Source organism: Lichenostomus cassidix, chromosome 6 (assembly GCF_008360975.1).
Source record: "Lichenostomus cassidix isolate B80296 chromosome 6, HeHo_3.0, whole genome shotgun sequence".
NCBI classification, from domain to species: domain Eukaryota; kingdom Metazoa; phylum Chordata; class Aves; order Passeriformes; family Meliphagidae; genus Lichenostomus; species Lichenostomus cassidix.
Window position 1 is genome coordinate 5593528 of NC_139487.1, and position 144179 is coordinate 5737706.

General features: G+C 41.1%; 1 protein-coding gene across 2 annotated transcripts; it reads left to right on the forward strand.

The window, feature by feature from the left end:
• The first annotated feature begins 48402 nt into the window (after window positions 1–48402).
• On the forward strand, window positions 48403–93125 carry CACUL1 (CDK2 associated cullin domain 1). 2 transcript variants are annotated; one of them, XM_085064725.1, is made up of 9 exons: window positions 48404–48816; window positions 54860–54986; window positions 59233–59335; window positions 69699–69794; window positions 74412–74514; window positions 85378–85467; window positions 86525–86663; window positions 89526–89569; window positions 90071–93125. In XM_085064725.1, exons 1-9 carry the CDS (start codon window positions 48555–48557, stop codon window positions 90109–90111), a joined length of 1005 nt encoding a protein of 334 aa, XP_084920851.1. In that variant the 5' UTR covers window positions 48404–48554; the 3' UTR covers window positions 90112–93125. The 2 variants fall into 2 exon arrangements, with proteins under 2 accessions (XP_084920852.1, XP_084920851.1); XM_085064726.1 differs by lacking the exon at window positions 69699–69794 and having other exon boundaries at window positions 48403–48816.
• Window positions 93126–144179: the final 51054 nt, after the last annotated feature.

The following is a 144179-nucleotide window of genomic DNA, read 5'->3' on the forward strand; positions in this document are numbered from 1 at the left end:
CTTTCTCTCCACTCCACTACTCACATGCCTTAATAAACAGGGAGATTCATAAGGCCTGTTACTTTTATTTTTCCTTTGCAAGTCTATTTTTATGAATTAAATCATGAGCTTTTTTTTCCCCCTGTGAAAACCAAACTGCCAGAGGAATAAATAGTGTTATCTTATTCAGTAGGGTGTAATAAGCTACTATTTTAGGGGTAGCAAGCCAGGCATACTGAAGTTGTTGCAAACATAAAAAAAAAAAAAAAATCCAGCAACAAAGAATAGCATTGTATGATGTCAATCTACAGTATGCATGTGTTTATATAATCACATTGGAATTTACTTTGAACTTTAGCCTGGAAAATTTACTTAGTGGGGGGGGGGAAGGGGAAAGGATTTGAGTATCTAAGCACCAAAATAGCTAAGACAAAGTAGTAAAACTGTGTGGTTGGTTGTAGAGCAGAACCACGTGCAAATGCAAAGAATCCCTTTTGTAACGGGTAGAGACAAGTAAGCCACTTGATCGTTATGGTATGAGATAAGTATACAAGCCACGGGAAATGCTGTGTTATTCACATTCCTCTCTTATTGTTTTTCCAAGGGTGGTTAATTTTTGCCTTTTTAAGGAACTTTTTTGTACATGACTTGTTCTTGCTCTGGTTTCATAATCCGAGTTCTCTACGGAAAAAGAAAGGACAATCATAACTACCATTACACCAGAGAGAACAGGGGTGAGAGGTCAGAACAGCACACTGTGTTTTCTCCTGCGGCTTTTTTGGTGAAGCAAGGAGGAAAAAAAACCAACCAAAAAACCAACAGAACCGTATGTGACCTACCACAGCTTTTATTAACCCTCATTGACACTGATTGAGGGTCAGTTGGCTAGTCCCAGGTTCAGCACAGCACAAAACTCCTTCTTTCTGTAGGATCTGTCCCACCTGGCCCTTTGCAAAACTGGATGGAGTAGCCATGCCAAAGGCATGTGAGAGAAGCATTCTAATGGCTTAACCACATTTTAAAGAGTGTTCAATAGTCAACAACTTTTTTTGGGTTAATTTGGCCAGAATAACAAAAGATCTTAACATGCTGGCTGCTGAGTCATTTAGAAAACTCTCTTGGTGATGACATGGAAGCAGAGTCTGCTTCAGAATCTCCCCCAGAAATGTTTGATAAAATGAAATGCACAGTTTTGCATGTTGCCTTTATTTTTTTTTTCTGTATTATGGCATGTTCTGTGACAGTGGTATGGCCATGTCTTGGATCATACATGGCCCATTCTTCACTTGTGTTCAAGGAAAACCTTACTGTGAACAACACTGATTCAGCCTGCAAAGGTATTGGTTATGTGCTGCTGGGTTTTTCATCTTTGTCTCTAAAGCAATACAGACTTAAATTCTTAGGATTTAAACACTAGTGTCAGAACAGCTCTGCAGCCTGTCTTTCCCCTTTAAAAGTTCCCTTTTCAATGTGTTTTCTTTTGAGAATGGGCAATATTTGGGATCTCATTTTCTGCTTTGACATCAGAAAGCATGTTTTTTTTCTCTCAGTAAATACCACCTCTCCTGAAAGGCAATTGGATGACTTCTGTGATAAACCACCTGTGCTATGAAATGGGAAAGTGATTCATCTGCAGACCTAGCTATTGCCATAATAAAGCTTTTTCCAGTCAGTAGTTAAGATAATTTAATTACTTTATTTGAGCTGGAAGACATAAGCATGTAGAAACTTCCTCGAAGTGACTCACATAGTGTTTGGAAATTCACCATGGCAGCCAGCCTTTGCTTTTAAGTTCACTCTCCCCCTGTTTTATTTTCTTTTTGAAAGAGCTGTTAGGATGTGTGGGTCCAGAGCAGCCCTTTGCATCTTTTTGGGATCTGGGAGAGAGAAAAAGCAGGGTGACATTAGGTTCTCTGTCCCAAATCCCACAGCCTCAAATACATGACAGGGTGGAGAGGATGAGGAAACCATTCAGCCCTTGCCTGCTGATTGCCTTTTGAGATCTCTCTGTGAAGGAAAGACACATGAAGAAGTGAAGGTTGATCCTAGAAAAACTGGATCCACACTTGCAGCAGCCACAGAGGTCTCAACACCCAATCCCTTGTTTTTCTGCTGACCCACACTGCGTGAGGTGATCAAACACAAGATGGGAAATGATGAAAGGCTGGGTAAATGCACAGTGGCTGTTTTTCTGGGCTGAATCCATGAATGACTAATGTGGTGGTCAGTTGTCTGGGAACAGCAGATTCCCTGAGCTCCTCCTGGGGCTGAGCTTTGCAGACACCTGCAGGAGCTGCTGAGCATTTCTGGCTCCAGTGGGCTTTGGCTCAAATCCATGTTTCTGTGCCACTGCATCTCATTTTATACACTGGGAAGCTCAAGAAGGATGTTGCTTGGCTGGTTGTTTACCTCTGTGCTCCACAAACTTGGGAGTGAAACCTGTCTGTTAATGCAAAAAGGGAAATGAAATAAGACATCCAACCACTCGGTGTCATTAGACCTTGTTATTCCATGGATTTCATTACCATTTACCTGAAGCAATTTCTGCAGCCAATGATTTTCCTTTATTTGCTTCTCTCCAGGCTGCTGACTTGTCTCAGTAATGAATTTTGTAAAAATCCCAGATTTAACCTCCCGATCTTATAATATTCTTTATTCTTTTGCAGTCAGTAGCAACTTGATTCTTCTCTTCCCAGATTCTTTGTGATTCCTGTTTTCCACTTGGAGCTCTCAGAGCCTGCAGAGTTTTGGGATACCTGAACTTACAGCTATATTTTTTATTGCCCTCTAATAATTCCTGGGTTGAGTTTTTAGGGTCTTTCATCCACTTTTGCTCAGGTTTTATGAAATTAATTTATCTGGTTCAGTTGAGTCCTGCAGACTTTTCCAAGATCTCTGTTAAAATAATATGTTGGTGTGTTTTTTCTGAGTCCTGCCCTAAACTCAGCCTGTTTATCTGCAGGTATTTTTCTCACCTTCCCCTGGATGCCTTTCTTTCTTTTCATTGTTTAGTCTGTTTTTATTTACATTCTTGAGGAATTGGTTTGTACAGTTCTTTAGCTGTGGATTCCCTACCTGCTAGTAGCATGTGTTTCCAATGCCATTATTTAATCCTTTTTCTCTTTTGAACTTTTTTCCAAAACATTGAGACTTTTAACTCCTTAGCCTATAAGAAACCAACCAAAACCCACAACCAAAAAGCACAAGAAAGCCAACAAAACCCCCTGAACCTGCTCTCTTTCATTTGAACCAGGAAGCTTTACTAGGGTTGTTTCATCTGCTGTGCTCTGGGTTCTTCAAAACAATCTTTCTATTCTTATTTTTCCTGCTCACCTTGAGCTGTTTTTTACAACCAGCCTCTTCACCTCAACCTCCCCACCTTTCTTCCATTCATGTGTAAAAACTGAAGTCCATAGTGAGTCCCCCAAATGCTGACCTAGTGACTGATCAAAAACCATGTCAGAACAAATAAAAGAGTAGATACAAGAAAGGATTAGTAATGGACACAAAGTTTTACTGCGCCTCTGAAAGTAATCCAGAAAAGTAATTTTTTTCCTCTGTTTTCTTTTTATCAGACTGCCTGGATTTTGCTGGCTTCTGCCTTTATGCTGACAAAGATGACAGGAAACAATAGGACCTGTGTGTAACAGCCTGTGTTTCTGGTCTAGATTCCTTGCCAAAATAGCTACACTTAGCACTTACACAGTGCTTTTCATCTTCAAAGCCTTTCATGGATCCGATGTAAACAGCCAGAGTTCCACTGATTTTGGTGGCAAAGAGCTTAGTAGCCTTCAGAAAAGGATTATGCATTTGCATGAAAAGTAGGAATCTCATCTGCTGCTCTGCTGGCTAAAATTCTATAAAGGTATCAAGATTCAAGCTAGAAAGCATTATTAGCTGAATGAGGCTTAGTAACTTTCCTTGTGATCAACATGCATATTCCTGGCTATAGTTTCATTGGATGAATGCAGGATTGATTATTGAATCAATCCCTAAATGTGTTTACAAGAAATGCAATTGCTGAGACCAACAGTATTTTTGAGTGCAATTGATTTTGATGTTTTATCAAGCCATGTTACCTGTATGTCCTAATGCTTACGTCACATGTGTGTGCAGTTATTGCCTTAGCAGGATTTTTTCAGTGTATTAATAGCTTTGAGATTTACTTTGTGAGGCTTTATTTCACTAGTACATTCTATGCTATAAACAGCACATCCTAAATATATACATAAGTATGTAAAAGTTTATTGTATATAAAATATGTCTTAAATATGTTACTATATTTAACTTGGAGTGCACTTAAGAGGTCAAGCCCTGCTCATTCCCCCTGCTCCTTTGCAGAACCAGATCTGTCTAGGCTGGTATGATGTTTATCTAGTCTTTTTATCAATTATGTTCTGCTTTTACCTATTTAGAGACTGATACCAGTTTGCCTTATAGTCAGGTGACTCGGCTTCTATAGTGGAAATTAAAATAATTGTTTCCAACTTTCCTTGTAAATTGTGTTTGTCTATACATCTTATGATTCCTGTTGATCTTCTCTGAACCAACTCTAAATTTTCTATGTTTTTCTTAGGGGGATATGCTCAAATCCAGTGGCAATATTCCACCTGAGATCTCTCAGCTGTGTAGAGCAGAATGTCCATCTGCCATGTCTTGCACATAACACATCTGCCAGTGCATCCCAGCAGGATCATTCTTGTGTGCACAGTGTGACTGTGGCCATTCAGATGGTCTGTAATAACCTCCATTCCTGCAGTGCTTTTTGCTGAACCAGTGACCCCTGACTCATGTTTTTGTGTTTGAGTTCTGTTTGTGTCTTTACTGAATTTCATCGTGTTGATGTCAGACCATAACTTACAAACTGGTGCCCATTTGGAATCTGAATTCATCAGCGGCAGGAACAAACTCTCCCTGTTGTGGAAATAAGATTTTCTCCTCAAAACATGTTTGGGAAGGGATGGGTGAGGAGGGGTGAAGAGGTTTCAATGGTTGGAATTGCTTTTCCAACTGCTCTGTTGGAACTGCTCCTCCAGCTTTGTCAGGTACTCCAAAATCAAAAGCTTGGGTTTGGTCTGAAAGGTTTTTATGGCATGGATATAGTAAGATGAAAAATATTAGCACTGACTCTGACCCAAAGAGGGCTACTTCTTTCAACATCCATCCTTCACTTGGCTTTCTGTCAGTCTGGACATCAGATTCTTGAACCCAGCCCTCCTGTGGATGTTCAGTCTCCTGCCAGAGCCCTGAAATGTCAATGTAGGTGTGTGTTTTATTTTTGCATGTGGAAAATGAAGCATGGGTTAAGCTGAATTATGTTCATTGCTCTGGGAACACCATGCAGCAAAGCCAGGATTTTAAACCACAGTTTCAGAGTTTTGAGCCAGTGCTTCAGCACGAGTCTGTTCCTCTCACCCAAAGAGAAATTACCTCTATAACCTCTGGAATATGAAAGATGGTGAATTGAATTAAATCAAACACTCATCTCCTCCAGTGACTTATCTGCTTTTTAGTGTCAGTGGATGGACAATGTTGTCCTTTCTCTTTGAAGAAGCAGTTTAGAGTAATTCCCTTGTAATTGGTCACCAGTGCATCCTGCAGGTCTCTAAGCAAAGTCATCTTCAGAGGCCAATTCAGCAAACCTGACGTGGCTCCAGGGTCCCCAGAGAAAGTCCTGCTCCTGGGGGAGCACAGTCATTGCTACTGCTGTACTTTATGTGGAGCAGAGCAGGGAGAAAGAGCAGTAAAAATGTCTTTAGCTGTCTAAATAGGCATCCCTGCTGCTGCTTGGAAGAGGAGGTAAGAAGCCTGCATCAAAGGGAAATATCCTGAAAAACATCACTGTAAACACAAGTCTGTTAGTGTCTCTTTTGTGAGCATCTTGTTTGCAGTCAAGTATTTCACTGCTACCTTAAAAATGCAGATTGCAGAAGGATTCAGAATTAATCCCATCCTCTCCTCTGTAATGAATGTTTACCTGTTTTTGGCTGTACCTCCCCTTTCTGAACATCTGAGGATTTTATTCCTTTTGCATCCACCAGGATTCTTCTTCAGTCTGTCATCCTTAAATATTCAACACTGACTTTCTCCTGACTGGTTCTTGTATCCCTCATAAAACCCTTCATAAAATCAGACTCCTGTCTCCCAATCCTTTTTGATTATTATCTGCTGCCCATCCAGAGCTTTCTTTTCTCATAATTTCTTTACTGCTTTCAGCTATTCATTCTCTACACAGGCCAACAGCATTTACCTGAATCCTTGGACAGCTTTGAATATTGTTTTTCCTCCCTTTCACTTTCATTTAAATGCATTGTGTTCCCAAACAGCTCCAAACTGCCACAACAATTATTTCCTAGCGAGACTGAAGGAGGTATTTTGCCTAGCATGTCCATGCCCATCCTCTGTGATTGCTTTTGCAAACCTTCCTGGTTACTGGGGAATCTATCCTGGCACCACGGGAAATTTGCTACTGTGAAAAGGCTAATCAGGGAGACAAGGATGAAAACATGTTAATGATATTTAAACCTGCAGTACTTTCAGCAAGGAACAGTCCAGCTTTGCTGGTTCTGCAAAGCTCTGCCTTGGTATGGTGGGGAACCATTGGTGTGAACCAATCCTGTAATAATCTGCACTTAATGCCTTAATGTAAAATACAACCCTGATAAAAATAGCAGCCCTTCAGACTCTGCTGGATGTATAGAAAAATGCACTGTGGTGTATTTGGGATTAAATCCTTAATAGCAGTAACTCTTCCGTTATAACAAAAAGCCTTTTATTTTTAATTGGAATATGTCCAGAAAGACTGTTTGGTTTAGTTTCAATATTTAGGTTATCATCCTGTATCCCAGATCCAGGCTCATGAGGGAACAAAGAACCTCTTTGCAGATCCAGAGGACTAGGATACTGATTGCAGGACTCCAGCTGCATGGAAATAATGCAATAAACCACAAATATATCAGATGTTGTATCAGCTGGGTAATTTTTTATTGCTTTTGTGAAAATGCATCTGTTTAGATGCAGATGTCTCTGTCCAATGCAAGACCAAAGTGAGTAATATCTTTGTGCCTCCTGGTAGTAATATCTAAATACTGTAGATTAATTTTTCTCCCTCTTTTGAGCATATTATCTTTCATTCTGTCTGGAGCAGTATTATTTTGTGCATCTGTCACCGATAGTGATGTGCTGGGAGGAAGGGTGAGCATAATCATTTAGTTATGAGACACTGAATAAAATAAATGGTATTTCCATGGATTCATAGTATTTAAGTCCGGAAGGGATTGTTGCATTTAGCCTGACCTTCTCTATATCACATCTTTATAAAGCCAGAGCTGTCTAATAATTTTTTGAGGCCCATGTTGCCTACAATTATCAGTCTCCTGGATAAATACCAGCTGTTGGGATCCTTCCAGCTATGCCTTTTCCTGAAAAGCCTTGTGTATAATAAAAGGGGACTGATGATGCTCTTTTTGAAAGAAATTGTGCTACAGGAGCCAGGAATGTAAGAAGGACCTTCAGGTCCAGGGAGAATGAGGGTTTCTGGCACAACTCTGAAAGTAGTAAGAATGAGTGTTGAAATGAAAGGATTCCCTAATCTGGCAGCCAGCTTCTTCCATTTTGTAGTGGAAGAATAATGAGGAGATCAGAGAGCAGTGCCCCAGAACAGCAGACTTCTCCCTCAGCTCACAGCAGCTATTGATAGTGCCCAAGAGGAAGGATGCTATAGTTAAAGGATAAAATAGCTTTTGTCCTTATGACAGTAAAAACCTACTTTTTGTTGTTGTTGTTCTTACACATGTTGTTTCAATAACGAGCAGCTTGCCCACAACCACAGCAATCAGCAGCCACGTGTTGGGATTCTAATGGGTTTGCTAATCACAAAGGGTTATGAAAGTCCTGCAGTGAACCTGGTTTTGTAGGGTTTCTACCTATTTGTGCCCCAAATGGTCAGTCATGTCAGTGAATATGCTGCAGTGACTGCTGGCTGCAGCAATGAGCTATATTTTGGTTATATAGTGCTTTACTAGGAGCCTTGTGAGCTTGACAGGCAGCTAGTGGAGCTGTGCAAATGTTCATGTCAGTGCAGTTCTGACACCTCCTGTGTAGATACAATTCCAGCAGCACAGCCCTACCAGGCCATCAGACACTATCAATCAATACTGGGAATGGCTGCAGGTCCAAAAGGGGGATGGCAACAGGAAAATGAACCTCCCTTTTTACTCTGTAGAGAGCATGAATGGTGTCAGCAACTTCACTGGGGCATCTCTCGTTTCTGAATGCTTCTTCCCCAGAAAAACAAGCACAATGTAACCTTTATCCAGTGGTTTTTTTGTATGTGCATTGTGCTTGCAAGGCTGCAAGGAGATTTCTTGAGAAGATTGCCTCTCTCCCCTCCTTTTGTGGGTGACTCAACACATACCAGATGGGATCCCAGGTGTGGAACCTGAGAGTGGGACAGCAGTTGGGAGTTCTGATGGATTCTCTCCTCCAGTCTGTTTTTCCCTTTTTAATTTTTTTAAAAATTAATTCTGTATTTGGTTTGGTTTCTTGTCACTTCTGAGTGAAATGCTTTCAGCCTGATCTTGAATCTCTCACTGGGAAAAAGGTACTCAGGAGAAAAATAACTTCCTTCTCATTTTGACACAGCCTTCTATACAGCCTGAATGTCAGGAAAGCCATTTATAGAGCATGTACAGTAATTGCATGCTTAATATTTCATCAGCTGCATTAAGAGTAATGTCACTAAAACCAGGTATAGATTTAAAAGGATCTCTTTTGATTAAAAGTGACTTTAGAGCTTCTTGTGTATAATAATAGCAGCAGGATATATTATCATAGATGTTGCTATGGGGTTCTGAATTTAATAATTCAACACACATAGGCACACAGAGAGATTTGCATTGAGATTTTTGGACGAAGCATAGGCTCCTGTTTGGCAGTGATCCTCTAATTACACCAAGATTAGACTGGTGAGAAGTAGATTGCTGCAGCTTGAGCCACACTCCTCTCTCACAGCCAAGAGATTGCAATATTTTCAGGTAGTGCAAATCCCACGCTTTCATTGCCATGCTGCAGTTGACAGCTGTAGGAATTAGAGATTAGAACCCAGAGTGGTTTTCCACCAGCTTTTCTTTACCCTCTCTTGGTAGGATGTCATGCAATGTTTGGACTTGGGGCAGAAGTGTTTCCTTTGAAACAGTGCTTCAATTCACTGGAATCCTCCTGCACCTTTATAGTGGCTACTGAGAACAAAGATCTGCTGCCAACTGTCAGAAAGAATTCCTTCAATAGAAGGAATTTATTGAATGTGTCTTAATAATAAATCTCTTGAACTGCACTCTTCTCTTAGAAATGAGAAATAATCTTTGCAAGAAGGTTTTGTGTTAAATGGTAAAGAGGAATTTCTCAACAGTGAGTGTGAGTGGTCTTCAGAAACACCCTTGTTATTTTTAATTTCCTTTTATTATTAAGCTACTAATTTTGCTAAATATTAGTAATGGATCCACTGGGTTCTTTGGCCAGTGATGAGTTAAAGATATATTTTTTTAGTGCCTGTGCTTCATTGATGATAAATTTCACCCTTTTTCCAAGTTATCATCAGAGCAGGTTTCACAGGTGTCCTCCTCCAGCTTGAGCATGAGTGCATTTTGAGTTGTGCAGCTGAATTTCCATCAGCAACCAGAACTCAATTCTGTAGGCACAATTTGGGACATGCCAAACTACTGGAATTTCTATATTCCAGGTATTGCTGTACTAAAAGGGGAAGACATCTCAAGAAATTTGGGAGGTGACACCAAACTGGGAAGAACATCTGTCAGAGCAGCACAAGTGCTTTATTTTGCACCATTGTAACTTCGATCTATCTGTGCTCTAAATTAAATATATAACACACATTTACATAGATACATATATATATTAAAAAAATATATTAAATATATATGGCTCTTTCAAGGTTAGGAAAGGAGAAATGATTGCTCCACGTTGCATGGAGAATATCCTCCATTCAAAATGTGCACACCAAGCAAACCATCATTAATCTTCTACCTGGATCAACCAGGTGGAATGGGAACTTCAGGCATGTACAGCCACTGTACATCTGCTCTAAGTTTTATAGGTGAGGAAGATTTATGCATCTGAGTAAAACGAAACTCAGCTTTAGTGCTTACCTATGATTTAAACTGTAATTAGCTGTTTTATAAATGCCATCCTCCATGCAGAGGTAGTGGAGTGAGAAATACATCACTGATACTTCTGGCCCTACTAATTCTGTTGGGGTGAGAGCAAATAGGCTGCAGATTTCTTCAAAACTTATATTTTTTATTTTCACACTGCTTGTGGGGCAGTGATTTCACAGGCAGCACTCACAGCAATGCCAGCAGGATATGGCAGAAGTTAATTCCCAGCTTCCAGTGAGGTGACAGAAATATTTCTGGATGTAGATTTAACTTAAACCAGCCTTCTGCTTTCCTGCAGGAGTGAACCCTCCTCCCCTTCCCTTACACTGTGTCAGTAATCTGTCCCTTTTCAGCTGGGTGGAACTCTCCTTTTCCTTTCCTGTTTTTTGTTTGTATTGGACTAAACATCTCCAGTTGACTATGGCAGCAGTTCGTAGTCGGTATCACACACAAATGCAAAGATTGGAAATTTTGGGGCTTTGTGTCAGAGAATTGATAACTCCAGATGTATTTTTTTAATTAATACCCTCTTTCATAACATTTCAATATGGTAGGTATAAATGGAGATATACCTATACAATGAAGAAGACTTGGGTCTAACAATGTTTGCTTTGTTAGTGTTGGGGGTTCCTCATTTGAAGTTGGCAGAAAACTTTGACTGAAAGACCAATTAAAAATAGACATTCATGGCTATTTCCATCCTTGAGGGATATTTATTTAATGAAGCCTTTACAGGAATTCTAGTTTTTGGATCAATACAAGGCATACTTACATTGAGGCCAAATCATCATAATGATATTAACTGATGTAGTTACTTAACTTAGCCTAATGCTATCTTTGCATTGTAAAACATCAGTGTTAGTTCTTGGTTCTACAACAGAGTTTTAATGAACACAAATCAATTACTGTTATTGCTGATCTGGAGATTGCAATTAAACAACTGGTCACTAAAAGGTCAGAAATGCTTACTGTTGGAAAAAGCAATCTCCATCATGTCATCTGCCTTTTAGCACTGATTTTAGTACCCATATTTAAAAGAGAAATAAATCATAAGAACCCTCAATAATTAATGGCTTTGCCTTTTTTTCTGTGTGGCATTAGTATGGCAGCTTCATCCTAGCCTTTCCTGGAATTTCAGCAAATGCTCAGTTTAATGAGGGGATGAGTTTCTCTTTAAATGCTCCAAAGGATTTGGCTTCCAGCTCTGGGAGTTTTCCAAGCTGTAAACTGTTGATCACTCTTTCAGGCTCTGCTTGAGGTATTGGCTCCTCAAATCTAATTACATTTCTTTGTGATAGAACTGCCTGATGTGCTAATTTAAATAGTTTGCATCTGCTCTGTAGGGCTAATGTATTTCTCTATGCCTAATTTGGTGAAGAAATCCTGAAAAGTGGATTTAGTGGATCTAGGATCGCCTTAGAGCCTTCTTTCCTTGGAATTAACCACTTTCTGCTAATCTTTGTAAACAGCATATCAGTACTTCCTGTTTCATAAAGGATTTTTCAACTAATTTTCTTGATGCTGCTGTTTCTGCTTCAGTAATATATTAATTTCTCCTCTAATATTCCCTAAATTCCCCCCACCTTCCTGAATTCATGGGAGGGTCCCATCCTTGTAGTATAGAGTAGAGAAGAGGGTTTTTTTTTTATTTTTCTTTTTTTCCCCCCTCCTTTTCCTCTCTAGCCATACCATCTAGCTTTGCAACTTTCCTTACCAGCTAAATCTGCCACTTTCCATGAGCTTTTACTTTCACCTCCTGCCTTGTTTCACTTCTGCCTCCAATCACCCCTTTGACTTTATTTTTTTTTCCTAGGAGTATCCTGAAGCCCTGTAAATTGGTAAAGCTCAGCAAACCTGGCTTTGGACGCTGTCTGGGTGCTCCCACTGTGTCAAATTCTATGTGCTTTGCCAGGCAGGATTAGGCTCAGTCACATCTGCAGCGTTGATGTGAATGTGGCAAAAGGGATGTTTTGGGGATTCTCACGAGAGTACTCCATGCATAAAGACAAAGAATAGTTTAAATGCTGCTCACACAATGCCAGACTCAGAACTGGCATGGAGAGGTTAGGAAAGAGCCATTGCTGATGGCTCTTAGGAATCCATGGATCCATGTGCATGGCAGCCACAGGATCCAGGGTGTCCTTGGGAAAGATGATGAAAGAAAAGCAATGGCAATTGTTTTACTGCTGAAAAAGATGTAATTGAAGTTAGTAAAGTCATGAATTAGGTGGACTTGGAAGTCTTTCTCACCAAATTCTGCACTGCTTCTGGGTGGAGGAACTCTTTAGAACTGGTAGGGAATGAGTGTCAGGTGAAAGAAATTGCTTTTTCTCACAGCAGGCAGTGAACTTCTGGGGTGTGTTGTCCCAGGAGATTCAAAATGGAACCAAACACATTTAATTTCATCGAGCAGGTCTGAAGTGGATCTAAACAGTGCAGCTAGAGCAGTGTTTTCTGTGTCCCTATTGCAGTTGTTACAGATCCTGGAGGAGCAGAGGGACAACAAACAGGCTGCAGAGTGGGGCCAGGCTCAGCTATTGTCCCTAAACAGAGCTCTGCTCCAAGGCAGTGGGATTTCTGCACCAGACAGACCATAGCTCCAGCCCCTGGCAGTATTTCCTGCACATCCAGGTTACTCTGCTCTCACTGTTCAAGCACTAGCCTGGTTTGTTGAGCCATGTAAGCTTCCATCCTTTGACTGCTGCTTGCTTGTTGAAATTAAACTTCTGAGAAGCAGGAATCCCTCCTTCCCCTTGCATATTTTTCCCCATGCCTTGTGGAATACAGCCTGTATTTCTGCTTGGGTCTTTAGGTGCCACTGTGATTTATACTGCTAAAAAGGTTTATATGCCACACAAATAAATTTATGTGCACAATGCACATTAGTTCATTGCTGTCACTGAAATATCTGGACACAGGTGACTAATGTGAGGCAAGCAATGAAATTTGTGTGATTCATTCATTAAAAGGGGAAAAAGAACCAAGCCTCCACTGTAAATGTCTTTTTGCTTACTTATGTCAGCCCACTTCCCTTTTGGCATTTCCCTGTTGTGGCATCATTAATATTTCCATCCCCCCTGCATCCTTAATGATTTACTTGGTTGACCTGCATCATTTAAAATATTTTTTTCATCATAGTGATTTTCTCATTTAGGTCCCTGGGAGATCTCGATATGTAATCAGTTTTCTCTAACAAATGACCTCCTTTAACTTCATTAGTTCAGAATTAATTTACTAGCATCCAAGATATTGAATGACTCTGATTAGTAAAATATAGCAAAAAAAATTGAAGTTCTCTTTCATTTATGGTGAAGGCAAACATTAATTAAACCCGATATTTCCTTGCTAATTTTGTTCACACTTGAATTTAATAAAGAGGGGATGTCTGATGCTGCCACCAGACATCAGAGGAGGGTGGGGATGGATATCAGGATTTCTGTGCGTGCAGCATCTCTAAGTAGCTGCATTTTGCCAAGTGCTTCACTTCCCATGCACCTTCTTTTACCTCTTAGGGAGTTTTCAATTGAGGGAGGCAGGAGAGCTGCTGATGGTGTGAGAGGAGGGCTGGGGAGGACGTGCCTTGGGCTGGGCAGCTCTGCTCAGCTGAGCATCCCTGCTGCTCTGCCTGTCAGCATCAGCTCCAGGCTCCTCTGCCTTATCTCACCCTTATCTCAGCATCTCTCCTTCTGACTTATTCACAGGATTAGCCAGATGCCAGCCCCTCGTGCTCTGAGGCTTTGCAGGTTTCCATTTTGCAGATCTGCTGCAGCAGGGGCTGGCCTGGGGATGGCATTTTTCTTGCTGTCACTTGACAGTGAGCACTGAGAGTGGGATGGCTGATGGATGGGGCTGGGTGGCATCTGTGTCGTGAATGGCAGCAAGGCTTTGCTCAGGGAATGATCCTCATTCCCAGAAAAACCCAACCATTTGGGGAGGGTACCCACCTGGGGTTGATTTTCCCCACTCCCCATCCTGCTGACCTCTGAGAAAGAGGACCTGGAGCTGATGGGGCCAATGGCCTTGAAAATTATTCTCCCCTATTCATAAGAATAAAGTTTGCAGAGGGATCCAGGCAATCAATTTGCATCTCTTGAAGGAAAGGAAATTGAAAACACTAAAGCAATTTATTGCCTTTTAAATTTGGGGATGAGGGGGAATGTAAGTAGCGCTAAAATTTAACCACCTGCAAAAGCAAATCTAAAAAACCTGCAATATTTCACAAAGTCATAATCCACTCTACTATAAGTGCATTTTCAATTTCATTGGGGAAAATATAAGTTGCTACTGCTTTCTGCTGAAGAACTTGCCCATAAAACAACATGTAATTGGTGGGTTCTGTAGTGTTTCTGGTATTGTTTTTTTCCTCCTTACATTCTTACAATTTGCATTAAACACTTAGACAGGATGTTTTTCCCCCAGACCTCATATTGCAGTATTCCAAGTTTTCAGCACAATAAGTGTTTTGCCTGCAAGGCCTATCTCTAATATTGGCTCATTTTGAATGTCTTTTCCCATTTAAATGTTAGTCCAAGAAACCATAGCAATTGTAATCAAATGAGTATGCTCAATATACAGCTTATGTGACTACAGGGTGGCTTTCTTGGTCGAATTCAAATGATCTTGGGAAACAGGAGAGATGATCCAGGAGCTCTTCTAAGAAGAGTCTTGCTCCTGGCAATATTTACTCTCAGGTAGATTAGAAAAAACCAACTGGCATTTGAGAAAAAGCCAAAACCCAAAATGGGTTTCTGCTCATTACATGAGGGCAAAGCCACTGCCACCAATGCAGCAGAAAGCTAAATTTGCCCCCTCTGCCTGTCACATCATTGCAGAAGAGCCCTGGAGATGTTCAGTGTATAAAGAGAGTACAGGAAATACAACTTGAGCTCCATACAGGCTACAAGTCCTTCCTGTTTGTTTCTCCTATCCAGGAAAAGCCATTCTCAGCCCAAAAGCTTGAGCTGTCAAGCACTGGAACAGGTTGTCCAGGGAAGTGGTGGAGTCACCATCCCTGGAGGGATTTTTAGACATGCAGATGTGGCACTTGGGGACATGATTTGGTGTCATTGTTTCTACAATCTTGGAAGTCTTTTCCAACCTGAGCAATTCTGTGATTCTATAATTCAAGATGATTCAAGATGGATTGCTGCTGGCTTGTGTAGGCAGAGTGATTGCCTGAGCTATTTGGAACAACGACTGCTCTACAGGTATTCTGAAGCATTTTTTTGTGTCCAGATAAATCCAGCTTCTGAGATAAAGCAAATTTCTTCCTGGCATCATTACCTAGAGAATGGCTTTGTTTATTACTAAGAGCAGGTTCCCTGAAGCAGCTTTTGGGATAGCAGCCTCCTTGCCTGGAGATTTGGGAGTTCATCCATGTGAAAAATCGCTACCAGCTACACCCAGGCCAGCCAACAACCCCCCTGTGCCTCCATAGGATTCCCATACCCACAGCACAATATTTGTACCTTTTTCTGAGAACTTGCATTGGCTTTCCACCCTCTCAGGCTGCCCCAGGTGGGATCTCAATACCTCTGCTTATCCTCACCTTTTCATGGGAGCACAAGGGGCTGAATCTGGCCATGCCTTGATCACAGATAAGTGAGACAACTCTCTAACAGCTCACATTTGCTTAACCATATCCACATCTTTTTGTTGTTCACACACAAGTTTCTCAATTTTACTAGCTATTTATAAATACCTGATTAATTAATGCAGATGAGATTGGTTGTTATGGCTCTTGAGGCACTCTAGATGCTTTATGTTGGACCTATTGAGTCTCAACAGAGAGGGGAATCAGATGTATTTTTCCTTTTGGGAATGCTCCAGCTGCTCTCTGTAGTTGTCAATCTAAATTTGAGCAGAGGTATTGCACTGACCCAATCACATCTGCAGAGATTTTGAATGCATGTTCACTATGCAGTTCTGTGCATCGGAGGGTTTGAGCTCCAGGGCTGGATAATTTAGAGAGCATGGAGTTTTCCCCTCGTATAAATTCATTTATGTTCACTTCAAAGGCTAAAGGGAGCTTCCAGCCAAGGTGTGCTCCATGCAGAGTGTGCTCACAGGGGTGAGTTTTACCCACCGTGACAGTGAGTACACAGCCCTGCTCAGATGATAACACAAAATGACTGTGCAGAGGACTAGCTTTCTCCAGAGATGTACTGAATGCCTGCTGCTCCAAGGACATGGGAATCTTTTTAGCCCACTGCAGGATAAAACCTTCAATATTTAAGACCCACTCTGGTGCTGCAAACTCTTAAATGGAATGAGCTCTGCTGCTGCAAAATGATGCAGCTCCACTGCCACCAGCCCTGCCCCTGGGGCTGGAGCTGGGGCTGCAGGGGATTGGAACAGGGCTGGACTGATTTACATGAGAATCTGGCTGTAAAAGCTCTCAAACCTGCCCTCTGTGATCTCTTATAAACATGCCTAGTTAGGGTACAGCTCAGCCTGAAATCAAACCGATGTCGAGAAGTACTGAGAGCACAGCCCTTGCTCATCATCACTGTAATTAGGATTTCTGCTGCTTTGCTTTGCTGCAAGGCCTTTGGAGCATTGTGGCTGCCTGGTGACATAAAAAGCAGATTTACAGTAATTAGCTATAAATTTTGGAGCACAACAGAAAGAAACCCCAAAATATTAATCTGTGCTGTAGCATAAAACATACACACAAGTCACGACAATTAGCAACACTTTGTCATTCTGTGCTATATTTAATTTTAAAGTGGCCAAACTCTTGGACAAAATACCACCAGTGCATGTGCTGTGGATTTTTTGCTGCAATAGCTGCCTTCTGCTCTAAGCAGCAGCAGATCCTCCTCTCCCCAGACCAGCTTAGGATGGTTAGCATGGACAGACCTCATGTCTGTACACAAATTCAGGGATGGAGATGTCAACCTGAGATAAAATCTTGTATTGGTGAAACATTTTTTCTGTAAATCTGACCTGATGATTTACCCTCTCACCTCCAGAGGGCCTTCTGAAGATCTCAGCAGCATCTCTGCTTCCTGCAGGAGCTGGTCCTGGAATTGAAGTAAGTGTTGTCCTCTTTCTGGGCTGACAGCTATTCCCTAGACCTGAGGTGGAAGAAATCAGGGCTGGCATTGTTGTCTTGAGATATATCACTTAAGCTGAACCTTGCTGTCACCAGACCACAATGCTGTCTTGAGATAATTCACTTTAAGTGATATTGGTTTGCAAATTTTGTCTTTCCAGTCATAAAATATCTTTTTTTTTTAGTACTACATCTTAATGAAACATTTTTCTTTTCAAAAACCCACCCTACCCACTCCTTTTTCTTTCCCAACCTGAAATATCAGTGCTTTGTGAAATGTCATTTTAAAACATGAGCATTTTGAAAATAACCCCTTTTAAGGCTTTTTGTTTACTGCAAATTTACTCAGAATGAGCTCAAATTGTTTCCTAGCTGTGATGAACTGGAGGAATGCAGTGATATTTCACATGGTGTGGTTCTGCCCTGTCTGGAGCCTGACTGAAGATGTGATTCCTGGATTACAGCTCTTGTTGCAGCTTTGAAAGAGGGTCCAGCCTGAGCAGTGGTTTCCTCTGGCTTTTGAGAACAGCATTAGCTGGGACTGCAGTCAATGTGGATTTCTGGCACTGATGAAGGACTGTACAGTTTGAAAGATTTCCTGTAAACTAGAAGACTGTCTAGCCTGTGGGCTTGGCTTGGATGCAGCCTTACCCCAATAACTATTTATTGGATATAATATTTAGATCAGCTGAGGGAGGTCTGCTCCAGTTCAGAAACACTGTTTTAGCCCAGGCAAAAGGTAGAATAATTCAGAAGGAGTGAAGGAGGAAATTTTTTCTTTTCCTTTTCAATATGAGAATTGTATTACCATCAAGTTATCAGTGATTTTTTTTAAACTATCCTGATTTCTATGGACCTGAGAATCACATCAAGCTTATTTTCCCTGTGTTTTTTCAACGTCTGATGTGTCTTCTCCCTCTGCCTAAAATTATTTTTGTCTGCAGCAGTGCTGTGTGCTTTTGTTCCAGTCTCTCACACAGGGAATGAAGTGAGGTCTGATGTCCAGCCAGCTGCTTTCCCTCATTGTATGAGTCTGGCACTTGGAAACTCCCAGTCACCTTCTGAGCCCAGCCTAAAACCCCAAAACTGGCAGATGTGAGAATACTGCCTGAGCTGGTCTGAGGGAGACTTTAAAAATACAGGGGCCTCTCTCTTGGAGAGGTGACTGGCACAGGGACAGCCCAGCACTTCTGGTGAGATCAGATAAGGACAGACAGCATCCTCTGAGCGGGAAGGGTTAACAGGAGATTGCTGCTTCTCTTCCTCTGCCTTTGCTGGTATCATGATTTATATATTTGAAAGTAGGGGTGATTAATAATCCACAACCCCTCAGCCTGCCAGGACAGCTCAGGCACTTAGCATACCAGAGCGAGCCACGATGCAAACAGTAAGAAATGATTAACAAGACTAACATTTACCCTCCTCCCCCAATAACTCAAGAGCAGCATCAGTGGTCCCTTGCACTTCCTGGCTCCCAGCACGGGGTGAGTGCCACCAAAAGCCTTCTGGAGCAAAAGGTTGTGGCTAAAAGTCAGTGCACTGCAGGTACCACGGTGATGAGCCTGGCACAATCACCTGGAAAGATAAATACAGTTATCATGCCATTCCTGGAGCTGGGTAGAAATGTCTCCATTCCATATGCACTGTTACTCTGGAGATAAGGAAAAATTGGCCTATGGAGTCCTCATTGACCTCAGAAGTCAATTAAAGTACAGAAAGAATTCATTTGCTGTCTATCAGCTTGGACCTCAGTGCTGTCCCTCCTCAGCACTGGGATAAGCACAGAGGGAGGACAATGTGGCCACAGAAGAGAGGAACAAAGCCAGGAAGGTAAATTGGAGGGAATTTGTCTCTGGGGCAATGGCACATTGAATGCTGAGTTGCACTGGTTCCTGATATCTCTTGACTTCATACACTCCGATCACTACCAGCTTTGTTCTGTGGTTTCTGGTGAAAAAGAAAGGATCTACTTAATTCAGAATATTCTTTGGAGGTCAGAAAGTGTTTTTCTTTCCTCTGTGTTTTTCAATGCCGGCAGGTCCTGTCTCTGTGCTCATACAAAAGGGATGAAGGGAAGTCCCAGCAACCAGGCAAAAAATATACAGAAGATAACTCAGATGGAGATGTGGGCAGCTCAGCTGTCCTTTCTTCTTGTGATGGAATTAAACATGAGAAGGTAATTTGCATCCTCACGTGAAGAAAGAATAACATTACTTTTTCAGTGCTAATCCACATCAGCAGCAAAGTGAGAAGACTGGAACTCTGGTACAGGTTATCTGTGACCTACTTATTTCATAATGGTACAAACAACCCTTTTTAATAAGATACAGTGGGAAAGCAGCACCTCAGAGGGCATTCTGAATCCCCTTCCTTCTCACCAAGGTCAATAGGATTTGGGCTGAAAATGTCCTCTGACACTTTTAACAACAAACTGGACTTCCTGTTGAGTTAAACTTTTTGAGAAAAGTCCCTACTTTGTCCTTTACTCACCTCCCTTAAGTCAGATAACTGGAAATAACATTTTATTTAGAATTATTGAAAGGATGTCATGGGAGTTTTATTTCCCAGATGGACTGGCTGTTCCCTCCTGCACCACAAACAGCTGTCTCCTCACCCTGGAGAATATTTTGTAGTGTGTGATGGGGATAGAAGATGACAGGGTACATGGCTTCTGGAGAAACTTGGAGTACAGGAACGTTACTCAAAAGAGGTTCCATGGTACTGCTTCAGCAGAGATGTTTAACTTTTTCCTTTTCCTTTCCCACAATAAGATTCAAGTTTGGGTTTTTTTCACTGTAGAGCAGCTTAGGTCTGATGTCAAATGTGCTGCACACATATTTGTTCTGGGATGCCAGCAGAGCTGAGCAGGGAAGGTGATGATCTACTGTACTCCACTGAGCTACACCACAGAAACTCTACAGGGCAGGTGAAGCCAGAGGGTTAGAAACAAGGGAGGTGAGCATCACTTCCATTGTGCTCCTTAGGATGGTTTCACTGAGCCCCTGCCTCTGAACTAGGTCCTTCCTACAGATCTTTTAGCTGCAGTTTTGCTCTTTTATTTGGTCCACCAGGGAAACATCCTTTCTTTGAGGCTATATGTATTGTACTGCAAACACTGTTACTGAGACTAATCCTGTAGGCCATCAGGAAGGTTTCTTTGGCTCCACAATTACATTTCACTAAGTACTATATGGTGGTCTAGTCCTTCTATCAAGCTGTTAATGAAAAGGCTGAACCAAGCCATGGGCAAGACTGGCATAAATGTCCCTGAGGATGACAATTGGAAGAGGACAGAATGAGCTGCTATCTCTCAAGACCCTCCTCCTCCTCCTAGAAATCACTTGAAAGTCTTGTCAAGATAATCAGCACAATGTAAAGAGCTGAAAATCTTCTGCTGGAGAGTAACAGTGCTCAAGGACAGGGCCAGGTCCTCCAAAGAGTGGCTGAAGGTTTGTAGGACGTGGATCTGTGTTTTCTGCACAATGAAGGACAAGGAGACAGTGCTGACCCTCTGTGGGTCAGAAGGAACAGCACAAACAAAAAGCAGCAGCATCTTCCAAGAGATTTTGTGGACATGCAGACCTCACCTGGAAAACTGCACTTACTCTGGGCTGCAGGCTCTGATGCACGACAGGGAAGAGCACAGGTCTGGGTGGCTCAGGTCACCAGGGCAAATCTCATCTGACTCCAGAGTTATGTGGTGCAAAAGAGAGCAGCATGTGGCCAGTAAATCCACAGAAATGAAATAGTTCAGTCAATCAGTTCTGTTTGCTTATTCCTCTTCCCTGCTTCTACTTTCCCTGTGCCTCTTCATTCTCTGCCACCTCCTCTCAGACCTGACTGCTTTCATTACAAGGTTGAAGGGCAGTGCCAAGTGAATACATTAATCTCATACATTTTCATGAATATCAATTACGAGCCGGATGCCTGAAGATTTTTCTTATTTTCAACATTTGAGACCCAATTCTTTATACAGACCTGTCTCAAGTAAAACCTGGGGGTGTTCCTTCTAAAATCAAGCCTGCCATTTCTTTTTCCCACTCCCTCCCACCATGCTGATAGCCTTTTGCCTTTTTCCTGTAGTATCTATACATACAATGGTTATCAGAAAAAGCCATTCCCCTTTCTGCCCTTGAAAGGCAATATCCACACAGGCTCCTGGGCAGAATTTGGAGTGCAGAATCTCTGCTGTTCAATTACCATGGAGCTTATCTCTTTCATGTGTGACTAGATATTGTATTTTTTTTTCTTCAGCAAGACTGAAATTTAAAAGGACAGAAAAATTTCTAGTGCTTGAGATGGAGGAAAATGTCTGGTGTTGAAATGAATGGAGTTTATGGACTACTGGGAAATAGGACTATTTCTGAGGGAATAATTGTGTCTCCTATTTTGCAGTTGTACTGTTAGTTACCTGATTCAGATCATCATGACAACAAAAGGTCAAAAGCATATAGCAAACTTTACAGCGATTCTTTTCCACACATGAAACCATCTTTTGCTTTCACAGAGTCCATTTTACCCATGGTACAGTAAGCTCTGGCTGCATGGCAGTAAAATAAGGCCAGAGAGAGCTGGCTGCAAGTCCAGTGTATTCTTTATTTGAATTACAAAAATGCCAGTGAACTTTACTTATGGGTTAGCATTCCACTTTGCTGCTGCTCTGCAGAAATCAAGCAAAAAAAAACAACAAATCCACCCAAAAGGGATTTCGGTTGAAGGCAGTGGATCCTACAGAGGTTTGTCAGGTGCCACTGCTGGAGCAGGACCCTGATTACCAAAGGCAGTGATGCCTAAAAAGCTGGAAAAACATGAGGCAGACACAGCAGTATAGGGGAAAAAGGGAATTACCTTGGTTTTAATCAGGTTCCAAATAGATTCCCCTTGTCAAAGTTGGGATCACACTGAGGAGCACACACCATGTACAATGTGTATACAATTTTATGGACCTTAGAAATTAGCATATCTACCTAAAATCCCCCAATAAGAACCTTAACAAATGAAGTAATTGTCCCCCTATTCTAATTACCCCCTACCCAAGTGAGACTGCAGCCTAGTTTACAAAAACATGTTCCAGAGGGGAGGCTCCATCCAAGCTTGGAGCCTCTAGTTTTGAGATAGTTATGAATCTCCCCCTGGAGAACCTCCAAACTAAGCTAAAAATCAGACTACCAGAGTTATAAACATGTAGGGCTAATGTACAAAGGGTGTTTGTGAAGGGTACAAGGAAAGGGAAAGGGTATGAAAAGAAAGGACAAAAATCATCAGGCATCAGCAGCAGCTCTCCCTGGGGAGAAAACCAAAGGCTCAAGGCTTTCCTGGTGATCAGAGAGCAATCCTGGCATGATCCCTGCTGTGGGAGCTTTGCCTGCTCCTGGCTGGGGAACCTCTACAAGTGATCGATCCCACTGATGGTCAGAGCTGTGTGCCCAGAGATTGGGATCTTTCCTTTCACAGCATCTTTCAGCTGCACTCCTAAAATGGCTGAGAGCTGGAGAGTGTCTGTGATGCACACGGGCCAGGCAACTGGAGAGAGGGGAAATGTATGATCTAAAATGCATCTATTAATTTTGGGTCAAGATATGGCAGCCTACCACAAGGTTTTACAGCTATAGATAGTAACAGGAGCAGTGACCTTTAATTAGAGTGAGATAATGGGCACTGCTCTAACACAGAAATGGCTAAAAATAAAAGCCAGTATAAAAATATGAAGTATCTCAGAATGTGATCACATTTTCCACTAATGGAAAACATAGCTCAGCTTGCTGTATCACTGAAAAATGTTTTCTTTTACAGGCACTAAGGTTACATTTAGATTCTGAGTTGGTGTGGTTTAATTCAAAGTATCATATTAGACTGGTAAATTTAGAGTAACCAGAAAACTGAGTGGATATTACTACTTTGGTTAAGCTGGAGTTACTAAATTTTAGTTTGAATTTAAAGTAAATGAAAACCCCCAATTGAAAATTAAATTTATCACCTGTAAATTAAAACAAGAGTGATTTTTCAATGCTTTTGCTTTAGCAAGTTATCCAGTGCTGGAAATGTGTAGGGAGAAATGGTGCTGAGCCCTGATATCCAAACTGTGTGTTTCTGGGGGGATGTTTCAGGTTAATTTGGTCCTCAGGACTGAGAGCCTGTTAAGGAGTGGGGAATTACTGCAGGTGGTTTAGTTCCATCTAGGAGGAATCCAGAGCATGAACTCCCAGAGCCCTTTGTGGACATCAGGAGATGGGAATGGTCAGGATAGCTGCTTTGAAAGCACATTTCTGACCTGGACCAAGGTGTGGTTGTCTCCTGGCTCCCTAAATGGCTTTTGATGTTTGTGTGTCAGAAGAGTCTCTGAGAGCTCCTAATGCCTCACAGGGACCCAGCCTGTGAAATGGCTGCTGCTGGAACTCCCACATCAGCAGGTGTTGAAATACCTGCAAGCCCCCAGAGCAGCCAGTTTAATTTCTTTCCTCAAGGAGAAACTTCAGGGTTTCTAATATTTCTCCTATGAATTGAAAATACTTTGGTTTGCTTTCCAAATTGGCCAAGCCCTAGCTAAAGCTGCTACTAATGCACAGGACATAGCTTCATTTTTCTCTCAAAGTTAAACTGGCCCATTGGAATTAAACCAGGGACCCAAGACAGGAAAGAACCTTTTACAACCCAAGCTGTCTCAAAATAATATAGCCTGCGGTTCTCAGCTTAGAAATAAGAATTTGGGCATCTATCTTTTTATGTGTCAGAGGCAAGGAAAATTTCCCACTTCCCAGGTTTTGCTGACAAACCTCCACCTATTCAGATAAAGTGATTTGTGAACTGTCTTGAAATGCCCCAACAATCTCAAGCTGTGAATAGCAGCTCTATTAATATGCAAGTCAGAACTGCCATTATGGTACAAATTACAGAGAGAGCTGAAAAACACTTCAAGAGTTGACTTGTGAGCCTTGAGAAGCAATCACAGCCCACCCCTGCCCCAGCACACCTCCTTCCACAATAGGATCTTCCCTCTATCTGTTGACAAACTTTGGCTAATGTTTCTGCTCGCTGAAAGGTTTTCTGCCAATGCAGCAACATATTGCAGATAAAACCTAATGAGCTGAGTTTAACAAAAAAATGCCATGTGGCTTCCTTACAGTGATGCCCATCTGTCGACTTAGTGAAGCAGCAGCATGCTGCAGCTGCACTCCTTTGCTTTTTATCAAATCAAAATAAAGCTGTGCACCCCAGAGTCAGGTATGATAAACAGGCCAGCAAATTGCCTTACATGGGTATCATACAGCTCCTTATCTGTCTCACTTTTCAGAGCAGCAGAACCAGATGGCTCCTAACGGTGGGTGAAATTTTCTCCGTTATGTTTTTGGCATTGAGCTGGAGGGATGCAGTCCAGAAGTCCACCACCAAAACAACAGATATTTAAATTGGACTGGGACTGAGATTACAGCCTGCAAACAGAACTTTTGAAATTGAAGCAGATTTCATTAATGGCAGACAAAATGCCTATTTAGAGTGGGTCTGGTGGAACAAAACGGACACAAAACAATAAAAAAAAAAGAGAGTCTTTGTGAGCAGCCTCCCAGAACAATGAGGAGGTTGGCCTTTCTCCAACCTCCCTGCCGGCTGGTGCAAAGCCTGGTGCAAGGCAACTGCCCTTTCCACACCTCTTTTTGTCACAGGGGCAGTGGGAATAGAGAAAAGCTCCCTGGCTACTGCCTGGGCTGGAGGCTTTGTCTCTACCAGTCCTCTCTGTGGCCAAGGGTGAAGAGAACATAATTTCTGCTGGGTCTTTAAGAGGGGCTGGGGATATGGAGCATCTGTCTGTGATAGAAATCCCTGTTGAGAGCAGGATGTCAGGGGCTAAAGGCTCCAGTTTCTCCTGTCTCATATTTTTCCTTTTTCCTGGCACTTGTCAGACTGACCTGAAGTTTGAAAGGAGTTTGCTCTTCCTTTTACTGGCTGCTGAACAAATATTGGTGCTTTTGTCTCATCTGTGGTTTTGGCATCAGTTCCAGATTTGGGGGACAATCAAAAAGGGTCTAGATTAAGGATAGATTAATATTTGCATGGAAAACTGGGAATGGAGAGTTTTTCAGCATGTGGGTCATGCTTTTGTAGGTGGGTTTTAAGTTCAGTTGGCTTTCAGTCTCAAAGCTGAATGTGAAATTCATTATTTGATGCCAATATGTACGTGGTGAGCCCCTTCTATTGCTGGGAACATGCAGCAGATTTGCAGGAGGTTTTGCTGTCACCAAGAGAGACGTATGAACTAGAGCAGATTGAAATTGTTTAAAAATGTGACTGCTGATGAACTTCTCCAGCACATTAGGCTTTTGTGAATTTAGACTTCTCTAAATTTGTGTGTGTGTGTGTGTGCTGGTGTCTGCTCTGTGAGCTGTCACCCTGCAGCTGTACCAACATTTCAAAGGCTAAAGCTGGAGCCTCTCAGTTGTCTGCACTCCAGTGAAACAGAAAATAAAAATGTCATATGTGGAAAACCAACTGAATAGAGGCAGAACTGGCACCTTTTCCCCCTGGGTCATTAAAATTTATCTGAATCTACTCTGCTTCTGAAGAGCCGATTGTTTGTATTCATGGGCATTTACATGTAGGTGGATGGTTCATTTTAGGTACAGATATCTGGAAAATCTGTCCTCTTTTCTCCCAGTGCACTCTCAATTTTTTCCATCTTTTCCATCAGGAAAAGATGCCTCTGCTGAACATGAATGAAGCAGTGTAAATAAACTGTAGAGATGTTGAAGAATGGTGCTGAGACAAAACTCAAAGATAATTAATTTTTGTGCATAAGACATTTCAGGATTGTGATTGCTGTGAATTGTGGTCATTCCTTGTTGTATGCATGAGATGCTGAAAGGTGTATCCACATCAAACAGCTGAGGCAGGATGAACATATGATCAATGGTCAGAGCCAGGCAGCCCTAATTCACATTCTCCCTCTTCATTGTGTTTGTCTGCATCCTGCAGATAGCACCAAATGAGAAGGTGCTTGTCTTAGAAAAGGGTGTCAGAATAACATGGAAAAGGATGAGTTGTGTACAGTGCTGTGGCATCTAAATGTAATCCCATCTAAATGGAATTTTCCTGCTTTGGAAGTGGTGGCAAATGCCATGTTGAGCTAGTTTTGCTTGGGCAGGGTTGTACAGTGGTAGGCAAAGTTGGCTGGAAGTATTCTGGGAAATCTATACCTTTGAAGTAAATTCTGAACCTGGACCATTGCATCTGCTGCCACCTGATTTGCACAAGCAAGACCTCAACTTAGGGCAAGAGGCTGAGACAACTCCCTGTGACCAGAGTCCTTTTACTGCTTTCTCACCACTTTTCCAATTCTGTCCCATTTCTTATGTTCCTAACTCTCACATTCCAATTCCAAGCAGCAAGCTGTATGCAAACCCTTCCCAAACAGAATGGGAATGTTGCAGGTGCTGGAATTTCCCTGGAAGTGTGTTGTACAATTTGACTTTCTTCCTGGTATTTTATTCATGGCTGCAATTTCTTCCTTTTAGCCAAGCTGCAGATGAGAGGAAGAGTGAACAAGATGGTTGAGTTAAATATAGCACTGGGGTTGAAGCATAACAGACTGTCCAGGGCTCCAGTCATAAAAGAAGAAAGAAATTACTTCAGAGAGGATTAAGCACTCTCTTGCTATAGAAGTTGTACATGATGTCAAAGAGTGGAGAGCACTGAACAGCATGCCAGGAAAAGGAAAATCCTGGGATGCTGACCCAGAAAATTAACACGCTGCTCAGTGGTTAGCTCAAAATGGAAGAGGAGTTTCACGACTCTTTTTCCCTGAACTGGTGACAGCTGTGACAAAGCCATACCATGGAGTTACAACTCCAGCTTCATCCTCAGTGTGTGTCTGTGTGTGCCTGTGGGTAAGGCAAAGTCATGTCTTTGTCACAGTGGTGTCCCAGAGTGAGTGAGCTGCAGGGTGAACACAGAGTGGATGCACTAAAGCAAGAAATTTGTCCAGGTCTCCTCCCACCCAGTGAATCTCTGCTCACACTTCCAGGATTACTTTTCTCTGTAACTCCTAATACCTGGAGGCATGAGAAAATTACTCCTGGAAGTACAAATGCAGCCCCCAAGGGGAAGGAATGTGTTTGGGTGCTGTTCCTGAACCTCTCTGGAGGCAGAGGTCTGTAGGCTGTGGACAATCTGTGGCCACCTCAGCTTGTGGAGCTCCAAGACCTGGCTCACCACTCCCTAGCAATGCTGGCAATACTAATCCTTCCAAATACAAAAATAAGAGCTGGGCTGTGCCAGAGCTTCTCCCAGGGCAAAGGGAGAGGCAGGAAAAGGAGGCAGAGCTGGGTTTAGAGCTGGCAGTGAGGTGTAGTGGCTGTGTCCATGGGTGCCACATCCCTGTCCCCTGAGCATCCCCTCAGCACAGCAGCAGACATTGGCACAGGACATGGGAGCACTGCAGCTCTGCAAAAACCTGTTGTCATGCAGGTGCTTTTTCTCCTGAAATGAAGAGTAGAAAAAGATACAAAGCAATGGTTGCATTGCTTATGCTGAGCTGTGCAGCCCTGAGGGGCAGGATGGGGCAGGAGGTGCTCAGGACTGCTGGGTTAGTGCTGGAAGAGATCTTCCTCAGTGCCCAGCTGTGAGCAAACAGTGGAAATAGTTTCCAAACCCCTGCAAATGAAACAGCCCTGGGTTTTGGAGAGGTGAGACAAACTCAGTCACCTTGTTTGGTCGAACAAAGGGTGTGCGCTGAAGCAGGAGAGCAGTGAATTCTCTCATTTCCTAGGTGGTGAAAAGCTTAGCTTTGCTTTTAGTACCATGATTAAATTGCACTCTGATGAATGCAAGAGGGTTCCTGTGGTGAAAATCAAACTGTCCCCTCCCCACCATGCTGATAGGCACTGTGCAAAGACTTAGAATTTTATATTGCAGAGCCATACTGGGAATTGAGTAGCTACAGAGAAGAAAATGTTAGATCAGCAAGCAACCTGCTCACTCTGCTGCCTCCCCCTCTCTCTACAGGAATACAAGGGCTCCTTCTGTGAAGAGAGGATTTAAAGAAAATTGGACATTGAGAGCAGAACCATTCATCTGCTATCATTTGTTTATTAAACAACCTCATAATAGTGATGATTAGGAAAATATTTAATTGAAATACGTCCAGTGCCTTTCTTTGTAAAGAAATTGCTATAGTAAAATGCTACTTATGCTGAAAAATAACAAAATCATCATAAGACCTGTTGAACAATTTAACCCAAATGTCCACTAAGTTCCAGAAAGCAATTCCCCTTCAATATCTGTCTTTTATAGGGAGAAAGAAATGCTGGACACTGGTTTAATTTCAGTTTGTATATCTCCAGATCTACACAAAAGGCATTTGCCCACAGAGTTTTGTGCCTTTTATTAGGAATGACTTACTGAAAAAAGAATGTGTTTCACTTTTAGTGACCCTGAGCACTAGAAATGGATGGAGAATTGATTTTTTGGTTTGCTGAGTGAACTAGGAATGTATGAAGAAAATGCTTGTAGGCTGATCCCCCCAACTTTTTTCATCTTCCCACAGAAGTGTAAAATAAAAAAGCTAAAAAGGATTGCGTTGGCCCAAGCATTTCTTTGACATAGAACACAATATGTTGTTCTGAAAATGTGAAAATGAAAGGCCTGGAATGCTTTTACCAGAAAAAAGCATGTCAGCTCCTATTGCTGGGAGTGAGTAAGGTCAGATCCACTACTCACTTCATCCTGAGCCTCTTGTGTTGGAGGAAACCAGCAGTACCTTCAAACAAAACAAGGAACTACTGTACAGTGCAATAAAGAGAGTTGCTTGAGCTTGTTTCTAGTGATTCACCTGAATTTTACAAAGGAGCAGAACTGCCAGCAACAACAAAACCCCTTTGCCAGAATTTCCAGTGGCAAAAGCTTTGACAAAAACGGAAATTTCACCCATAATACCGTATTTTTTCAGATTGCTTCACTTTTATTTGAGAAAAAAAAATGTGGGAAAAGTGTTTTGCAGCTACTAAACCCTAAGCTTTTGTATTTTTAAATTAAAAAAAATCGATCTTCAAGTTTTTCAGTGCAACTTCAAAATTCTCAAACTTTTTTAAACAGAGAAAGGGAAAAGGTTTGACTTGTTCCCAAGGACTTCTCTAAACCAAGTCAATTCTCTGTAGATTCTTAAATGCACTGTGGTCACAGACCCCAGCTTCTTGTGGGTTTGTACTCACAGAGTTCGTCACAAGGCTTTTATTTGCTTTCAGCTTAGAAAGGGTGATACAACTGCCCATGAAGCTTTTGTGCTTGCTCTCAGATGAGCTGGAACATTTTATAACACTTTCTGGTCTATTTTCCAGCCCTGTACCAAATAAATAAACTCTTTGATGTTACCAGCCGAAAGCCTAATTGTTCCTATAATGATTCTTTGTTAAGTTACCTCTTTGCTCCTTGCCTCTAAAGATGTTTTCCATTGCTTGGGTTCAAGATGTTCTCTGAAAAGCCATTACGTGACACAATTATGTGACACATTTTAGGAGATTTTTCATAAAAGACTTTGGAAACTTTGAATCTTTGTTATTAAAAGAGGAGGTGTTGCAAACGAGTGTCTTGAAAGCCAAGAAAGATAAACTTGAGGGTTTCACTGGAATGAAGCTGCTCTATTTTAAGAGTTCTCTCTTTAACTTTTCTTGTGTACTGTCCATTCTGGTAATTTTGGGGAGGGGTGTGCTATTAATTGGAGAGGCATGAGAGAGAAAGGCTTTCTTTGCAAGGGCAAACATCTGAAAAGGGGAAGCCTTGTTTGCTGCAGGGATAGGATCTCTTTCATAGCCCTGCCTGTTTCTGGCTGGGTCCAACCTGGGCCCACGGAATCAGACAACCCTAAAAGCTCTTGCTTGCTTAGAGGCAAGACGTGACCTCTTCATGTTCAATTTCCCTCTGCACAGCAGAGGAAGTGTGACTTCCCACATCTCGTTTTCCAGGATTGCTTGCTGAGTTCTACCATGTTGTTCCAACAACACTAAATTTGCCTACTTAGCTCTTTCCAACAATTGAATTTCTTTTTCTCAAGTCTTCCTTCTTCCCCAAAGCTTGTTCCCCAGCTGTGTTTGTTTAGTCCAATTAATACAGCTCTGACACAGAAGTGGCCATTGTGTGATATTATTAACGTTGTTCCATTTGCACGAAGAATCTTGTTTCATTTCAAACTCACAGGTCAAATTTTCTAGTCCCTCTTTATTTATTTATTATGTGGAAAACTGCAGTGTTCAGCTGTGGGCTATTCTCTACCTTTTGCCCCACCCCTTCATAATTGTTTAAAGCTGTGTATTTCTTCCTATTGCTCCTTCCTGTGTTCTCCTGTGTTTGCTTTTTCTTTTGTTAATGTTGGAGCATGAAGGAACACAATGAAACACTAAATAATATGAGGTCAAAGGAATTGTTAGAAGGTAAACAGAGAAAATGAGTATAAACCAACTGCAAAAGGACCAGAGGCTGGGAACTGACAGAGAGCTTTTATTCATTAGGGGAGTGTGGCCTTGCAACAGATGCAGAAGATTTAATTAGTTTAAGGAGAGAGTTTGATCAATTTATGTGCCATTTTACATAGAATGGCTTTTTGTGATGGCAGGAGTGAGTCTTAGTAAGCTAGAAGGTCTCTTCAAGCCCTTACAGTTTTTCCTTAGGGAGGAAACATCCAGTTCCCTGTCTGACCCACTCCTGCTTGCTTTCCTTGCCTCAGTGGATTAGAAAGCTCTATTTCCATGCTGTGGGAGAAGGGTGTCAGCAGGACAGGTGGACATGTCCCTCTCTGTGGAGGCATTTTTGGGGCAGAGGGAGGTGACTGCTTGGCAGGATGGTCTGTGGAGTGGCTTGAGGTACCAAGAGATTCCCATTCTGGTGGCACCTGCCAGAAAGGACTGGAAAAAGGTCTTTGAAAATAGGAGTCTGAGTAGGCAGGTTGAGTTACATCCTTCAGGTTTAGGATCTGTGTTGAACAACAGACCAGGCTGCTAATGAAAATAAGCCATTCCCTCCAGGTTAGGCTTTGCAAGCAAACATCCAGCTTGATTTGCTAACAGCTCATAGTGCCTGAGGGAGTGCAGAGCAGCTTCGTTCTCTGAAGGGAAGGAAGAGCAGGATCCAGTGCAGGACATTTATCATCTGGCTTAGATATAGAGCATCATGAGTGAAAAGGGAATAAATGCCAAGGGGTTAGTAAATTCTGGGTAGACAATCTCCAGGCTGTTCAGCTGCCTGAGGTGCATCAAATAAAGGTCTGATAGCACTTGTTCCTTCTGAAAATAACAGCTCCTCTGGCTGGTGGGAGAGCTAAGCCAATTCCATACTGTTGCCAGAGGGGCTGTGCCTCTTCCCCCCTTCTGGCATCCTCACTCATATTCTTGTCCCTTGGCTTCACACTGGCTGTGGCATTGGAAGCTTCTCTTGGTTTTGTCCCCCAGATTTGATATCTGCCTGCTCAGAGCATGGAATCAGCTTGAAGGAGGCTGGGGGTTCATGTAAGGCCAGCCCCAAGAAAAGGGGGCAGGAATGTACAGACTGAAACTGGGGAGGGGAGGTGGAATGAGGAGCAGGTCTGGATTTGCAGGCAGCCAACTGCTGACTGCCAGCTCAGCTCATCTGCAGTAATTGCACCTCAGGTTCCTGGGGATCATGCTGGGGAGGGAGCTGAGCTGGCACAGGGTGCCAGATATCCCTAGCACTGCCCAGCTGTACCTTTTTTTAGAAGTGCTGAAAGCATTTCAGCTGAAGGAGAAAGGGGTGAGGCAAGACAAAGATGTAATCCATTGTGAAGGAGAGACCCTGCCATCTCCTAGAAAACCCGTGGCATCACATGCTCTGGCGGAGACTTCAGGTTGGTCTAATTTAATCAAATATTCATGTTGTGGTTTTCTCAGCTCCGACTGTGAGAGCAGCTGACATCGATCACCAAAAGCCTTTGACAGAGATAATTGCCCTTGTTGAGCTTTGCTTCTATTTCAACATCCCCCTTGGCAGCATCTTTTCACACCTCCACAGATCTGCACATTTACTCCCATTATTTGGTTTCAGGAGCTGCTGAAGTTCAGGTGTCTCACAAGAAGCCTGCTCAGGCACACAGTGATTTGGACACAGAGCACATCCCCACGGAGCCAGCGTGCAGCATCCTTTGACAATTTTGATATGACATGCATTAACATGTCATGGCATCTTTTGCACAGCTGACAAGTGTGGCACTTTTTAAGAGCTAAAAAAGGCGTTCATGAAATCCTGCATCATATTGCTGGCTCTCTGCTGTCTTGTCAGTATTGTCCTCCCTTGTTATGCAGAATCAAATTGTGTGCCTGCAGAATTTGATAAACTCTAGCACTTCACACATCTGCAACAGACTAACTTGATTACAATAGTTTAATTCTTCTTGATATCAACGAATTCCATACACAGTAAGATTAATTATTGCTGTCACTTTGTTGGCTCTGTAATAAGAAAACATAGATTCTGAATGACAGATGCAAATTTGTTGGGAAGAGTGAATTCACCTCCCCTGCTCCCCAGGGAGGCAGAAAACCTGCAAAAGGTGAGCTGACCTGGGCAGGGATGTGCAGGCTGGACCTGGGATTATCACCTGCTCTGTGCCATAGATGTGGTTGCTAAGCATCTAAACCAATCCCTGCCAGCTCACCAGAGCATCTCACAATTACATTTGCCCAGACAGACTGATTTTATTTGCAGGTGTGTGATGATGAGGATGGAAACTTAGTGCTGCCAAATGTTTATCTTTAGGAGACTGTGCTACGTATTTGCCTCTCTTTATCTCTTTGTAGTGATCTTCTCTGGTCAGAGTGGGTGTAAAATGCCACCAGATCAGAGCAGCAATGATTTCCACCTGCTCTGTGCTGCTGTAAATGACTACCCAGGAAACCTGGACTGAAAAGCTGCCTGCTGCTGCAGAGGTGACAGACAGAGCTGTTATTTTTCCTTTGTTATTGTGCACTGGCATTCTCCTGCAGAAGCTCTGTTGAGTTATAGATTAGTATTTAATACTCCACATTCACACTGCTATGAAGGACTTCAGTTTACCTTACTGAAAGGGCAATGCTGGAAGCTGGAGCATCCAAAAGCTGCTCCAACCAGTCCAGGGTGTGGAAGGCTGAATCAGGGAGTAGTGGTTGTGTCTTTACTCTCCCAGCTTCATCCTTGGAATAGGGAATGGAGCAGAGCTCGGAGCAGGGAAGAAATGTGCTTTTTTTGGTGGGTGAGTTTGGTAAAGTGAACCTTCTGGGAGTACAGCTGGGAAAGGCACAAGTTGTTCTTTCATGACATGAAGTGTGGGTTTTCTGAATGGATTTCTGAATGGTCTCTCTGGGTTTGTGTCTCCTCATTTTCTGGGTCTGTTGCACCTGCACAAAGTTGGGTCAGATGATCACTGTAGACCCCTTCCAAATGAAATGTTCTGTGAATATTCTGAAAATATCAGTGAGGCACTAAGAGTCCTGTTTTATCTTGAAGCAACAGGGTGCTGTAGCCTTCCCTGCTCAATGACACCAGCAGGAGAAATGATGCATTGTGCATAATTCCTGTTTCATTTCCTTAATACACAGTGCATATATCACTGTGGTGGCAGCTGGGCCATTAAGGACTAGCCAAGAGCTGCCTCCAATATATCACAAACATGAAAGGATGATATTATGAGGACTTTAATGTCATATGATGATCCCCTGAAATTGTTTGTCAGACTCCTGTTTTGGATTTGTCTAATGCTAAAGCTGCTGCTGATGGTTATATCTGCCACGCAACGTAATTCATGCTGTCCTTCTCCTCAGAGTTTACTACCTGAAGTCATGCATTTAGGGAAAGTGAATGATGATAAACTACAGGAATATATTTAACCTTAACTGTTATTAAATGATGGCTCTTCTCACTGCTTCAGCTGTCAGTGATCAAATAGATACTTGCTAATGACTTCTGCTTTTAAATTATGTGTTGAAACTTCTGAAATTCATCAGAGGCAGTCATGCTAACATTTTTATAGCAGTAAAAAAGGACAGCTAGGGTTGGAGGAGTGGAATAAGCACTTGCAAATCACTTAGCAGAACAACTCACTAAAAACTCCACGTTTCTGGCCAAGAACTGTGCTATGAGCAGTGACCCTAGGGCTCAAGGGAGGGTTTTTACTGAGTTGTGCCTTTAGAATGAGCAGGAAGGACTGTCCTGTCACAAGATCAGTGCCAGCCTGGGTAATCTGAGGTCAGCACAAACAGTTCCTCATGTTTACAAGGGTTTTCTTCTCTCTCTGTACCTATGCAGTCCTTGAGCAGTGCACTCAGGGCACAGGGAGTGGGTCAGCAACGTCTGCTGCCTCCACTTTGAGGACAAACTGCCTTGTGTGAGGGGTAGGCAGGACTTGAACTTGGACTGGCAGCATTGCTCTGCTGGAGAGACCAGGGCATTAGTGAGGCTGAGGGACAGGAGTTAAAGCTTTCTTAGTATTCCTTGAATGTTTAATTTTATGTGGGCATTGATGACTCTCTTACAATCCCATTTCTCTGCAAGCCCCAAAGCAGGTTGTCCTGCCCGGGAGGAAGCTGGTGTAGGAAAGCAGGAGATGACACAATCCCGTGCAGTTGAGAATCCTCACCATGGGGTTTTTTGAAGGCTCACAGCCCTCAGACATGGCCTGAGCTTTGGCCTCACTCTTTACCATTCACAAACACCACTTGCATATTTATTTTCTGTGCTTTTATGGTTGGGTGGCAAAAATATTCTTCTGGTAGTGATGTTTATTAAAAAAGTAGCATAATTTCTTTTTATTACAAATAATTTTAATTACACAAACCTACAACATTGCACTGTCCTTTGCTAAAATTGGCAGCAGCTGGTTTTGCAGTGGGGCTGTCTGTCAAATGTAAACCCAGCAGAGAGACCCCTCATCTCATTACTCCAAAGCTACAGAAGACTCGTTTTCACTTTTGATTCAGGCTGGACTTGAATAGGTGACCTGTCTGAATGGGAAGGACTTTTCCAGTTGCTTCAATTGCTCACTTTACAGTAATTTTGATCTTGCTTCCTTTGATGAATTTCTACTGCTAACCTTTTTTTTTTAATGACACATAATTCAGTGTTTTTCTCAAATGCCTTGCCTTTACTGAGAAGCACCTTGATACAAATCAGCCATTGTTGTATTAGGGAGAGGTTCAAAGCAGTGCTTGATACTGCAGGGCAAGCTAATGGCTCAAAACCAGAATCACTACAAAGTGTAGGTGTCTTTTTTTTTTTAATCTTTTTTTCCCTCTCTGCTCAAAAAAAAAAATCACACAAAGTGTATTCTCAGTAGTCAAGCGTGCAGGAGGGGGAGGAGGTATTTATCACAGCAGCTTGAGTGCTGGAAAGGGACCATTTCAAAAGGACAGAGGATAAAAAGCCATGAATCGATATTGCTATGCGCCTTCTGCTGCTGTTTATTTGAATCCATTTGTTTTGCTGACATATTTCCCATGTGGCTGGAAATGCTATTTCCTTTGATAGCATCAGCAATTGATGTGTTGCGTTCGCCGTACAGCGAGGTGCATCGCAGGCAAAGGGATGTCACTCTGCTTTCAAAATAAAGGGCATGTTTCACCTTTATCTGCCAGCCCCACAGCCCTGTGTGATGGGCACTGGGTTCTTGCAGGGGATGAGCTGACAGACAGAGAACAAATTGCTGTTGACCAAGGGCACACCATTATTTTTGTTGCACGAGAGCTCTGGGACTGCGTGTGATACAAGTTCTCTTGGAATGAAGGCCACCGAGGTGTGGCAGAGCTGCTGCTGATAGTGGACACCAGGCAGTGGTGGGGAGATGATCACCAGAGAGAACTTCTACAAGTTTTTAAAGCTGGAAAGGATCACTGCATCAGAAGTCAGAGTGCATTGCCCAGTTACTGGGTGGTGATTCTTGCAACAGCATCCTTCACTGGCCAAACCTCCTGATTACATCCCTTCACTATTGAAAACAGATCCCTTAAGCCTGATATAGCTATTCATTAGTTGATAGCAGTGGTGTAACAAATGGTGTGTGTTTATTCAAATTTTATCTAAATCTATACATTTAGCATGCAAAGAACTACGAAAGAGGAAATATTTCACTAGGAATGGATTTAGTCACACTCCGAATAACAGATAATTAATTTTTTAATGCCAGCTTTGGGCTGGTATTTTAATAAACCCACAGCTCCTATGAGAACACACAGACAGGTTTTGTTAAGCTGCAAACTAGTTTGATGTGTTGTGCAAAAGTAAGAGGAGAAAACTTCTATTTATCTGACTTCCTTTCAATGCTTGTTCTGAGAAGATGACACTTCTGCTAAAAACTTCCCACTCAGGCAGTAGTAATTTTAATGAATGACATGCCATTTTATGTCAAAAAGGCATCTTGGTCTCTGTCATCATTACTGGTGTATGGAAAAAGCAATTATATTCTCTTTCAAATTCAACAAGGGAAGAGCAGCTTTGCAATGAATCACAGAAGTATTTATGTTTGCAGGGAGCGCAGGGGAGAGTGGAGTGGCAATACAAAACATTTTCTGTGTTTTGCTTGCTTTCAGTGACCTAGAAAAACGTTTTTTTTTAAGCCTCTCCATAGTTACCAGAATATCCATTTTTCTTTCTTTGTTTTGTTTTGTTCTCAAAGCCTGGCACCTGCAGGAGGTGATTTCTGAGCTCTTTGAGCATTGGATCAGTAAATGGGGAAGAGCACATCCTCTCTTTGTAAAAATGTGCAGTCTCCTATAGTTTTTCCTATTCAGGAGCTGCTCAAAGGGACACAGCTTTCAAACATAATTCTTGCTATTCGGGAGGTGGTGCTGAACAAAGCTGAGGTTGGATACTGACCTCTTAAAGGGAATTCTTCCCTTTTCAACACAAAAAGCTGGTTGCATTCCAGCTCAGACCGGCTGCTGCTTCTACTTTTTGAAAGATGAAGAAGTAGATACCAACATAAAGGGACTTGAACTGCGACGTGCCATTTGCCATTTACTTGAATCTTACTGTGCATGTTCATAAAGGAATTGTGAATCTCTGGCTTCAGAGCAGTGAGGGTGTGGAAACACAAAAATAACCTGGTATGGTGAGGTTCAACTTCAGGAGACTTCTCCCATTGTCTGGATTGTTCTTTTTATCCTGTCCAACATCTGCTCAGTAAATTGTGCAGAGCAGAGATTTGTTGCCAGATTGCTCTCTTCTCTGGTGCTTGGTACAGCAGAGCCCTGGGACTGGGCATGTGTTTCCAATAGACTCCTACAACAGATAATAAATGGCCTGAGTGTTGTGCTCCTTTCCACCAGTGCTGTTCCTCCTGGATCAGGCTAAATTCCATCAGGGACAATGTCAAAAGCCAGAGAGACTTTCTGGCGAGCTGCAGAGAAGGAAGAGCTTGTGCACAGCAGCCTGGGCACACTGGGATCTTGTAATCAGCTTTCCTGAGAGGAAGGATGGTACCTCTGTGCTGAATGGCAAACACAAGCTGTGCTGCATCCTTCTCCTCACTGCCCAGAGCTGCCACCTGCCCAAAGTGCCAGGGTGTTTGGGAAAAGAAAGTGGAATTTTTTAGCCTTTTTTTAGCTGGAAATTTTGAATGTTTGGGTCCAAGGCAACTTCTAATTTTATGAATTTAAAAATCACCAGCCAGCATGTCTCTGGCATCGAAACCATAAATTAGCAGCTTTAGTTCATTGCAATGAGCTGAAGTTCCACAAGCTTTTGAAGACAGCTCATAAACACACTGAATTCTAAGCTCCAAATCTTGTGGATGTAGCATTTCTTAGCAGTATCTGAAGCGTGTTCTCCTAAACCATATTTGACAGGTGAATGCAACAGAGAAAATGTGGTTCCAGCGTGTATATTGAAAGCAGATGCAGCAAACTGAGTTCAGTGGCTCAGAAGGGGGCAGCTGTTGCAAAGCTTGACATAGAAGATAAATTATGAGGTGCTATTTCTGGCCTCCGGCAGAAAGAAAGGTGGGTGATGGAAGATTGACTTGAAAACAATCACTTTAAATGATTTTGGAATTGTATGAGCTGAAGATGTGCTGCATTTCACTGATGGATGAGTTCAGAAGCTGACCTAATTCCCCTTATTATTGTCATATGGGCTTTTCTTTACCTGTTTCACTTACAGAAGAAACATTTAAAGAGAACTTAAAGTAATTCCTCTCTGTGAAAGTAACACATATTACAGGTGACTAGCAACCTCTTTTTTTTAAGTTAGTTATTTAAGGTTGCTAAATATTTCATTTGCTTTGTCTAATTCTTTTAATTAATCCATAGTGATTTATTTATTTAGGTTTTTTGTGGTTTTTCTTTTGTTTTTTTATTTTTTCACATAGAAGTTAACTTCTATAATGCAACAGATAAAAGCTCTCCTATATTATGGTAATTTTGATTGCACCTCTTCAGAAAATGCATGAAGGAAAGCTCTACGAAAGATGGTTAGATTCAGCTGAGATTTTTTGCTGTAACAGTAAAGTAGCTTTTCTTAATTATGCATTGCAGCAGTGAGTTTTGCAGTAAAATTTTCACATGCCTTAAGCCACACTAATGAATACACATAAAGAGAAGAGATTTGTTTATTATTGTTTCCCCTCCCTTTTATTTACTGTAACTAAAGCTTATTTTGTTTCTATTTCCTCCTGTATTGTTTTCCATTCACTGTGTGCTTTTGTAGCAGCTCCACCACGATTTTCATCCTGCGTGACATTTTCAGCTGATATTTATCAAAGAAATTGCAGCAATGAATTAAGCTATTTAAAAGCTTAGTCCCTCTGTTCTAGATTTAGGCATATGTCAGACTGGTGGTGTTTGGAATTAGGAATGCTATACTGGCTTTGCTGCCACTATAATTCTGCCAGCAAAAGTTGTCCTGGTAAAGATTTATGGCTTAGAAATTGTTGTCTAACAGCAACACAGAATGGTTTTGACCACATGAATACAAAAGAGTATTTTCTTTGAATTCTGCTTTCACTTCAAGAGAGACATCTGTGAAGCCAAGTGGATAGGTCTCTGATTTAGGAATAAATTCTGTCCTGGTGAATCAGTCTTGAAGCAGGGAAGGAGCATCTTGCAAGAGAGCGTGGCAAGAGCAGAGAAACTGATTGACCTGAAGCATAACCTGTTAATGCTACTTATTACCACAGAAAAAACAAAAAACAGGGTGGGATTTAGTATTTTTGTAACATCAGAAGATGGCATTTAAAAGCAGCTTTAATCCCAGGCTCCTTTAAAAGCCTCCTTCTTGTATTCTTATTTTCTGATAAGTTCTACCAGTTCTACAAATAGTTGATAGAAGCAAAGGTGTGAATTTAAAACATGGTACATATAAAAAACCTCCTAGGAATGCTTTTGCCTTTTCTTATCACTTTTCTGCTGATATGCTGCCTGGAACTCCACATTTATTTTTTTCTTTCATTCTGGCGTGAAGTCAGAATTAGTCTTCAATAATGCACATCGATGTTCTTGCTAGCTCATTGCTTCCTTTCATTACATGGTGTTATATGTGTCATTTGCATCTAAATTCCTGCAGTCTGTGGCGAATTTGGGACAAGTCTGCCATTAGAAATAAAAATTTGAAGCATAATTTTGCTGGGAAAAGGCTGTGGATTGATTTACTCGCCTAAGGTGTAATACAGCAGCTGGTCAGGGATGAGGACCCCACTGTGGTGGGGGCTCTGGGAGGGAAAGGCAATGTCTGTCCTTCAAAGACCTCCCAATCAGACAGAAATAATGAATGGCTACAGACAGGGAGGGAGGCAGAAGGACACATGAACCACTCTGAGTCACAGGGTTGCAGCAAACCCACAGCCTAACACTTAAGGATTTTATTGACGTAATGTCACAGGAGAATTATAAGGATAATGAGGATAGTTTCACAGATACTTATAGCTGCCTGGGAAAAAAGCACAAAGGTGCCTAAGTGAGTGTTTTAACAAGTGGGAGATAAGGGCTTTTATCCTGAATGGATTAGAGGACCGAGTTGGTTTCCTGACACTTAATGAAAGACAAGAACTGGATCATAAAGAACCTTGAAAGTGAAGCTTCTGTTTGCTGCAATGGAGAAGAGGGTCCAGAAACCCAAGAGGAGTTGGAGATGTTTTAGTAACATGGTTGGTTTGATGGATAAGGGGGGAACATAACCACCTCTGTTGAGGGGAAGTGAAAAAAATAGGCCACTGTAACAGAGGAAAGAATCTGCTCTGGGGACTTGCAGCTTTGGGGGAGTAAGAAAGAGTGGATGCCAAAATGTTACCTGAAGCAGTTTTTGAGAAGGGCAGGATGTGGGACACAAAGGGCCAGGCCAGGGCAGCACCCAGGTGGGATGATGGGAGAAAAGAAGGGAAGGAGATAAGGTAGGAAGGCTGGAGGGAGAGTTAAAGATGTCTTTGAGGTTTTCGATATGCTGAAGTTGTGTTGCTGCCAGAAAGGAAGGGAGGAGAGAAAGTTAAGCCAGGGACACAAAAACAACATGGGTGGGGGAAGAGAGGCTGAAGGGAAGAAATAACTGAAGAAGTAGGAAGAAAATTAGAGAGTACTGAGCAAAGAAGCCAGACAAGACAAGATTGTGGGTGGTGAATGTGGCAAAGCTCTGGGCAGACTGAAGAGGATGAGGCTGAAGCGCTGATAGAGAAGTTTGATTAGGATAAGGCCACTTGCTGTGCTGGGAAGAGCAGTAATCATGAGGGCTAGAGGCTGGCATTTGTGTGCCTTTGATCCTTGAATAACAGCACATAAAAATCCCTTGCATTTGTTATTTCTGTGTTCAACTTGGTCTCTAAAATCTCTTGCATTTGTGTAATTCCTTTCGCCTTAAAGTATTTTACAGAGGGGACATTAGTCTGGCCAGCAGAGATTTTGGAGTGAACCAGAGCAGGTGTCAATTCTGAGCAAAGCAGAATGGAAAGTGGGAAGCAGCAGCAGGTCCCACAGAATACATGGGTGGACCTTCCCTTGAGAGCACTAAATTGAAAGCAGATGAAAAAGCCTCTTAAAAAAATTAAAAATGAAACAAAAAAATTCTCTTTAAAACCTTCCCCCTCTGTGACAGCTTCTGGGGGGAAAAAAGGTTTTAATGGAGCAGTATGTCCTCTCTTATAGCCTTGGAAATATAACAGTCTGGTTTAAAACTGAAGGCATGATGAATTCATGCATTATCTTCCAGCAGGAGGAACTTTGAATGCTATTTTTCCACTTTCTGAGAAAACACAAATAATGGGGAAGTCGATATCCAGTATCTAATACAAAACAAAGCCTGGGCACCCACTCTTTTGTTGCTGCATGATGATAGCTCACACCAACCCAGATAAGTGCTGTGCAAATTATTTTCCAGAACGACTTACAGGTGAAAGCCAATGAAAGATGTGATGAAGAAAGCTTTCCTCTACTATCTGATTAAACAGTCCTAGAAAGGCCTTTTTTTTTTTTTTAATTGCAAGAGAACTGCTGCTTAACACCTAAAAACATTGTGCAAGCAATCAAGGAGCAGGGCTCTGTATGGTAGGGCAGCAAAACATTGCTCTGTAAGGAAGGTGCTACTTGTTCTTTTCTCCTTTATGTATAGTTTTCATTTGTGCAATGATTCTTCCTCCCCACCCCAGGCTCCCTTCCCACATTTTCCCCAGAGAAATTCCTTTGTGGCTATCACAGCTACATTCTAAGCCTTCCAGTAATCTGCTGCTCACTACTGGTGAGGATGTAGCACACCCACAGAGCCATTATCCAGGCAAATCCCTGCCTTACATCATTACTGTTTCTCAGTTTTCCTGCATTATTGCTCAGAAAACATTTGCTCCTCTGTATTCAGCCCTGCAGATGACTGGCTCCACCTCTAGGCCAATTACAGTTGGCTCTGCAGGGTGAGAGCTGCTTATGCTGAGGTTTTTATTTTCATTTTGGAGAAATCAAACCAGAATGTTTTGTTACATCGATGGCTCTCAGTTACAGGCACATTTCTACTGTTACACTCACCTACTTAAAGTCTAGGAGGAAGGAAAGTTTTCGCTCTATTCACTCATAATGAAAAACTCCCAAATATTTCCTAAATTTCATACGTAAATATGTTGATAATGTCCCTTTAAAAAAAATGTTTCTCACTACTGACAGGATCCTATCAGCATCAGGTAATATCAAAATACTTTTCACTATTTTTTTTTTCAAATGACAAAAGTTCTTGTGCTTTTATACCCAACACATCTTTATATTTGCATTCTCAGCTAAAAATCTGAGAGAAAAGGGAAACATGGGTTTAAGATTAAAGCTCAAAAGCTTTGGGAGATTCTCTGAAAATATCACTTAATGCATACACTAATGTACCTTAATTTAGTGGAACCAAAGTTTTCATGGACTCTCACATACTCTCTGAGTACATTCTGAGAATGAAATTAAATACTTAATGACAAAATAAACAAAATCTGCTCTGGGAAGTGCGGAGTTTGCTTTTTTGTTTTTAGTCAAGAAGCACTTATTTGATAAATGGGGTGCTTTTAGAGATCTTACAAGAGATTGCACACCCGAGCGGAGGCGGAGGCTCAGCAGAAGATTACTGGGAGATAATGGAGCAAGTCAAATGAGAAAACATGGTGAAACAGCAGAAAATTTACATGCTGTTTTGCTTCTTCCTTTTGCATTAATAAAACTGGGGCTTTTGGGTTTATTTCCAAATGCTGCCTGTTGCTGGATGTGCCCACGTGCTGGATGAGCTTCCCAATCCTATGGTCCCAGCTGTGGAAAGCTAATGCCAGGCTGGGAAATAGCACTGGTGAAGCAACCTGGGCAGCTCCAGGTTCTGTGAAGGACTGAACACATTGTCAGATGCTCCTTTCTGTTGCTTGCACTGGCCCAGTGTCATCTAGATAAATTAAAGTGGCTGACCAAAGGCCCAAAACACAACCAAAAAGAGGTTATTAATGAATAGCAGGCAATATATTATATTATTTAACACGAGTTTCCTTTGATATTGGCTTATGGGATGGAATAGTCTGGTCATGCCTGTAGTTAGGATTAACCTGTATCACATGCCACAAAAATGCTTGTAGTGCAGTTCTGCTAAAAGAATTGTGCTTTGTCTTAAAAAACCAAACCCAGATGAGCAAAATATATGTCCTGTTTTACAGGGTACACAAACCACCCACTCCGCAGCCCTCAGGGCTGGGGTTAGGACACTGCTTTATGAGCCTGACTGGTGTGACAGAGCACAGAGTGTGTGCTCAGCTGGGGTTCTGGCCCTGGGAACAAGGCTGTGCAGGGCTGCCTTGCCTCCTGTTCCCATGGGCCAAATCCTGAGCTATTCTCATATGCAGGAACTCAGTGACAGAGACCTTGAGATAATCCTGCTAAATAATTTATGAGGGAGGAACATGTCAGGACTTGGCAGAGAAAGGTGACAGGACATACACAACACAGGGCAGGTATGGGGTGAACCTTCAGCTCTGTGGTTAAATAGAGCTTGTGGACAAAAGGGCACTGGTTTTATGGGAATCTAGGTGAGGCTGGTCTTGTTAATTATACCAAATTAGTGCACTCAGGGCCTTCACACTAGGCACAGATGATGCAGGGAATGGGACCACTAGTGGGGAAACTGGAAAAATTTCAGTGCATATGCTCCTGTAGTCATGTTCTTAGTATCTTGCTGGTGAGAGCATTTAGACAAAGGGGAACTGGCTTGAAAATATTTTAATTTTAAGCATTTTCACACAGTTCTGAGTCCTGTTCTCTTTGACAGGCTGAGGATTAGGAACACAGCCTTGCTGAAGGACAGAAGCAGGGACACAATTGAGCCTTATGTAAAACTATTCCAAGTACCCTAAATGCAAATTATCAAGCTGAGTTTTGCATACGCACTCAGGGGTGCCAGGAGCAGACCATGGTGGGGCTCTTTTGTTCATTTCATGAGAATATAATCTGATTTGACTAAATATTTTTGTTATACCCTACAAAGCAGCTGTATGGGACAGTACAGGGATAGGACAGACATGCCTGGAGGGCCTGTGTTTGGCTTTATCACACATTTACCCTGCTGTTCCCTGGCTGTGTGCTGACTATGCTTCTCTCTCCACCAAAGGCACTGTGCTGGCACCTGGCAAGAGCTCACTCCTGCAGCCTTGCTGGGGATTAACCAGAATTTCCTTTGTTCACAACTGAGCTTCTGCCTGTGGAAGATGGCATGTATTGTTCCTCTTCAGGCAGGTGATTTCTGCTTGTGCTGTGACACCTTTCACTGAACTCAGGAATTGCTACTGATGGTCAAATATGTTAGCAGCCTTTATTTTTCATGGATTTTTCACATAAACTGTGTTGGTTTTTTTTTCACCCCTAGGCAGAGACCAACTGAGGTATCATGATATAATGAGAGAGACTGTATATAGCCAGTGTGCATAGATTATATATAGCCAAGAAACACTAAGGGTGGTCTCCCCATCCCACAACTGGCACATTTTCAAGAAAACTTTACACGGATCAGCTTGCCCAAAGTGGGAGTTGCTATTGAAAAAGGTGTGCCACAAACTGCCAGACTGCAGAGGGACTATCCATTCCCTGTGCCTGAGCAAGTCATCAATTGTCAAAATATATCTCATAAATAATGAGCACCTAAACCGCCTTTTAGTTTTATCTGCTCACTGCCAGCACTCTGCAAGGGGCTGTCTTATTTAGCATTGAAAGAGCTGTGTTGCATGCTCCTCCTGACACACTGCTATTTAAGGCTCTGCTTAGCATTAATTTTTCTTTCTTGTCAGAATTATTTTCTTTTTTTATTTGGTTTTCAAAACGAGAGCTATAAATCTGAAAAGCATTTTACGTGCTGTGTTAGGGCTTGATTGAAATCCCATTGAAATCAATGAAAGCTTTCCTACTGACTGCAGTGGAATTGGTGCTTGGGAAATAAGGAAGAAGTGTCTGTTTGAAAATGAGATTTGTATCCATGTCATAATGTTTATTACCAATAGCAGGAAATAAACCAAAACATGCATGTGTTTTCCCAACATGCCTCATATATCATTTAACTGCTACCTCTATACACCCAGCTGGGACACAGAATGCAGAAACAGCTCTTCTGGGGTACCTAATAATTCTGCTTTATAAACACAAATAGATGAGAAAACCAAAATCCCCTTATCTGATTGATACAAATGTTCATATAAAATTGAAATTACGCAAAAGGAAACATCCAGCAGAAGCAAGTGTCACAGTCTGCTTCTGAGAACCTGGAAGGAAATCTTCCTTGTAATCTCATTTCTGTGAAGCTCTGTGTAGAAAATATTTCTTTGATACCTCACACTTTCCATGGATGGGTACTGGTAGGAAATCTTGATCTTCCCTTTCAATTTGCAGCAAAGCTTGTGGCTGTGACCTGGTTATCAAAAGTTGTGAGCCAAAAAAAAAAAAAGAGAAAAGAAAAGGAAAAAAATTATGATGAAGATGTAACAAACGCTTGTGATACTTGTCTGGGTAATTACATACCGATCCAGGAGACTGAAATGAAAGTGTGACATCTGCATGTTACTTTCTCATCGAAATTGCTGCAGTCTACTGATGAGCTAGTTACAATAGAGACAAGTCTCATGTCTCCGGGGATGTTACAGAGACGTGAGGATCCTCAGGTCTTGTCAGAATTGCATTTTTATGTGGTATTCTCAGCTAATAGCGAAAATAATTATAGTTGTGGTATTTCAGAATGTAACTCTGCCAAGAAGGTATTTAAAGCCTGAGCTGAATTTTCACATGCTGACGAGGAAAAAAGGAAACAGTGAGGAGAACTCTCCGTGTAAAAACAAGTGCTGCTGCAGTGATGAACCATTTGATAGTGCCTTTATCAGCGTGCAGGCGTATTTTGAATAGCATGAGCCATGGATGACTGTTGCAGCTTTTCATTTGCCTTTTGGGAGGCAAGAAAGGGCTTCTTGTTTGATTTGGTAAGATGAGCTGCCTTGTTGCACAAGGCAACAGAGGAGACTCGGCTGAGAAATGCTTGGTGAAGTATTTCCTAAGCTTTCTTGGATTCCTGCCACAAGGAAGTGCAGTGAGTGTAGTCACAGTGATAGGAACGTTGTGAAAAGGAATTAGAAAGGCAACACACCTTTAAAAATTGTGGAAAAAACCTCCAACAAACCAAACCAAACCAAACCAAACCAAACCAAACCCCCAGCTGGCCAGTAAATTACAGAGATGGCAACAGAAATAGGTGTGAGCAACAAGGGAGTACGAAATAGAAAAGAAGACATTTTAGAACTGAAAAAGAAGAAATTCTAGACCTGAAAAATGCTGGGTTTGTGTTATTTTTCCAATGCTCTTACATGTGAACATAAGCACTTTTGAAATTAGTAAAGCAAAGATAAAACCCTGCTGATAAGAGTAAGTTTCTGATTCCTCTTTAGGTCACAGTGTTTTTAAATACTGGCAAACAATCTGAGACCCACTCCTGAGACCAGCAAGAGCAGATGAGTGGGAGGCTACGGTGGAGTTGCTCTGAGGGTTGAGAACACAAACATATATTCCTTGAAGCACTGAAGATATGCAAACTCCATTTACTTTTCTTTGTGGTTATCAGAGAATCACAGCACTTACCTAAGCTGAAAATGGTTTGCAGCTTCAGCTTTCCAAGTTAAACATCCATTACAAATGACTCTACTGATGCTTGCATTGCATTGCACATCCAACTCACTAAACACAAACTGTGGCAGAGTGAATAAAAATGTCCTGTCTGTTCTCTTTCCAGATGTGGTTAAGGTGTAGATAGAAACAAAGCAGCAGCCAAAGCAGGCGTGTGAATATGCTGAACCTGTAATCTGAGGTCTGTGCATTATTGCCAAATCAGCTTTTGGATGCTGAGACCAAATTGTGACCTGCTGGTGTTTACCAGGATAGAAAGTATCAGCTGCTCCATTGTCTGTTGGTTTGAGCAGAGCATTGATGTCCAAGGTCTGATCTTTACATCTAAGAAAAACACTGTTGGTTCAAGAATGTGTGAACTCTCCCATTCAATAGGGACAAACTGTTTTCATCACTTGCCTTTATCAAAGCAACTTGAGATGGTTCCACAGTGCTGTGAAATCAGTGGCATCTTGTGCTTTTAGAAAACGGAACAATTTTGTTTCATGCTAAAATAGAACCTGGCGTTTCTACTTGGAAAACAAATTACATGCTTTTCACTTTTTATGAGACATTTTGGAGAGCAGGCAAGGCATCCCTGATTTTATCTATGTTTTTCACTTTTTTTTCTTTTCGTTTTGTTTGCCAAGCAAGATCAAAAGCCCACACAATGGAAATCTATTTTCAGTAAAGCCCACTGATCATTTCCATTCTTCTATCATAGTACCCCAGTCAAAATGAAAATAAAACCTACAGTAAGTGTACTTGAAGGCTACTAGGCAATATCATCACAGAATCATGGAGTGTGAAGGGGTTAGAAGGAACCTTAAAGACCATCTAGAACCAAACCCTCTGCCATGGACAGGGACACCTTCCACTAGACCAGGCTGCTCAAGGCTCATCCAAGGTGTCCCTGAACACTGCCAGGGATGGGGACTCTTCCCTGGGCAACCTGTTCCAGTGTCTCACCACGCTCCCAGTAAATAATTTCTTCCTAATGCCTGACCTAAATTCTCCCTCTTTCAATTTGCATCCATTACTCCTTGTCCTGTGACTACAGTTCCTGGCGAAGAGCATATTAAAAACTACTTTTAAACTGTGACATCGTTTATTGCAGGACACACGGGTTTATCCATGATTTGCGCAGGTTATTCCCCTTATCAGCAGAATGGAGTGGCTGTGAGGGAGCAGCGGGCTGCAGGCACTTCACAGGTCCCACGACAGGCTGGGCTGGAAAGAACCTTAGAGATCGTTTGGTTCCAAGCCCACCAAGGGCAGGGACACCTTCCGCCAGCCCGGGCTGGTCTCGAAGAGAAGGAAGGAGTGTGCCATCCCGATCGGGATGCGACATTCCGATCCCGCTCGGTCCCTTTCCTGAGGGCTGCCTCTTCCCGCCAGGGAGCGCTGTCGGCACGGGCCCGCTCTCCGCTCGGGCCCTGCCGGAGCCTCCCCGCTCCAGGAAAACCTCCCTGGCATCAAGGAACCGGGAAGAGCGAGCCCCGGGCTCCGGAGAGGACGAACCCCGCGCCGGCCGCGCCTCCTTCCGCGCTCCGCCGGTCGCTCCGCCCCGCAGGACTACATCCCCCAGCATGCCCCGCGGCGGTGCCGCCCGGCGCGGCCGCCGCGTTCCGCCCGGCGCGAAGTGTCGCGCGGCGCGGCCGGAGCTGGGCTGGGGCCCGGGCCGAGCCCGCCGAGCCCCGCCGGGCCTGAGGCGGCGGCGATGGGCGGCGGGCGCTGATCCCGCCCCGCTCCCGCAGCCAGCCACCCGCCATGGAGGAGGAGAGCATGGAGGAGGAGGGCGGCGGCGAGGCCATGATGGACGACCAGAACCACAACAACTGGGGCGCGGGCGGCTACGGGCGGCACCTGCTCGGGGAGCGGCTGCTGCCGCCGGCCGGCCCGCCGCGCCCCGCCGGGCCCGAGCACAACGGCGCGGGGCTGCGGGGCTGCGAGCCGGGGGCTGCCGCCGGCAGGGCGGGGGCGGCCGGGGCCATCGCCGCCATCAACATCAGCGCCTCGACCTCCAAGTTCCGTGAGTGACCCGGGCCCGGCACGGGGGGCTCGCTCGCTCCGCTGAACCCGCAGCCCCGCTCCTTCCTGGGGCCGCGCTCGGCTCTGTCCTACCCGGCGTGGCTCTCGCCCCGAGTGGCTCCTCGAAGCCAAGTCTAGACGGGTTAAGGTGCCTTAGAAGGCGAAAATAACCTTTCTCGCACAGCGCCCCAACTTCTGCTTGCCTGTCACGGTAGATCTGCTGTGGAGCTCGGAGTGAGCGTGGGCAGAGCTCTCGGCTGTTGCTTTTTCTGAAGGCTTTTAGCTTAGGTCGTGCTTTCCTATAGACTTGGTCTTTTTGCCTGGAAAACGTAGAGGTGAATTGGAAGCCTGTTAGGGATTGCTGGTGGCAGATGTGGGCAGAGCCTTTGCAAGGGGCATGCTGTCCTGGAAGGGACATGTGGCTGCAATGGCCTGATTAGAACGACAGAGGATTAATTTATCCAAATGAACCCAAAACCAGAACCATAACATTACAGAATGGTTTGGGTTGGAAGGGACCGTAGATACCTTCTTGTTCCAATCCCCCTGCCGTGAGCAGGGACACCTTCCACTAGACCAGGTTGTTCAGAGCTCCATCCAACCTGGTCGTGGGTGCTCCAAAATGCCTTTTGCATGTAGCTTTTAACAAAAATGGCGCTTTTCCCCCTATTTTTTTCTTAGCTAGGATCGAGGGAAGAGAATATTTTTTGCTGTACGTTTCAGTTCTAATTTTGTTTCTAAAAGTCACTGCTCTGGGCTAAATAGGCCTTTTTTTTTTCTCATGGACTGTCAGGAAACTTGGATTTGGATAGTTAAAAGTATTCCTGGAAGTGTAACTGTGTAACTGCCATGATAAAATTTTGATGGGAAATGCAGTTTATTCTGCATGGCCTCCCTGCTTTCCCCAGTGCTCTCTCACCTGTCCGTGTCTAGAGATGATCAAAAGCTCAAAGTTCAGGCTTCTGGATCTCTGCTTTTCAGATAGCCTGGGTTTTGTGGCTCTTGGCCAAAGCTGGCAGCTTTGAAGTTGAGACTCCCAGGCTCTGTGAGCTCTCTGGCACTTTGCCTGCCTTGCTTGTCAGGGCTCCAGGTACCTTAGGGTGGCTTCTAAATGCTCGAGACAGTTGAAATGAGACGTTGTTCGACCTTGCTAGACTAGGCTCTTGAATTCCTAGTCCAGACAGTCAGAATCTTAGTTTTTCCTTCTGTTTCAGAATGAAAATCCAGCAAGTGGGAAGGTGACTTTCCAGCTAATCCACAATTTATGTCTGAGGGGGAGACGCAGCAGCAGAGCATGATTTTGCTTAGGGTGTGGTTTTGGAGTTCTTTTTTTCACTTCTCCAGCACTGGTATCCCAACACAAGATCTTACTGATTTTTTTTTTAAATTGATTTTACTGCAAAATAGAGAATTCTCTAAGTTAAGTTCATTAGAACTTTTCTATGCCTCTGCATTGTGGATACTTCTGATGGTACAAGTCCAGTGAACAGAACAAGTCCAGTGAAGAAGTATTGACTGAGAACCCAAAGGAGCTGAGTTGAGATCCTGCCTGTTCTGATCCTGGCTCTGCCAGAGGATCCCTTAATCACCTCTGTTTAGTTTTCACACACAGAAAAAGGGAGAAAGGTCTCTTTGAATGTAAATGTTCAGTGAAGAGGGAAACAGCGTGTGCTGGATCCCTCCTGCCTGCTCTGTCCCAATAATGGCAGAACATGTGTAGAGAGGCTGCTTGCCAGTCCTAAACTGATGAGAAAGTTCTCTGGTGCATGAGGCAGTTCTGCAGCTGAATGAGCAAGATCCCCTGCCTTGCTTCATGATGCAGAGGCTGTCCTGGACAGATTAACCTTCCTGTCTTTCAAAGGGGCTAAATCCAGTTCACCTTCCTTGAGATTTTGGTAAGACTGAGAGCTAAAATTGAAATAAGTTCATTTAATAGCTCTTCTTTAATAGCTTTTCTTCCAGTGAAAGCAAGTTAGGAAAACCTTCTGTGTTGTGGGAAACTTTAAATATTTACAGTTGATCAGTTTCAGTCATAGTTGTGGATTTATAAAGCAGTAGTGTTGTGAAAAGTATTTTTTCAAAGTCCACGAGGAAGAAAAGAAGACTAAGAACATTCATTATTTAAAGAAAAGCTTCCGTAATAGTAATTGCAGCATAACTCAAGTGTGGTGAACAATGAAGAGTTTCCTTGTTTCTTTTATCCTTTTCAAGCAAGGGTAGTTTTAAATGTCGTTGATGCCAGTGCCATGTGGGACAGGCACATGTGGCTGTGTGCACTGGCATATCCATCAAATCTGTTGCCTTCCCTGTTGCGTAACTTTATTCAGTGCAGTGTGTGTGCATTGCTGCGTAGGCAAATGGTCTGATGAGGAAAAAGTTACTTTTTCTTCATTCTAAGCCTTAATGCAGGCTTAGAAACACGTTATAAAAATAGCATGGAATTGAAAGCAACCATGGGGCAAACTCATAAACTTGCTAATGTATGCTGGGATGTGTCAGGCAGAGGGGCAGAGCAAAATCTATTGTGTAAACATGGACATGGGGGCTGAGAAAAAGGAAAGCACAGGGCCGCAGTCTGGAGATGAGTCTTGGACAGCTGCCTGAAGAGTTTGTATGCTTTGGCAAAATATTTGAAGATGGTAGGGTGCACTGCTAATTGAGCAGTAGAGTTTTGTGTGTGTCACTTGGTGAGATGAAATAAAGCTTCTGAGAGATGCTTACTTGCTTTCTCTCATTTTATTGCCAGAATAAATGACAGATAATTGTCAGACTGATGTCTGCATACTTGGCAGTAGGTTGGATCAGCCATCCTGCTCTGTCTTTTGCTTTTTAGCTATAGATTTGAAAAGGTGTGTGTGTAAGGTTTTATTATCAGTTTCATGGGGGATATATACCTACTCTTGGTGGGGTTTTTTTGGGTTTTTTTTTTAATCTTAGTGGGGTTTGCCATTCTTTTCATTGAAGTTGGTATCAGAGAATTTGGTGGCTTGAAGCAGACTGTGTTTCCATTATGACTGTAATACTGATATATCTGGGTTATGATAGCTCATACATATTCTTTTTTACTTAAATGGTTTCACTGCTGCATTTGACTTAAACACTTTTTCTTTTGCACTTTTTTGTATATGGAAAAGCAGCAGTTGTTGCTCAAGCTTTACTTGTGAAGTCTTTAGTAATTCTCTGGAAAATACTGACTTCCATTCTATCGGACTGATTTGTCTCCCAGCCCCACCCCCCTCAAACTTGCTGGAGTTGGATAAAATCCTGCATTCTAGCATGCTTTCTTACAAAATGTCAGTGTCACTTCCCAGAAACCAACCAAATTTCAGTTTGGGAACAGAAGCTGTTGGGCAAATCCTTCTAAATCCTGAATACCTGATGTAGGGATAAACATTTAAACATGACATCCTAATAAGATAGAGAAATAAAAAATTAAAGGACAGTCTGTCTTTCCTTGCTAAGGATCTGTGTGATTCCTTCCTTCCTTGTATCGACCTTGTTCTTGCAGAGTTTATAGTTGGAGGGTCTTACTTTAAGTCACCCTTCACTTTTGTGTGTGTAGGCACTGCCAGGAGAAAAAAGGACCTTACTAACTTGTGATAGGTATTAAAATTGTAAAGTAATTTCTTTTCTGGATTAGAAGAATAAAAATAGTGATTGTTCAGTTTGTAGTCTTGGACTTTTAGCTATGTAAATATTGTGGTTGGCTTAGTTTCAGAACTGAAGTGTGGAAATCAAATTACATAGTACTTGTAAGAGACTTTTGAATGAGAATGAAGCTTTTCTAGAATGCTACCGTGAATTATCAGTAAATTTTCTATGCAGACTTTTCTATGCAAGTCTCACAGGGCTGTTCATAAAAGCCTTCTGTCCTTTACCTGTGCAGTATGTGTAACGGGCAGACTTTCCTGGCTGTTGCTGTTTTCTTTTTCCATCTTGGGAAAAAAAAAATTACCATCTCAGCAGCCGGTTAAAATTGTTTTGCAGTGTTCTCAATTCTGACTTGACTATTTTCTTTCAAATTAATAGGGCTCATTTAATATGTTAAACCAGATGTGGGTGTGATTATACATTGAAATCTTAAAGCAAGACTTGGTCTAACATTTATGCTGACTTCAGTTTAATATTTGCTGTGGAGGCCCATCCTTTTGGGGTAGCAAACTGAAAAAGAAAAGCTCTGGTTTTGCTGCTGAGTGTAGGCATGAATAGTAAAGCTACTATGTGGAAGCTGCTCCTGAGAACATCTGCCTGGAGCGTGGGCTCTGTGAGGGCTGAGAACTCAAACAAGACATTGCAAGGCGAGGAATAAGGGCTGAATTTACTGCCAGGGAGGTGCTCTGCTGTTGCTGACTGCATGGATGTTATTGTGTGGGGGAGCTGACTTGTTGGACTTGTTAACTTAAATCCTGATGGTCGTGTACTTGTGACCTTCATTCTCTTGTTAGCAAACAGTGTTGTACTTTCAGATTGCAGGCTGGGCTGTTGGGGCAGTGTCCTGCAGCACTTGGTAGTGGTGACCTGGTCACTGATCAGACACTTTTAGCTTAACTAGATCTGATTCTGTAAGAGCTAGAGTGGACCAATGGCTATAGCTGGGTGAAGGGGAGCCAGGAGTGCTGCACTAACATCCCTCCCTAAGCAGAGTTTGTGGCTGAAATAGCCTAAGCTACGCAAAGAAATTTGTAAGACTTGCTCATGCAGATAGGGTTCCAACACTTCCTCATCTCACACCTCTCTCTATTCCGTGTTCTCTTTATAATCTTTTTTTTTCCTCATGATACTCATAACTGTTTTGCCAATTTCCTTAGAATTGTTCCTCATAGTGCTGCCAAAAGTGACTCACTCAGCTCCGTTCAACCCCTTGTGAAAACACCTTTCAAAAATGTTGCTTCTCAAACCCAGCAGTGAATCTACATTTAAACGTGTATTTAAAATTCAGCCCTTACCAAAATATTTTTTTACAGTGTTGTGTCTAAACTGGTGTATGTGGGGTGAGAAATATCTTTATTCTCTGTTCCATATAGCCCAGACCCATGTGTGGAGTACAAATGAAGAAATTATTCTAGATTTCCTGGGCTGGAGAGTTTTGATCCTTTCTGTTAAATAGATTTGATTTAATAGCTTGAATTCAAATCATGGATTTGATTGAGGTGCTGTTGGTTTCTGAGGGCTTTTTAAGTGGGTGCTGTGAAGCTGTGGTAGTGTGACAAGCGAGGTAGTGCTGTGAGTGCAGCCCTGAAGAGAGGGTGAGAACCTGTTGGAACTGAGCCACGAGTGGTTGGGGCAGAAATCCTCCCTGGAAAGAGAGATCCAAACCCTTCTGTAGCTGTGAAGGCACCTGGAGTCAGTGATGCAAGAGGGTGCAGTTGGGAAGCTCAGGAGGAAAATCAGGGAGCAATTGGAAACGCTAATTTAAACACCTCCTATTCTTCCCTGTGGTGATCCTTATCTGGAAAAGGAGTGTAATTGTCCCTGCTAGAGGGGAATGGTAATACAGATTCAAAAACGTTGCCTGGAAGCCTAACTGCAGTTGAAAGCAGAGTGAATTGCATCAGCTTTCAGACCAAGGAAACTGCTGGTCCCACCTGAGACTTGTGAAATTAATACACCTGCTGGGAAGATATATTCAAAAAACGACCAGTCTTGGCCAGAGCTTCTTACCCTGAATGAGAAGATGATATGTTAATAATTGATTCTGAACTGCTACAAAGTTACATAATTTATTAATCTGAACTAATCTTTTTATAAATTTGTTACTATATTTTCATGTTAGAACTCCCAGGAGTTTGCTTTTCCTTGTTACTTTGTCCCCTAAGAAATATCCAAGCACTGATTTGGCAGGTTTTCTGATTTTATTTTTTGTAAATACAAACGTACAAAATGAAGTCTGTGCTTTAGTTTTAGATGAGGTTATCTTGGTGGAAGTGAGCTCTTCCCTGGTGTTTTGGCCTGCTTACTGGTGTGATCTGAAATCACAGAGCATTCACTTGCTTTGTAGTCCTTTAGGTGAAGTTAGTAAATCATCTACTGTCTTTTTCTTGCAGTAATGAATGTTATAACAATTGAAGACTATAAGAGCACATATTGGCCAAAGTTGGACAGTGCCATAGATCAGCTTTTAACTCAGAGTCCTGGTGACTACATCCCTATCTCCTATGAACAAATATACAGGTAAGGAAATACTTTAAATGCTACAAAACTTATTTTTTTCTTTAAAATGAAATGTTTATTTGATCTTGCCACCTATGCATATGTTGTATTCTGTACCTTTGAGGAGACAAATGGGAAGGTTATGTGAAATACAATCCTGTTTAGATGGCTAGAGTGAATAACAGATACATATCTTGACATTCCATGTTAACAGGAATAAATGCTAAAGAATTAAAATGCATAAGTGCTGAAAACACATTAAAATAAACTCCATTTCAGTTGCTTAGTGAGTACACTAAGAAATGTTTTAAAGACTCAAGATCCCTTTCTCCAAAGAGATTGGTGTGGTAGGCAGCTGACTTAAGGTTTCAGAAGGCTTCTTTATCATATCTAATAGGAACCTGTTTAGTGCACAAGGAAATAGAAGCAACTGTTCCAAGGTCCTTTGATATAAATTATCATTTGTGTGTTTTGCCTCAGGTGGATTTGGTGTGTTCTCCCCTTGGCCAGCCATGTGCAGCTCCAGGCTGTTTGAAGGACAGACTTTTGTATCTCTGTTAGTGTCTGAAGAAGGCTTGTGTTGAACCTCCCTTGGAGGTGAAGTTTGTTTTAAAAGGGGTCTGATCACACACCAGAACTGCCCTTCAGGCTAAGATAGTGCTCAGTACTGGGGGTGATGAGGGATTTGCTTCCCCATCACACTCCTGCTCCAAACCAAAATGCTAAATGCTTTAGAGATCTGGTAGTTTCCTAAGAGTTTAACTAAAATGGAGATTTTTTTTGTTCTGTAGGTGGTAGGTATTCAGAGTGTTGGTGAACAGGATGGAAAGTGGGTGACTGCTGGTGGATTTACTGGCCAAGATGCTGTTAAATCCCCTGGTCCTTGCCAGCAACACAACTGTGGCACTGCTGCCTTGGTTTTCTTCACCAGAGTGTTGCCCTCTGTGGAATAATGCTGCCAGCTCAGTCACAGATGGCTGTTTTTAGTCTTTCAGCTCTGTTTTCTCATGCCCACTTGCTCTTAGCCACTTTGTCTCTGCAGTTTGAAACTTTGGATTAGGGAAGCAGATAAAAGAAAGGCAGGTGTTCAGTTTTGCCTCTTAGTTCCAGTTGAAAACTTTAATAAACTTCCTCTTTACTCTCCAAACTTTTGGAATTGCTTTCAGGATTCAGATATCATTGTGTGTATAAATAATTGAGATGGCTGTTTGAATTAAGAGAGACAACTTCAGCAATCAAAATCCTTTCCCAGCTTGAAATCCCCAATGTGCCAACAGTCTGCAGTAACGCATCTCTTAAAAATAATCTCTTATAAAGAGTAGGTGTGCAAAGTTAATGCTTTAATTGTACCTGGTTATGGTTTGCAGATCAGTGGAGCTCATCCATGTCAGCTTTCTACTATATAAAAGTTTTATTTATTGAAGGAATAATGGGTTTTGAGTTTCTCCTGGATAACCCCTGTACATCTGGGGCACTTGGTGCAGGACTGTAATGATGCATGGATATCTGTTGCATGTATTTTACTGTTACCAAAACTAAAGATTTTCTGTAGTTTAGTGTTACTGGTAAAGCTGGTGTGTCAGTTTCCTTTTAAAAATTATGTCTGTGGTTGTAATTGCTCTGCCACAGCCTCTTCCAAACAGGAGATTGATTTTTTTTAAAAAATATTTTTAGACTGTTCCTTTGATTGACAATCAAGACAGGTTGGATTGACAGGGGAAGGATTATTGATTTAAAAAAAAAAATGAATTTAATAAGGATGTTTGCTTGGAGTCCTATTTAGAGTCTCTAACAGACTTGCAGTTTAGGTCCTCTCTGCCTCTAGAACTAGAAGAACAGACTGAAAAACTAGACCAGTTCTTTAGTGTTCTTTAGAACAGACTAAAAAACTAGGCCAGTCTGAAAAATGAAATGTCTCTTGAAGTGGTTCAAACAGCTACATTTCTTTTTTGATTTGGTCTTTACAGCGAAACTGAGGTGAAAATACAGTAGTATTTTTGGTCATCTTTGTGCTGACTAAAGGAATCGAAGTTTCCATAATGCAGACTCAAAATACATTCTTAGAAACCCAAGCTACTCAATTTGCCATGGTCAGCGATAGCTGTAGGTCTCTACTTCCCAGCAGTGAGAGCTAGCAGATAACTTCCAAGGTGTGTGTGCAGATATGCACCATGGAACAGTTTATCTGTAAGGTATCAAAGTGTCACTAGTGACTGTTTCCAACTCCAAGTCCAAAGCCTGCCTGTGCATAGTCATTTTCTGTTATAAAAGGGTTGGATAAATTGGCAGAGAGGTGTGAAGGAAGGTTTGAGATGAGGAAAACGTGCACGGAGTAAGTTGTACTTCTGGCAGCCTCCACTGCCTGCCAGGTGCAGTGCAGTTTTCTGTTCCTCAGGACAACTTAGAGATCTTGGATATTCATCCCTGTCACCTACTGCTTACCCTCTAATGTCCTTCCTTTTCCTTTTCCTAAGGTGTTTGGTTATGTTAAAGAACTAACAAGCTCATGACTTCTTTTGGCTAATAGCAGGGCAGGGATGATTCACAGAATTAGCCCACAATCAGGAACTGAAAACAGGATCTCAAAATGGGGAAGGAACCTCTAAATAGAATTCAGAAACAATGTAAACACACCCTGGGTGTACATGGGAAGACTGGTGTTTGACTGCAGAATACATTCCAGAAATAGATGCAGCAATAGTGCTTGTAATATTAGAGAGAAGTGTAGTTTAAAATTCAGTTTAGTTGCATGTAAGTAAAGCAGCCAACTTGTGGAAGTGGCTATGTACTGGTTAGCTGTGGAGCAAAGAAATGTATGGCCATTTGCTGTGGTTACCCAGCTGGCTGATTTTATAAGAGATCACAAAAGTCAGTCTCATTTTTCTTATAATTGTTTCTCTCTTTGATCCAAACTAAACTGATATTTTTGCTCTTAGCAGAGAGCATTGTACCAAAATCTTTTGCCCTTGTTTGTGTCAATATAGTATCTGCTGTTGGTAGACTTGATGTGAAAGAAAAAGGCTGACTTTGACTGATATTATTTAAATAATATCAAACTACAGCTACTGAGTTTAATAGTACAAGAGGTGGAGGATGTCTTTAGATTTTTAAGAAATAACATGGTTCACCAAATGAGCAGACTTTTGCCATCTTTGTAGTTTGCCTGTCTTTGTATCACCTTCTCAGTAGAGAATTGGAAAGTCATAGTTCCCCTACAGAGACACAGTGTTGCTGTCCCACAGCTTTGGGCTTTTGGGGCCATTAAAAGCCTGCAGAATTCAAGTCTGGGGTCTGGACCTCACTGGAAATTGGTTATTTACACATGAGCTAAAGAGCAGTCTCTGCCCTAAATTGCTTGCTGTCACAGTTGTTGGTACAGAGGAGTGGAGAGGGGAGCAGAGCAGGGATGTGACTTGCCCAAGATACCAAGTGAAGTCTGCTTGGGCATCTTGGATTTGGCAGCTAAATTTCAAAATGCTGACTGAGGAGTAAAACCTGCTTGGTTCAGATGAATATTGGTGTTAGACCTGACAGTAATACATGTGTTTGTTTTACAACTGCTGTAAATATGTAGCCTTATTTTGCAGATGTTATATTGCACTATGAGAGCAATAAAATGTTCTAAAGAAACAAAGGTAACACTGAAGACCAGAGTTAACACAGTCAAGCCATGGAATGGAGAATGAAAGTTTTGTTGCTCTTTTTCTGCATATTTGTTTATTACGGAAATGTAGGATTTTCTTAGAATTTAAGTAACAAAGAATGGAGTAACATGCTTGGGTCTGTAATTTTAGATCTTTTGCCATTTCTTTTGAAAACTACCCTGGTTTTGATGCAACTTCTATGGTAATTGTCAGATTTCCCTTCATTTAGTAAGGGTTTTGCCCTGGAATATTCATAAGATTGTTAAACCTGCTTATTTTAATGGAGACTTCATTGACATAGGCGAGACAAAGGGCAGAAGTAGGAATGTGCTGTTGACAGAATTGTCCTGGCTGTTTTGAAGTGCACTGTTGAGAGAAATCATTGTAAGTTAAAATGAGACTGGGGAGGGGGAATGGGATAGACACCGTGGAGCCTCCAGGGGAGCTGTAAGAGCCTGCTGGAGCTCATTCCAAGCTTAGGACTGTATTTAAAAGTTCAACAATCATTCAATTAACTCTTATTATCCTTGAAATTGCAACTTGAAGAAAATGTTTTGAAGTCTGTTGCCCTTCATTGGAAACTGTTGTAAGTTCATTGTTTGTTCCTGTATTTGTTTCTGCAGTTGTGTGTATAAGTGTGTATGCCAGCAGCATTCGGAACAGATGTATAGTGACCTAATAAAAAAGATAACTAACCACTTAGAGAGAGTCTCAAAGGAGCTGCAGGTAAGAAGCTGCAAAATCTAATTCTCTCTTTCCTGGGATCTGTGATTATATCAGAGCAACATGTAGGTGGCCCGTGGAGGGGATTGCTATTAAGGCTGATTTACATTAACTTACAAAATTGTCAACTGCTTCATTCACTGTCAGACAGAAAACCAACTACTAGATCCAAAGGTCTGGCACTGCCAAACCTTGGAGATCTCAACCATGTGCAGGGCAGTGGCTAAACCTGAATATATGATATAGAAAGAATGGAGAATGGGAAAGCTAAAGTATAATCTGGGATGTAAATACCTCAGTCAAACATGAGCTGAGCACATGAGCTAAATGTCTGCCATTGCTGTGTAAATGTGTATAAACTGTTTATGGTTCTTGTGTACCACAAGCAGCACAAAAGGGAAAATCTGAAGGAAAAAAATTAAGTGAATTAAATAAAGATTGTGAAGTGTAAGTTAAGAATTACTGCATATGGAGTTCTGTGTTGCAGTTTATTCTGCATTTTTCTTGCCTATCTCTAGATGTCAGTGGTTTACAGCAGTCCTAATATATACAGTTTGTATATCCCTATCCTTCTCTGCATCTTATTTGTGCATCCATGATTGTTTTCATGTGTGTTCCTTGTTGAACATTCCTTTTAGACTAGAATCTCCAGATATATACTTAAAATTGTCCCTGTTGTAGCAGCAACACTGCTTGTTTTTTCCCTGCAGCTTTTTCAACTTTTCAACTGATGGTTGAGTTCCATACTGATTTGCAGTGCAGGAAGTAGACGTGCGAAATACAAAAAAGTCTTAAACTACAGCTTCTTCAGTACTTCTAACACATTGATAGCTAATCTCTGTCAGCCCAAAGCAGTCTTAATGCTTTAACTGCATCAGGTACTTCTGGATAAACGTGCATTCCCGTCAAAATACATAACACTGTGATCTCTCTGATGTCACTTGTGTTGCACTCTTTTCCTCTTGTGGCTTTCCTTATGAAGAAAAATAACCACCCAGCATTTAATAGGCACGGTATTTGACTATGAAATATCTTGAGCTAGGTTCTTCCTTCTTTTCTCTTTTATGTCCTCTTTATTCCTCATGGAGTGACAGCCTCAGTGTTCAGTAAAAATTGCTTGGAGTTGGTGAACATAGTATTTAAAATAAAGCCTTCCTTTGGTTCTGCTGAGCTGGTGCAGCCTGTACATTTTTTCTTCTGTTTGTGAGAACTGTGATTCATTTCAGCTGTACAGGTTTGGCCAGTTCTTCTGATACATCCCATGGTAGTATGCTGCTTTACTTCAATTTGAATTTGGGAATACCCCAAATTCTTTACTCTGTGCTAGTCCTTGACTATTTTTTCTAAAGTCCCAAAACTGAGGCAGCTGATTTTAAAGTTTGCTTTAGCACATATGAGCCTAAATACTTCTGCCTAAAAGCAAGGCTGCCTTCAGAACATCAGCTTGTTGAAAGAATAATTGAAGCAACTGTTTAATGCAATCTTAGCCTTGCAAAAGTTTCCTTATGTAGGTTAGTCACACCTGTAATATAACATGATACCATCTTTGAGTGCATTACGTGAGTTTTGTCTGACGTGTGAATATGACTTTGCTGTTGGATGATGGATCTTTTTGAGCTGCTTGAGGTAAAACTCACATGCCTCAAAAAGTTGTTCTATAAAGAAACTGTTTTAGCTGTGGGTTGTGAAATTTGCTCTTAAGACATTACTGCAATATATTTTTTATTATCCTGATACTTCTTTGGTCTTAGTACATTTTGGTGACATTCAGTCACTCTTGATTTATGTTGAAAATGCAGTTCTAGATCTTTACCCTAGCAACAACAACAAATTACTTTGCAAATGTAGGTTGTTTGGAAGTTTCTGGTTCAAACAGGCAAGCAATAAAAAACCCTATATATGCGAATCTTTTTAATGCATAGCTTGTGGTGTTTTGCTTTCTGACATAATCTTGTTCCACCTGGCAACAACATTTAAGGGAATTGCAGGTTCTGTTTAACTGGCAAGCTATGACTTGATGCAAGTTGTTGGTTTTTAATATTCAGAAATGCAAAAGTAGCCCAGTATGAGCAGGAATGTTGGTGTGTGTAAGAAAGCTGATGGTTATGGAAACTGAAGTGGCAGGCAAATGCAGTGTCTTTCTCTGGACAGGCCAGCAACTTGTTTGCATAAAGGTGTAACAGTTTAATGGCAAGTGGGCTGCAGAATGTCTGCGTGTAACCAACATGCCAGAGCAAGCTGTCTCCTACAGGAACCACTCATCAACAGCCAAAGCAGTAAAACCCAGATACCAAACAGTAAAAGTGGGAGCACCTCAGGGGACTGGTCAGACTTGCTCTTGCATGGATTTAGTCTTAATGGAGTTTGGTTTCTCTCTTCAGGGCATTCACTGCAGAAACTCCTATATATATTGTTTTCCCCTCTTCCTGTGTATGTAGCCCTCAGCTTGTCTGACAGCTGGCCACAGCTGGAGTCAGCAGAGTGATGGTCACTTGGGTGTCCTGAGCTGGGTGTCCTAGGCACTGTGCTGAGACATTCAAACAGCCCCTGGTCATCCTGTGTGACTTCTGCTTTTCCAGGCTGCTGGACACCTTGTGTGGTGTGGGTATTTGTTGCCCTGTGCATTCCTGAAGTTTTGCTTCACAGATTTTCACCTTGAAAGAGTTACTTCCAGTGGTGGCAGAGGCCACAGGAAAATGTGGCTGGGCTGATGTATTTTCTCCGTGTTGGACATTGGGTGAAAACCAACAAGCAGTGCTTGCTGAGTAACAGTATATTTAGATGAGATGAATTGCTTGTCATCAGGTTGATATGGGGCCCTCCTGTATGCCAAGCCATTTTCAGCTCCCTCATTACTGTATCTGTAAATAAATGATCCTCTCTTCAGACTGCTATGGAGAGACTCCAAGGTAAGATTGCTTTCCATCCCTCCAGCTGAAGTCTGACCAGCCTCTCTGCATTAGTTAAGACTGAGTTTTGCCATGTGGAGCTTTCAGTAATTGAGAATGAAATCTCCCTAATTCTTAGGTTGATCAGAGTTTTGTATTTTGTCAGTTTAAAAAAAAATTAACGTGTGGATGGAGAAAACACAAATTAACTTGTTTCCTGTTGTCTTGAAGTCTGTGAAGCCTGTAGCATACAGATGATTTCTCTAAGATGCTTTATTCGGAAACATTTCACTGGTAATGGACATAGTTCATTATGTAGTGGTTTAAAATAATGTCAGCTGTTTTTGTGGGTAACTGCTGAATCATTCAGATGTGTGAGGTAGGGTGGATACACAAACATATGCTTTCAAATTAAATACATCTCTCTTTAAAATGAATAAAACTGAATTTGCATTAGGCACTAGTGTTTCTCGCTTAATTTATTCTTGTGCACTCTGATAAGGTAATTTAAAATCAGGCACTCTACCCATTACATATCTCTTCAGCAAAAGACACTGGAAAGTACTCAAAGCATTGACAATCAGAATGCACTGTGGCTTTGAGCTGGTGTGCTACAAAAGTAGCTTTTTGTGCAGATGTAGTGGAATATTTTCCTTTTAGTTAGAATAAACTCAGTGCTTCCTTTGTAAAATGATTGAGAGCTGAAAACCATTTATTTGTCATGTTACACCCTTTTTTATCTAGAGGAGAGAGAAAAAGGGATCTATTGTTTTCTGTTTGTGGTGGGTTTTTTATGATGAGGAATTATATTTTTTTATGATGAACATGACTGTACTGAGGAGTCACTGGTGTTGGTTGATAATTTGCATGTCTGCTGTTTGGCCCCCAGGACCTGCAGATTTATAGTGTTGTGCAATGCCAGGAAGGTTTCCTGCCTGATATTAATCCTTATAACTTCTCAGCCTTCTGTCTTGTCAGCTCTTAAACCAGTCAGTGCAGTGTATGAAATATCGTCCCACCTCCTGTTTCCTTGGGACAATGTGTGTGGGTCAGGTATTCTGAATGAGGATTTTAGGATGCTCAGAGAGCCCTTGGTAAAGGTATCATCAAAAGCAGCTTTAATATTAAAGTGCAAGCATGACCGAGTTCATTGTCAGGGTTCACTCCATTACTAATGCGTGGTTTAAGCACACAGAGAAAAATCAGACTAAAATCAATCAGTCTGAAACTAAAATCAGCCAGAACTGATCTGTGTGGAGGCTGGGGAAGAGGATTTAACAGTATTTAAACTGAATAGCACTTAATCAATAGCATAATTTAAACGACTTAGTAAGATTATATAGAATCTTTTCACGGGCTTGTCTTACATATGAATATAATGTACTTGAAATTCTAAGAGAGCAGTATTCCCAGTGCATTTGCTGTGGCATATTTACACCTGAACACACACAGACTTAAAGGAGTCACTGTCTGTTGTCATCTGTTTTCAAATATACCTTAGCAATATCTGTTGTGGACAATCTCTTCCTCCCTTGCCTTTTCCTACCTCATTTCCTGTCTCACTTTCACCTTCCCCTTGGCCCCTGGTGATTAATACGGAGTTTTCATCCAGTGGTGAGGAGCCTGTCATTTCCTGCCCCTACTCTTTCTGAAACACTAATCTGGTTAATAAAAATGCCTTATTCCAAACTTCACATGAAGTTCTGAACTTCCTTACTGGGTCTTTTAGAAACAGTTGTGTGACAAAGCTTAAGTGGCTTGCCTTGTTTACCCTGTGGGCTTGGTATGTACGGTGGCATAAAAATGCATCCAGGGACTGGGAAAACTGAATTTCTGACTGTGGGTAGAGTTACATACTGGGGACCATCTCATAGCAATTCTTGATATTTACACTTTAAGGAAGTTTTACTCCAGATAGTTTTGCACATGTATTTTGCTTTCCTTCCAAGGTACACTGATGATTACATTACCTTTAGCTGTATAATGCAATTGAACAGTTATGCCAGTCTGTGAAATACGAATTTTGGCAACATCATCTGTGGCTGCTTTTTGTGTAAACTTAGTAAATCAGATTGCTAATGAAGGAATGATTAGTAATGCACTCCTGGGAGACCAGATTATTTGCCCTGCCCATGTGGAGAGGCCAGTTCTTGTTTTACTGTTTGTGTGGGCATTGTCTGACTTGGCAGCTAAATGAAATATAGGGAGCCTACTTCAAAAGTCATGCTCATCTCTTCTAGCATAGAAGAAACACTTAAATTACCTCTGGTAATTTGAAACCAGTTGAATCCCTGAAATAATTTCTGTAGTTGCAGTAGTTTATCAAAGACTTACATAAAAAACAAATCTACCTCCTTAGTGTTCTGCCTTTAGAAAAGATCAGAAATTGAGGTGGGGAATGGAAATTGAGAACTTGAATTTTTTAACTCTTTTCTTACTAATTATGTTAAATCAGTGGTGTCTCTTGGAGTCTTCTTTTTTCAAGAGGAGATGCAGACTGGGCATTTATCTGGTCTATAATATTTAAAAGGGGAAAAAAACCAAACAGAAATATTCAGAGCTGTAGGTGTTTATCCATCAGTTTTTCTGGGAGAACATTGCTTAACTGTGTGTGTGAAACAAGCCTTTACTGCTGTGAATCCCACTGAACTGAATCAGATCAAATGCAGGATTTGAGCTCAGATGGCAGAAACCAGCAGCATTAGAAATGTTTGTATCTTTGTGTGTGGACATCAAAAAGATGACTTTTGACTTGAAGTAGTGGGGGGGACCATATTGCCAGAACTGCCATTAAAAAGACATTACCATCAGCAAGTTAAGCTGAGAGAAACATTCTTGCCTGCAGCTTTTTGGAAAGGCTTGTAGGCTTGCAGCTCTGTTTAGTGCCTTGTCACACTGCACTGGGGCTGCAGACCCTGATGCAATTCCAGAAGTAAATACACTACAAATTAATATGTATTTAATAGATAGAAAGGCTTCTAAGATTTCTTACTGCTAAACAGAGTTTTGATGGTCTTTAGATACAGTATCTTTTTGTTTTGTGAGCACTTAGAATGGGAATGGAAATATGACCCACACCTGCTAACCTGCTGTGAGAGTTACATGAGGAAATGTCATGAGGCTGAACAGCTTTGAACAGGTTTGAGTGCAGGCTTGACTGGGAAGACAGAGCCTTTGAATCAGTTGTGCCTTGGTTTGATGTCTGTTTTTTGTAAAAATGTTAATAATACCCATGTCTCGTGAGGTAGACCTAGGCCTCTTATACATTGCAAGGCAACGTAAACAAATTATATTCTTCTTGAGAAAGAACAAAGAGTGGTTGAGAAGATTCAGACCACTTACATGAATAACAGGTTAATTTGTGTAGTCATAGCCATTCTCCCTTTTCACTTGGCAGGCCTGGGAGAGATGCTGCAGCATATGTGCTGGCATTTTGGCACTGAGCATATTCCCAGGAAAATGCAATTGCCCATTCTCCATAGGAATGTAAACTCTACTAAACATGGTGCTGATTGTGCCAGACGACTCTTCATAAACAGATTAGCTTTGTATTCCTCGAGCACAGAACTGTTGTCTCTGTTCCTTTCTTGTGAACCATTTCCGAGTAGTCTTGAGCCAGCAGCTGCCTTCTGATTTCATATGTTCAGTTTAAGAATGGTACCGAGGCTGGTTTGCAAGCTGAAAAAACCCAGATCTTTTTCACATATACAGTTTCTTGCCCACAAGTGTGCTGAAATTCCTAGATATTAGATTTCAAATAAGGGAAGGGTGATTTACTGTGCAGGTTCTCCAGTTTCTAGTTCTGTTTGACTGTCTTGTATGTCATCCTTTCTCAAATGTGTTTTCTTGTTACTTCTCATTTCTCGGGGTGCTGAGATGTCCACTGTGATATGTAAGGAGATGAAATTATATCTTTAACATCAGCTTTTAAACAGCAGCCCCATAGTATTTTATTCGAAGAAGGATTTGACTCACAACCAAGCTGAAGATGTTAAGCAAATGCAGCTGCATCACAGTTTGAGAAATCCAGCCAAATATTCAGTATTCCTGTGGACAGGCACACAGTATACTTGGTGCTGGAAAACTGTTCTTAACCCTATGAGTGGTAGATAAAAGCAAATGTAGGAGGGGGTTTAAACTGCCTGGGTGGAGTGTCTTAAAAAAACCCCAAACAATCCAAAAAACCTACAAACTTGCAAAAAAACAACCCCAAACCCCTGATTTGACAGTTTGTTAGGATTCAGGATGAGAAGTGAAGGAATGAGGGATCCTCTTCTTTCCTGGAAAACCTTAGGCTAGCAATGTGTGTTCTGCGTTTTTGAATAGCTTCTGTAATGCATCCCTCGGGTAAGATAGGAGTGGATTTAAAGACTTAATAGTTGCTGGGGAGTTCTAAGAAGTAAATGGCATGCTTAATTCAGCCCCTGCCCTTGTAACTTAAACAGCTGAATGTATGTGTTCTGTTTTTCTGGACTAGGACCAGGAGGGAAAAGTGTCAGCCTAAGCAGTTTCTTCTTCTTTTTTTTTTTTTTTTTTTTCCCTTGTAATATGTACAGCTGAATAAGTATAGATTTAAAATGCAAGTTATGCTCTAATGATGGCAACTCAGTATAAAAATCTTAGCAACTTCTGTTTACTCATGAGTTTGGTGCCATGTGCTGCTTTTTAGTTTATAAAATTCAAGTAGTTTATATAAAGCTAGTCCTGCTCCAGTTACTGTCCTATAAATGGGAATTCAGAGATGTGGAGAAAGATCCTGTGCTCAAGAAAATAATTGATTTCAGTCTGGCAGTTTGGAGCAGCCCTACAGTAACACTATGATGAACAGAAAACAGATGGTTCTGTTTTCCCCACACAGATTACAGTAATTCATAGATAAGCTGTGAAAATACTATTATTGATTTCTCTATGGCTTGGGTATTTTGGTAATTTACAAGTCAAGCTTTGGTTGAGGAGAGTTTGATTGTCAAGCTTCTTTTTTTTTGTTGTCCATCACTGTTAAAGTCTTGGCTGGTGGAGCTTGACATGAGATGCCATCAGGAGAATAAAAAAAACTGAAAAGTGACATTTCATGCTGATGAAGCAGACAACACCATAATTTCTGCATTGCAGAGGTTAAAACCAAGGCCTGATATTTGCCTGACACAAGTGAGTGCTTCCTCTGAAGCTGTCAGGACCTCTTCTAGCTTTGTCTTTATCCAGAGCAGTTGTTTTCCACTTGATTGCAAGGCGTGGTGGTAGCTGACAGCTCCCAGGTATCCTTCTGTTAAAGCCCTCCTGAGGTCATTCTCAGGAGACAGCTGGCTGTGCTGCGTCCTCAGAAACAGCTTCCCTTGCTGTGACACAGGCTTTGGGAGCTGAGCTAGCAGAGTTCTCATCTGCAGGGGAGAAAAAAAGATACCAGTCCTTAATGTCCCCTGTCAAGAGTGTGGCAGCCTGGCTGGATGCATTGCCTGAGATTAAATCTGCACCGCCCAGACAGCTTCTGTCTGTGTTTTTTCTTTTTGGCTTTATTGTTGTTTTGTTTGTTTTTTTAAATGAAAATGGCAATCTATCAGTGAGAGAAGAGCGGTGCCCTGTGTCAGGCTATGCTCTCCTTTTGTCTGACATGTTCTTTCAAGTAGAATTTTCCTTTTTCTTTAATCTTAGAAGCTATATACAAATCAGAGAGTATAAACCATATTTAAAGTTGAGGTTGAAAAGGAGTGAAGCAGGAATACATACTGCTTAGAAATGCAGATTTCATTGCATGTTATTTGCAACAAATTATATATGTAACTGTATATGAAAGGGAGTCCTTGGAGCTCATAGCCAGTTTTATATGTTGTTGGCATTTTGAACTAAAATTTGTTTGGCCACCCCTGAGAATTGCATTTGCAATAAGATTAAAACCTTATGATCAAAATGAGGAATAACCATATATAGCCTTTAGCAACTCCATATGGAATAACACTCTTTCTTCCTTTGCCAGTTTTGCTTTTTTTCCTGAACTGTCTGCTCTGGATTGGTTTTTGCTGTGAAAATTACCCACGTGTCCATTAAGCATATTAAGAAGGGAGGCAAAAGAAGCTATTAAAAAAAAAAAACCAAATCCCTTTCATAAATTTAGAATACTTAATAGAGCAAAATATCAACACAGATTTTAACTCTTCTCTTAGGGCTGCTGGTGAATGTCTATACAAAGGCTGAAAATGTTTGTGAAGATAGCTTTAGGTTCTGATAAGTTGGTCGAGGTGCAGCTAAGCCTTGAGTGTTTCTCATGCTGCAGATGCTTTGGCTTGAGGAAAATCTTTGAACTTGTTTTCTTGCAAGGTCCCAGCTATTGCTGTATTCTCCATCCTCTTTCGGCTTGGTGTTGTCTGAGGGCAAAACAGTTGCAAGGGAAGAGAAGTTTTGCTTCACATTAGCAAGCAGCTCTTTGCCCTTGGGTTTGTGTGTGTGCATGTGAACAGCAGGAACTCAGGCAGCCACCCAGCCCCTCTGGAAGGACCAAAGCAGAGGTTGGGCCAGAGGTATAGCAGTGTATGGGGAGGGTTGGAATGGAGAAGTGGATAGTGGAGGAACACATTACTGTAGCCCTACTTCATCTGCGGGTGTCTTAAGTGCACTTTTGAATGCCTCCAAATGGATATTCTAACAGAAACGGTGGTTAGTGCTTCCCATTTTTCTGGTTCTCTTCTCAATTTAACTTCACTTGCTGCTGAACAGATCTTTTAAGCTTCCTTATCCTTTTCTTTGGGAAATAGTGTGTTGTACCCAGACAATAGCACATTCAGATTTTGTATAGCAAAGTTCAGGTTGGGACTCCAGGGAGATGCCATGTTGTTAAAACATGGCTGGAGATTTCCACAGGTCTGACCTGGAGCATGGGACCTGGATGCAGAATTCTCCTTGAAAATGTCTCTTCTTCAAGGTCCCTCCAGCTCAGCCCCCTGAATGCCTTGCCTTAGGTGACCCAGCAGTAAGTCAGAAAGGTTTTCTGTGGAGGACAGTGTCCCCTGGAGCAGGAGGATGTACCACTCACCAGCTCAGCTGCAAAGCAGCAGCTCAGTGCCACCAAACTCTCATGGAGTAAAGCTTGGGGGGTGGGAGCACACACTGCAGCACTTGTGCAGATTTGGTTATAGATTCTAGGCATGACAGCCGGTGCTTTCAAACAAGGCTCTGGTCTTTAATAAGTGTTTTTATTTGCATATGCTAAATGTCAGTTTGTTACAGGCTCACTGTATTTCTTACTGAATGGACCTTGTGCTGGGCACTGATGTATCATCCTAGGCAAAAACTACTTACTGAAGTAAGATTGGTTTTGCTGGAGGGAGTTAGAGCAGAAACTCTGGAATGATGTGTGGCTTGCTTTGTGTGGACCTAGTGTATCAAATCCTTTGTAGCTGTTTGAGTTTGCTATGAAAGCATAGCCCATGCTGTTCCAGATCTTTCTCTTGTTCAAATTACAACCTGACTTTTACGGTTTCTTGCAGGCCAGCCCTCCAGATCTCTATATTGAAAGATTTAACGTAGCTCTTGGACAGTATATGGGAGCATTGCAGAGCATTGTGCCTCTTTTCATATATATGGTAAGTTTTAGAAAATTCTTTTCAAATAAATATATCCATACACAAGATGCTGACTGAAAGTGAAAAGAATAAAATGCAGCGATAATGATTTCTGACATGAAAAACTCGTGATTCATGCCTAGTTTTGCTACCTGCCTAACAATACTGATCAAGTTGTATGGGGACAGGAAGGGGAAGCCATGCTTCTTAAATGCAGAGTTTTGCATTTGGTTTCTGCCCTAGTACTTCTTTCCTGGGACTGGGGAGAATGGTTTTGATTTTAATGGGGAAAAAAACCCATCTCTAATAGTTAATTATTTATATCATTTTGAACAGAGATAATTTATTGACGTGTTAAATTTTGGCTTTGAGTTTGGGGAGGTTGTGGAGATGATTGTTTTTTGCTTTCAAATAGTATTTGAAAAAATACTATTTTCAAATAGTATTTGAAAAATATTTCAATAGATTCAGAAAAGACAGGAAGAAATGTATCTTGGAAATGTCTTTGTTATTTGATAAAGCGATCTAGAGTGTTGGATGGATGAAGACAAAATAGTGTTCATAGCGCTATCAGACATATTTGGAGTGGTTCAGGAGCTAATAATTTGCATCCTTTTTGTCAAAGTACCAAAGCTTTTATTACCTTTTTTTAGTGGTAATGACTAACTTGAGCTTGAAATTTGTCCTTCTCCCAGAAACTGTCCTTGTGTTGGCATTGTTGAGAAATGAAAAAAAAAAAAAGAAAAAAAGAAATATTTGTTGGAAATGAAACTTAAAAAAAATATTTAAACTGATTTATGTTAAATAAACCTCAAACACTTCAAAGTTTTTCTCATTGGTAGTTTCACAGAGTTTGCGAAGCAGTATCCTTTAGAAAATTCACTAGTGTTTCAGAGAATTTAGGTAACTGGCTACAGTATTTTGACATAGTGTTACCATACAGATTTGTTGCATTAAAAGGAATTTGCCTTTCTTGAACTTGGTGTCCTCTAATCTGCTCTTTCATCTGCTTATCTTACCTGTTAGTTCCTCTTGCTGCCAAAAGCAGTGCTGACTTGGCTCAGCTGTATAGCTGGTTTGTAAGGCTAAAGGCAAATTAGCTGTCATACTTTTTCACTGAAATAATTTATTCATCAGCGTTGTGCATGATGTGGGAAATACCTCTGGAGAAGTTAGGATGAAAAATACTGTCTCTTAGTTTTTTCTGTATGCATTTGGAAGTACTTTTATGTTCAGGTATTCTTGCACTCTTACACTGTAGTGTCTAATCAGGTTTTCTCTCACACAGCAGCAACACTTTCCTCTGTTTGGTCCAAAAATACAATTGAAAAACAACTGCAAGAGGTGAAAGCCTATTTACTGTACAGCTTAAATTACAGCTTTGGAGTTACTTTAATAGATACTTTTCAAAGAACTTTGAAGTGGACCAAGTTGTTAAACTCTGCCTTTAAGTCAGAGGTGACAGGGCTTTCCTTTTCTGTGATTCATTTAATCAGGAGTTTCCAAGGCTGTTGAGTTGCTCTTCAGGACTTTTTTCTGAAAGGTTAATTATAGTGCTGCTTAGGAAAACTTTTAATATGCATTTAAACACGTTTAAAATCTGTGAAGCTGAGGAAAAATGAAAGCTCTTGTGTAGAACTTGAGTATGGCACAGTATTTTGTCTTGGGCTTAGTCCTGTGTGTCTTCATAGCAACAGCAGCACTTTTTTTTTTTTCTTTCCTGATATGAATCAAACCATTTTCTTGTGTGTGACTGGTGGGAATACAGGAAAGGTGGTTTCTTGCCCTGTGTGTGTATGGTGACCAAGGAGTGTTTCAAAGCTTAGCTGGAGGGCTGACTTTGCAACTCAGGGAATTTTCTTTTTCCTTCTTTTGCTGGGAGCACTTTGTTTTTTCACACGGTGATGGGTTTTTTCACTCTTAGGCTGCTGCAGCAGATTTGTCAGAAAAGCACAGAGACCAAAAGACCCTCTGAGATTCTGTGAGTTTAGGCTCCTTCAGAAGTTCAGGGATGTAACTGAAGGCAATGCAAATTAAACTGGAAGTCAGCTTAATACACAGTGCTGTATTGCTAGTGGAAAACTATTTTGTAAATTTAAGTGAGGATATTCTGGGTGCTTACACATTGTACATAGCACAGTATGCTGCACATGTGAATGAAAGAATATTTCCACTCGAATAGAAAATTAAAATTTAGATGATATTCTTGAAGAATCTCAAGTTTTCATTTTACTTAGCTGTAGCTGACAATCTGTTATTTTATCACTTTACATAAGTCTAATATTTGTGAGCACTGTGGTTTTAGGAGAGTTAAAATTTTGTTCATAGCCTCTAAAATATTATTATCCCTACTGGGTGGTATTGCACTTTGTTGCTTATCAGCTAGAGGGCATTTTGTGTGTGTCTGTACACACAAATATATGTGAGTATGTATATGTGGATGAGGTGATAAGCACTCCTATATACTGTTTTTTCTTCTTTCAGGTACTTATTGATCTTCTCTTAATAATATGAACTGAGTTTTATATTTTAAGATTTGCCAGATTGCTTTATGATATGGTGTTTTGTAAAATTAATATTTGTATCATACCTGACTTTCTCAGTTATTCAGATCTGCCTACCTTTTACCTGTCAGTTAGAGCTTTATGTGACTGGAGACTTTTTTTTGAGAAATACTGGTACAGCCTAGGTAGGGACATGTTATACAGAAAATCTTCCTGATTTACCCCTAACAAGAATGGGCAAGGTGACAGCTCTTCTGCTCTCTACTTTCAGCACTGTGAATTGGAAATTCAGTATGTATATTAGATTCTTTTTCATTGTCTATTTAAGCTCACACAAGTGTAACATCTTCTTGGAAAGGTATTTCCAGGTGAGCAAATATGAAGAATATTTTCCATTTGTTCTGTGTTTAAGTACTGCCTTGTAAATGCTGGGTTGTGGGTTTTTTTTTTGTTGCTTTTCTAGTAATGAAATTAGCTGAAAGTTTAGGCTTTCCAGCCCCTGAGCAAAATGAAGCATCATAGTTTGCACATCTTGTGCAAAATATTTAGGAGAATGATCTGGTGAAAGGCTGTAGTGTGGTGTATAGCTTAACACTTCCTAGAAATGTATCTTTAGTTGCTGTGGATTTCTGTTGCAATGGCAATTCACCATTGATCAAAACCATTACAAATAAATTAGTCTGTTTCTAATTAGACAGATTATTCTATCTGCAGAGCCTTTCCCTCAATCTCTGGTCACAGGCCCAGGGGATGGGCAAACAACTGAATCACAGTCCTAAATAAAACCTCTACACGTGGGAAACCTTCAGGGAGGGAACCACCAGCAGCAAGTTTACTAAATTGGGGAAAAAAAAAAATCTTTTTAAGGCTGTTGTCCATCACTGGAACAAACATAAACTGAACAGGGGCATGCATTCAGCCTTCAGATGGCTTTTGTTCTATCAGGTTCAATCTCTATTAAAGGTAAATAACTGCTGGTGAATGTTTGCCACAAAAGTTGAAGTACTTTTCTGCCTGGACAGATTGTTATGGTGTGTTTGTAATGTTGGTGATGGCTGAGAGAATGGGTTTCACACAGGAATGTAAAGATTGCTCTGTGTTCTGAGAGTTTGTTCCAATTTTGTTAAATGCTTTAGTGAATAGGAGAAAAACGTGAATTAAAGTGTAGAAAAACCTTTCTCCCTTAAGATATCCCTTCTTCTAGTAAATCTCTCAGATGAATGATCCTGTTGATTATTTTTGAGTTGATTTCCCACTAGGTTATCTGTTTAACTCTTCTACAGAATTTGTCCAAATTACTTAATTCAGCTGTTCTACTTGCAAGTTAGCATTTTAGTGATGGGGGTTTTATCTTGAAGCAGTTAATTTTTCCCCAGCATTGAAAACACCTCTGTGAATAAAACACAGACAAGAAATCTTGCTATTAATTGCAGAAATGGAAATGGAGCATTGATACCAAATAGTACTTTTAAGTATAGAGTCCCTTAAGGAACTCATGAATAGAATTTCCTTTGAATTTCCCTAAAATAGACAAATTCATTATTAATGCTGAATGGGTCAAGGTAATGGAATCCTAAAAATTTTATTGTAGTTCAGTTTTATAGATTTGTATATATCATTTATTTCCACAGCCGATTCATTCAGAGTAGTTGTCCTCTGAGATTGTCAGGGAGCCACAGAAGTGGACAGTTGTGCTGATGATTTATTATTGTAACCTATATATTTTAATGGCTTAATTCCTTTTAGTCATTGGAGAAAATACCTTCTTTTGTTACAAGCATGATATTCAGCTGTATTTTGGCATTAAGAGAATTTATAAAATTTATAAAAGTTCTAAAATTAAGTGTTTCGTATACAAGCTCTCCAGTCTGGATCAATATGGAGATAGAACTCTATAGATACAGAAAACAAAATAAAAATGTATGGCTGCATGTAAGTGGGTTTGTCACTAATGTTTTTTTGTTGTACAGGCATGTTCTATTTAGTTTAAATGCAGTCACCAAGGAAACACTTTACAGGTGAAATATTCTACAGCTTTAATATTCTGAACTGTTTTTATTCAGGGAGAAAAAATAAGTTTACTTTGTTTGCTATTATGAGAAACAAACTTGAAAATTTCTGTCTTATTTTCCAGAATAAATTTTACATAGAAACCAAGCTTAACAGAGACTTAAAAGATGACCTTATAAAGCTGTTTACGGAACATGTTGCAGAAAAGCACATTTACAACCTAATGCGTAAGTAAAGCTGTTGAACTTTTCTTATAATGGAAGTCTGGAATGCCACACTGCTTTCAGACACTGTGAAAATTTACAGCAAATAGGGAGAAAATGCCAAATATTAGTGAACTTCAGTACAAATTCCTTTGAGGCATGAGAAAATGTGGCACACTTCAACTTACTTTTTCAGAAATCTCACTTTATATGAAGTAATAGTTTTCTTGAGATCTGGGGGAACCAATATTTATTTTCCCTTATGACTTGTGATTATGGCATAATGAATGTTTTATTGTTCTCTTGCTTATGCTGTTACTTTTTATTTTTGTTATCAAAATACTGACAGGTGTCATTAAGAACATGGTGTGGTCAAAGAACTGTGATGCCTCTGGGGTTATTGTCATGATATACTCGAGTACTGCTGGAGTTGGTGAACTGCAGAATGCTGACAGCAAGTTCTCTCTTAAGTTAATGGGTTAATGCAAATATAATGTGCTTCAAGGGATACCCACAGGAGCACTTAACGGGAAGTGTGACTGCTGTGGTGAGCCACAGGCTGTGTCTGAAACCTGTCACCTCAGTGTGTGAGCACAGGGACCTTGCTGCTGGCCTGCTTTGCCCCTCTGAAGAGCAGCTAGCAGAGCATTAGAGCAGTTGGAGTGGAGTTTATTGCTCTTTTTTCCTTTACTTGGGCAGCAGTGCCCTGCTCTCTCCAGCAAAGGGCTGGGGGAAAGCAGCTTTGCTGTTTGTTTCAGGGTCACTCAGAGGTGACATCCTGGGCGAGGGGTGACTGTAGGGTGACTACAGGGTCAGGGAGCCTGGTACCCTGTAGGGATGGGAGATCATCAGCTCTGCTGAAGTCTTGTTCTTACCATCTGCAAAAGTGTCCCCAAGAGCAGATCACATCACCTTGGAAATAGCAGAACAATGAGGAATACCCAGCCATGGGCCTGATGTTTTATTTAGTGCCAAAGAGAATTACTGGTGTCATGAAACCTGGTAACACGATTACTGCAACAAGATAATGGAAAATTTGGCTGATATTGCCTTAAAATGAAATACTTGCATTTTCAGGCCAATGGCAAAACAAAGGTGTAACACTGAATAAACCTGTGACATAAGTGATGTCAGATGTGTGTTGCTAAGTAATTAACTTTTCTGCAGTGATAATGGCAGAATCAAATAGAAATTGCAGATGAACTGTTGAAAGGAAAAGACCCGTGGTGTTGTGTGTTTGTGGAATCAGAAATACTTCTCCCTAGCTCTGTTAATTGCAGAAGTAAATTGAAAAGAAAAAAAAAAAAGAAAAATAGAAGTAAGCTGTCTGTGTTGCTGTATATGGAGTTTCTTGTTTAATGAGCAACTTCCTTGGGTTCATTTCAGTGTGACCATCAATTTGTTAAAGCTAAGTTATTTGGGTTTTATCTCCCTCCTAAGTAAGATGATAAATAATGACAGGCATGAACTCTTAACTTTGATCTAATTTTATTAAATCTTGGATAAGAGGATCTATAAATTGAGTTAAAGTGTGCCTAAATAAAATTTTAAACTTGCTAGCAGAGTCCTGGGAAATACTTGAAGATGCATAGCACATGATGTAGTACTGCAGAGGTGCTGAAAAACTTCTAGTATTGTATTTTTTTCTGCCATTCTCAGCTGTTCTTTTTAGCTTGCTGAAATTCAAACAAAAATAGATGGGTAGTACCTTCCTTTTTGGAAGTGTAAGGGCTCTATGAAAATAGAATGCAAGTCAGTTTGTTATTTACTTTGCTTCCCAATGTCAGCGTGTGGTGCTGTTTTGCTGATATTTGATACAGATTTGGTTCAGCAAAAAAATGTTTCTGTATTGTGAGGAGGAAAAAATACTTATGAATGGGGATGCTTTGGAAATAAAAGTCAAGGAAGTAGTGATGTGTATGGAGAAATGAAATCCTGGGGCTGTTTTTTAAAGAGATGCTGCAACTGCCACTTCAGTGAGAGGAAGTATGCCTTCCCTCTATTTGAAAACAAACCCACCAACAAATTACAAAATTGGTTTAATCCATTTGTGATCTGGACTCAGAAGGTCACAGTAACATCTGCTCTCACTCCTGATATTTGTTGCTATGTTTTTTTGTATGAAGTGGGTTTTGTTTATAGTACCTCATCATTCTCTCAGAGCCTGGAATTTGCCATTTCTATTTGAAGCAGTGCTCAGGAAGGACTGTAAGTACATTTAAGGTTCATTTGAGTTTTTTTAAAAAGTTCCTGCCCCACTTAAAAAAGATGGGGTGGAAGAAGCCAGAAGAGCAGCCCAGATTTGTTCTTAGTGTTTGATCTCAGACTCCCCAGGCTGAGTCCCCTCGTCCCTGTGCTGGGTGGTGGAAGGCAGGAAGGTGTCAGATCAATGCCTGCTACAATGGTCTCTGTGGTGGGAGCACTTCTCTGAGCACTTGGTTGCAAATATGAGAATGATTAAGGTGTGAATTCATTATTTACAGAGGAAATATTGCCTAAGTGAACATTACTTGGACAAATTTTTTCCTGCACCAATGGCAGTTTGGTTCCATTTGGGGTTTGATAGATGAATTTATTTTTTTTTAAAGGTGCTCCACTATCTGGAGCACTTCTCATCAGTTAAAGAAATACATATAAAAACTCACTATACAGATCCACGAACACAATTGTGTTTATGAAACATTTCTACACTTACACATTTATCCAGTCACTGCTCTTCAAATTAAAGTGGATACATTTGAACTAAGTGAATATAACCTGATTATTTTCCATACAAAGCCAAAGCTGGCTCTTGCTGATAAGACTGCTGTATTCAATGGCTTGGGAGAAGTTGCTGTGTGCAGAACTGCTTAACTGAATGCAACAAGCAAAGATACAGCATCTTATTTACATGAAGCTTCAGAAATAAGGGCAGGAGGGGGAAGATGAAGATAATATCCCCATGTCACTAGGGAAGGGGTGTCTTTGTTCCTGCTACAGTCCTGCATGAGGTGACTTGTAAGCAGAAAAACTCAGAAATAGGTTTATTTTCTCCTTATGCAGCCACTGTCTCTTCTGATAGTCCTGCACTGTAATCTCCCTGCCCTGGAAAGATCCTGCCTGTTTATTCTTGTCTAGAAAAAGGGCAATTACTGTGTGAAAGTGAATAACAGCTCCTAAAACTCTGCTTCTAGTAGAGCAGTAGGTAAAATTCAATGACAGTGAGTATTTGCAAGTAACCGCCACTCTTCTCTTTTTGAATATTGGCAGCTTAGTGCCCAAACTGAGCTCACTTTTGAATCTAACAATAGAGGAAAAAGCCATTAACAGCGTACTGTTGTGTCTCCTTGGTGGAGAGATCACTTGGGTTTAAATTACAAGAGTTTGCAATTATTCCTGTTCTCTTCCTGAAAACTAAAGAAAGGAGGGTGAGTGGTAGGCTGGAATCCTGCTCTGGGAGGTTGATGAGGCTCCCAGCATCTCCATATTGAGAAAAAAGCAACAGAAACTCAAGCTGGTTGTAGAGGTGAAAACTGTATTACAGAGCAATCTGAGTGGAATATTCTGCTGATTCTTTGCTTACAGCAGTGTTTGTGGGGGAAGTAGGATGTATCAGATTGATACACTTCAAATAAGCCTTAGCATATCTCTGAAGTACTTCAGCCATTTATATCTGTGTGTAGAGGCTGTTTTTTCCCTCACATGTCAGTGTTTGCAGTTCAAGAAGTGATTTTACTCTTGAAAGAGCAATCTGCTGGTACAGATCATTCAGTACAAGTTGCTTCTTCCCAAAAAAACATCTGCCTGCACTTTTGTACAGTAGGTACTCTACTGGGAAGTCAGGTGAACTTTATCAGAGAGAAAGTATCATTGTTCAGCACTGCTGATTTTGCTCCTGTCGCTTGGGGTAGTTACAGAATTAGCCACTGAAACCTGAACACACAGAGTGTTTACTGTGTATAGATGCTAAAGGCATGTAGGCAGTTGTTGAATGTAGTTCTCCATGTGAGCTTGTGTGAGCTCAGAGCTGAACCCAGTGTAAAAATATATCACATATTTTACCAAAGTAAGTTTTTCTCATGGTTTTACAAGAAAAAGTTCTTTGAAAAAAGCCTGGAGCAGGGAGACCACTCACAGCCTACTTCACTATGTTTACAGTTTCTAGTTAGTTACAGAGGAAGTATTTTTTTCTGAAGATTTTTACATATGATGGCTTTGTTTCTCCCTAGTCAGGTCACTTGGATTCAGATGAGGGGAAGAGATCTTGTTGCTCTGTTTCTTTTTTTCTTGAAGGTATATTAAAGTTCAGTAGAAGGGCCATTGTTGTTGGAAAAGGTTTTCCTTTATAAAACCAGGAAAAATATTTCCACTGCATTGGTGCTTTCTAAAAAATATCGGGAAAGTTTAGTTGAACATTGGAGGAGATTGCTAACAACTCTCTAACAATGAAGTTGTCCAGCTATCCTTCTGAATTCAGCAGGTAGAAATTTAATGGAAAATTATAGAAAATGGATCTATTTATAGCTTTTAGAGGTTGAAGAATGTAGCAGGGAGCATGTTGGCTGTGCAGGGATTCTCCTGTTGTTGTGCAGTGGCTCAGTAGGAGTGTTTGTTGCTCTGTGGGCTCCCAGCCCTACGTATATAGCAGCTGTGTTTTGTTGTGCTGAACTCCCAAAGCCTGGTGATGTCAGTGAAGCATCCTCATCCCTTTGGCTGTGTGCTGCTTTGACATAGTGCCTTTCCTTAATAAATCCCATATCCAGCTTTTGTTTGTGAATACAGAACTCTCTGAGAGGAGCAGTGCAAAGACTGAGAGAAGGGCTGTGATTGATGCCAAGTTCATGGCCTGACTACAGCTATAACTCAGACCACAGAGTTTGTTTTGATGTGTCCTGGGTTTTTTTTTCACTCCCCATGGCTCACCCTGTGGCAGAGATAGACAAGAGAAAGATGGATTGAATTGACATTTGCCATGTTTGAGGTGGCAGTATCTTCCTCCCCCTCGATTTTGACAGCTGTCTCAAACAATCTGCATATGAGAAGCAACCTGTTACTGCCTTGATGCACAAACTGCAGAGAAAACGTCCTGACAAGGGGAGAAAACACTCTCCTGGTTTTTCAGCTTCTTGCAGAGAGCATTGCCCCCAGCCTTTCTGTATGCTGCTGACATTGAAGAAATTGTTCTTTGTGCTTCTCATTTCTATGTCACATCTAATAACTATGTTTCATAGGGAAAATGATCTTGTGCTTGAATGTCTGTCCTGAGTTGGTTTTGACAGAAATGCCTGCAGCATCATTACAGATTTGGTGCAGCAGAACCACAGGCTTTTTTCTGAGTGGTTTGGACCCTGTAGGAAGAGCTGGGGGTTTCATTGCATGGCTTAGGCCACATCTGCATTAATAAATGGGGTGGTGTAAAGAGAGCACCTCTGGTGTATGAAGCACCTCTGTGTTGGTGTGGAGGACCCAGTGCTGATCTTTCCCTGCTTTTTGGAGAGTTTTCTTTCCCACTTGCTAATGTCTGTTCCTTTGGACAGAGTGCCAGGGAGTAGCAGTTCAAGCACATCTGGTTTAATCTTGCCCAGAAGGAATTAAAGTAATATGCTCCAAGGCAGCTCTGTCATACCAACCAAGGAGCAGCAAAGTGGGGATGATCAGGGAATTTGCTTCAAAATCACATTTCTAATCTGAACTAAAGCTTTAATATAGAAACTGCCCTCAAGCATTTGAAATCATTATTCTTTTTTTCTTTGGGACACAGAGTGACTACTGTGATGACAGAAGCAATGTGTTTTAGAAATGTCTTTTTTGATTACTGAGGCCCTTTCCTTCTGTAGTATATTGGATGTTACTCAGCTTCTAGACATTGCCTTGCTTTTCCCTAAAACTCTGTAAAATTAGTATGAGAAGAAAATCTGCACAACCCTACCATGTTCATAAACTCTATTTTTTCCTTTTTAAGTTTAAGAATGATACTGGAAAAAAAGTAGATTTTAAAAAATAAGTATTAAAAAAGGCAGAGTTACTGGCCTGTGGGGTGACTCTGTCCTTAGAATTAGCCTATGTGTCAGGATAGGTAAAATGAAATGAGATTTCTTCCTCAGGGCCTTAAAAATGAAGAAAGGTAGTGGAGCACTAGGACAAAATACTAATTAATTCCAGTGTGTTTGTGCCAGACTAAAACAGGGTGATTTCTGTTAGAATTCCTCAGAAACAAAAAGCTAGTGTGGGCTTCTCCCCAGCTACAAAACTGTTGAAGTTCCAGCTTCTGTCAGTAAATGATCTGGGGGCAAGAGGGTTCTGTAGCATAAAAGGTCATTTTTTGAGATGTAGGGAAGGGGGATCACTTTATTGTCAAGTTCTTCATTAAATATTTTTAAAAGAATTTTTTGCATCTACAGGGTTGTGAATTTGTTCAGTGTTTAATTTCTAGCTTATTTTATGTTGGCAAATAGTCTGATAATTTCAAATTTCCATTTCTAACCTTATAAACAACGTTTACATTGTTTATATTACAACAATGTGGGATGCTGCTATTGTAGGAAAGTTGACCATTCCTTCAAAACTCTTGTCACATTAATGTCACCCTTTTCTTAGAGCTCAGCAGGTACCTCTACACCCTGCAGGGCTGTTAATCCTTTATACCCTCTGTGTTCTGCAGATCTGATGGAATAATCAATAATAACACACTCAGCAGTTCAAGGTGCTATCACTAATATTGAAGTAGCAGCTGTAATTTGACAGCTAAGGACTAAGAAATTGTGTTGTAACAATATTGGAAGCAGTCTGGGTTGTTAGCAAGTATTGTAGAATACATTCAAGTTCTTTAAATAACAATCTACATGCAAATTTTGTCTCTGAACTAAACCTTTCATCAAAGAACTCTAGGCCATTTTGAAAAGTTGCAGCTACGTTTCTTATTTTCCTTGCTTCATGTTGATGAAGTTGCAGTACCTCAAATTAAGTTGGAAAATACAGTCTCAAGTAATGACCAGCATGGTTAATCTGGCTCTGTGGCACAGAATAGGAATAATGTTCCAATTTCAATAAGGGCTCATAAAATTATGAATGTGAAAATACCGCCTTATTTTCCAATTATACAAGTCCAGAAGTGTATATCTCTACATTTATAGCTTTGTTTTTCATATTTATTTTTTTTTACAGCACTGAATATTTTCCGTGTGATTAAGACTCAGAATTTTTATTTTGTAGCATGTTTATTAGGTACTTAATAAAGCTTTTGGTCTATGTAATGAATATATTAAAAGTAAGCTGTGGTTTTATTAAATGCCTAGTGGCAAATGTGTAGTAAAAAAGACAACTTTTTATGTGGTGTTTTTTTTTTTTCTGATCTACATTTTAATTCATTACAAATTTGCAGAGAATTTAAGTTGGTAAAAATTTATTTCTGGTTCTGTTTAAAGGAAAGTAAAAGCCGGGATCATGAGGAGTTTGATGTAACTGAAAATGTGAGGGTTAAGCCAAAGAGAAAGTCAGTTTTCATTTAAAAGGCTTTTGAAGTTCTACATCAGTATTTAGCATGTAGGAATTGTACCTAACTTAAAGGAGTGAAAAGGCAATACATGATCAAACTTCATCAGACAATTTAATAATAAAATAGGCAGCAGGTAAAAAACCCCAACAAACCCAAATAACAACAGTAAAAAACGAACACAGAAACCTGAGCAACCTCACAGAAAACCACAACCAAAAATGGCAACAGCACAAACTTACAGCTGCATCTTGGCTGCTGGCTTTGGCAATTCCCTCCCTGTTTAATTGCTGTTGGCATCTGGGCTCAGTCCAGTGCTTTGCATGGACCAGGATAAAGGAATCTTCATTCACATCTTCCAGGTGAATGTGATTTTATCACAAGAAGTAGAAAGGTTTGTATGGTCAGATGGACCCTGGATAATTTAGCGGAGAGAAAGGTGATTTATTCCTGACTCCGTGGGATCTGCAGATCCTCCCAAGGGGCAGATATGCTGTGCTCTTATGTAAAGGCTTAATTCTCTGAAGTATTCAAGTTGTTTTTCACACAATGGTATAAACATTGTATACATCGTGGAATTAAGTCCTAAAAAGCACAGTTTGTACATCAGGAATACAATCTCCATCATGTCTTTGTTTATGTTAAGCAATGGGTTCTGCTTCTGTTCAAGACTGGAGAGCAGCAGCTGATTAATGCCTTGGTGTGGAAGCTCTTGGAGTTGCTTTTATTACGAATATGGTTTCTAATTTTTTTAAGATGCATTGTTGAGTAGTTACAACTTTGAACACATCTGCCTAAGTCATACTTATGTATGATTTGTTAAAGCAGCTTACTTTGATGTTCTGTTGGGTTACTAGAAAGGGAAGAAGAAGACCTTGTTGTACTAACATGCAAAAGTTCTGCTGTTCTGCCATGTTCGCTAAGGAAAATAAATCTGTTTTCAAATAAATGTTGAAGGATAGAAAAAGATTTTTAGAACAGCTAAATCCTAGTTTTTGCAAGTCAGTCTTGAGTTATGAACTTGTGAATTTGAACTTGTTGAGGCATCATTTGCTGCTCCTGGGATTGCTGGGGTCCTGGATCTTGATGAATGCCCCACTGTAATTAGGAAGTACCTTAAATGTTCATCAAGGGTTCTCCAGTGCTGCTGTGCAGTAACAAGGTAACTTGGTTACTGCAGAGTATCTGAAGTGTTCCAGGTTCATGCCTCGCTTACTCCAGTATAGTTCATCGACTGTTCCTCAAAAATCCTTGAGGCCATTTTGGGTGTTGTCTTACCTCAGTTCAAGAATATTTCAGAGCATTGTGTATCTTCCTGCAATTAATGCATTTCATCATGGGAACCCACACTTCTCCTCTTTGATTCTGCCAGGAGTTATTTTCCAGACTATTTACAGGCTAATTAACTGGTTTGACTGTTAGTTACTTAGTCTGTAGAATGTGATATAAATTCATGAACACTGTGGGAGTGGTCAGATGGTATCATGATGTCATTACCACTCTCATTCAGCTGAGGTTCAGTTTTATTCTGCCTCTCCCTCTTCTATCTTTCTAAATGCTGCAGGTGCAGTTCTGGGAGTAGGTAGAAGGAGTCTGTGCAACTTCTGTGTTTTAGGCTCTCATTAGTTATTCTAATAAAGCAAGAGTCAAAGCCTTAGTATTTGTTAGTCTTTTGTAAGATTGTAAAATATCAACAGAGGTAATTTCAGCATGTCTGGCATAGCTGTTTGTATTCCTAGAGTCTAAGTGACATTCTGAGGAAGTGATACAGGACTGAATGAATGTCTAAGTTTGTTTCATTGCAAAAATGAAGATGAATTTGTGTGCAAAGAAGTTTTACATATTGGCACCTTTGTTTACATGTTTGTCTTTAAACCTGCATTGAGATCTTTCAGTTCTATCAAGAGAGAGGAATGTTGTTTGTTCTTATGGAAACCATCCTGAAAACACAGATCCTATAGCAATACTATTCATTTTTCAGGGATTGGTGTCCAGTTTTTGGAAAACTAGATTAGTTTATACTGTGTGGGTTATTAAGCAGTATATTCTTTGATTTTCTTTATTGAGAATTGGGAAATACTTGCCATTATTTGTTACATTGTTGTTGAATATAGTACTGTGATGCTTGTATTTATTGACTGTAAATCAGGAGTGAGTGATTTAAATCTGCATTATAGCAGGTGATGTGTGCATTTGCAGATGTATATACACACACATTGTTTGGATTGTGCATTACTGTCTCATTATAAAGCACTATGCCCATTTTAATTCTATGATTTTCAACTTTCTTGAGTGCCAAGAGGCTGTTTGAAAAATCTTTATGAAAGGGGCTGTAAATATGTCATTACAGAACAAATCACAGGCTCTCACACCCTCAAGGCTTCAGCTGAAATGAGCAAGCACTTTTAAGATGGCTCTTTGTAAAACAAATTCATCTATAACAGTTAAATATAACAACTTTGATTACTTGAAGGTTACAAAAAGTACTTTGTTTTAATTTGCCTATGACATGAGCCACTTAAACAGTTTCAGAAGGAGAAGAAAAAACATGCTACTGAAGATTTTTCTTTCTATTTAAGTACTATAGGGGTAGATGCTGAAGCCAGAACTGGAGATGCTCTGAAGGTTAAAAAGCAGAGTCTCTTCAATGTAAGCCCAAGAGATATGTCCTTTAGGTAGAATTTTAAGAGTAATTTCTCCTCTGTGTGGTGGGTACAGAAAGGTGCTCAGCTGCTTGCTAGAGAAATGACAATCTAGAGGTAGCAGTTGGTTTACAGCTTCTTAATTTATTTCTTTTTTTGCATGTCTGTTTCTGTAATCCAGTTGTATGTACAATGCTCATATAAATACAAATAAGGATAAAAGCCTGTGTATCATAACATAAACAGTAAATGTGCTATTGCCAGGTTTTTCTTCAAGAAGGAGGTGCAGTTATTAAATCATTTTTAAAAGAACAACTTTTCTTCTTCAGTGTTTACAATTCTTACACTACGTGTACATAGACTTTCAGTCCATCCTTAGGGTTGTGTGCAAGATTCTAAATGCTGTAAAGTAAGGATCTGTGGGTCTTCAGGTGTTTAACACACTTGGTGTGAGAGTGCTTCCAAAAATAAATTGTTTGCTTCAGTTCTGTGTCTGAATACTTTCAGCCATCATGTGGTTGGTTTTGCTTAGCAATCCCTGCTACCTCCAATGAACGAAAAATAAGTTATTCCACATTTTCATAGTACGTAATTTGAGCAGGATACTTCTGTCTAAAGCTGATGTTTTATTACTCTTGAGAACAAGTTGTCAATCAGATAAATGTGTCTATTTTCTTTGTGAGGGCATCAGGTACCAAAGAAGGCAAAAATCTATGTGTAAGAGCCTGTGTTTCTTGGTTGGAAAAACTGCTGATTCTCTTAATTCTGTTTCAGCTTTACTTTTGGAAGCTCAGTCAACACCGTTTCAAATAACTCCTTCAACCATGGCAAACATTGTGAAAGGCCTCTATACACTACGACCAGGTAAAAAGGAAAAATGTTTGTACTGATCTCATATTTCCCTTCAGGTTGAAAGTGCCTTACAGCTGTCAGACTTCAAATGTTGCCAGAAAAGACTCTAATTCTAGCTTGGTACTGGGGCCCGTTCTATTTAAAACCTCTATCAATGCTGGATGAAGGGATTGAGTGCTCCCTCAGTCGTTTTACAGGACTGTGGGAATTGTATAAAAACTTGTGATGTACCTCAGTGAATTTACCTTTTTTCTAAGTAAATACCCTTTCTTCTAAGTAAAGATCAAATTTAAGGTGACTCCTACAACCTGTGGAAAGCCTGGCTGCAGAAGTAGTTGAAGCTATTTGTTTCTCACAGAACTTGCTGTGCAGTTGCTGTAAACCCAATTTTCATCTTTGGCTTAGTCTTAAAGCCTTGAAGCAACTTCAAAGTAAATTGTCTTGCTCCTGTAAGACAGTGTTCAGTGTAGTGAAATTAAATCACATTTCTGTCCTGAAGGTGAACCAGTACAGGTTAAAATTATATTATGTACGTGAAAAATGTGTTGTAAGCTTTGGAAGATAAGTGAGAGAAATGCATGAATTCCTCTGAAATGGGGATGGAGTAGCAGGGTTGGATGGTGATACCACTGTGCTTTTTAGAAGTAAGGCTCAGGCAAGAGAGGAGTACAGTTTGTGGATAAGTTCCCTGGAGTAAAATGTTAAAATGATTTTCTAATTATCCAAGTGATTTTGGTGGTCATCATTTGCCTGTCCTTTTGAGTGTCCAGAGACTCAGCAGGTCCTGTGAGATGCAGCAAGAACTGAATTTCAATCTCATGATGAGGTTGAGAAAAGCAGTAATTCTTTTAGCTACATTAAACATCTGATTCTAATAGTCTCTTTATTTGTTCTGCTTTAAGGCATAGTTTCTGTGGGTTTGGGGGATGGTTTGGGCCTTTTTCTTCTTCTTTTTTTAAAATTCAAGATCCTAATATGCATTCAAAATGAAGTTACATTTGTCAAACAGTAAAATTTCCAGAAAATATCTCTTCCATGTATTTTGTTATTGCTTTCTCTCTTCTTACAGAATGGGTACAGATGGCACCAGCTTTATTTTCTAAATTCATCCCAAATATTCTACCCCCTGCTGTGGAATCTGAGCTTCAGGAATATGCTGCTCAAGACCAGAAACTTCAAAGAGACCTTATTCAGAATGGATTTACTAGGTAATAATTTTTAATCTTATGCAGGACAGTGCTGAAATGGTAAAAATGGATACACCTAAAAATACTGACGAAATAATTTAAGAGTTAATAACCCTCACAACTCAGTATCTGAAATATGGCCTTATTTTCCACATCTTTTGAGCACTAACAGCCCTGCAGATGGTACCAAAAAAGCAGATGATTGGAAGGCTTGAAACATTTTGATCAGATTGCGTGCAAAACACATCCCTGTGTTTTGGTTGTGCTTCTACTGTACGATCATGCTCCTGTTCAACTTCAAACTTTGCTTTGGCTGTTTATTTCATTCGTGGTGCTTCTGAAAATGTCAGTTTTCTCCTTATTCCAGTTTCAGAGTTATTTATACAGTCAAGGCATTTATTTTAAAAAAATATTTCCCATCCTGAGTACTGAACTGGGGAGGGGAAAAGGGAGAAGACCGAACAGTAAAAGACACAGCAGAAAATGTTCATCCTGTAAATTGTTCCCTCTAGGCAGTGCCTGTTGCTCTGTTCTCTTCTATTTTTGTGCTCAGACAAAGGCACAGCACTTCCACCACAAACCATTTCTGCAGTAGTCTGACAATCTAGGATCAGGCTGGGGAAGCCTCATGCTCTGTTCCCAACAGGTTAATTTCTTCCTAAATAGGAAACATCTTCATCTTTCCTGTTACCTGTATTTATATGAGCATATAAATATCCTGTATTTAGATGAGCATTGTATGTGCAATGCTGAGGGTCTGGCCCTGTAGTTTGAACACCCACTGGATGTGGGTTTGTTTAGTGTTGGGTGTATTTCTGGATTTCATGCCCCATGGTTTCCCTCAAAGGTCATCTCTCTCTTCAAAGCTTGGTAAATTATTGAGCTTCAAAGCTCTGCTGTTGGCCCAAATGCAAATGATATGGTGCAGACTCTTTCCTTGTAAGTCTGTCTGTTGAGGAAAAGATTTTTTGAGAGATAAGCATAAAAATAAAACCATAAGACTCTGGGCTGAGAAACTCATTGCATTTGGCCCACGAAAAGAAGTGTGAGACTTTGAAACTGAGTAGGCTTATAATGCTGACAAAAGAATGTAATGTACAGAACAAAACAAAAAAGGGAACAATTTGGTGGTGTCAAACTTTCAATCTTACTAATTCTGTAGGTGGCTGATAATAGTTCTGCTTACAAGTGCATTTCACCAGTTTCACACTGCTTAGAGAACTAAACATGACATTTCAAGTAGTAGCACTATATATCCTCAAAACCAACTAGGTTGAAAAATGTTTTTCTTTAGTTACCTGAAAATGAGAGAGACCTGGCTGTGAAGTTCTTTGGCTTGCTCTGTAAGGAGAGGTTATGAAAGGCTGGGAAGGGTAGTATGGGGCACTGACCATTGCAAAGGCTAAGTGCTTATGTGGTTCCTGGTGGAGACTTTGTAGGAGCCTCAGAATATATTTTAGTACCTCCTTTTTTATGCAGAAAAGTAATTCTCTGACACTGGAACTAATGCAAATCTATAGGAAATAGCTTCTGTTCTGTGTAATAGGCAGGAGCACAGGAGGGATTAGGGCTTGAGAGTCACACAAGCAAGATCTAAGTAAAGATTTCTGTGTCAAATTGTTTGCAAGAGTCTGAAGTTCTAACCCTTCCTTGGCTTTCTGCAGTTTGGGTCTTCTGGGTATTGGACATGTGGAGGGTTGTGTTATGCCCTGCAGGTTTAGAAATTTGGGCTACCTTACCTCATGCTTTTGTACAATTGCTGTTTCTATGTAGCTTGCTTTCAATTTATGAAATAAAAATGCAGGCTAAAACTTTGCAGAGGAATATCTGCATCAGTGGCAGGTAGTCTCTGATGAACGTGTTTGGCACAGTCTATTTTATATAGTTTACATCAGTGAGTCAGTGCAGTCTGTTAAACTGGAGGTTGTATAAAGTGTTAAGAGCTGAGTCCCATCATTAAAGGGACTCAGGTAAAAGCAAACTGAAGTACAGGGGAAATTGCTACATGACATTTTCCAGTGTATTTGAAATGCACTTTGCCTTGAAATGTATTTCAGGATGTAACATGCCTCTTCCTACTATGAGCATAGGTTGTTTATGACATTAAGAATTGTTCTGAGGTTCTATTCCTATGCATATAGATGTATAAAAAGGTTGTTTTTCTCAAGTGGCATGCCGAGTCTGTTCGCTTCTGAGTTAGTATGAAATGTCATCTGTTCTCCTTTAATTATGCCAAAAAATGGTGATGGCTTTGCTGTGTTTTCAGCAGTAACCACAAGGAACACAGCACAGTGAGGTGTACTCAGCAGCAGTAATGGCACATCAGCCTTTAGTTGAAGAAGTCAACTTGACAGCACCATTAAGTGCTAAAATCTTCTGCTTAAGGAGCAAATGTTGTCATCTTTGACTTGCTTAGAGTCTGTAAAATTCAGGAGCATCTTTTCGGACTGACAGATGCAGTATTTTCACATAGTTCTATAAAGTTTGGTTGAGGAGTTTAAAGTGAGGAAAACAATTTTATGCATGATTTAAGTTCCAACTGTGTATGAGCATTTCTTTCAATCTTCATTTTTTAAAAAATCATCCTATGCCATCAAGCCAAGTGTCTGTAGCAAAAACATGAGCTAATTAAATCTATGAAATATAGATTATACTTTTAATGAATTGAGATTCCTGCAGTAGTATTATTGTTACTATGTTTGCATTTTGTTTCTAAATCTCTAGAAGCTGATGATTGTGCTGAGGTATTTCACTGTTGTTTTGAAGATCACAGAATGGTTGGGGTTGGTAGGGACCTTTTAAAAGTGTGAGCTCCCTGTGAGGAGCAGGGACATCTTCCATTGAGGTTATGATGCAAACATCTTTCTTTGCCTTTTCCCCCAGAGGTGATCAGTCACGCAAGAGAGCTGGAGAAGAGTTAACTTACAGTAAGTATGGATCCAGCCCTGCCCCAGGCTGCTCCAACCCCTCACAGCTTGGGCATACAGGTCCTGGTGGCCTTTTGGGTTCTCAGGGTGGTGAGGTGTCAGAGGCTGCAGCTCCACTTGTAACAGCTGTCTGCAGTGTAACCTTTGCCATGCCAAGAAGTAATCCAAACTGCTTGCATGTAGAGCCATTGGGGAATGGTATCTGGTCTGGTGCTGTTGTTAACTTCTGCTCATTTTATCAGCCCTCTTTCCACCAAGTTTCCTCATGTGCTTTCAGCTGAGTATGTTCACTTTATTCCCTACCATAAAAAGTCATACAGTTTTATGATGAACTCCTATTACAGGTTGAAATGAATGAGTGGACATTTATGTGGTGCAACAGCTTCTGTTTGCACTGTTCATGTTTTGCAGAGGCTGCTGGGATTTGGGGGAAATGTGGCAAGGGATATAATGTGGAAGTTTAATATGAGAGAATTTCTTGAACTTTTTCTGTAATTTCAGATGGCTCATCAGCTTGTGCAAGCTCCAGAGGATACAGATAGTGAATATACTGGATCAGCTTCTATTCCTAGCCAGAACAGACACTGGAGGAGCACAGGTGGTATCTGGAGCCTCCTTTGGCAACTGCTGATACTCAAGCTCTGACACGAACTATGCCTCAAAGAAGAGTTTTGGACTTTCTTCTTTATCTATTAAAATGTCAGTTGCTGCTACAGTTGGGATGACTTTGAAAGATATTATTCCTTGGTCTGGCCTACCAACAAGTTCTTGTTCTGTGACCTTTGTGAGGAATGCACCTTGAAAAACAATCCTTTCAAAGTGGAAATGGGCAGCCGAAATCAGCAGCTTCCAAAAGCGTTAGAATGGAAGAATCCTTTTTGCACTCTTTTCTTAATATTAAGGACATTCTTAAAACTAGTTAACACGTCAGTGTATTAGATTTTAAACTTCAAGTTATTTTCTGGAGCTTCTACTTAAATAATAAGAATAAAGTTTCATTATTTTGCAGTATTTGTTTGTTAGTTTAAAAACTGTCACCTTTTAAGAGTTGGTCCCATATAAATGTATCTTCTGTCAGGGAGTTTTGAATTCCAAATTTTTTTCTTTTATCTCTTTTTTTTTTATTTTTGTTACTTGGTATTTTGAAATCTGTTTTCCTATGTGTTTGTACTCTGTGCCTTCAGCTTGTGCACTTTGCGACTTTATAGACCATATTTTGTTACTGCAAAATGTGTTCTTGAGGAAAAACTTGATGTGAACAAACATGCTGCAAAGTTGCACTTTTCTCTTGCATTAATAGGAAGTGAATATAAGGAGGAAGGAAGAAAAGTTGAACCTATCACCATCACTAATAGTGACTTGGAAGTTTGTCCCCATTTATTTTTCACATGTATTAGTGTTTAATGCAGGGACCAACTCTTGCAAAATCCCCCTCACTGACTTTTCATTGGCCTCAGGAGTTGGACTGGATGATCCTTGTCCCTTCCAACTCAGACTATTCTGTGATTCTATGATTCCATAATCGCAATAGGTGGAGATGAGAATTCCAGACTGAACAAAATACCAAGATGTGGTTTATTTTGTGCTCTGTAGAAGCATTGTGGGCAAAACTCTCCAGTGTGGTGGGTCTGCAGAGTGCATCTCCATCAGCACAAGATTTGCACTGGACTCAACAACGGTACCTGTCCAACATCACTTGGAGGCTCCTGTGCCATTTCTCCTGGTGGGGAGATGTGATGGGGCTGTGACAGTGGATGTAGTCAGAATCAGGGATTTGAGGAGTGCTGTAAAGTGTGCATGTGCCCATCTGCCTCCTGCCTCCAGTCTTGTGCTGGAGATCCAGCTGAGGCCAATTCCAGGGGATCTGGGCCTAGGGGCTAAGCCTAGTCATTGTGATGTGGGTTTTAATCAGCACTATGGCTAATGCAGCTCTTTTGTGAGGGGAGAAACATACTTGAAAAAGCAGTTTCATTACAGGGTTTGGGTTGTTTTCATTACTATGGATTTTTTTTAATCACCTTTAGTTATGAAGAGAAATAGGTTGGTAACATAAAATCTTTCTGAAGTAAAATAAAAGTTTCTTCAGTTTTGTCTGGCGCAACTTGTATGCCTGTTTAAAAAAACAACACAAAATACCAACACAACTCCTTTCATGCTTGTATGGGTTCATTACAAAATGCAAGAAAAAAAAATAGATGCGGCAGGGACAAAGTTTCTTTTTGTTTTTTATCCAGGTTTTATGTCAGTGAATTTAATTCCATCAGTGTCTCATCAGCCACTTTGGCAGTGTGGTTTGGTTGCAGGGTGGGGGAGGAGGAATGACACTGCTGGGATTGACAGATTCAAATATGATTTACCTATCTATTTATTTGCATATTTGCAAAGCCTGTTTAGTTTTGTGGAGGTGTTTCTTTTAAAATTAAAACCCAATGCTTCAGTGTTTTGTGTTCAGTGTAAACAATGCCAGCAGTCTGAACTCATCCCCAGTAGTGTAAACCAAGCCACTCTGAGCAGGAATTTTCAGGTGTTGAGAGTGTCTGCTTCAACTTTGGTCCCAGCTACTTCAGTTGGAGCAGAATTAGATAAATCAGGGGGTTTGAAAATGCTGAAGTGTGCTGTGGAGAAGTTACTGAAGGCTAATAAGGAACAAAAATAATTTGCCAGCTTCCAGGTTTTTAAAGTTTTGGCTTTAAACAAAAATAAAACCTCTGATAGTGTCCTTAGCTTTAAAAATCACTGTCTGCTGAAATGGCAATATTCTTGAGTTAAGAATAGATGCGTTAACCTAATTTGGTTAAAGTTTGTTTACAACTTCATTACCATCCTAGTTGACACAATACAGTAACCAAGCTCTGTCATCTTTGTCAAGTGATCACTTTTTCTCTGTTCTTAAAGTGATTTTACTGGTTCAGGTTTGTGAATAACATGTAGTACTTTTGCTTCATGTCTGAGGCAAGGGTTTAACATTCATTTTCCATTGCATTATGTTTGGGACACCAACTTCTAGAGTGACAATTCCATCAAAAGGTAAAGCATTCCTGTCAGTGTGGTCCACTGTGTATGCACTCAGTAGGGCTTGGATGCTTCTTGTCCTGTGTAGCATTGTCACCACTGGCCCCTGTGCCTGAGAAACCTGTTTGTTAAGCACTGTATTATGTTGTAAATTTGGCATTACAATTCCTGTATGTTTTGGCATTATTTACATAATGCTGAAATGTTGTTTATCTGTTGAAGACATTATCATTGTGACTGAGCATGGAACAGAATACAGGATACTATCCTAAATTATTTTGTTTCTCTGTAAACTTGCATTTTACTTACAGTCAAACTAACTCAGCCAACTTGAGCATTGGTACTGTAAAGCCACAATTACCAACAGCATGATCCTAACTTCAGTATTTAATTTAACCAAATAACTTGTGGTGAATCTGTTGCATCTGTAGCTTACTCTGTTAAGATCAAGCAGTAAAGTTGGTTATACAATGGGTGTCCTCTTCATGTTGCACTGGTTCTATAGCCAAGCTTGCTACATTAAAATATTTTTAGATTAATTTCATTTCTTTATTTGAGAAGTTGAAATATTTAAATTCAGCGTGCTGACTAATGGTTGGCAGTTGTTGATACATGGTTAAGATGGTTTTTGGTACAAATGATGGGGTGGGGGTTCTAATCAGATAAGTACCCAACTCTTCTTCAGCTCCATCTCCTTCCTGCAGTTGTTGGGGAAATGTTTACAGATTAATGTATTGAAGAAAAAGTTTTTGACTCCTGTCATTTGATAGAAATATGATCAGCCAGATTCATCCCTTTTGATTTTTCCCTGACATGATTATTTACTTTCTAAAAATTAGGAAAACCAAACAAAACCCCCAGGAACTACAAAGGGCATGTTTTGAGTGACTGAAAAATGTTTTTCATGTACACTGTGACAACCCTGGTGAAAGGAGTATTCTGTAGAACTATGGAATAAAAAACAACCACTTGAATTTGAGTCCTGTCATCAACCCAGCTCCAGCAGAGAGAAAACAAAGAATTTGGTTTTGTGGTTTTTTTGTGTGATGCCCTGACATGCACAATATATCTAGAGAGCGCTTACTTCAGCTCACAGTGTGCACCTTTAGGGTTAGTTGATGCAGCCATCCTGGATTTCATCTGGGATAAACAAGGATCTTTTTGGTAGCTTACAAACTTCTGGTATTGGTGATTGGGGCAGGTGTGAAATGGGTAGACTTATTCTGGCAAGTGTCATTCCAGTAGTTACAAGCCATGGCAATCAGTGTGATTCTGGCCCAACATGGTATCTTCATGCCCATAGTGCTTGTTACTAGATAAATGTTGAAGAATTTAAATTTCATCATTGTAGCACTGAAATAGACTGGCTTTGAGTGAGACCAGAGTCACCTGAGAAGGGAAGTTGTCCCCTGTCTCTGTCAGGAGGGACAGAAAATAAGCATTACTGCATGAGCAAAACAAGACAAACCTGATTTGGCTTCAGTTGAAAACTCCTTGACAAAGTGCTTTGTACTTTGCTAGAGAGAGTGAGGGAAAGAATTAAACCAATGTATCTTGATCTGACTGGAATGACTTGTTTCAGGGGATTCTGAAATTTCATAGGCAATGAGTACTCAGAAATCCCTTCTGGCTGTCTCTGTCTGTCTCTGGAATGCTCCAGATACACTTGGTTAATGTTCTTTTTGAGCTTCTGCTATCTGACCTAATTAGCACAGAACAGGAATGTTGACTCGCCTAATGATGACAACAGAATGGATTTAGTAATAGCACTTATTGCCTCATTAGTATTGTTTTTCAATTAGTCGTTCCTTAAGAAAAACTGTTCCCGTTTCTATGATGACCTGGGTCATCACCGGATTCTATTAGAGAGCAGCAGGTAATTTATTTGTTAGTACTCATGGTTTGCACCATTTGCCATCTATCAGCAAATTGGATGATTCTGTGCCGAGAACAGTTCATCAATTAGAATCTCAGGACGGCTGGTAGATGCTGCCCTGCGGAGGAGGTGTGTTGTCAGGATGAGAGCAGCTGTTCAGTGCTGGAGAGGTGGAGATGTGGAGGCTCTGCCGAGTTGCTGAGGTGTCCCTGGGGTAAGAGTCACACTTACAGACACATCCAGTGACCATGGAGTGAGCTGCACTGGCAGCAAACACCCAAAATGCCTCTACAGTCACCACAGAGAACTGCTGGACTGTAAACTCATCTCCACAGTTGTCTGTCCCTGTGGCAGGAGTGGCTGAGCAGTGACATACAACATGTTGGAAACAGGTCAGGGCTTGAAGAATTGTCTTATTCAGGAGCCTGACTGAAATTCCCTGTATGGTCAATGTGACACAAAAGATTTCTCCAGCAGGTGCCACACAGCAGTAGAGGGATGTACTCCCAGATTTCTGGGGTTTGGGTCTTAGTTACTCACCATGGCCTGCTGGTGCTTGAACCCACCTCATGGAAGGAGCTGGAAGCAGAACTTGGCAGACAGGACCAGTCGTACCTGTGCAAGAGCAGAAGGAAAACAGGCCTGTTTGCTTCTTTTTCTTAATTACTTCTGTATTAAGCCTTTATTGAGCAGCCACCTGCTGTTACCAGTTGCTAAAACAGCCTGGGTTGTTTAAGGTACACAGTTTGGACATCTGTTGGAGTGGATCTGAGGCAGAATTCCATCCAAGCTATAGAATAATAATTTCTCTTCCAATGCAGAGATGCGTCATACCTGGTGATGATCTGCTTGTTTTGTAAATAATGTCATTACCCTATTTGTTCCCTCAGTTACAACTTCTGAATGCATATTCAAGTGAAATGTGCTTTCCAGTTGTGGCTCCAATCTTCTCCTGCAGAGAATGTCATAGTTACAGAGTCTGAATATGCAGGGGAGAGACACCCATCAAGTGAAATCCTGCTTCCCTGCTTCTGTTTCATGTTTCCCTATGAGAATGTGCCATGGAATGAAAAACTGCCTGTGCAATCCTTCAGCTCATTCATGTCCTGGCATAATAGTATTTTATTCTTTCTTTTTTAACAATTCCCAGCACTGAATTTGCCTTTCCTTACTAACTGCTGTATATCAAGCTGACCCTTCTTAGAGCTGCCTGTTTCAGTGCTGAGATTTCATTTGTGGGTAGCAGCAGCTCCTCCTTGTGAAAGTGGAATTAGGATCACGTTTTCCCAGTGCATCACTTTGTAAGTCACTGTAATCAGACATCAGTTCCTGCTCTGTAGCTTCCCAGTGGCAATTTCTTCATGTGGAAAAGCTTCTCCATTACAGGAATTGCTGGGTAGACTTAAGGGTTTGAACTCTCACATCACAGGCAACAAAAGTTCAAGTGGAAATTTGTTTTTCATGCTCTGACCCTGCTGATGAATTGGGGATTTCCTTGGGTAAAAGAAAACAAGAAAAACTTTTAGCATAATATTTAATCTACTCTGTTGAGCAAAGAGTTTGTGCAAATCTGTTGCAAACTCTCTAAACTCAGTACGACAAGCTTATAACTTGCCAGGTCCTCTTGTCAGCTTGCCAGCACAGCTGCTCATCTTGTGAGAATCTCCTGGCATCTGCAGACCCAAACTGAGTGAAGGAGACTGAGCAGAGCAATCCAGCAGCCTCAGCTGTTCTGGCTGAGGTTCCACATCCACAGTTGCTGCTGCAGAAAGGCTGTTTCATCTGCAGGGTGCTTTATTGCCTCATCATCACATCTGCTTCTCTGATAGTTACTTTAAAATAAGCCACAGTCAGTGATCTGCAAAGGCCAGGAATCACCTTTGAGGCACATTTAGCAAAGCCACCAAACCCCTCCTGAGCTATATTCTCTCTGGGCTCTTCTGTAAGAGATCTACATCGTGGCTTCCTGTTTCCAAATCCTGGATGGGATGGGCATGGCTGCTCTGAGGGTCCATGTGCAGCTGGGCTGCAGGAAAGTTTTTAATTTCAGGTGTGATGACAGAGTGTCTGTGGCTCTGGGCAAACCTTCAGGGATGGGAGGTAGTTTGCCTAATAAACAGGGAAACAAAGGATTAGCCTTTGCTCTGTATTTTGATAAGTGAGCAGAAAATGGCTTTAAGCGGTAAGAGAGCAGGTTTGGATTAGATATTGGAAAGATGTCATTATTTGTACCACCAAATGGTGCTTGTGCTTCCATTCAGCCATTCCCAGGGTAGGACAAATCTCCACACTTCAACTAATTTAGCTCCAGTTGTTGGTTGTATATAAAGTATTTCAAGAACTCTATTGATTTTTAAAATCAGCCTGAAAACATAATACATCTGAAGTTAGTTCCTAGGGGAGCTAATTTAACTTTCTGCTGGTCTGCATCCTCAGAGTGACTTAGTTCAAGATTGCTTTAGTCTGATGAATTCTTCTTCTATTGAATACAAACAAATGCTTTGGCCATTATTATATTATTCTCTTTGTTTGTGGGCTACATATGCACAGGAAAAAACCCAACATGTCTGGCTGCTTTTAATTGAACCATGTGACTTATTTGATTTTTGGATCAGTCAAATTAAGGCTAATAAACTGAATTTAAAGCAAAAGAAGAATATTCATACAGAAGAAATAACTCTTCTCTTGACTAGATACATTTCAAACTGGCTTGGCCATCAATATTAATCTCTGAGAATTTTCTGAATCATAAAAAGCTAGTAATAAAACTCCTGGGTCATGTTGGATATGACAACTCAGGAGCAGAATGGAGGGAGCACTTCATCACTTGGAAATACTTATCTCTGACCACATACTGAGATTGTGCAAAACTTGTGTGTGTTTTGTGTGTGTCCCTATAAGTACCATTTCAGTATTTTTTAGCTTCTGCAATGTGTTGCCTGTATGGTGTCTAAAATTTGTATTTTTTCATGTGGTTATCAAATATCCTCTCTATTTCAGCAATCCAGTGTCTTCTGGCTGGGTGATGCTGGATGCCTTCAAACCCTCATCTTCCCCCCTAGCCCAGGGCACAGTCTGGACTGCTCTGTGTGTCTCTAAAATACCATGTGTCTCTAAAATGTGTCTCTAAAAGATGTTTTGAGGAGAAAAGGTTGGATGGGAAGAGTGCTTAGTTAAGGAGGAACAGAAATGCCCGTGGATGGTCTCTTCGTCTCTTTCTCAGGACAAACAGCATGACCTGCATTCCCCTGGGTGTAGTAATCCTGATCTGTGCTTCTCCCTGTCCAAATGTGCTCTGGAGAGCCTTCACAGCATGTTAGAGCTGTCTGCATCCTTTCCCCTCTGAGCTGCTGTCCTTGAGTGCTGCTCTGGAGTGGGCTGTTCATCTGCTGGAGCTGGGTGAAGCTGCAGCTGTCGATGCAGCTTTAATCTCTCTCCTGTAAGGATGATGTGCTGGCAATCCTTGAGCAATGTTGCATTTTAATTCCCCTTAATGGTTATTTGCAAACAGGATGAAAATATTGACAGCTTGATATTTCAAAACAGATTGAAATCTTAGGTACTTCTAGCGTCAACATAATTGCTTTCTCGGGAATGGGGGAATTAATTTAAATATATTTAAATTTTCTACCAGCAATTCTAGTCTGTTATTCTCTAGGTGTTGCTCTGCTGTCAGTCAGGTTCTCCTGATTTGTAGGTTCCTCAATTGTATGATTTTCTTCTGCTGTCACTTTTTTGTAGCCCAATTCAATATGTATGAAGTTGCAGATGTGCTCTCTCTGGTTTTATTCTCAAGTCATACAAACCTGTCACTATTTCTGTCTTTCACTCTGACTCAGAGCTGTCAGAAGGGCTTATTCCCACTTGGTGGAAAATTCCTGGAAGTTGAAGAGATAAAAAGACCCAACTTCCAGTGAACTGCTTGATTACTGAAAGGCACTAAGAGGGATTCCTTGGGGACATGTGTGTGCTGAAGATGGATGTGTCTGGCCAGCCAAGCATTGCCTCAGTGTGTCAGGGGTTTGTTTCACCACAGAGTAACTTCTTGTCCTTGTTTTGATAAGAAAATAGCTTTTAGTTCCTCTAACTCATAAAACAAAACTGGTACCACAAAATGAAGTGGTGGTTGTAAGTTAAACAGTGAAATGAGGTGACACAAAAATCAGTGGTGAAGGATGCCAGGGTTACAGACACGGACTCAAGTTCTGCCCCTGCTGAACTAGGCAGGGACTTCCCTGCAAAATACCAAATTCTGTGGTTTTGAGCTGAGGTGTTTGTGTAGGAAAGTGCTCAGACATGTGGCTGCATCCACTCTTGCAGGAGGAAGGAAACAGCACTCAGCTGTTCCTTAAATTATGCACAAACTGAACAGAGATGTTGTGTTAAACTGTGACATGTGAAGGATGCATACAGAGTTAGACAATAAATTACACAATTTATTAGAGTCTGCTGAGGTCTTTGACCTCAGAGAGTTCATTGCAGATCATTTCCTTCATCAAGAAATGGTAAAGGAGATGATGTGGGTTCAGTTTGCTCTCAGTGTTTTCTGAGCCTTGCTGGAACGGTTTTTCTCAAGGAAATGGCTCTGCTTATAGCTCTTTAGATATGGCAGTACCAAAACAGCTAAAGAAAATTCATCTGGGGCAATACAAGTGGTCAGGCTGCAATATCTGCCAAACACAGACTGCTTGGTGCTCCTTGGCCGTTCCCTGACCCCCCACAGCAAACTGAGGGGCACATGAGGTAAATGCCCAATTGCTTTGGGCAGAAGAGCAAACTTCATCACATCTTGTCAAGCCTCCAAGTGCATGGATCAATAGATTTCTCCATCCCATAACAGAGCTGCCTGGCCTCTGAGGAAATATAAGGAAACCTGTGGGTTCCAGCAGCAACATAATGTTGCACAAAATGCATTTAGAAAGACCAGGACTTCCCTACTTGACTTACTCCAGAAGGATTGGTGGAATTGTTGTGCAAGGGACTGTCAGACCAGTAACCTGTGTGAGGAAAAGCAGGTATAGTTATTTGGGTTCTTTTCAAACTCCTAATTGTGCCCTAATTGTAAGTGCTGAATGCTTTTTTGAATTGTTCATAAATTGCATTACTCTAGCATTAACATTAATTTTGATGTTAGCGAATAATTGTGCTTTTGGAGGTCATTGAGTTACACTAAGAGAAATCTCATTTTAAGGGAAGGAAAGGAGATCTTGTGTCTGGAACAAAAAGTCCCCTTATGATAAAGCCATAAAGTTACACATCAAAAGTCCTTGGGGATTTTGTCACAAAAGTACACATTTCCTGATATTGAAAGACACAAAAGCAAGTAAAGGAGATGTTTTCTGCTGTGCCCTCCCTGGAACCAGCTTCCTGCAGGATCACTCTCCTGCAGCTCCTGTGCAGGAGAGTGGCTCTTGGAAGCACTAGTGCTGAAATCAGCTTAGTCAATAAAACCTCCTTAACTGCTAAAAAATTCTCATTTTCAGGCTCCTAAGGGATTTCTCAGTTTTTGGAGAAACCATTATTATTAATGACCATATTAATGACATATTAATGACCATTGTTATTTTTGTGAACAGGGAGGTAACAGCTGCTGAGTGATTACAGTGACAGTCCATGGGGTGAGTGCTGCTCCAAGGCCTCTGTGCAAACACACCCTGTGCCCTCCCAAAATGACTCACCAGGCTAAAAGCACAATTTTCTCTCTATGGTTGGTCAGAGTATTTTATGACTGAAAGGCAACCTATATAAAAATTTGTTCTGCAGACATCTTTTCACAAAAACCCAAAACCGAATAAAATAAACAAAAAAATGAAAATTGGTTAATCTATTATAACACTACCAGCTTAAAGTGTTTCAATTCCCTCCTGTACAAGATTTTTTACATGGCTCTGCCTTGGTAACCACTCACAGGAACTTTAAAACTCTCTAGATGGATACTTAGAAATCAAGCTCAGAAATGTTCTTTTTTTGTTAGAGAATTGATTTTGATGAAGCCACTTTGATACTTACTTTAAATGAGTTGATTCTTTTGAATTCATTTTACCAACCCTCTGCTCATGTTGCTCCCTTGAGATGAAGAGAGGAGTGTAAAATAACTTCTTGCAAAATCCTGGCCTCGGTAAACTTAATGTTTTTGATGGAAAGAAGGTGAGTAATGGAGCCTAGAGGCTTTTTGATTTGAGTTCAGAAATTCTGGATTGATTATCATCTAGGGAATTACCCAGCATGAGATGGAATCTATGCTCTGGTTTTGTTCGTGAAATAGTCTGGGGTTTTACCTGAAATCAAAAGAAAAAGTATTTATAAAACACATTGCATTTCTGTTATTGATAAATGCACAGCTTTATTTTAGACCTGAAGCTCTGATCTTGTTCAAACAGAGGCAGATGAGAATCAGCAGACAGACACTTGTTTGATCAAAGACACTCTGAACGCTGCAGCTGAAATCCAGCATGATTTCACCTGCTATTGAGCAGTGCCCAAGTGGATACCTGAAGTGACAGCTTAAACAAACATAGTGAGGAACCAAGGGCCATGAAGTTCTTTGTTATTCAGAAACGTGTTGGTCTGCTTTACAGATTTTACCCTGAGCAGTCATTAGTAATTTCCATGGATTGTCTTTGTGGCAAGCATTGTTCCAGCTCAGTGTTCCTTATTTTGTAGTGCTCACTACAAATTCTTCCTTTTTATTTTGGGCATTTATTTAGTATTAACAAACTTCCTGGTCCCATGCCTCGCACTAAAGATGTTCTCAAAAAGAGTGACACAAATTACTGTTGGTTTCCCATTGGCCATGAATTCACTTTTCGTGAGGAGCTGCCTCAAAAGCATCGCTTGCTTTAATCAGCTCTTGTCTGGTTGTTTGGAAAGGCTTGCAAGGTTGACTGCCTTTCTCAACTTGATCTGTGCTCACAGTAATGAGGCATCAGGCTAATGAGACCACTGCCATTACAATTACCAGCTTATTAAATCCTAATTAGGGACCCAATGCTGCTGGGTGCTGAGCGCTGGTTGTGAGCAGCTGGATGTTTCCCTGTGCCCATTTTTGATCTCCCGTTGAAAGCAGCACTTGAAGAGCATTGAGGCTCCCTGTTCACGTATCAGGCCTGTTTCAGTGCTAATAGGGTAATTGACTCTAATGATGTTGGCTGGTGTGTAATGGTCAGAGCTGCCTTTCCCTCCCCTGAGCAGCCCAGCATCCATGGCATTGTGAAATGGGCTCTGATTCACATGGCAGAAGGCTGCAGGATGCCCAAGGACAATATTTCCTATATAATGTTCTGTGGCAGGTTGTTTTCTGCACATTCATGCACTGGTGAAAGGAGTTTGCAACTTTATTGTTCATCAGTGCCAATTAAATGCAAACTCAATGTTAGCCAGACATGCTTCCTCCTGAACAAACAACTCAATTCTGTCCTCCCGAGGCTGGAGAATTTTAAATGCACAGTGTCTCTTCTGGAATCTAATTTCCACCTGCCCTTCCCGCTGCCTGCTCTCTGTCCTGTGGGAGTTATTGAGCTGAGCAGGTAGTGGCAGAACAACAGCAGGGCACTTTCCAGAAGTGCATTACAGAGCATCTCTCTGGTTGTTTTGCTGTTGTTTCTGCCGGGGGAAGATTGTATGAGCCCTGCTTGATTTTCATCTCACACTGATGAGGTTTTAGGCTCACCTTTGCCAGCCTGTGGAGCTCTGCTGCTCCTGGCAAGTGTGTCTTTGCAGAATGTGAAACCTTTCAGCTCAGGCTGGAAGCAGTGGCTGCTCCCAGGTCTGGAGAGGGCTGGATTGTGCTCCGTTCTCACCCATCAACCCCCAAACCCTGAGCTTAGGGAGAACCTTAAAACTGAAACATAAAGCTACAAATGCATCTTGCAACACGTTCTCTTACTAGCAGCCAGGTGGATTCCTCCAGGTCTGCTAAGAGTCCAGACACATTCTGTGTGGAAACTGCCCGGATGGCACAGAACCCACATCCTGCTCTTTACTGCTTCTTAGAGTGAGTATTGGTCAATTTGCTGTGCCTGGGAGAAAAATGCTCACTCACATCTCAATTTCATTTCTCATTAACAACCTTGCTAATCAAATCTGCTGGAAGTTGTGCCTCATCCAAACTGGCCTGGAATGTTTCAGGGATGGGGCATCACCACCTCTCTGGTCTCCTGCTGGGCACTTGTGCAAAGGCAGCAGGGGAAAAACTGGACTTTAAGTACTCAAACTCAGTCCAAATGATCCTGTATACTTGTCTGAGCTTTCCTTGTTTCTGTTTGGGGGCTTCTCTTTTTGCTCTGAAAATGGGCTTTTGAAAGAGACTGATCCAGAAAGAATAAATAAATACTGAGTTTGGGGTGCCAGCCCCACATGCCAGCCTGTTCTTATCTGGTTCAGTGAGGAAAATCGCTGTCCCAAAGTAGGAGCCTTTGAGCTGGGAGACACCAGTTGATTAGGAGAATAATTTCTAGTTTTTCAAGCAGGCAGATGCTCTGCAGATGATGGGCTTTTTGTCTGCTTTGCTCCTAACTCTTCTCAGAACACCCCCTGTATGAGATAGGCTGAAAACTAAATGAATGAGCTGCTTCTGGCAGGGCTCAGACATGGAATTGTTATCCAGCTCTGCTTGAGGATGTCACGGCTGTCAGCTCTGCAGCTGATGTTACAGATGTGATTGATTACCTGGGCAGTGCTGGCTCTGCTCCCCCTCAGCAGATCAGCACTTCAATTATGTGAAATTTGGCCATTTCTCACATAACTCCTCTGCCACCACCCCTGAACACAGACCTTCCTTTCTGTACTGTCTGTAAGGCTCATCAGCTTCTCACACTCTTATCTGTCACATCCAGCCATTTCTGGTGTCACAGCCAGGAGCTCTTTTACATCTTCCCCACTTTCCTTAATCCCAGGCAAGGGCCTTGTAGCAGTCACCCAAGAAACACAAAAATATAGGCGTGATGAAGCCTTTTGAAGTGAGCAAAACAAGTTCCTATCTGCTGCAGAGAGAAGCAACATCCTTTTCCTAGGGCTTTTCATGGCACAGCCCTTTGTGGGTCATTGTGGGAATTTGAAAGTCTGCAGGAGAAGCAAAAGTAAAACTCTTAATAAAAAAGCCACAAGGAAGATTAAAATGTTTGTATCTGGGATGCTGCTGTTCATGCAGGAGTTTTAAAGAAATGCCAGGACTGAGTTTAGTAATTAGACCCAGAAGAAATGATCAGTTGGATTTGGAAGCCTTCAGCCCCACAGAGACATGTATTTATTTGTGTTGCTCTGAATCCCAGAGGAAAACCAAGGAGTCAGTGTTAGGCACTGCACAAAGCTCCGGAAGATGTGGATCTGTGATATCAATCTCTTAATTACAGTGGCTGAATTTCCTGAAACCTTTATTCTCTGGCATAACTTCATTGAAAGATCTCGGTTGCAATTAACCTTTAAATGCTTAGGCAGTTGCAAGGACTGCTGAATCCCTTAATGCATTAAGAGATTAGGGATGCCTTTTGATGGCAGGAATTCAGTTTCTGAGCTGTCTGGGAATAGGTCATTTCCATTGTCTCTCCCCTATTTAGATTTTGTGCTGCACACAGCTGCTTTGTAGTTTCTCATTTCCCCCAGGCTTGCACTGTCACACCTTCATCCATGCCCTTGGGCTTGGTGCTGCAGCCAAGGTAAAACTGGCTAAAGCCATGCAGAAGTGGCTGCTGCTCAGGACAGCCTTCAGGAAAATCCGTGGGGTTAGTTGTTATTGTTGGCAAGTATTTCCCTGCGAAGGCAGACTCACAGAATCCCAAATTGGGTGCAGAACCACAGACTCCTGAGGCTGCTGCATCCCTTTCCTTTTGCCCTGGGAACACAACATGCTGCAGATCACACCTTTACCATGGCTAAAAGTTCTTAAAAGACTCCACTTACTGCTTGAAGGAAGGCTATTTACAGCTTGGCATCATACACTGGCTTGTTCAGGGTTACAGTTCACCAAAATAAATATTGCTAAACTTCTCCAATTTTCCAGCAATTTGACTACAGCAGTTATTTGCGTAACACTGTTTCTTCCTGGCCAGGAGATGCTGTTCAAGCCTTTAATTGAAAGCAGAAGTCCTTAGAGATACCTGTTGCTGGGTGAATGGCGTGTGTTGGGTTTCACACCTCTTTGTGCATCTATTCAAGTGGAAAACAATAATTTTCACTGTCTTGCACATAAGATATGAAGTTTAATTTATCACTGGGAGCACTCTGAGATGATTGATTCTGGGACCAGGAAAAAAAGGGATTTTGCTGCATGTTTGGTAAATTGGTAGCTCTGATTTACAGATTCTTAGCAGGCTCTCTGTATAAAAGAAAATTTTTCATGTTGGTGGTGGAGATGCCTCTGGGATAACAGAGCAGAAAGAGAAAAGGCTAATGAGGACTTGTAGTGATTGATAACTGCAGGAATTTTGATCAGATTAAGGCAATTACTGATGGGATGATGGTCATTAGCACTTTGTTTTTAATACAGAGATGAATTGCTAGAAAGCAGGGAAGTGTGCTGATATGAACAGGAATCATACACTGCTTATTTTTTTTGCTGTCTTTTTTTTTTTTTCCCTTGCTAATCATGATGCAAACTAGATGGCAAAGCAATCTAGTAGGTGACTGAGCAATGTGGGATCAGGGAGGGGATGTGGTGCCTGTGCATGCTGCTGGGGGAACACCCTGGGCAGGTCACCATCCTGGGGCTGAAAATGAAGGAGGAAAAGTCGAGTGTGGGCAGAAAAGGACCAGAGGCAAGGAAACAGCCTGGCAGCAAGAGTCAAGCAGACATGCCTGTTTATCTAATGGAAGTACTGATTAGAGCAGGCTAAGGCCTTTGTGGAGATGATTCTTGGTGCTAAAAGGGCTCTTTGATAGAGTAACAGACATAAGGGAGAGAGGGACTGATTAGCAGTGAAGATGGACAAATTAGGAGCAATTTGTTTTTATGATATCAACTGCTGGAAGAAGCTGCTGGGAGGGTGGCAGGTTCTCCATATCCAGATGTCTCCATGTCTAGACTGGCTCATTGTTAGGAATTTCATCTTTTGCCAAATTGTACCTCAGTCAGCTGCAGGCTTTGCTGTTTCCAGCCAGGCAGGCTGGAGCTGAGTGTGAGATGATTCAGGAATGCTGTGTGTTCATCCCCTTGCTCCAGCATGGATTCTGCATGACCCTCGTTCATGGACTGCTCTGGGAAACAGCTTTGCTCTGTGGCAAATCCAGTCCCTGGGCTTTAAAACATCTGCCTAGAAAAACATCCCTCATCCCAGCAGGCCAGGTAAGGCAGAAATCACCTAAAGCTGAGCTTGGTCCTTTCCACAAATCCTCCTCAAGACAGACATTTCCAAGAGGAGCTAGAGATGCTTCAGTTAAAAACTCCTGTGAGCCCTTTAGTGAGCTTTAAAGCTGGCAGGTCCCAGGTTTGTGGATAGGTTCACATGTGTGCAGTGCAACTCCTACAGCCACCATGTGAGCTGTAATTAATGAGCTGTAATTAATGAGCTGTGTCACACGGGTGAGGCAACTGGGGCTGGTGTGGAATCAGATGTTGATCCTTTGAGGAGAACTTCCTGTTACTGATGTTGATGCTGATAATTCTGTTTTTAGGGCAGAGGAGATGAGCTCAGCCCGTGGGAGCTGGCTGGGAACGCAGAGGATGAGCTGCACTGACACTGGCAGTGCCCAGGGTGGATGTGCACAGAGCCAGGATGGTGGCACTGCTGAAGTCAAGCTCTGGTGCCACTGCCTTCAAAATAAACAGCTTGGGGAAGGAGGCAGTTCTGGTGTATCCCCTGTGGATAGGTCAGAGGAGCCAGCACAGCATTCCTTGTGCTGGGAATGGGGTGGATGTGAAGAGTCCTGTGCCCTGGGCAGGGTCTGTTTCCTGCCCTGAGGAGTTTCTCCAGGCTGTGGGACTTGGAGAGGCTTACCATCACTCACTTTGGGTATGAAGTGCACTCTGCACTCAGTGAAGTCTGCACAGCTGTCTGAGCTGGGGATGCAGGGCTGCTGCCCATTCCCTGGGTGCAGCAGGGAGAGGTGCTCAGCACCCGGGGGTGAAGCTGGAACCAGGGCAGGTGCTGCTTAGATTGAGTGGATTCAGTGAGGGAAGCAATGCCAGCAGCAAGTCTGTAACCAGCACAAACCTTGCCTCTGCTGGGAGGAGTGGATTTATTCACCTTCATTTCAGAGGGGATTCCTCAAGGGAGGGGGAAGACTCTCAGGGTGACCAAAGAGCTAACAGTGGACTGAGGGTGTGGAGGAGAAGGAAAGACATCAAGTTTGATATTTGTTTGCTTTGTGTTTGCCTTCCAGGCTCCTGGTGTAAACTACCAGGGGAAAACAAATGGGCAATGACTCTGCATCTGCCTGTTTCTCTCCCACCCATGCAGGTCTGGAGGAGCACCTGGACTGTTCCAGTGAGCTCTTGAGCAACTGCAAAAAGTGCATACAAGATGTGCTGTTTGCCAAGCCTGGGAACTCAACCAAGCTCAAAGCAAAGCCCCAAGTCAGCCCCCAGGTTTCATGAGCTTTTGCTTTGTATTTGAGAAGATCATCTGCTCACCCTCAACACGAAAACATCAGCTTGAGCCAAAGAGATGTAACGTCTCAGAAATCAAAGGCTGGCCTGATATTGATGTTGTGTTCTTCTACCTGGTAAGGCAAGCCAAGAAAAACTGGAGGATCTCCTGAGTGTGATATCCAAGCTGTGGATTTGACTGCTGCCCCTCAAGCATGAGGGAAAGCATTTTCAAGCAAGGGGACATTAGACAGTGAGCTGTTCCCTGATTTTGAGGTGGTGGTCAAAATTCACAAAATCTGGGGAACATATCTCACATTAAAATGTATGTCTGGACTTGTAGGCATTGAAAAAAACCTGTAGTCTTATTTAAAAGCAAACAAGAGAAGCCACGGACTTTGGCAGGAAGAAATATCTCAGCCTGAAAGCAAGACCAATTGGTACTTCTGTAAATCCCACGAGGAGAAGTTGCACAGGTTTATTCTTTTGCTTTACATCTAATTTTAGTCTCTCATTCCTTCTGCATTTTTGTGGACTTTTCCAGTTGCTGGGCTGTCTTGGGTGCTCTCTTTCCTTGCTGGTACACCCCACCTGGGGAATCTTGCACGCAAAGAGGCTTTTCCCCTAATTTGACCCCACAGTCTATGGAAATGAGGTGGTGCAGCTGTGCATAAATAATCACCCAGGTTTTCCCTGTAATGTGCCCGTGGAAGATCTGACACTGTCCCAGCACTGAGCTCCTCTGTGGGTGTTTTCTTCATGCCCCTGCTGGGAGCATCTGATGGTGGCACCAAACTGTGGGGAGAGCAAGGAGGAACAGTTCCTGCTTGGGGCCATGGGGATGGGAGGCAGGTGGATGGGGGTGGATGGGGACTCCCCATCCCTGCAGGGTTTCTTGCACAATCCCTCCCTGTTGGAGAGATCCAAGGAGCTGTGCCTGTACTGAGCATCCATCCTCTCCACCCAGCAGCTTGGAGGGAAGATCTGAGGAACGATGCTCTGCCTCTTGGCTCTTTCTATCTGTCCAAAAGAGACACCTCCACCTCTGGAATTGCTGAAGTGGCAGCACAGCATCACATTTCCAGGCTTGGCTAACACCATCCACCCACTGCCTCGTGTCTGACTCAGGATTTTGCTCCTTGGCTTTTGTGGGGAAGAGAGCAAGACATTTTCTCTCAGCAGCAGGTGGAGGGCAGGCAGACCTTGTCTGCTCACTGCAGACTGGGCTTAGCTCCCAAAAAGGGGTGAACAACAGAGAAAAGGGAGGATTTTGTGCATCCTATGGGCTTGCCCTCATGGAACCAGAGAGCAGCTCACCGTGGTGGTGCCAGCAGCTCCTCCTGAGCAGGGTGGAGCTGGCACAAGGTCCCTGCTCCAGCCCCAGGCAGGTTCAGCATCCCTCCATCCAGGTGGATAACTGGGGTGATAAATGGCCCACAGCTTTTGCATGCAGGCTGTGACTGGCTTCTGCTGGAGAGCCAGATAAGGCTGGTGGTTTGGAAATCAGCAGGCATGAGAATGTTAGCAGGGAATGCTGATGAGTGATGTAGCTTTCCAGATATTGTTTTGCTTCTAATCCTGCGTGGCTTTTGGATGGCACTGGTGATGGGGAATCTTGTCTGGGCTGGAATTTACATGGAATCTTGCTTCTTGGAACAGGCTGAAAATCCCCAAGCCCCAAATTACGCAAATTCAGTGCAAGGTTTGCTTTCATTTTTCCGTTAAATCATCACTATTTGTAAATGACCTTCCCTGACTTTGGGTTCTCACAAGGAGAAAATACATTTTCACCAGGCATGTGGATATGGAGTCAATTTCCACAGCAGCAGGAAATTGGCCAGGGCTTGTTTAGCTGCTGGGAACTTGCTTCATCTGGAAAGAGCAGAGTGAATGTTTCTGATCATCAGACCCAAAGTCAGGCACAAACCAGTTCTTAGAGTGCTGCACAGCTGCCTTTGGTTTGAGATCTGCACTCTGTCTTGCTCTTGGCTGATGAGATGATTTGGGCTGATGAATTTTCCCATGGGACAGCAGCTCTGCTCCTGTCCAGTCTGAACCAAGAGGGTAATAAATTTAGGTACTAATCCATTTAGGCTGAAAATGTGATTCCAGAAGATTTTTGCTAAGTGCAGTCCCATTCCATGAGAGCAGGTGCAGTTTAAATTTCTCATATATATATACATATGTATTTGTAAAATCATTCTAAATATATTAATTTATTTTCATGAATGCTTGTCATTAGATAAAGTATGGTCAGCCAGGAGTGCACCCCTGTTAGATTATCTCTGTAAAAAGCCTACTGAGCAGCAGATGAATATTTTTATCATCTCTTTAATGGCTGCAGGAGACTCCACTGGCTTCCCAGGTCTTAACTTGATCTACTGAAGGGTTAAACAGACCCCAAAAAATGAATGTGTGAATTTGGAGAAAGGTTAGTGAATTGTTTCAGTTGGGGGAAAAAAACAATCACTTTCCTATTTGGAAGCGCTGACTTCTTTTTTATTTGAAATGTTGACTTCTTATTGAATGATTTCCCTTATTTAAACTTTGATCCATCAGCAAATGTTAGTAAATGGGTTTTAATGACCTTTCAAGTCAAACAATTTTCTAGGCTGACTACAAGCAGAATGTTCTTGTTTGCTTGTCTCAGTGATGACTTGAAAACAAAACTTTCTAGCTTTATTTATTTGGACATGAACTCTACCCCAAAGTTCATCCCAAAAGCCTGAAAAAAATCATTATCTATGAAGTTTTGGTCACTAATTGAAAAACAACATTATTTACTTTGGCTAAAGAAAATTTATTGCAAATGCAATTTAAAAATAGAAGCATTCATTTTGCAATTAACCCTAAGTAGTTTTTTACATTTCAAGCTAATATATAGGGATACTTTGGTCATGACTTGCAGTTTCCTTTAGGGTTACCCTAGAGTGTTGAAACTGAACATATGGTGGGGTTTTTTTTTAATTTGTTTTGGTTTTGCTTTTTTTTTGTCTTTGTGGGGGTTTTTCTGTTTGTGTTTTTTTGTTTTGTTTTGGGTTTTTTGGGTTTTTTTTCCCATTTGTTTTGGTTTTGGTTTGGTTTTTTGTGTTTGTGGGGGGCTTTTTGGTTTGTGTTTTTTTGGTGGGTTTTTTGTTTGTTTGGGTTTTTTCTTGTTTTCTGTTTTGGGTTTTTTGTTTGGTTGTTGTTTTTTGATTTTTTTCTTGTTTTGTTTTGTTTTGGTTGGTTCTTTTTGGTAGGTGGTTGGTTTTTTTTAGATTTTAATGTAGTTGCTGAATTTGCCAACATCTTTCAATGACCTTTACAACTTGGATCTTTCCAGAACTGACTTAATTAAAGATGAGATGGAACAAAAGTGAATTTTTTTAAAGTCTGTTTTATTGTTCCCTATTAAAATTCTCCTGAATTATTCAGCTGTCAGAGATAGAACGGAGCTTATCATAAAGTTATTCACTCAGATAATTAAAGGAACCTGCAGCTTCTGTAGAAATGAAAGCAGAAAAAGGCAGCAGGGTGCTGCATGTAACAAGTTCGTTTCCTGGCAGATTTCTTGGGATTATTTAATTGTCCACCCATAGGTTGAGGAGGGTCCATTCAGCTTCTGCTTTTGATTTTTAAATCTCTAATAGAGTATGTAAATGCAAGAACTCCCAACAGTGCCCAGTCAGCTCTGCTCCTGAAGGTCATTACAAATAGAGGTTACACAATCCTCTCCCTGGTGCTTCTGTTATTCCAAGCGCACCCTAAACCAGCTTCCTGCCCTCACCATCACACTGAAAAAATACAGAAAGAGAAATGAAGGAATATCTGGAAAGAGCAGCACTGTGTGATACAGTGGGTGCCTGCCTTGCTGGGTGCAAGGGCATTTCTGACCAGAAATTTCTGTCATTTCTGTTGCTGTGGCTTGTGATCATTGTGCTGGAATAAGCTTTCTCCAGGGTGGGTATGATCTGCTTCTGGCCATTCAGGGAGCCAAATTGGTTCAATGAAGCCATTTGCTACTCGTAATTATTTTCGCAACACCTGCTGGATTAATTTAAAAATAAATATCCTGAAATGCGAGGAAAGCCTGACTATAAAAAACTCTGGCTAATGGGAGAAGGAGAAGCTTGCAGTGCCCAGCCTGAACCTAGGGATGTCTTTTTGTCCATTAGGGATTTAGCAAATTCTGTAAGAAAGACAGTGGAGATAGTGAAAAATTGGGTGTTGGAGGGGATGTGATGGTGAAAGCATTTATTAAAACCCCAAACCTACAGCCCTCAGCATTCCCTTCAGTCATTCTTAAACCTCCACTGTTTTGGCTTTCATAGGTGGCTGAAAATTAGATACCAAGTCATAAATCCTGATCTGTTTATCATAGAGCAATTTCCAAACTGTGTAATCTTCATTCTAATGAGCAGGTCTCGTGAAAACAGAGACTTATAAATTCAGTGCTCTCTTGGGGCTCAAGTGATTGAATGCAGCACTAATTTCAAACTTCAGTGGCTTTTCTATTGCACCTGCAACTCTTAGATATTGCTTTTCCTGTCTGACTGTGTTATTGTTCTGCCAGTGAGTGCTGGCTCTGCCAACAGTGTAGAAAAAGGATATATCATGCAAAAAAAAGGTTTATGCCACTGGCTGACACAGCTGCCTGGAAGGAGTCTGTAGGGAGGTGCAGGTTGGTCACAAGCAGCAGGACAAGAAATGGCCTCAGGTTGTGACAAGAGAGGTTTAGATGGGGTAGCAGGAAAAATTTCTTCACCAAAAGGCTTGTCAAGCACTGGAACAGGCTGCCCAGGGCATTTATGGAGTCACCATTGCTGCAGGGATTTAAAAGATGTCTAGATTTGGCTGGAAGGTTTCATAGTTGTGATGAAACATTTCCTAGCTGTTCCTCCAAGTCTGTTTGTTCCAAGCCCAAAAACTAATCTCTGGATTTCTCCAAGGATTTCTGCTACCTCCTCCCACAAAAATGTTTTAGTTCTTAATGCTCTCAAGGTGAAAATAGATATTCTCTTGCATGGTGTTTGCAGTCACAGTCTTCATTTCTAGGTGTTTCCATAACTGCTGGATTAAGCAAGGTTTCATGCCCACCAGTGACAGCCTTCCTCAGAAACCCCAGCCTACAGCTGAACTCATTTCATACCTATACATAGTGGTATATAATTTTTGGGGTTATCATAATTAATTTCCCATTGTTATTTTATTATTTGTTATTGTAATTGTTGATTTGTTTTCCTTAAATATTTTCTTCAAGAGTTTCACTGTGAGGTAAGGAAAGTAATGGATTTGTGGGAAGAGGTTTGCTGTGGTGTAACATCTGAAATCAGCGTGGAATATAGTTTTATTAAATAACAACAAAGGAAATGAATTAATAAAGAGCATGAATGTTTATGGAGAGCTAAGGGAACACAGCTCAAGGGACAAGAGGATGATGCTGATGGATCTTTTCTTCCAGATTGCTCTAGGAAAGACAAATGTATATCTATATCTAGACTGCAACATCACAGGCTGCACTGGGTAAAGAAAGATGTTTGTATGGTCGCTACTCTTGGGCTCATTTTTAACTCTTCTTCTTGGACAAGGTGGCTTGAATCAGGACCTAAACCTGCTTGTGTCTGTCCCTTTGTCCCCACCTGCCCTCTGTCCCTCATCTAAATGGAAAAGGAGCAGCAGTTGGCAGCATGAGGTGAAGATGCAGTGTCTGCACATCCTTGTTTTTCAAGCAGCAAAAACATTACAGGGTGTTAGTCACCCTTTGTCCTCTGCAGATAGAGAAATTTACTGCAAAACAATGATGACAATCACCCCTCTGAGGCAGAGCTGTCGCTGATCTCTGCTGCTGTCATCTGAGCAGCTCTGAGTGTTGATTGCTTCCCTTGGAGTGTTCTTGACCCAGCAGTGCAGGACAGTGTGAGTGAGCTCTGCCTGCCACATCCTAGGCTGGCATGAGCACCCAGAGACAATGGGACTGCTCAGATGGATGAAGAGAAAGCACCTGAAAAGGCTCCACTCCTCTCTGCAGGCACCAAAAAGGACAAGGATTGGTGCTCCCCATACAGCAAGGGATGAGTGTGCAGAGGGCAGCATCAGCTGCCAGTGAGCTCTTAGGATAATTATATCTTGAATGACTGATGAGGTTTGCCCTCCCCTTGTATGAGGACTTGTATTTTTTAATGTGTCTGCAAGCTGGATTTTGTGGCTATTCAGGGAGTTCTCCAGGTCTGACAGAGGGTGAAAGGTGTTGTGGAAGGCTGTGATGAAGCTAACAGGGATGAGTGTGGTGGCAGTGGGATTTCTCTGCTGAGCCTGGCAATCTGTGGGTTTGGACTTGCTTAAGAAATGTAGGGATGTTGTCGCTGTTGACCAGCTAGCAGAGTAATGAAAGCACCAGTTTTCAGTGGCAAGAAGGAATGACCTTTATTGTTTTGATTTCATCACATATATAGAGTTCTCAAAAGTCACCCAGATTGGTCAGTCAGAAGCCTTCCCCCAGGCCTGATTGGCCAGGCCTGCACTGTCCAAGCTCTGGGACACTGTTCCAACAACATCCAAACTTTATCTTTATTTATAAAACACAAGAAAATTTCTCATGTGAAAAACCTGTGCTAGCCACAGGATGTGGACTCAAGCTATCTTCCTCTGCACAATCATGTGAAACAGGCTGGAAACCTGATTTTTTATTCGATGGGTTAACTCACACTTTGGATAAAATGTGACAGTTTCAAGCAGAATGAAATTCTGAAAACAAATTTCAAACTAACGGAAACTTTCTTACAAAATCGGCAGGTTTGGCTGATTTTTAGTGCTGGAAACCTTGGAAATTTCTGGATGAAAAATCTGGGGTGAAGAGCATAAGTTCTCCGAGGGGTGAAAAATGTTCTTGGTTGGATTTTTTTCATGTTAACAAAGTGAATCTGCCATTAAATTCCATTTTTTGAGGGTGAATTATGGATGTTTACATATGGACCACAGGCCAGACCAATCCCTAAGCTATGCCACCCACTTACCATTTTATAGAGGAAGGCATTCATATTTTTCATGGGGTTGCACTGGGATCCCAACTGTATTTTTTTTTACTTGCTCTTGTCATGAGGAATAGAGCTTTTAATTAAAATGACAAAGTCAGACTAGTCAGACTGCTATTATCATATTTAAGGAGGGCTTTGGGGAGCTATAAACATGACAAGGTGATTTAGCAGAAAAGTGCCTAACTTCCTAAGCTGTTCCTTTAGGTGTTCCAACATGCCTCGTGGGGTATTAAATATCTCATTTGCTGCAGGACCAAAGGATGTGCTTTGTTCAGATATTTGTAGAGCCCTTTGTATCCTCATTAATTGTTCCTTATCCTCTTTTAATTCTAGCCTCACTCACCCTCCTCGTTTCAATTTCTGCTCTTCTGTGCTCCCCAAACCTCAGCAAACCCTGATCTTCCTTGAGCTAAAGTGTTTTTAGGGAGAAATAGCAGCAAGACAAGTTTTTTAGAGTCCTGCAGTGAGGATTATTGTTGTTATGGTTACTAGATTAACTACGTTGCTGCTACATCTGAATTCATCTGGAGTCTCATCCCCATTGGAGGATGTGGAGTTGCTTCCTACAGAATAAACCTTGGCAAAGCAGTCCAACCACTTGTCATCATTCAGAAATAAAAAGAGCCCACCATGATCTCTGTTGTCATGGGTTCCTCAGGCTCCAAGGGTGTTGGATGGAAAAGGTGATTGAAAAGACTCAGAGGTGACTCTGCTCAGAACATTTATTATTTTTTAATAAATCCAAAGTGCAGAATGAAAAGGGTAAAGATATAAACCACAAAATCCACTGACGTATTCCCTCAGGAAAATATTGTTTTGGTTATTTTGTAAAGAAATGTAGTGCATTTCTGACCTGCACTCTTACCAGCACAGTTAAATGGGAGGCTTAGAGACAAACATGTTTGACCAAGAATAATCCCCAGAGAAACATGCTTTTGGCAAAAGGATTCTTTTAAGTTCCAGCTGGGACTAAAATAAATTGGCTGCACAAGAACAGTCTGTGGAAAAACTGCATGGAGAACAGGAGACCTTGAACTGTAAATCTCAAAATGCTTGAAAACAGTGAGGAATTTAGACAGAGAAATGTAAACAGAACTTCTACTGCTGTCTCTTTTCTTTTATGTACCTAACTTACAAAAATCCTCCTGCTTCTCTCTGCCAGGCATGATCCATCAGGAGGATCAATGCCCTTTGATCTCTGGAAAGCAAGCCTTGTTAATACAGCCTTGATATGCAAGGCTGGGTTGGATTTTTTTACCTGCATTTATGTTTTCTTATCTGGGGTATTTTATCTTCAGGATATTGTTTTCCTTTCTAGTGATTGCTTTGCCTGCAGTGATTTAACTCTGCCTCCTGAAAGCAGAATTTCAGTGCTGAATTCTCTAACATGACTCCACCACCTTGAATCCCTGGACCTGAAAATGGACCTTGCTGGTTCTGTGAGCCTCTCTGGCATCTACTCACAGGTGTTAAATGAAGTCTTTAGTGATTCAGTGTAAAAATGTGAATGGTCCACCACTTGTGAAGAGCTGCTTTCTGATTTGTTTGGATCAGTTTCCTGTGGATGTACTGACTGGTAATTTTTTGTGATTTCCTTTGGGCAGTGGGATTAGGGAAACAGAACAAATTGGAGAAAGGGGGCATTGGAGATGACAGACACTCTGCTTTTTCAGCTTCTTATTCTTTTTTTCATTTCTTGCCCTTCAAACATGTTGATGGAAATGGAATCTGAGGGAGGGAAACACAAACCAGGAGACTGAAGGGTGAATGTTGCAAGGAATTAGGTGTCCTTGTGGACCACAGTGAAGCTTGTGGGTGTTCAGCATCTTGCAAATCAGGCTCTGGAGTGTCCAAACAAACATACACACTCCTCAAGCCTGTTTGTGTCCAAGAGAAATATAAAGTACAGAAATGACACTGCAGATATTAACCAAACATTCTGGTTACATCATTCCGTTATAAATAATGTTCAGTGTCATTGGGATGTTGTTGTTATAGAACCACTGCCATTACAGATGTTTATTTGTGATTATTACAGTGGGTAAAATAATAAAGTTAGACACCTGTCAATGATTTTTAATATTTCTGTGCTGTAAGGGATTCAAATTGTGTATAAAAGTTCATGTCTAGGACATCTTTTTATGTATCAGATTAATTTAAAGACTATTCTAAAGTCCTAGTGATTTCTCTTGTTGATTTAATTTCTGAGCTCCTGACAGCCTGGTTTTATAACAGATCAGCATGGTGCCTCTAAATCATCTGTGTAAATCTTCTTGGCTAGACCCAGTGCTGTGGGAACTTGATTACCTGAGTTTCTGAGATTAACTTGAACCAACAGAAAAGTTTCAGTTCCTGCAGCATGCAGGTGAAGACTTGCAAGAGGGATTTAAAAATAAAGTAGGTAAATTACCCTGTAACTTCAAATGAAATAAAATAAAATAAAATAAATAAAATAAAATAAAATAATTATTGAATATTGGCTGATTTTTGAAATAGCTCCAGCCCCAGACCTGTAATTTACACCACCAGCTATACTCTGTGAGCAGAGCAATAAATTACAAAATAAAACTGCTCAAAGCTGTTAGGGATAGGACTTTATGCACCCCAAAGCTGAGTAAGGGAGCCAGAGGAATGCACAATACAGAATTTGACCTCAGCAGGGAATCCCTAAGGCTGGAAAATGCAATATGATGCACTTCCCATGAGAGCATGTTAAGCAAATAATTTGGGAATCCCACGTTCAACAGCTGTGAAGTCAAACTCTTGAAGCTGGTCTTAAAAAAGATTTTTGCATTTCCTCCACCCAGAATCTGCAATGATGTGTTGGAAAGAATTACTTTCCATACCAAGGTTCTTCTCCCACCCTGGGTGTTTTCTCATGCTCCTCTGCAATGTCTGTGCTTGTGCTGGCCTTGTTCATAAATCATTCCTATTTCCATTCCAAAGGCTGGGATAGCCTGGCTGGGAAATATCCCCACAAGCTGCTGCAGGCTCAGCTTAGAAATGTGTCCCCAAATGCAGGGGAAGAACTCTGCCTGTGTGAGTTAGGAATGCCTGCAGAAACTGAAGGGCAAACCTTCTTTCTGGCTTTGTTTGGTTCCCAGGGCTGTGTCAGGAGTTATTCCCTCGGGTGAACATTGATGGAGTTTTCTCTCCACCTCCCCATGGCTGGCACTGCACCAAACTCACTATTTACTGGACCTGTGCTATCTTCTCCAAACTCCTGGCATAGGGAAAGGCTAATCCCTTCCCTGCCCAGCTGCAGGAGCAAACATTTGGCACAAAAATGTAGATTATAATTGATTTTGGAAAGAGTTGTTCATGGTCTTGGTGTTCTGTGGCTGCAGAGTGTGTAGTGAGCTGTTAGATGGTGAGAGAGGATGTTCCCAGCTCAGGCAAACCTGAAGCTGATAAACTCCAACCTCAAGGAGCATTATTTTACAGATTTATGGCATTGAATTGTTCAGATTGACTGAGCCACATGATCCACAAGGACAGTTTCAACATCTCAGGCAGTAAACACAGAGATTAACATTTTTAGTGTGGTATATCAGCTCCAGGGTGTGTTGGTGGGAGAACTGCTAAAAACAAGTGTACATAATGTGAAATCAAAAATTTTTTTTTTCTTTTCCTACTTGTTAAGGTGCCATGATGTTTAATCAATCCAAGAGGCACAATCAATTGCAGTTCCTGCTCTCAAAGTCATGTCATGCTCTATTCTATCACTGAGTTTGGCTTTGGGATATTTTGTCATAAAGCCACAAGTAAGATCAATACAGAGGAAAGTTCTCATAAAGAATCTCCATATAATTCTTCAACAGTTGAATTTTCCCCACTCAGCTATGGCCAGTCTATTATAATTTTAAAGAATTTCAGCATCACCTCTTTAGCATCTCAATCTTCTTGCAGGTGTCACTTCTCTCAACCACTTCAAGGAAGTTAGGACCTTCTGGTCCAGTGCTCCCTCACCCTCCAAACAAACCTAACCCTGCTCTGTGGAGAAACCTCTGTAAATTATTCATCTGGTCTCAGAGCTTGAACCATGGACATTCATCATGGGTTTGTGCCAGTAGAGCCTACAGACCCCTGAACTTTTGGCAAAGTATTCAAACTCCAGCCATTTGCATCTCAATCAAAACAAAAAATAAATTTTTTTCTTGATTGTTCTGAAGGATTTTTGTCCGCAAGTCTCAGAGCTTCAAGGAGTCAAAAGTTGCCCATAATTTATTTATGTGACTTCTCCTCAAATTCCAGGAATCCTTTCTGCTGTTGGCTTCTCTTTGCCTCTGCTGATAGAACAAAAACATCTTCTCTGTTCCACGAATTCTGTTTTTCCCTGGAATTTCTATCAAGTGCCAGTGCTGCTGCACTTTTCACCTCACAGCTCTTTTCACTCTATCAAGAAAGGCTGAGTTTATTTCCATAGACAAGAAGTTAGAGAAAACAAAACTTTCCATGAATTGCCCAAAGTTGCTCTCCCAGGCAGGATCCACTGATCTGCAGCATTCCTTCATGCTCAGCTGGACATGGAAACAGATCCCAGAGGCTCCTGAGCCACACAGCAGCTCGTGCTAATTGTAGCACAGGGATCCTGCAGCTTGGACAAGTCTGCTCAGATATCTGGATATCTGCTAATGCAATCCAAGCCCCACATTGAAAGCCAACACTACAATTAAAAGTGAATTAGCATGCCTTTTACGTGAGGCTGCTCGTTGGAATAAGGGTTTGGTTTTTCTTTGAAATATACAGCAGCTGCTTTCCAAACCAGGCTGTCTCAGAGTAAATTAAAGTGGAGAGGAGAGAGAGTGGGACAGAGCCAGAGGCAGCTCCTGGTGTGCTCTGCTGGGGCTCACAGCAGTCCAGCTCCAGAGACACAATTCCCCAGCACTTCCCAGGACTGTTGGTTTCACTGTTTTAGCTCAAAAGCAACTTCTATGGTTCCTTTTAAATTTTTGTTTGTTTGACTTTTTTTAAATGGGATTTCTTCACTCCTGTAGGTTTCCTTGGTTCTCCAGGTCTGGTTATAGCACTGGGATCATATTCCTTTCACTGCTTTTTCTGATGGGAGACTGAAAGCATAAAGAATCCAAGGTACCATTCCCATTAAGCAGCAAAGTAACATTTTGAAAATCAAACTATTTCAGTTTTCCCTTGAAATTTTGATTCAAAAGAAGTGTACCATCTGCAGAACATTTGGCTGAGACATTATTTCACCTTAGTTGCAGGGAAAAGAGAAGACATTTCCAGTTCTCCAATTCCAGTTGGCTTTGGACAGCAAAGCTAGCAGAAAATCCTCAGACTGTTCAGAGGTCCAGAAATTATTTTTGGCCTGTATTTTCTCTCTTAGTAGTAGTAGTAGTAGCTGCATTTAGTTTTAACTGGATACTGATACTTTAATGAATGCTGTATTCCAAAGCTCTCATTTCTATTTCTCTGTGAATAAACCCAGAGTCTTGGTCTCCTTTTTTTCCCCCCAGCAATCTCCCTGACATTGAGGATCAGACTTAAGACCACTTGAAGTCAATGGTGAGATTTTGACCTATTTTAATGGGCTTTGAGGCAGAGCCATGAAGACTAGCTGAAACAACTGCTAGCCTTTCAGGAAAACCACAGCTGAATTTGGCAGCATGTAATTAATCACTGAAATTCAATATTGTGTTGCACAATGCTTGGCTCTTCACAGAAGCAAGCAGGCACATTTTTAATATTTCTATACCCCAATGCAAGACACATTTTAATAGCCACTGCCATGAACCAGAAGAATGTCTTTCATTATGTTTAGAATTGACTGTGTTTGGTTTCTATCCCCATCAGAGGATAATGAAAACAGCTGGAGTCTAATTTTTATAATTCAGAAATATTCACTGTCATATTCCTCTTTCAATGTGCTCTGTCTTGAGGAAATGAGTTGTGTGGAATGGAGAAGATCAAGAGCAATTGTGTAGCAATCTCCTGACTTTGGAGATGGAAAATCCATAACTTCCTCTGATCAAACACTTCACCTCCAAAACCATTTGACGGTCCCCTGTTTGAGATGATATTTAGCTCATCAAACCATATTTCCATTATAAGCCACCCATCCACTGTTAGCCCAAAACTCTGGGCAGTCAGTGATTGACAAGATATCTGTTTGGTAATTTCTCTAACAAGCGTGAAAAAGCTGCAATAACTTCAAGCCCCTGACAAATTGCTGTGTAGTGGATTTAGCAACAGGGCTGGCTGAAGGACAGCACATGAGAAGAACAGCAAATCTGGCTTGTGCTTTGCAAAATACAAAGCTGTAAAATACTTTGGAGAGCAGCCTCCTTCTCTGCTAAACCTCAGTTTTGTGACTCAGCCAGCAACCTTTTGAAATTTATGTAGAATGTAACAATCTTCTCCCAAAAGTTTTCTTTACTTCACTTTTACATTTGTATTCTTACTGTTGTATGAATTTTATTAAAAAATGGCTTTCCTGTTCACTGTCATGATGCTTGTCTGCTGAACACAGGATAACAAAACCATTTGTAATTTCTGTTTTAATGAGACAGAGAAGGAGGAAAGGGAGGAAAACTGCTGTGATTTTATATCTCCCTAGACATCTACTTTTATCTTTTAATTTTTTACTTCAGGGCAGACACAGAACAATGCTTTTTATTTAATCTGTCGTCAAGTATTGAATGAATCATAGTTTCCCCTTATTGATCTGTTGTTTAATCATATAAAATGAATAGTCATCCTTCCTCCTCAGAGCGAAATATCAATTAGTATGAGAGAAGAAAGCAGGATATAGCTTGAAACCTTATTGCTAGAGCAGCTTGCTGCCAGTCCTTTGGCCTTGCAAGTCCCAGTCCTGTCCCTTGAGATCCAACAATAACACCTGTATTTTCACCTTTGGGCTTGATTACTTTGTGGCAAACCGCAGTGAACCTGGGAGATGTGCTTTGTCATGACCCCAAACAGATTAAAAACATGTTGTCTCCAAAAGGTGGGTGATCTCTGCCTGGGATCAGAGTCTGGCTGTGCCCAACGTGGGGAAAGGCAGTGACATTATCCTGAATGCCTCTGGGCTGTTATATATTTATATTTCTGCTTCGGGCCAACTTCCAGCAGGCTGGGGGAAGTAAAGTGTTGTGTGGAGCATGGCTGCAGATGAGAAAAGTTTCTTCTTACCATGTGTCTGACATACCACAGTAAGCAAGGTGTCTAATTAAAATCCTGCTTGAACTTTGATCTCTGCTCTTGCTCTCTTACCAGCAATGAATGTTTGAAAGGATAGTTTTATCAGTACTTTGCAATGTAATTAGTGTTTTTCTGACCTCCTTTTCATGTGAACCAGGATCACATCTCACCCTCAGTCCAGCAGAGAATTACTGTCTGTCCTGAGAATGCAGAAATCTGATTTAGTTCTTCGTTTCACTGAATAAATCACAAAGAATACCTTTACATTCATCCTTAATGCAGTGCAATCTTTATCCAGCCTGACCTTTTCTCTATTATCTTACACCTTCCTCAACCTGTTTACCAACGTTTCAAGCTCCTCATTAGATGTGAAACATTGTGCAACTGCTGAGAAATGGCCATGAATATTGACAAACCCCTGAAACACCAGATCTCTTTCAAAGAGGAACTGGAACTGGTTTTTGGGCTCTGAGAACAGTGTGGGCTGGCAGTGCACATCCCACTCTCACTTTAGGCTATCATGTCAAGTTCCCAGCTGGTGAAATCTCATCACAAGGTGGTGGCTTGGAAAACATGAGACAAACTTTTCTCTCCTCACAGAGGAGGTGTTTTGTTTGCTTTATGGTCGTTCCCCTCTGAGAGCTAAGCAAGAATATACTATTCATACTACACATGGAATATACATCTGTGAACCAGCTTTAAAGGAATCATATGAGAAAACAGAAAAAAAAAAAAAGGTTAAGAAAAGAACAGGGGAAATCAGAAGTAAAACAAACCCAGGATTTAAGTGCAAGAATTTTCCTTTCTGCTCACATTCCTCATAACAGACTTACTGGGCTTTGATCAGGAAGAGGGTGAAATAAACCTGGAGGAACACCACACACACAAAAAGAGCTGCTGTGATGTCAGGGCCTCACACCACCTTACAGCTCCTGCAAAAAGAAACACCACTGAACATGTGCCTGTTTGCTAATGAATAAGCAAAATTAATGAAGAACATGAGGGTTATTGCAGGAAGGAGAAATATAAATAGGAAAGCAGCATGGAAGAGAGAATAAGAGGCTTGGCTCCATGCTGGCTGTGAGTCAGGAGCTGCCCTAGCTGTGCTGAACTGGAAGCTGAGGAGTCAACAGGATATACAAAGATTTAGATCCATTTAAAAACTAAATCAAGCATGAGTAATGTAAGGTCTGTGAGATGGATGTGTTCTGTGCTGCTGTGTAAAGTGACTTGAGATTTCAAGGAAAACAACCCCATTTTGCATTAATGCATCAGAAAAAAAAAAAAAGGACAGAGAGCTCAGCAGAAGTGCCACTTGACAGGGGTGACATGGTGAACAGTTTGAAAGCCTCTGAATGGTTCTTTGAACCAGGAGCCCTACGCAACAAAGACACAGAAATTCCGTAAATATTTTATTCCAGAACATCGTGTTCTTCTACTGACATTCATAAATATATGGAAAACACACTTATTAAAGGTTAGGTGGAAAACTATTCTGGGAAGGCGTTCTTTGCAAATGTCACCCAGACTCACTGCATTTCCACTTTGGGTGGAAGGTTTTCACGTCGTTTGGGCAACAGCGTAAAAATACAGATGATTCATGTATAGAGATTTATTTAAGAAAAATGCAGATGGCATTTTAGACAGAAAAAGTTATTTTGGTTGCTTGTAATTCTGGGGAAAATTAAGTTGAAAAATCAGCATCCAAACAAAGGGGTTGGAGTCTGCATTTAAGTTTTGTGGCTTCTCCTAGAAGAAAGAACCTTATCTGACTAAAATATGAAAAGCTTAAAGATCTTGACAAAATTAAACCATGGAACAGTCAATTCATAGCAGTTAATGAGAATCATTACAGTTTATTGCTTGACTTTTCTCTCCCTCCTTTTGTCTTTTGAATCATTTAAAGGAAACTTCTTTGAACGGCGCATTGAGATCAATTGATTAAATCTGATTGTCCTTTTGCTCCATTGGTTGCCAGTGGAAACAAGCACATTTAAAAAGAGCTTCCACTCACTCTTTGCAGTCTGTCTGACAAAGGCCAGCAGCACTGATATACATTCAAAAGCAAAATTGGCCTGCTATTGTCATTTTGCTGATGAACATTTTCTCTTCTGCACTCCTTTCTGTCATAATCTTGGAAAACACCAGGTTATTCCAGCCAGATTTTAAACTGCCTGGGGGATTTATTTTGTAATTGGCCCACAGATTAAAAGCCCAGGTGATGGGGTAGACCCAGGTGCCTCTTTGCAAATGATTTATGGGGCTGGATTGCAACTGAAACAATGAAGGATTTTCACAACTTTTCCTTTGAAATCTTGTCATAGCAGCCAAATAACGACAAAACAAATATTTTCCCAAATTCAGTATATTCTTTAACTACGTTGTTATAAAATGATTAGAATACTTCTTTAGCCCATGAATTATTTGCCATTGCAAATGGGGTTCTGTGTGAGAGAGCTGAATTTCTGTGTAACCCTGAGGTCAGCTCTCAGAGTAGAAAATTACCAGGTGTGAGGAGTGGAGGAGGAACAGGAGGACAACCAGTAGCCAGTCTGCTCTTGCCTACCATGGTATTCACTTAAAGCCCCTGTGGCTTTTCTTTTTAGCTTGTGTTAGACCTGGACACACAGAACCACCAAAGCACAGCCTTTATTTCAGGTCCCATTGCTGAGCCTTCCCCCCTGCTGAGGACAGGCCCATGTTGTCACTAAATTCTCACCAGGCTTATTCACTTACAAGTTGGTGAGGCTCCTGTTGCAGTGGCTGAATTTAAACCAGACCCTCTGGAAGAGGGACATGGGCAGAAAATGTACATGCTCTTAATATTTAGCTGAATCTATTTATTGAAGGTGGCTCTATTAATTAGCTGGAAGAAGTGCCTTAGATTTCCCTTCAAATCCTGAATTTAAATTACCAGGGAGAGGCCTGGGAGAATATTTCAGATTTATGTGGCTTTCATCTTTTGGTCAGAATACAAATTTTTATGGACTACAGCTACTTTTTACTACAATTTCTGTTTAGGTGAGAGCCCAGATTTCTGAACAAAATTTCTTTGGAAAATGTCAACAAGCACTTTTTTACTTCTCCAGCAGTCTAAATCCCTCCCCAAGATCACTCAAATCCTTGCCATGTCAGACTTACTTGGAAGATACTTTGATTTGTTTTTTTTATGAAATAAAACTATCAGTCAAGGATTAGAGGACAGCTGGGCTTTGTTACTCTGTTTGCCACTTGGCATTGGGCACTGCAGCCCCAAGGTAGCCCAGCTGCTGCTTTAGTCATGCAGTGAGCTCTGGGCAGCATTGCCACCTTCTGAGAAGAGCAGCAGCCTGGACAGGATGAATCCAGTTAATTTCAGGATTTATTGTGCTTGTCGATTGAAAGGCCATCATTTTAAGAGGAGGTTGCCAGTTGCAGGGTGGGCAGGTGTAGCTATGAAGGCAAAGGAGTCACTTTCCTCCATCAATACTTTTCTGACATTACAGATGTCCTTTCTTTCATAACAATGAATAAAATGTAAGGAAAAGGAGAGGATGCTCCACCCTAATCCTTTGTTCCATGAGGCCATCTAAAAAAATACCCTGGCTGAGGGGTCTAATCCCTTCAGGAGAGTACTTGGGTTTTTATCTGGACTACTGCATGGATGAGATCTTAATCATGACAGAATCACAGAATGGTTTGTGTTGGAAGGGACCCTAAAGACCATCTCATTCCACCCCATGCCATGGGCAGGGACATTTCCCACTAGACCAGGTTGCTCCAAGCCCCATCCACCCTGGCTTTGAACATTTCCAGGGATGAGGCATCCACAAATTCCCAGGGCAACCCATCCCAGTGCCTCAGTACTCTCTGAGCAAAGAATTCCTTCCCAACACCTGATCTAAATCTCTCCTCTGTGAGTCAAAAAACATTCTTCTTTTTTCCATCATTATCAGGCCATGGAAAAAGTTGCTTTCTTTCTTTTTTGTGACTTCTTCCTGTTTATATTATTTCAATTCTGAACAGTAGCAACTCCTATACATTTCAAGTCTTTCAAGTCTATTTTGTGAGTAACAAATTCCCAAGGCTGGAGGGTTTCTTGAGAGCGTGGGGAGGAGAGAAATTACTTGTGAATTTCAATTGAACTTAGGAAACAGATTCTGCTAGAGGGGAAGAGAAGGAATGTTAAAAACATGTCTTTCCTCAGAATTTTGAAAAAGCTTCACTCCAAAGTTGTTCACATAGTTAATTTCTGTGTTGCTGTGTTTTTTTCTCAGAAAGCAACCTTGGCTTTTCATTCTGACGTATTATATTTTGATGTTGGAAGAAAAGCTGAAGTAACCTCAGATGGGCAAAGCACAACCCAGAATGAAATTTTTGCAGATTCCTTTCTTTTTAACTCCAGTCAAACTCCTATTTTTTTAGTAAAGTTTATCCTAAGCCAACCTTGTAGAATTTTTTTTTTTCAAATTTCTTACCTCAAAACTGGTTATTTATGGAGCGAGCAGGAAGAGCCATCCTGCCTGGCAGTGCACTGAGCTGCAGCACCACTGACATGAGGAATGTCAATGCTAATAAAAATACTGATAAAAGCATTGCATATGTTTTATATCACAGAACTGTTTTTTTGGCTAACTATGGATCCATTTGAGGCCTTCATACAGTTCTAACTTTTCTTTGGGATGACATTCAAGAAATAAATTCACTGGCTAGGAAAAATCACGGGTTTTTTTTAACAACTGGTGCCAAAAAAACCCCAAAACCAAACCAGAATGCTAAACTGAAATTGGGTAATTTTCACAGCTATTTCAGGCATGTTGTATTGTTAACAAAAAAATGTTCTGAAATATAGGTCAGATACACAGTGTGTTGTCACCAACAGGAACATTTCCATGATTATCTCCCAGTGTGGAACAGGAGCTGGGATTCTTGCCTTCCCTCACCTTCAAATAAAATCTGCATAATTCCCGTGCTGTGTGGTGATTTCTCTTTGTGCTGAGAAGAGTTACAGATGGAGCAGAAGCAGAGGCACACAGAGAAGAGACAGTCTGACGGGAGAAGAGTGTCTTAATTCTGTGTATTGCTGCCTGATTAAAATAGCATGAGGAGCAAGGCATGTTTTTAGCAAGTACAATGAACGCGCTCAGTGTTCTTGAATTCCTTCTGTCTGGCTTTTAAATGTGTCAATATTTGTTCCAGTACAAAAGTCTTTTGTTTAGGAAACGCTCAGCTGCTGTCCCTATAGTTTAATTTAATCTCACTCCTGAGCCTTTGTCGTCAGAGATCCATTTATTTCAGGCTCAATCTGAAATCTGTGTGCTTGTAACCCTGGGATGTAGCATGTGGATCATGAACATCTCTACCCACGGCTTTAAATAGAAGCAAAAATTCTTTAGCAAGATGCACAATCAAATCCCAGGCAAGGAAGAAGGGCATTTGCAGCAGAAAGCCATGTAGGGTTTAACTGTTAATACATGCACAAGTTTATACTCCCCTCACTTCCATGGGAGGGTATTTTCCTCAGGAAAGGGGAATTTTCTCTGGCTAATTGGATGCTGTGTATGGCACAAGCAACCTCAATCATAACTGAAAGCCTGTAAACCCTCAGTGAGGAGCAGGATACCTTCTAGAAAGGCAATCAGCCCTTAAATATTACAACCTTTGAGCAAGAGAAAACCCATATCCTCAGAAAATTGCTCCAGTCTCCAATAAATTTCATAGCTGAGGTTTTGTGCCTTATTTTTAGCTTTAATTTATCCAGCTCCAGCTTTGGCCTCCAGCTCTCATTATGCCTTTTGCTGATTAATAGTCCCTCCATTACCAGATGTTCTCGTCATGTCTGTATGAATTAAAACATCTTCACCTTTTAACCTCCTCTTGTCTGCACTCACATTGAGGTCCTTTGAGTCTTTCCTGGTAACAGTGAATTCTAGGAAAAAGCAGCTGCAGAGTGTTTGGTTTTCTGGCACTTTTTAGAGGGCATTGAGAAACTGAGAAAGAGCAAATAGCTCTGCAGGTATCCAGCGCCCAGCCAGGGTGTCATGAGTGGCAGGAGTGGGGCAGGCTCAGCCCGAAGTTTTCCTGGCTATTTGAGGGATGTGGGCACTCTGGGAAGGACAAGCTACCTTGGGAGTTGACTGTGCACTTCAAGAAATAAGATAGTGTAGGTCAGAGCAGTGGGGCCATGCAGAAGGTGAGGACAGAACTAGAGAGCATTGGTGTCAGGGAGTGCAGCTGATCTGTCAGCAAGAACCACCAGAGCTGTCACCAGACTGGGCTGCTGAGCCTGGATCATTTGCCATCAAACCTTCCTCTCCCTTGGGATGATATTCCTCTGCTTTGATAGGAGAGGCTCATGTTTGACCTCTAGCAGCTGGAAGCCACCACAGCCTTCTCTGGCTGCTCTGTGGTAGCTGTGCATGCAGTCAGCCTCAGTGACCCAGAGACAACTCTCCTCTCAGCTTCCACCTTGCACTTATTCATTTCACAAGGTTAAAGCTGGTTCACAAGGCAGTTTTGCATTTGACAGGTGATAATTGGTATCTGTGGCCATTTCTGCCCCCACACTCTTAGCCAAGGCTGTGGGAAGCCTGGCAGGTGTGCAGGGGTTTCTGCTTTCCTTTCTCTCTGTGATATAAATCATTGCTTCATTCTCTGGTTGCATCTCTGCTGCTGCTGCTCTGGTGGTACAAACCTATCCCTTGTGACTTCTGCACATTTTATAAAACAACTGAATAAACCTTTCCCCTGAAATGGTGTGATAACCTCTTACTCTACCACTCTACCTTACTCTATACATCATCTACATTTGAGCTTGATTTCTACAATATGTTGCTTTTGTATATATTGTGGTTTTAATCCAAGTGCAGTATGGCAGTATGTTAAATACTTAAATATAAAAACTAATATACATTGACACCTATTTCTTCATCAGCCATATTTGTAACTCATTAAAATATAAAATATATTTGTGTATGAATGCTCAGAACTGTAAATATTTCTGTTCAAGACAAAGAACATGGGGCTGATTAGAAAAGCCAGACTCAGGACAAAGCAGATATAATGTGTTAAAAAGAGTTAAGATGCTTCCATAGAAAATACTCCCAGGCCTTGTGATTGCATTGGATTTACATTTGCATAACAATCACCTTGTCTAACTACTTTCCTATAATTTGTGTAGATGAAAGGGTAATTTTCATTTCAGTGTTCTCCATTTGATTTAATTTCTATGGACATCAATAGGATTATATTTTTAAGTGCAAATGATTTTTAGTGTAATACACTCACTCTTCTTATTTACTTCTGTATTTGTTTTTATTAATTTTACTCAAGGACACTTTAAATACTTAGTCATATTTTTGTGAAAATTAACATCCCTTTTACATCTAATTGTATCCATTAAAGCTAATTGTTGTACAGGGCAGCCAGGGCTTAAAAGAAAAGTGATGACAGGCTAATGTTTAAAGTATTAAAAAAATAAATCATCCAGTGTAGTTATTGAACTTCATATCAAACCCTTCAAAGGATTGCTATTGATTTTCCAGGGCAGTGTGTTGGTAAATCTGATTCCCACCTTATGGGACAGAGCTTTTTCAGTGGGACACTGCCAAGGGACCTTTGATGTCTGCTCTGTGCTAGTTGTCTGCAAACTGTGGATTGTCCCTTCAGCCTTTGTGCAAACACCTCTGCATGAACAAATGTGGGTGCAGAGTTGGTTGGTGTTGAGCCCAGCATGGTCCCAGTGGGAGGACAGCAATTCTGCTTGGTTAGTTATTCCCACTGCAATTATATCCAGTACTTGCTGTCCTGCACAGCCTTGGTCTGGGTAATACCTTGGAGAAAAAAGAAACAGTTCTTACCTGACAAAAAAGTCTGAAAAACCTTCCTAAAAGTTCCACTTATTTCTGGGTGCTGATGAGCTGGGAAGAAAGGGGGAGGAAGAAGAATTAAAAGCCATTGTGTATCACACACACAAAAAGGGTTTTCCTGTTTCTTTGTTGTCTCTCAAACAGGCAGAACTTTACTCCCTGCAGACATAGCAGTTCTGTATTGCCTCTATTTTGCAGATTGCTTCTTCTGGGAAGCCTGTAACATCATATTTATTTACCTATACTGTGATGTAGTCACGTGGAGCCAGATTTCCAGGTAGTGAATATTGCCCTGACCTCACTGAATCTCTGCTAAAAACCAGAGTTGCATCGAGCCTGTGCTCAATTTTTAACTCAGACCTCATCTTCTTCTCCATCCCCTTGTGTGGAGAGGGAAACAAGCAGAGTGTCAATAAGCTCAGCTGAGAGGCAGAATCACTCTGCCCACAGCTGGGAATTGTGCTTAAAAGGCTCTTTCTCCATCACCACTAATTGCCACACGTATGACTGAAGCCACCACTTACCAGAGGGACTCAACAACGGAGCTGGCTGTTAGGAGATGGCTGGAATTTTGTACCCGTTGGAGCTTTGTGGAAAAAGATAATTTCTGAGGATGAGTCATGATGATCTGGCTGCCACTTACTGAAAAATATGTGTGCATGTGGGATGTTGCAGAAATTAGCTGGACCCATTGGGTAGCAACAGAATACGTACAGGGAAAAGATTAAAAATATGTGAACACTGAAATGTGGGCAGCAGGGGCAAATAATCTGGTTAAATGAGTTCTTCCTGGGAATCAGTGAGCTGTTAATAGAATCTTCTGAATATCAGTCTGGAGACCTTTACCAGAACAGTGGGCACCCTGGGTTTTTTTTTAGCTTTGCATACACCCACATGTTTTTTGCCACTATCAGAAAGGCACAGGGGACAATGTCAGTCACAGTCTGTCCACCTCCAGCCCCTGGGACTCTGTAGTGAGTCAGAGATGCAGTGGTTTGAGAATGGCCTGGGAACCAACCCTGCTTATTAATAATTTTGTTTTTCATGGTGTTATTTTTAAATGAGATCAGTTCCCCAACCCAGCTCACTGGACAGCTGCCCAAACTCTCCCAGCAGCTGACCTGAGGGGCAGGAAGATTGCTGTAACTGAGAGCTACATCAGCTGGATCTGCTATTTAAAGGAGTTCTGCATTTCCAAGGAAAGCAGCCTCTGAACTCCAATAGACAGCTGTGACATTACAGCTGCTTGGATGGTTAGTTTAGCACAGGTTTTGGAAATTTCAACCTGGTCATGATCATAATATCAAAAGAAGGAAAATCTCTCCTGCTTCTACAGAGAGGACCAGAGCTGGGAGGCTTTGAAGGATGGAAGTGTTTGACACCAGGTTGGGTTGGACTCTGAGCAACCTGGTCAGGTGGAAATTGTTCTTGCCCATGGCAGGGAGTTGGAACCAGGTGATCTTTGAGTCTCTTTCAACACAAACCATTATTCCATTATTCTATGAAGTTTTACACTTGTTATGCAGTCATCGTGAGCTGGCAGGGGGATTAAAACAAAAAAAGGAAGGTGATTTTCAAAGATCCAGGACTCGAGTGCTGGATCAGTCAAATTCCTCTCCACTGACAGGTCTGGGAAGATCAGAATATGTAACCTTTAGCAAAGCACACATTTTGGAAAGGTCACATGCTGTTTGGGTAGGTTTATGAGAGGATCTGGAGTGCTGGCTCCCCAAGAAAAGTCACTCCTCTACATCCTCAGAATAAAGTACTTACAAATCCTTGTTCTATTAGTACTTCAGAACAGAATATTCTGTGATTAATGGCTGCAGGGGTAAGTGCCTGAAGCACTCTGTATGTTTAAAAGACCTTGAAAGACTCTCTCTCTCTCTCTTGAGGTTCAAGCAAAGGTATAATAAGGACAACACAGGAATTTCTGACTCCTAATGCTGCTCTCCTCAACTGACCTCAATCTGATGTTTTAATAGGCTGATATCACAAATGAATTCTCCCTAGAAGAGATGTTGGAGAATGTGTCTCTGTCTGGGGTTGTGAATTTTGCTAGCACATATTTTAAGGCAATTATATTCAGGCTTTTGCAGTGTGATTTTTATTCTGGAAAGAGTTGAAGTTGAGAAACTCATTGTTGCAATATTAACTTTCCAGTCATCCAGTAAATAAAATAATCCTAATGCTGTTATGAATAGTTTTAAATTACAAATTAGTTTAGATTCCAATAAATTGCCTAATTTGAAAGCAGTGGCTCTGCTGGGAAATGTGTGGATCTCATGTAGATAGCACTTGAACAAAAAGGTCAATGAAGCAGTTTATTGCTTGGAGAAGGAAGAAAATCTGTTAAACTTATTTTGTGTTTCCCCCAGTAGTATTTATAGCTATTAGCACTAACCAGGCAAACTAAATCAATATTGTTTCCAGATCATATGCATGGAGTTTTCAAAAATATTAAGTTTCTTTTCATCTGAGATTTAGCTGCTGATCTTTTTGAGATGAATAATAGATGCAAGATACTCTTAATTATTAAATGATGACTTAATAAAGTTACTGAAGGACACATGAGAAGTGATCATTGTATGAAGAAGTGAACACTGTCATTGATTTTGGATGAGGCTTGTGGTGCTTAATTACAGTGCTAACATTGGTGAATAACTGTCCAGCTCAGCATGGTTTCAGGGCTGCCTTCTGCTGGTTTGTGCTGAGTGAAATCACAAGTCAAAAATACTGAACTTATTCACATCTTTGGTATCTTAATGATTTGGAGAAACTCTGAATATCTGGTAAATGTGTTTGTCCCATGGCATTCAGCTGCTTTGGAGAGCTCTACAGCAACATGAGATTGGGGGTGATTAAAAGGAGTTCACCTGAAAGGACCTCAGCAGCAGAGCTGGAGACTCTCTTATGGGAATTTATAGCAAGAATTTTCAAAGTGAAAAAAGGCAAGATTTGTAGGTTAGAATGAGTGAACAAATGATCAAAGCTTCTGAGGGTCTCTTGAGTTACTGGTTTTCTGTTTTTTTCTAAAGCAGCACAAGCTTACTGCTTCAGGCAGAACTAATTAACTAATGAAGACAGGAGAAAATTGCTGAGGAAGGGATGGAGGACAAAAACTTGTTAAAATTTAACTACTAGATATCTGTGTTTCATGTAATATCTCTTATGCTGATCAATTTTCAACGTCCAAACTTTATTTTATTCTAATTTTGCAGAAATGCCGGGTATGTAGGTCTATACTCTCCTTTTGGAAGTTAAAGCAAGCAAACTATGTGGTAGAGCTTGAGGAAGCAGAAACCAGGAAGCAGACCATAAAGTTACCAATTAGGTGCTCAGCTCAAAACCCAAAACTTCAGAGTTAAAATGTGTCGTGTTTTTGGCAGTTTGTTTTGGATATGTGTGAATAAAATCCAGAGAAACCTGTGGGATAAAAACCCATGGAACAAGTCTGTCTGGATTAAAGCACTGCCTTAGAGGAGCCTGAAATGTTGATTGCTGCAAGGCTTTCCCAGGGAAGACGTCAACATATCCTGTTTCTCTTCTCCTTTTCCTTCTCCCAAAAGTCACTACCAGAGATAGGCTGCTGGAGTAGATACATCAGTGCTGCAATTCTTCTGGGACACAATTCAAATTAATTTAATCACAAACTTAGCTTGTGACTCCAAAAATCACAACTACTATTTAAGGGGAAAGAACAGGAAGATTTAGTCAGTGTTGGCTTGTCTTTACCTTTCCACACCTCATTCAATAGTCACAATGTGCCTCTTCAACCTGCTGTTGTGGGGCTATTTCTCTCCTCCCATATTAAAATCTCTGAAGTCTCATTTATATACTTGAATCACATTCTTAATGAGGCATGAGCTCAAATTATGAAAGTATTGAAAAATGTGTGATTCATGCTTTATATATAGCATATGAATAATAATTGATATATTCCATTAGCTGCATTATTCTTCATGTTCCTTCTCATTTGCCATTTCTGACTCATCACTGTGCCTCTTTGCCACCCAAAATTATCCATGTCACTTATTGTTTAGGTATTTGTATTTTTTCCTCTTTTCAAAATGGGTGGATATTATAACTCTGCATGTGTAGTAACTGTGTATACAGAGAGAACATCTGCACAAAATAATTAGGCATCATAATTTTAGGCACAAATATCAAACTTTCAACACCAAACTTTTATTGACTTGTAAAATTCAGCAGCTGTGATAGCAGAGTTTGTGTTTCGGAGTGGGAGGAGGTTCCTATGACAGATTATGTTACTTTGGGATTAGGAAATCTGGCAAACATCTGGCTAACAAATGAGTTCCACAGCAGAGTTTGTTATTCAGCATCTTTTCATCTCTATCACTAATATTAACTTTACTGTGAGAGATTCCCAGTGCCAGAGAATCCTCACCAGTTGGTGGCTTTAATGGGGAGCTGAGAGCAATGTGGTGAGAAGGTCACAAGGGATGTGAGTTTTGAGACAGCTGCTGTGGTATGGGAAATCTAAGATACCTATCTATGTAACTGGGGTTTTGTAATTCTGTTCTTTTATTGAGCTTATTAGATGTCTGGGATAGTGAGGACCCTCAGTAATTTAAGTGACAGAAGATCACTGAAGAGGAAGACTCCAAACGCCTCATCATGTGTGGGGACAGTGCAAACCACACTGTGCCTGCCTGGTGTCAGTAATACCCTACCAGCAGCATGAACCTCCCTCCTGAGCCTTACAGCAGAGTAAATCTTTCTTTGGCTGGAGTTAATGTCTTGTGCTTCCAGCTGAGTAATTTTAGCCTCCCCAGTTGGATAATTATCCCACATTCAGAGTCTGGGAGCCACTGAGCTGCAGCCCCGTGTGGCAGCTGGTTGAGGCTGTTTCCAGCTGTGCTCTCAGGGGTGGTGGTGGCTATAAACAGCAAGGCTGTGGCCCTGATTCATGACTTGGAATGTTTTATCAGGCTGCTGTAGTGAAAAGTGAGGGAATCTGCATGGCTTCTCCTGCCTCCTCCTTTGCACCAAACACATTCCTCTGCTGAACCCTCCAGATCTCTTTTTTCTCTTCATGGACAAGGAGAATGATATTTGATAACCTGGTGCATGCAAACTGCTCCAGCAGCTTGGATGTGCCTTTTCCCATGGATGGCAAGGATGTGTAGCTCTCCCAGCTTTGCATTTCAGGCTCTCAGAGCTTTGCTCCCCTTTCACCTCTAACAAATGAGAAAATGTTTGTGAATGTCTCCTCTAAGCCCCATTGACATGAAACGTTTTTCAGGTGGTCACATTTTCTGTGAGCTCTTTGTTAATCGTGCTTCTTCCTCACTGCTCTAGCAGCATTTTGGTAGCTTTTGAGCAGTGTGTAATTTCAGTGATGTGAAATAAGCCTGTGTACAACAACTGAGCTGCTAGACCGGATAGAGGCAACTCATGCTGAATGTGGCAGGAACAGAAAAGAATAACTGAGTGCAAAAAGCATTTCAAGTGGGTTAAAAATGGCTTTATTATGAATTATAGACTACTTTTGCTGTTCTGATAATGGGGCACTGTCTGCTGTGATTCATTGTAGTCAAGCAGCATTAACTTCAGAGAGAAATGGGACAGAAGGGAAACTGCTCCCTTGGTAATGGGGTGTTTTGTGTGGGCAAGCACTGTGCCTATGCTAAATTATTTTACTCTGCTCGTTCAGATATGACCTTCTTGGCCCTTTGGAGGTTGAAGTTATATGCCCTATGGTAAAAAGTGAGTTAAAGAGTGTCTGAGTAATCTAATCAAGGGTGTTAATCAGAAAATATAATCCCGAGATACATGAAAAGGTTTTAAATCAATTAGGTTCAACAGAATAACAAAAAACAGAACTAAGAAAAACCCATTTGATAAGGAACTGATAAAATTGGGTTCAAAACCATTCAATAGATGAATTTAGCTGCTTTTTAACTACCTTCTCTCAGTGTCACATTTGACAGACCCCAGGGAGTTATATCTCACTAGAATAAATTCAATCCCTGTGAATGCTTACCTCTGTCACAGAATATCATACTGCATTAATTAAGATCTATTTTAGTGGAATACTCTCTCTTTATGAGTCATGAACACTGAAAGGTATTACAGATTAAAATTTCTTTTTGGATATGTGTGTGTGTTCAGATTCAGTCAAGTCGATATGCCACAATGTACCATTTAATTTAAATTAATTCATCAATAGCCACCTCATTTTAATATTGCCTTGGTAAAATCCTTGGCCTGTAGAACTCAAGAACAAGGCTCCTGGACATGGTGGTGAGATGATACCATGACATTGCAAAATTAATGCAGCAAAATGAATTACTTCTTTCATCATTTATCATCCTTCATGTTTTAAACTGTTGCCTTTTGGACAAATATCTTCCATGTTCTGTTTTCATTTTTGGAGCAAAGTTAATGCAGAGGTTGGTAATGGGAGCTTGAGACCTCTCTCTCTCTCTCTCTCTCTCTCTAATTATTTCTATAAGAACTGGTGAGAGCTATTAATGTTTTGCAATGCCCAGATCTAGAGCATTGTGGTTTTACTTGGAAATTTCATTTTGTTTCAAGGGAAAAGATGCTTTTTTCATTATGTGGCTGGGAAATTCAAAGTTGTGGCCAACTCTCAAAGCTTTTTCCCCTGAACTGTGCATTTTTACTTTAACTTGTTATTTATAATGATGGATGATGAGGACAGAATTGGGCTCAGGGAGGGCAATTCTAACCTTGCTGGAGCTGGAGTTTATAATTTATTGGTAAATAAATGGACAGAACTCTGTGTAATGACCTGAACAAGTATATTAAGGGAACTGGACAGTGACAAAGGATCTTGGGAAAACTGAATTCAGCTTCACTTATCCAGAGGACTTTATTTCAATCATGGAGAGGTCTGTATTGAATGATTTAGACATCCCATGGTCTTTTATCTATGAGGTCTTTAGGGTCTATTATATTATCTTATAATTTCCATTCTGCCTCGGGTCAAGCGCAGATTTCTATAGTACTTGGGGAGCTAATAGTGGGAAAGATTTGTCTCCAGATTAACCAGAGCTGGTCCCACACTAGAAATAGTTGTTTTATATATGTGAAACCAAGCCTGTAGTACTTTTTCATTTTCACTTTTCAGGGAGCTTTAGTTATTTATGACTTTGTGCCTGAAATTTTGCAATGCCTTTGCAAATCACCAAAGAAATATTTGAAAGACTACTTTTCCCATTGAGTAAAAGCAGTCATAACTAAAAGGTTTATTTAGCTTATTTACATCTGGATTCTTATCAGCCTTTTGTACAATTTTAATTTTATTCTGGCAGTGTGTGCTGCATAGTCTACAGATACACAGGGCTACAGCTGGGCATTCTGTAAAAAATACATTTCTTTAAATGGGAACATATTATTTTTTAAATATGCTTTTGGAGATAAAAGGAAAATTCTCTGAATGTAAATTTGGCTGTGCTGAATAGTCATTTAAAAAGAATGACTGGAAAGTGACATGTGTACCCTTTTTAACTTGTATAACATTGAAAGCCTTAGAAATTTTACCATCATTCACTTTAACACATCAAAGTATTGCTGGTTGAGCTCAAATCTCTCTGAAATGCTAATCCACACCCTTAACTGTAGTGAAATGAACATACAGATGGTTCTTCTAATTACTTGGAGAAAGAAAAGGGGATGATTTCCTTTAATGATTTCCCCTTCTTTCCTGACTGAAAGCAGTCCCAGCTCTTCCCTCCAGCTAATTTGACGATTAAAAGATGCCTTTGTCTTGCTTTCAGCTATTGAGGTTTCATCACAATTTGTTAAAACTTTCTGCCATGAAGCGAGGTGTGAACCCAGGCCTGTGTGGGTTTGGTTCAGAGGTCATGTGAAGGGGAATTACAGCCTTGATTATTTAAAGCCAGAATTCAGGGGGGTTATTATTGCACTGATGGCAAAGATGGGATTTTCAGATCAAAATAGGACTTCGAGTCTGAGATGCTGAAAGTTATTGATTGAGGAATACAGCCCAGGTATTCCTACTCCAGACTCATGGCAGCTCCATTTCCCCAAGAATACAAATGGAGAGGTTTGAACCACAATCCTAGAGCTGTTGACTTCACTACAGCTTTGTGGGGTAATGTGCTTCTGGGGACCTGGAGAAAAAATGGCCTAAGAATAATTTCAAAGCTTTTAATTTTCACTGTAAATTAGAACTAAGTTTATAAACTGTACCCTAAAAAATGAGATCTGCCCACTAGAAAATCTGGTGTGAGGACTGATCTATTGGTGCACTGCCTCTCTGTCCCTCTGCATCACAGTGGTGCCACTATGTGGGAATCTCTTTCTGTTTCCAGGAACAGTCTCCAAAATGAAAAAGTTACCATTGTATGGTGTGTTTTCCTGAATATTCTAGAAGCTCTTGTGTATTTTTCAATTAAAATACTCAATGGGAGCTACAACAAAGAAAGAAAAGCTTAAATAAATACAGGTAGTCCAGCCCTCCTGAGCTTTTAAATATATATCTTACATCATCAACTCCTTATCAACAGTGTTTTCTTTACCATTTTTGAGGTTCACCATTTCCCTCCAAGCTTTCAAAAGAATGGGAATAATATTACAGTGTTCAGAGAGAGTAATTGAGAGGCAAGAGTTCAGGGGAGCTTTTTTCCTACTTCATTTTCTTTTAGGCAGAATGTTGTATAATATTTTTGCTAAGTAAAACTCTAAACAGGTTTAAAAGCTCTTTTTCCTACTAGAGCAAAAATAGGAACAATTACTGAGACAGAATAGAGTTTTGGCTTTTTTGAAAGTACAATATTGTGGCCATCTTCAGAAAAGGCTTTGGAGTAGTTTGTTGCCTAGAGCTGTGTATTTTGATTTTGTCTGCTTAAAGGTAGGCTTTAGAATGTTGGAAAAGAAGCAGGAGAAAGGGAGAGTGATTAACTAGAAATTCTTGGTTTCTTGTTCCTCCTGAGTGATGACACCTTGCACAGCAGTAGGGAAAGGTGGTTTGCCTACACAGGATATCAGCAGATCTGGATCTCCTTGTCACTTCTACCAGGAGTATCTGCCCTGCTCTAGGGTTAAAATTACCCAGCCTCAGTTTCATCCTCCCTGGTGTGGAGATGACAGTGATCTTTGCTTGGTGTCAGAAAGACCTGTTCATTATCATGCATAAATTGCTGTGAGCTTCTGGGCTTGTTACATTTGCAGTGATTAAGCTGTCCTCTGTTTGGGCAAGTCTTGCCCTGTTCAGTTGCAAGTCCCTCTGAACACCTGGAGAGCTGCTAAAGCAATAAGGTTAAAATAATAAATGAGTCCTATATAGCATATATCAGCTCACTTCTACAGGGCTTATTTAGTTTTAATATAATTAGGATATGGGTCTCATGATTCACTGCTACTGGGAATGAAATAATCTGAAGCAACACTTATGTTTCTTAATAGGAAAGATTTATTTTCCTACAGTGATGAAACAAAATACATGTAATGTGATATAAGAATTGTAAACATCTGGGGCATGCTGGACCTCACAAATTTCAGCCAAGCTCTTCTCCATTAATTATTTTGACATTACAGTGCTTAACTGCAAGTTTTCAGCAAAGAAATTTCCAGGTTAAGGCTTCCACATGCTTTGGTAGATGAGTATGATTTCACTATAATTCACCAACATCAGAGGGTGGTCACATCCGGCCCTGGAGTGAGTGACCATGGATAACAGACACTTAGAAATCTCAGAAAGTAAAAAAAAATTGTTCTGTAGAGTAAAAATATCTGTGGAAAATGGATAAATTATGGGACAGATATTTTAGTAGAAACTGCATGTTGAAGTCTTCTAATTGATAGGAGTTCAACCAGTGCATTCAGTTGAAAACAAGTGTTCCTAAAATTAGAGCTAACCTGTGACTCTCAGTGCTGCTCGTGTACTTGACAGAGCTCATGCATAAGAACAATTCTCCCATCACAAATATAGTCACAAAATAAACAAGACATTTCTTAAAGAGGAACATTAAGGGAAAGCTACTATGAGATTAAACTCTTAATCTAAGAACAATCAGGTAATGGTAGAGTATCCATGGGGAATAATAGAACTTAAAAACATGATCTGAGGAACTCTGCAAATGAGGCTGGATTCCTTCTTGGTAAGATTCATTAAAGAGTGGAAGAGTATCCAAAGGAAGGGCTGAAACAGGTGAGACAGAAGGAATCACAGCAAAGGAAATCTGATGGTCTTTGTGGTTTCAAACTTCCTGTATTAGACAAAAGAATGAAGGAAGCCTACAGAGCTAGAGAGAAACATTCCAAAACAAATATGTTAAAGAAAAGGCCAGGGGAGAAACTGGACAATATTGAAATCTGCAGCAAAATTCACATTGATTTTTATAGAAGAGAATCTCAAGTCAGTAGTATTGCCATTTATAACCAATATTTCATATATCAGAATAACATGAAAGAATAAACAACAGACGTGCTGTGTGTGGGCAAATCACAGGAATCATCATGAAATGATCATTCATCCTCTATGTTCATCTAATTTCTTCCACATTTATCCTTTTGGACTTATCTGACAGTAGATGCCTTTAATGGCTGCTGTGAGCAGAGAAAAGTTAACAACCAAATTCTGCTGTGGAAGAGAAGTGGAGAAAAAGAAAGAGAATAAACCCATGTGTTGAAAGATAGTTAGAAGGGATCAGTGCCCATACACACACCCAGAGTGAGAGAACAATCATGAGAGCAAATATAGATCTATACATTTTGAGGGGAGGTGATCATAAACCAGCCTGGCTGAGAGTACGCTGTAAAATGTTTTATTTTATGTTTTAAAATGTCACTTCCTTATTATTAATCTAACTGTCCTGAAAGCATACATAAGGCTTCATTAGCAGTCCTGTTAAGTTTGGTTTTATTCTGATGGTGTAGGTTATAAAAGCCCATTCTCTCTTATCCTTTTTTTTTTTTTTCTTTCAAACAGGAATTTGCATGAGAGAGCAGAACAACTCAATTCTAAATGGTGTTCTTATCTCTACATAATGTTATTATGCAAACTATAATCAAACTAGATGACAGTCCTCCAGACAAACCTTTAGTATTAAGAGCTTTCAAAGCTCCCAGGCAGATTGTTGTTAGTGGGGTAGTTAATTAAATGGAAGTTCAATTTTATTACTTTATATAAACAACTAAGGGCAGCTGGAATGATGTTGGACCTATGGGGTTTTTTTGTCTTTCCTGTTTGGCAAATATTAATTGATCTCATTGTTCCATGAAAACAACAAGTTTACTTATGGCAGTTTGGTTGCTACAGAACATCAGGTAGCTGTTGATCTTTTTTGTCCTTTACCATCACCAGGGTAAAATCTTCCTAGGTGGCCATTAAATGTGATGGCCCAGCTTTCCTGGAGATGACTAACTACCTGCCCATGGCAAGCAACAAGTGAATTCCTTGTTCTGTTTTTTTGTGTGCATGCAGCTTTTGATTTTAGCTGTCTTTATAGTTCAACACACATGTTTTCTCCCTTTTACCCTTCTGGTTCTCCCCCTATCCCACCAGGTGGAAGTGTGCCAGTGGGGCTTTGTTGCTGTGGATAAACCACAACATTCAGGAAGCAGGAAATGTTCTTTCCCTTCTTTAGCTCCTGGGGAGAGATGCCCATCGGGTGCAGGGTTGGGTATAACTACTGGTTTGACATTTATTCATGGTTTGCGCAGAGAGGATTTTGGCAGGAAAAGTTCACTCTGTAGTTGGTGGGAGAACTCCCAGCACCAGAGGGGCTCTGAGAGCCCAGCCCTTGTCTTTCAGGGGCGCCCTGGGCTCTCAGGGTCACACGGAGGGGACACAAACCCACCCCGGGGTGAAGCGGTGACTCTGCGGCTGCCGGGCGGGCACTGTCCGTGGTGCTCAGGACATCGCTGTCCATGGTTCCTCAGTGCCTCTGTCCCTGGTGCTGCAGATCCCTGCTCTCCCTGCTGCTGCAGCCCCAGGAAAGCTTTCGGGAGGTGTTCAAACATCCCCTCCGCTCACACCCGCTCCCAGCACGGTGCTGCAGAGGGGCACTGATCCTCCATGGTGCTACAGAGCTCAGCGTTTTGTCCTGCCAAGCCTCAGCTGCTGGTTTTCCTGGCAGCTCTCTGCTACCCCGGGCTAAGCTGCCTGCAGGACCCCTGCAGGGGTGTGCAGCGACCCTGACTCCAGGCTCTTTGGGGCTGCAGGAACCGCTGGAACACTAAGTTTCTCCAGGGCTCAGCATCAAATCTGCAGGTGTTTCTGGCAGCCAATTCCCACAGCCTGCTCTGGCCTGGGGCGCATATTTGTATTGCACTCTGCATCCCTTCAGGGCCTGTGAGCAGAGGAGAAATGCCAGTTTTTCTGGAGTGGTAGGAATTGTTGGATCTGACAGGTATGCAAATCTGCCTGCATGCTTTTCCATTTTTATCCTTCCTTGTAACAACCTTTAGATCAGAGACATTCAGATACTTTTCCCCAGGTGAGTTCTGACTGAGCTATAAAAACAAATAAGGACATATTACCATGACATGTCAGCAGTATTGCCTAAAACTACAGCTATAAATGAAGAAAAAAACTTATAGTTCTGATATTTATATATATTTTGCCCCAGGGGTTTGTCTGTTTCTTTGTTTGTTTGTTTTCCTAGTGTTATTTGTCCTGTCCATGGGAATGCTGAAGACAGCAACTTTCTTTTACTGTAACATGGTAAGGGTCCCTTTCAGGGGTGGGTTTACAGAAGAATCTGTAGCAAAAATCTGAAATTCTATTTTTGTCTGTCCAGTCAGTTTGCAGATTATCAGACTTGTTAGCCAGACCCTATTTTTCATCAAAATTCTGCTTTAGCGTGCTCTAGCAACATATTCAACACAAATACCTCTTTAATCATCCTAATGTTCTACCTATTTATCCTGTGCTTACTTAGAAATTAAAAAATCCCAACAGTCCCCTCCTGCCCCAAACAACAGCACACACACACACAAACACAAACAAAAACCCATCATAACTGCACACTAAAACCTACATTAAAAAAATCAGATCAGCTTCTTTCTTGGTCATTAATTCCTGCGTGGGTTTGGCTACCAAAGAAAATATTAAGGGGGTGGGGATGTGGGGGAATCAAGACTCCTTGTATCAAGCCTCTTGGCAGCAATTTTGCAGGAAGGCAGATCAGAGAAAGAAGAATCAGTGATTGCACTGACTGAAGTGCCTTGTGGCTGAAATGTTTTTACTGAGTGGCTGTGCTGACCCTGCCTTTCTCCCTGCTTTGTAAATCAGCTGCTCTGAGCAGCTGCCAAGACCAGTAACAGTGAAAGTTCATCTGGCAAATATTCATGTGCTGTTCCAGTAGATCTTCACAGGCACTACTGCAACAATCTCCCCTCTGAAAAATGAAAAAGAATACTAGAAACATCCTGAGACTTAGTCTCATCTGTGCCCATGTGCGTGGGTGTGCATGTATATAAATTTTAATTCTGTCTTTTGAAATCTATTTCCCTATTATCAATGGGAATGCTGTTGAAAAAGGTAACAGTGGTATTATTTTCAAGTAGGAATGAGTACAGTCCAAAGTCTGTGTTGATGAAAGATGGAAAGGAACCTCCTGAAGCCAAGCCCCATGCAAGGAATCAGTCCACATGCATGTTGTTTATCCCCCGTGATACACTGATTGCTCCAAAAGCAAGCAAATCCAAGGGGCAATTTGTTGCCCTCCAACCTAGAAGTGTTCTACTTTCCATCCCAAATGTGTTCTTTCCTTAGTAGTGCTCCTTTCTCTAAATATGTGTTTTCCTGCCCTGGAGCTTACCATCCTCCCCAGTGCTTTTAAAGAATACAGTGCAATTCTGCTCTGGTGAATAGAGACTTACAGCAAGAAAATTGGCCAGAGATTGTAAGGAAGTAGAGGCAAATTCAGCCTGAAAACTCTCACAGAGTAGTAGATTTTCTTCTGTTTGCAGTTTCAAATGCACTGCCTGCTCCTTTCTATAGACCTGTGAAACAATTTACTTCATCCTAAGCCACAGTGAAAATTCTTATTAGGGTGACCTTGATTCTGTCTTTTGTGACGACTTTTCTTTTTATTCTCCCTCAGGTTTTCAAAGTTTCACTGCTTAATTGTGCAGTCATCCTCAACGTTGTCTCTGATTCCAAACTTGGTGTCTCTATCAAATTTACTTGGTGCAGTCATGCTTTTTGTGGTAAAATGAAAAGAGCTACCAAGGCTGGTCAATCCCAAGCAAGGTTCTTAAGGACCATGAATAGTTGTTATCTTCTGGTCTAATTTTTTAATGGATGCTGCTGTTTTTTGCCTACCTCACAGTTCTTAGGATATTTCCTCTGGTAGACATGATGGTTTCTCATAAATTAGGCAAACCCAAACTGCTACATATCCTACGTTGAGAAAATAATTTTAGTAACATAGATGGAAAGTTAATATGACAAAACCTTCCTTTGGTGTCCCATTCTGTCTTCTCTCTCTTGTGTGCTTTCGTCTGTTCTTAAATCGAGACTAAAACCTAAATCGAGACAAAACCACTGTCAGACTAAAGGACGTCCACTTTATGTGCTCTTTTTCAGATATAGTGAATTATTTTAATCTGAGTCACATGTTTATCACAGTTTGATGCCTTGAATTTGAGAAAAGCAGCAGCAACAAGCAAAAAATTCCTAGCCAATAACAAAAAAAACCCTAAACCCAACAACAAACAAAAAAAACGCTCTTAACTGTATGGTTATTAGAGTTTAGGTTTAAACATGGTTCTTAGAAAACTGTGATGTCTCAGTCCACAGCAGGGATGCATTAGCATGATTAAATGAGGGAGGGTCAGGCTGCCCTGACTTGAAACTCTTGTGTGAAATACAGTCTTGTTCCCTGGCCGGCCAAAAGAAGAAATTGGTAAAGGAACACCCAGTTTGACATTATTCAAAATATGCAAAGCATCTGTTTTTATTATAGGTTCTGCAAGAACTACCTGATCTGTTCTGCACAGAACATTCCTGGAAGAATGTGATGGAATTTTTAAAGTAGCTCTGTGATGCAAAACAAGTTGTGTTTTATGGGGAAGAAAAAAGACAGACGAACAGGAACATGGAGAGCTAACAGCTGTAACTGTGAGACTTTAATGAGAGAAGGAAATGCTTTGGTCTGTAAAGCCTAAAAGCAGCTTCCAGTGTTTGTACTCAGAGTTTTTGTGCAGAGTTGGACAGGTT

Coding starts and splice junctions, on each gene's coding strand:
- CACUL1 (XM_085064725.1), top strand. CDS start 48,555: ATGGAGGAGGAGAGCATGGAGGAGGAGGGCGGCGGCGAGGCCATGATG. Junction 59,336..69,698: donor GAGTCTCAAAGGAGCTGCAG/GTAAGAAGCTGC, acceptor GGTTTCTTGCAG/GCCAGCCCTCCAGATCTCTA. Junction 74,515..85,377: donor GCACATTTACAACCTAATGC/GTAAGTAAAGCT, acceptor ATTCTGTTTCAG/CTTTACTTTTGGAAGCTCAG.